This window comes from Melampsora larici-populina, assembly GCF_000204055.1.
Source record: "Melampsora larici-populina 98AG31 unplaced genomic scaffold MELLAscaffold_14, whole genome shotgun sequence".
Classification (NCBI taxonomy): Eukaryota; Fungi; Basidiomycota; class Pucciniomycetes; order Pucciniales; family Melampsoraceae; genus Melampsora; species Melampsora laricis-populina.
In genome coordinates, this window is record NW_006768778.1 from 1309171 (window position 1) to 1451904 (window position 142734).

Genomic DNA, 142734 nt, shown 5'->3' on the forward strand with positions numbered 1-142734 from the left:
TTAAAGTCGAGCTTAACACAAGTCCCCCAGAGACATCCTCTGGAGCATGCGGGAAGTGCACGGTGCAAGGGACTTGGTTTTACTATCGCATCGGAGTACATCTCAGAGACTCAGATAACCCATTCAACCTTCAGCTTATCAGTGGACACTCGGTACTCTTCACGTGGTCCGCTTGCACAGAGGTTGCGCGACCCACGTCACCAGTGACCTACGTGCCCGAGCTCCAGCCCAAAATTGCGCCTGTGAGACAGAATGGATCCGTGAGCGCAAGCTTTGGTACTACTACTACTATTGCGCGAACAGTTTGCCTTCAGAGATTGTATTTACCTTGCTTATCGAATGCTTCTGTAAGAATAATTACTAATTGTATCCTCATTTAAAGAGTTCCTTGATTCTGCGTAGAATTTGTATTTGATAAGTCAAGATATGCGACTTGTAACACTGCGGTGTTTTAGACTCATTTCTCACCGCAGAGCTTCCTAGAAGTTGAACACCATAAATAGCTTCACATATGTCTCTCGGTCTAGGATTCCGCTCTGTTCATTGTTAAGGCTCATTGAAGTGAATTTAAAGCTTCCTACCAATTCTTAGACTAGCATTCAAAATTGAAACTCAACAATGAAACAATCAATCAAGACAATGGTGCTGAATTGTGCTTATCTGATTCTTATGCTGCAATGCTGGTATTTTGTTACCCCCACCTCAGCCATGGTCCCTGATCTAGGAGAAGCGTGGTATTTGAAAGATGTAGGTGAGTAACATACATTGCATACCTACCAGCTCAAACTAGTAAGAAGTATTTCTGGAGTTGATGAGACTATATGATTCCTCGCGTACAACATTATCTCCATACAAAAAGATTATCATAAAAACTGGCATATCTCACCTAGTTCATCTGCACAAGGCTCAAAGGACCACCTCACAAGATACTTGGATAGAAACCTAGAGGACAGGCAGAATTCTCCACCCTTCTTCCTTTTTCCCCCTCACACTGATTTTCCTCCTGGTATGCCATAGTTTCAAATGATAAACCTACACAACAGGCAAAAACTGATAAAACCTGAACACAGACACACCCACAGAAGGATTTGATGCGCTTGGGCTAATGAACCAGATGTTAAAATCAGAAGTGGAAACTTGGCCTGAATACATCCAGGAGATATTAAAGACCCAGCCATCATTCAGAATCAAGAATTTTTGGGGATTTATTTCAGAACTTTCAGATTTTATGACAACACCAATTCTTCAGAAGACTCTCTTTGAATTGGATGAAGAGGAGCAATTGATTGAAAACCGGGATCGGCGGGTATATAAACCAGTCAGAAAGATACTCTCACGTGTATTAGTCACATATGAAAATAAAATGCAGGAGCATATTGGCTTACTTGAATATGAAAAGCATGTTAAGCTCATTATACCAAGTGTTTATCTTCAGAATAGGTCTGATTGTGATTTATTTTACCCGATTCTTATAGTAAGCCTAAAGAGGTCATAGATATCTTCACAGGAGAAGAACAAGAGAAGCTGAGGCAATACAGGATCCTCCTGGAGAAACAGTGGTCTGCAGATGATCAAGTACATCTGTATAAAGTGTGGGGTTCACGTGAGTCAACATACTTCCCATTTTCAATGATATTGAAACTGAAATCCACAACATCTTAATGTAAGACATGAGGACTTATATGAATGTACAAGGTGATGTCAAGGGAATTCTTGAGTCCCAGGCAATTCAGGTCAGATGGTTGCAACAAGGCACATTCAATGCCTGGAATAAGATGAATGCAGTTTTTCAGAATTCATTGGATCCAAATTGCCAAGCCCTTACAAAAGGAATTGTAGAATCTGTTGAGTCATTGGATAAAGAGTGGGTCTTGGATGCAAACCTTCTCAAAGATTTCAGGCTTCAAGGCTTATTTTGGTTTCTTGCTTTGTGTTTCCAGATCATTTGAACACCTTCACTATTGTCAAAAACAAGATTATTATGGGATTTTTGATCCTTCTTTCGATAAGACATTTTTGGAAGATAAAAAAGTTTTCATTTTCTGGGTCAAATGTGAGTGATTTCCTAGGCTTTGAAATTTATGAATTACTTACGTTCCTCTTTTGATCCCACAAATATAACCAAAAGACATGCCATTTTTTCTTGAAATGAGATCAAAGGAAGATACACAATCATGGCAGTACCTTGTGACAATGTTAATTGACACAGAAATGGAAGGTCACTTGGAATCTGTGATGAATAGTTTCCTCCAAGATTCATTGTCAAAGAACCATCCATCTTCAGGAGACCAGAAAACCTTGATAAGCTGTTTCCTACAATTTGCTCATAAAAATTCAGATGATGAAGATTTCAAAAATATCATAGAAGTTGGGATGGTTGAGCTGAGCCAGGATCCTGTTGCTTAAATCAGGCATGTAAAGAAAGAAATGTGAAAAAGGAGGCCAAAGAATAGATTTACCTCTATATTCACTTCGTGATCTTACAGCTTACATCTTACAATCAATACATGGCAGTTTTAGTGCTGCACACAAATATGTAGGTCCTGTATCCTTCTTTGTGCTTTCTTCTATGCTGCAAACTTTCTTGTCTTTCATGCGTCTGGCTGTTGTCCTGCTTTTATTTAAGTTTATTCTTCTAAGGTTCTTTGAAGTTAGGCTGCATCACTTTTCTTGCAGAAGATTCACTAAGATTTGTACTCCATTTGAAGCTTCTGGGGTATTTGTGCAAAGCTTGTTAATTAAACATGTTGGTTGAGATTATGAGCTCACTGTATTCAAAATCGTTGGCACCCAAAACAGGCAGGTGGTGAATTTGGTGAGTGAGCTGAGTGAGCTCAACTCACTCCCAATGGTAAATGATATTGGGATGACTGCCTTATTTTCAATTAAACAACACATGCATCCCTGTGGAGCAAGACTTCTTATTTCATGTGCTACACAAGAGTGGAAAAAAATGGGAAAATTCAACAAATCACACACTATCTTTTGTCTGCACAATACCCAGGAAAATTTCTGCCAAAAATCCATTCTATGAGTTTCTTACTTCTGGGTCAGAATTGCTTATTATGCATATATTAAACATAACTTACTTTGAAATATACATAGTTTAATATATTTATTCCTAAATCTATTTACTCATACTTCTACCTTGTTCTGTAATCACAGCTGAGGTAGAAGTTTATTCCTGACATTGCAATATGTTATGAGAGGCTTGGAGAGATAGAGCAAAAGGTGATCATGCAAGTATGATGATATTGCAATGTGAGGCAAGAGTAGTAAGTCCTATAAGCATCACTCGGTATTGGGATCATAACATTGATTTGGAGCATCAATGATTTGAGATGATGGAACAGACAATGACAGCCAAAAACCTTCATGAAGTCTGTTCATTTCAGAGTTGATGAATGGTCTGTTGGGATGAAACCATAAGAAATTTTCCATTTTCTCAATATCAAATGGAGTTGTAATTTTGAATAAAAAGTGATACTGTTTTCAAAAAAATGCTGCATCTTGATCTTCTTCTAGTGAAGGAGCATCAGGAAGTGGCTCTGCAGTCAAGCTTCATTCAATAGATGCTGAAAACAAAGGTGCTATGCTGTCCCATTGGTATCCCCAGAGATAACATTTGAAGGTGTATTCCTCAGGCATGATCACATCCTGGGTATGTTGCCCAATGTCCCTGTATGTTTTAAAATTGACTCAAATATCAGTAAATAATAAAAACCTAATACCCAGCTAAACAATACAAAAAAGAGAAAATGAAAAGAAAGATCAACACACAGATGTCAACACTTACAATCAGTGTTCTTTCAATATGCTGGCAAATTGAAGGCAAAGTAGAATTTGTATCTTTTGTGTCCTCAATTTCAAAAATTCCTTTGTGTTTAAACACTAAAGTGTACAATGGAGCCGAACGAGGAATCTTTGACAAAGTCTGTGGCTCACAAGCTGATTTTGCGTGAAATTGAGCTTGAAAAACAGGCTGGGCATATGAACATGGTCAATAAACTTGACAAGGCATACAAGCTCAACTAGGAATACTAACTCAAGATGAAGAAGATGAAACAAAATGATTAAAACTCCAATTAATGAAAGCACTACCAAAATGCTGTGTTTTAAGCGCACCCATATCTTTGATGACTGGAGTAATGCAAGAACTTTTTATGAATGAAATGAGACTTTGATAGAACTATTAACTTTGATTAAAACCTTTTGTTCCCTTGAATATTACCAATTTTATACTATAAAGGTAAGTAAGTGAAAAGGATTCAAAAAGGAAGAACAGATAGGGAAAAAGAAAATTCAGTAAGGAAGGATGGAAAATTGGCTGACGTCAGAACACACCACAAAATACATATTGAAACACTCTGGTATGACTTCTTTACATGTAGCTTTGTTTATGTACCTATCCTATGATATTCCCATTGGTGAGTAACAAGCGACCTACATCAAAAAGTTAGTGATAATCAGTGTATCATGTGGACATACTATCCAATATGTATCTCTCTTGTGTTGTATAGTCTCAGTTTGTCTGTTTCTTTTGTTTCTCTTATGAGCCCATTACTGCTGAATTTTTTTGTCTTAATTGAAACTCTCTAGCTCTTGGGACCTCTCTTGTGATCCTAAGTTATCAGAAATCTAACCTCACTATGTTTGCTATTGCACTATTGATATTGTTGTATCAAGTAGCAGCTGTTGCCAGCACTTTGCCTGTGGTAGTATGCAGCTGAAGCTTCCTGTCAAGTCATTATCCCTTTCTTGTAACAGTCAGGATTTGATTTGTGACACATTGAAATTGAATAGAACACTGACAGGAAATGGAGCAAATTTCACAATGTGGAACTTGTGAAAAATCATGTATATGATGTAATAATAGCTCTGTGATTGAGATTTTACATAACAGAGATAAATACAAGGGACCTCGAGATTGCCTGTTGAGCATTTGTTAATGATTCCTATAAGTTCCATTATCTTTGGAAACATAGTACAGCTTCCTTGGCTTGAATCCAAAAGAAATAACCCACTCAAAGAACTTATCCATCAAAGAAGGAACAAAATGAGAATAGTCCATTGCTACATTCTGATACTGTTGCTTGCTCAATCAACCTTTTGTTCTTGGCTCAAATCAGACTCTGTCTGTACAACCAGGATTTCATCTAGCAATTGGGAGGTTTTCACCCCACAGAGAAGCACTTCACCTCAACTAAAAGAATCACAACATGAAGCTATCATTGCATTTTGGAGACAAGGTAAGTCATTCTTGAGGGTGCTAATAGTTGGATCACACACAAAACCAATCTGATATAGAACACATATGTTTGGCAGGTAATGGAGAGATAACCGAAGATTTGAATTGTCTTCTGCATAGAAATCATTTCTTAATAACCCTGACAAATGACCTCATTTTATCAAAAAAAGAAAGCTGGGCCAAACAACTGACCACAATCCTCAATATAATTGAAACAGTGCTCTTTCACTACCATACAAGACGTGGGGACAAAAGTGCAGGCTGCAAGCTTATTCATCAAATTCTTACGCTGAAGGAGATACCTTTTGATGTATTACAAGTGCTGCATCCCTGGTTACTGAGGATGTATGATTTAGCCACTCATAGCTGGCAATTTGACTCAGATCAAACAAGGCATGGTATCTTGGCAGCCATTAAAATTTCTGGTGGCAAATACATAGAGCACATCAGGAATCTTGGTGATGGAGAGTGAGGCACTTTTTTAAATAATCAGTAATCATATTGCTAACTATTTCATGTCACAAATGGTTTAACTTTCAGACCCCTGATGAATTTTGTGAACATGCAAAGAAACCTGGAAAGATATGGAATGGTTTTGTCTGGTGATTGGTCTTCACAAAACCAAAGAGAACTTTATGAATTCTGGATTTCTGGTGAGCCAAACATCAAATCTTTTCATGGGACACTTTTTGATTGTTGCATGAAAATTAGAATACCCCAATGAAGACAGGATGGGACTTTATTATAAGGTAAAACACAAGCCACACCTACAACTTGTTTTGGAGACACAGGTTGTGCAGACACGATTGATTGAGCATGTCAAGCACATTGATAAATATGCTCATCTAGTGGGACGCCTAGTATTGGCCCAGTTTAGGTCTGAGTTATTGAAACAGTCCAATACTGTTGCCAATTACATCAAGTCTCTAGATAAAGATGAGAAAGTTTTGTTTTATTGATTCAAGATAATGAGTCTTCATCAAGCTAATACATATGCAATCTACAGGGACATTTCTGAATTTATCAAAACACAAGAGCACATTCATCCCTATGGATTGGAAATTCAACACAGAACAGAGATAAATCAAATGAAGGTTATACAATTCTGGTCAACTTGTGAGTCCAATTTAATTAACTTGGAAAACTATGGAACTTGAAGCTTAATGACTGTTTTTTTGGTCATAGATGTGGATATATTCCTACTTATGCACAATATTGAGGACACCAAAGCTCTGCAGACAGTCATAGAAGATTTTGTAGTAGAGGACTTTGATGAGGTTTGCATCATTATGAGAAATTTCATCAATACAGTTCCTACCTGTACTGCAGCTAGTCCTGCCCTGGCTCAATTCCTCAAGTTTTATTCAGAGGCCACGCAATATAGTGTGAATATGGAAGTTGCTCAGGAGGCTCTAGATCTGTTTGTGAAAGAATCAGCTGTTCAGAAAGCTCAAGCTCATTTGGTGAACAATGAAGTTGCTGCAGATGCGGAAGATCATTCTGTGAGCAATGAAGTTGCTGAGGTCAGTGGAAGAATGAAGTTCCTGAGGAAGCTCAAGATCAGTGCACAAACAAGGAAGTTGCTGAAGAAGCTCACAATCAGTGCGTGAACAAGGAATTTGCTGAAGAGGGTCAAGAGCAATTTGCAAAGAAGTAATTCTCCGAGGAAGCTCTATCTCTGCCCAGGAAATCACTCAAGTTCCAGAAAATTTGCAAGTGCTTTGGGGTTGGTCCCAAAAATTGTGAAAAAGTCAATTTTTTTGACAAATCAACATGTCTACCAACATAATTTTTGCAGATCAAAGAAGGAGAACATTTCCATTCCAAGCCAAAGAAGCACTGGAAAGCTGAAAAGGGGATTGGTTTAAGATCCCTCAATATTTAAAGTGAAACAAGAATGGCAGTGATGGTGTTGGTTTTGGCATGTTGACACCAAATTTTTGTTAGATTTTATTCCCTTATTTTAGTTTTCATTTCCTTCTAGAATTCTATCTTTATATCTATCTATCATGGTCCATCAATTATGAAGTTGGATTGCATCATTCAGGTCATACCATTGACTTTTACTTTGTGAGCGGTTGTGACCTAAAAATCAGAGCCAACTTACTCTTTGTGCATTTTGATTATGGTGTATCCCCTCTTGATACAGGTTGACTTTGCCTGTACTTTGAAGCCTGTTGACTTTCATATTCCTTTATTTGGAACCAATAACTTTGACAAGGCCAGCAAAGCACAGGCTGGTTCTGCAGGGCTTGTAAGTTAGAGGAGTGCTTAAGTATGAGAGGCTTACTACCTGCAACATGCTATGAACATTGTCCAGTGCCCTCCTTTTAAGCTTGAACCGATTTCTAAATATCATCAAAGACCTTGAACAGTCTCAAAGGGCTGATTTCAATGTGCACGGAAACCTGAAAAGTGGTCAGAAATATGAGAAGGGACAGAAGCAAAACTCAACAACAAGATGAACTAGATGGGATACTCATGCAAGACTTGGGTATGGACAACATCCATTTGAACAGCACTCCAGTGATCTCTCAACCAACTGGAGCAACTCAAAGTCAAGCAAATGCTAGGAACACAAGCCTGCGTGGGATTGAGCATATCAAGAGTTACATCCTTTTGCTTGACCACAAGACTCAGAGCACTCATACAAATCAGTCCAATGTGATTACATGAGATTATGTACAAGATGAGCGCGGTTAGTTTGGTTCATTCATATGCCTGCTTTAGTTAGGTGGTGGCAACTGTCGATGTGGTCTGAAGAAGCCAAATAATCGAGATTCTAAATCTCTCATTGAAATGCCGTTGATTGTTCTACACTTTCTATCACCAGTTCTGGCTCAGAAGACACCTTGTCATCCTTTTTCTACTCATTTGTAGAGTCCTCGACTTTGAGCTTTGTGTCGTCATCGGACAATGGGTCGAGCTTCTTCGAAATTTTGGCTTTCTTGTTGTTCTTGGCAGCAAGCTCTTTTGCGCTCCTTTTTGAAGACGAGGTTTCAATGGAGAGATGGTCATTACCAGCGGTCAACCAAATGATCAGACACTGACCGTCATCTCTGGCGTGATAGACCCTCTCCAACAAACCACTGGCACCAGGATATAGATGAAAGACTTAAATGGTTCGAAGATCTCCAGAGGCTTCTTCTTCTTTCGCATCCGCACCCTTTACCTTTACCTAACACAGCAATGAAGAATCCGCCGGTGTTTTCATGGGTGACCAGTGTCTGTCGATTCAGATTGTGTGAGCAGGGGGGCCGAACCATCTTTTTGCATCAGGCTTCAACTGACCTGATTTGCAGGAATGTGTGATCCGGCCCCGTGTGTAGGTCGTTCTTTGACCTTCCTCAATCAAAAGTAAAATCTACCATCCCTCTCAATCGCAATTGCTCAACTTGTCGTTTTAGATAGAAGAGATTTTGGCTTTCTTCCTCTTGGTTGCAAATTTTGAACCTCGGACTGATTCTGGGTAAGCTCAACGTATTCCAGAGGCTTTACTTCCATCATAGCTTGATTTATGTGAAGTTACAAAACCTCGGATTGTTATCGATCTTAACTTTGCAAACTACCAAGGTTGAACAAAAAGAATTACCAAAGCGTTATATACCCATTACGAGAAAGAATATCTTCACTCGTCCGGTGGTCAAATCATGATTGCGCTAATTACTTTCAAAGGAAGTTTTATAAGCTCAATACGATTCCCATCGCAACAGCTCTTTGTGTGTTGCTAGAATTTAACGCAAAAATAAAATATCGACATGCCTCTCAACGCTCTCAGCGTCGGATCACAAAGTTCGTGAAGTTTATCCAGACAAAAGGCTGTACCAAGCGATCCGAATTCGCCGGCAATTGGTTTTTACGTATCAATTCTGGACAGGTATTTATCGAACCGTCCCAACTTCACGTTGGTTGAATTTTCATCTTACCCTACCTACTTCCTTCAAGATTGTGCCTTACGTCTCAGCCACTTGTACGGTTGATGATCGAAGTGATATGATACCATTGCAGGCTTTAGAGAATCGTTTCCATCCTGTTTCAAAATGAATCCGAGTGTCAACTTTTGATAACTCCCAATTCGATCTCTGCTTATCTCATTAAACCTCAAAAGTGATTTATGACTTTTGATTTGTGTGGAGATTAAATTTCTTTTGAAAGGAAGAGTGAAATTGACCTTAAAAAGGCACTCATTCAATCACTTTTCTACCTACATATCATCTTTCGTGCAACTTTCTCCCTTTCTTTCACAATCCTTCCTGAACTCTTATCACTTTAAACTTATTACTCCATCTTCAAATATAACTAAAACTTACCTCGATGGTCGGTTATACCACTTTAAAAATTTTATACTTTTCTCTTTTGTTTTCCATTATTTCAGGTTCTTTTGTTCGGATGGTTAAACAAAATCATCGTCTGGGATTAAGATCTGATGTTTCATTAGAATCATCTATGGATAACGTAGATTTGGATATAAGGTAAGCAAAATTTTAAGCCTCGATGAAAAAAATGTTTCAGTTAAATACCAAACCAAAATGAGAGATGCTCCATAAGGCTGACCCAAACTTCTCATTTTTCTATTTTTTCATAAAACCAACCAAACAAAATCAACCATGTACCAGAGTAATCGAAACCCCTCGTCAAAGCTCTCTTTCATCTCTAAATCGTTTCTCTCGTCGAAAAAGTCCAGAAAAACGTTTTGTTTTTGCACATGTTGTTCAAGGGAATTCTCAATTTTACCAAGCTGATGATTGGAAAGAAGACAGTTGAGTGAAGACTTTTACTATTTCATTATCTGACCTTTACTCACCTCCTCTCTTTCTCATTGCAGTGGAATTAGCAAAACAAAGTGGGATTGATGCCTTTGCAATCAATATTGGAAGAGATATAACCAATGAAAGACAAATCCCATTAGCTTATGATGTTGCAGATCAACTGGATTTTTCACTCTTTCTTTCATTCGATATGTCTTATTACGGTCAACCTGGTTCATCAAAAGATGTTATTAAACTTATTCGGACCTTTGCTCATCGACAAAGTCAATTCAAATATCAAGGGAAACCATTGGTGTCTACTTTCTCTGGTGAAGTTCCTGGTACATATTTGGTCAGAGTTCTTCCTACTTATTCAACTAATATATATTGAGACTGAAATAGTGATTATGTAGGATAATAACCCTGACTATAATGCGGCTTGGGATGCTTTAAAGAAAAATTTGGGATTTTCGGTGAGTGATTGAAAGTTTACTCAACTTAACTACTTATTTTCTACGATTTGTAGCTGACGAATTATCTCTTACGTTACAGATATATTTCTTGTTAGTTACGAATCTTTCATCTTCGTCTTCAAGGCTATGACTAGCGTCTGGACATTGTAAGAAGCTGATCAATTTTTGATTTTTGTGTTTGTAGACCTTGCTGGACAGGTGCCAACCCATCTAGTGTCCCTACTATTGATGGGCTATTGTCTTGGGATGCATGGTCATCATATTCTGAATCCCCTGATGAGAGAAATCGACTTGCTCTTCACAAATTTGGAAAACAGTATGCTGCGCCTATCAGTCCATTATTTTTCAAACATCTTGAACATGGTGCAGGTGGGAATTATGTCTATAGTAGTGACGACTTCCTTGTGATTGAAAAATACATTCAACTTATTCAATCACCTCCTGCTTTTATTGAGTTTGTCGCTTTGAATTTATCTCTTAGGTTAGGATCTTGAACTGATCAAACCCTTTTCTTTTTCTTCCTTTTTCTCCTTCTAGATTGTTGACATGGAACGATTATGTAAGTCAAGCAAATTCCAAAAAAAAGATACATCAACTCAACTCAACCTTCTCACTCATTTGATTTGTTTGAATTTTCTTAGGGAGAAGCTCATTACCTTAAAGATCCACGAAAGAATGCAAATCTACCTAAAGGTGTGGTATCCGCTCACGATTACGTGAATGGATTTTCTCATGAACCTTTACTCCATATGCTTTCTTACTTCAATTTGTAAGTGATTCTGGACTTTAATTTCGTTGATACCTCAAGTCCACAGATCATTGATTTATTGTCTATCTTTCCTTCAGATGGTACAAAGATGGATCTCGACCGAAACTTGAAAAGTAAAGTTATTTCATTGAAGCTGATCAATTCAACCAATTGTAATGACTTTCTCTGATTTGATGCATATTCTTTGATCTGTACCTTTTTTCTGTAGATCTAAATTATACCTTTGGCATCGGCCTCATCCAAAATCTGTAACAGCAACAGATGACCCATTATCAATCCCAAGTAAGTCATTCATCAATCTCGATACTCTTTCTTACTCTTTCTTCATACTGATAAACGTAACTTTTTTTTTCTATAGAATCTTCCAATGAATCTCAAGATAATCTTTACATTCTTCTAATGGTCAAATCAAGAAGTAATTTAAATAAAATGATAATCAATTCCGGTTCCAAAAAATATACAAAACATTTAAAAGAACACCTTTCCAGACATGAGGATACGATTATTAGAATCACTTCACCATTTCATTGTGGTAAAGATCAATCTATTCAATTATTTGATGATCATGATGATCAAGAAATTTTAAACTTTAAAGGTTTGGCAATCAATTCAAAACCTGAAAAATATAATTTTAATTATTGGTCTGGTATGACCACTTTTTAATTTTTTATACCAAGTTTTCTTCTACTTTCGTTTTCTTTGGTGATTTGATTATCTAGTTTTTTTCGATTTTCTGCAAACAAACAGTTTTGTTTTGAAGTTTTTTTTATCCATCCAAATTATTTAACTAAAATATATGTAACTTGGTCTTTAAATCATCTATAAACCAAATCAATTATTCAACTAAAATATATGTAACCTGGTCTTCAAATGATATATAAACATTCCAAGGATATCTATGTATTCTATGATAAGAGTTGAGCTTTGATTAAAACAAAACGTGATGATAAAGATGGCCTTCATGATCATGAGATATCCAAAAATTTCAACAGAGCTCAAAATTTCAACAGAGCTCAAAGTTTACTTGGAAATCCACATGATTTTTTAATGAATCAAAATTAACCCTACATTCCTGATCCCCCTACCAATTTCACATCAGACTAATTGTTCTCAGATCCACCAAGCCCTTGATAGGAGTACCAAGGAAAATGATAGCTCTCAAATTTCCTTATAAAAGTGATTCACCTCACCATTCAAGGAATATTGTTCAATGATCCATTCATTGATAATGATTTTATCATTACCCCACACTAGCATAGATGAGCTCGTGGTATGTCATCCTCATATATGAGCCTAATCTAAACTTTAGTTTTTCATTCATCAATTTCACTAAACAAAATCACTTTCTTTCTTACTAATCTGCTCTAAGTACATATAACAATTTCTCAAAATCTTCTTGTAAAAAATGAACTCAAAGTATGATATTCATCTCACAACAAAACTCAGGTCACACAAAGAACCTATGCAAACTTTTTTTTATGAAACTTTCCTTTACTCTAAATTTCTTTAAAAAAAGAAAACCATTAATCCTAAATCCTAAATTCGATTCATATTTCATCATCTTATCATCATTCTACTCTTCCTGTTCTTCCTTATCTTCCTTTTGCTTCTTTTTACCTTTTGCATTTTTGGTTGAAGTTAAATCTTCACCCCATAACCTCATACTAAGTACTCTTCTCTCCTTCTTATCCACCATCAGATTCACACTAGCCTTACTAATCCACATAGCCACGACTAAATCTTTAGGTACATGTTCATCTTTATCTCCAATCACTTCCATCACACAACTACCAGCTCCAATCTTTTGTACTGCCTTTTTGAACGTTTCGTCTTCTAAATCTTCAAAAAGTGGATATTGATCTGGATTTGAAATTAATTGTTTTAAATTCTTCAAACCGGATTTAACTAATCGACTAGATCCCATAAACGGTTTACAAAACTCAACTCCATCACTTACGATCCTCCATCTACATCCATATGATGGTTCATCTGTTGTAACTGAATTCGAATTATCTTTACCAAAGATCTTCACTCCACAATTCATTAATCTAAGTCTATCATGTGTATTTGATTCAATCACTTTTCTAACTATTGAAGACGTCATATAAATCGTACGACTTGCGGCTCCAGATGCGTTACGAACAAGTAAGTTATCTACTGGGAAAGTCGATTTGATTGCAAAGAATTTGCTATTTAAAGATATCCAAAAGTTAATTTTCAGTCTCTGTCAGGTTTAACGAAAGAAAATATGAAAGATTGAAACTTACAAGCAATCTTTGACCTCTTGATTATCAGATTTGAGATAAGTATAAGGGTCTTCTTTAAAATGTCGTTGGTTGGTCTTCTTGACGTCCACATCTTCTACATTTTCTTTGACCACTTCTGGCTCGACAGCCACCTTAACATCCTTCTTCTCATCTGTAGAGTTCTCGGTCTTGGGCTTTGAGTCGACATCGGCCGATGAGTCGGCCTTCTTCGAAGTTTTAGCTTTTTTGTTCTTCTTGGCAGCGAGCTCTTCTGCACTACGCTTTGCAGCCGAGGTTTCACTTTCGAAATGGTCGCAAACAGTATCCAAAGAACCAATTAGTCCCTGATCATCATATTTAGGTTGATAGATCCCCTCCAAAAAATCAGAAGGGTATAGATGGAAGACTTACGCGGCTTGAAGATCTCCAGAGACCTCTTCCTTCACATCCGGACCCTTTGCCTTCACCAACACAGCAACAAAGAACCCGCCAGTGTTTTGTAAATGAGGATAAATTCTAAGACATCTTTCAAGTCCTTTAGCTTGCTCTTTTCCATCTGGCCAAAGTGTAGCAGAATATCTAGCTTTGTTCTCATCACCTTCTAAATCATCGTAACTTTTCACTTCATCGTTTTTTCCCAAGGTACGATTCATCACTTTCCAAGTTGTCATTCCTGGACGACGTTTTAGTTCAGGTAATTTATCTGATACATCTACCAAGGTCATTTCAGGATGAAGATTTAAGGTAGCAGACAGGACGGCTTCATTTTCTAATGGGTTTAATGAGCAAGTTGAATAAACCATTCGACCTCCAGGTTTCAATAGAGCAATGCAACGGGATAAGATTCGCATTTGTAGACTGTGGATACCCGTAAGCAAAGTAGATCAGAAACAAAACAAATGTGAGCATTTTGAGTGGCTGTAGGCGACTTGGTAGAGAGCGCCATCAAGATTCACACAAGAAACATACCCATGTAAACCAACTCCGTTTGCAGGTGTCCAATCTCTCCAAATTCCACCATTCTTACGTAGTGTGCCATCTCCACTGCATGGTACGTCACATAAGATTCGGTCGAATAACAATGGTTTACCATCGATCTTGAGGGATGGGTACATCGAAGCATCATGGTTTGTGATCATCGTAGAAGGAGATGGTAATCGACGAAGAGATTGATGAACAAGTAAATGAGATCGTTTGTAATCACTGTCATTGGCGATCAATAAACCAGGTGGGATTAAAGATTTTGAGCTGTGTATGGATTCCACGAGTTGAGCAGTCTTGGAACCAGGGGCGGCACAAGCATCGAAGACCTGAGATATGAACGGTTTCGAGAATGGCATGTTAGCTCGGATCCCCATGACAAGTGAGATGAAGTTTCCAAGGAAAAGTGGGCCCACAAAGTGTTGAGGTTGAACATCCAAGAGAAGCGTAGGAACCATAGAAACAGCTTCTTGACGTGATATATTACCAGCCTCTGTCTCATAGACCAAAAAGTTTTGAAACCTTTAAGACAGTGTAAGGTGTATATGCATAGGAGGAATTTGATGGAGTGAAAAAGGAGATGTTTATTGAGTTTCGCAAGCAGAACACAAACCATTGAGTGATCAGAATTCTGAAACGTGTCTGTTATGCTATTTGAAAGATGACTGACTTTTTGAACTCAGGAGACTTTCGAACGACATGCTTAGAAGCACGTAATTCCCATGCTAATCCTTTAGGATACCTATTCACAATTTTGTTCAAATCATGTAATCAGTCATCGGAAGGCAAACTGTGGAGGGTATTTGACATCGACTCACCATGGCAATTGTGCAGGTGGAGGGATCGACTCTCCATTAATTTCGACGTTAGATAAGTAAGGAACGTATGTTTCTTTAAGGATCCGACTTAGTTCTACAGCATTCCTGTTAATCCAATTTACCATCAATTCTCAATTATATCCTATCGGAGTTTTAGTTAAAAAGTTAAACTCACTTCTTGGTCCCAGTAATCCGAAAAGTCGTAGGTAAATCGGTACGTAACACAGCAAATAATTCATCCCATTCTTTATCATCTGCAACAATACCTTGAGATTTATAATAATTTACAAAAGCTTCATTTGTTTCTGGAAGTACATCCCATCTTTGAGTAGATGGTTTAACACTTATGGGACCATTTGATGAAGTATTATTTCGGATTTGTTTTCTTGGTTTTCCCTAAAGTTCGAATTAAAAAAAAATAGATTATGTTAAATTGATTCTGGTTTGAATTTGGATTTGATTTATGTTGACTTACCATCTTGTGATGAATGCTGAGCTTGTCCTTGAAATTGAAGTTGATAGATGGTGGGGAAAACTTAAAAATCTTGAAAAATTTTAAGACACGCCAACTGAATCGGACTGAGTTTTTCAAGAATCTCAAAAAGGGTTAGGTTTCAAAGAAAGTGTACATCACGTGACCCATGTTTTTCAACTGGCACGTGACACCCTGCGCGTTTCAGCACTCGACTTCAGGACGCGACTTCGGACTCCAACAATTGCGAGAGTACACATTCCAAGAATGACTCAGGGAACATATGTTAATGCTCAAAGTGTATGTCAATTTTCCATTCTTCGCGATCCGTAGTACCAGGCTTGCCTCCGTGATGATACTGCATGCTGACGAACATTCCTCTTTTAGGATTTTAGGATACTGGAACTTGAAGGAACAAAGTCAGGACTTGCTAGCGATCCAGCCTTGATTGCGCCTTTCGTTATGCTTCAGGATTTCTTTCGCCGCGTAGAATTAACTTACTAGCTCAATTCTCAACTTTGGAATAGGCAAATTTTAAGTCGTGCGAACATTTTGTTGGTATTTACCGCTCAACAAGTAAGGCGTTCAAGTGTGATATCTTTCTTGGCCATCGAGTTTTGCTGACTCCAAAGGGAGACAAGGTTTTGAATGATCTTTTCAAAATTTCTCTTCACGATACAAGATAGACTGAATCCATTCGGAGCATTGTAATAAACTCAATTTGCACTGATCATGAAATCATTTTGCATTTCATCGTTTTCCAGGTCATAGAACGGCAGATCAAAACACCCTTGATACATACCTCTTGAATGTGAAAGTAACTTCGGCTTTTGAACTCCCAAGTCTCAATTTGGTGAGAACCATGACTGGGAATGCTAAAGAAAGGTATTGGCTAGCGGATACATGACAGCAATATGTTAAGCCATTCTACCCTCCAAAAAAGACTTTCACTTTCATATCAATAACTAGTGGCTAGCTAACTTCGTTCTCATCCTTCACAGGCAGACTCCCACATTGCGCGCCGGTAGCACTTCTTCAATTTGTGGTGTATCATCAAGAATGGATTTATGGATTTTTCAAGTCTTCTGTACCCTTTTTGAGACCATCCTTAAGTTCAAAACTAGAAAACGTCATGTATAAAAAATGTCATGCGGTCATCTTCTGTACGATTTTAGGAAGTGTTGCAAGAATATGCATGTGTATTTATTTGTAGACGACGCACTCGTTAGACGAGAAGTGCGGACCAGCTGATTAATCATTGATAGTAAGTAAATATCTCAAGTCTTCAATTATTGCAATATATGGATGGAGCTAATCAAGTATGTGTGTCATTTATCAGCGCGGTAGGTGAAGTGTAGCATTTTAATCAATTGATCGAAGTCTGAGAGTCGATAACTTATTTCCTTTGAGCAGTACCTTCTGAAACTGTCTAGATTTAAGTCATATGTTTACAAGGTGGGGGAAGCGGAGACTTTATCAATAATTCATCTCGGGAACTGCAATGACACTTTCAGTGATGTGTAGAATGTCTCATTTTTCCACCCAAATTTGTCAAGATATGGCTAACGATCAAAGATTTATTTCAATCTTTTGACAAATCTGAATGGACTTCAAGACGGTTTTACACGAACAGAACATCTCTTATATACCTCGACCGGTAGTGACAATTCTATTCAATCCCGCACTCCTTTCCTCAGGAGAAAGCCAAAAACCACTAAATAGGAGGTGAGGGATCTTGTCAACGTCCCTCGTACTCTTAGAGGCTACTATTCAGACAAGCCAATTTGCTGAATAAACTCTTCGCAGAGGCCAATCAATCAATTCAAGACATTTGGAGCTAATCGTTAAAACAAGAAAAAATATATAACTCTAAAAATACGTGTATAGTTATATAGAGTAGTATCACAGTCATCATCATCATCACATGAATATCGTCATCACATCATTAATATCGTCATCACATCGTTAGTATCGTCATCAAATCATCATCATCGTGAACATATCATCATCAAAACACCGAGGTGTCAAACAACAAATACATCAATAGCTCGTCGTACAGCAATACCGAGAGCAATTATTGGAAAAAGATATAAAGAGAAAATAGTGTATCTTCACGCGGTACATGTATAGTCCGTGGTCACAAGAGAGGAAAAAAAAGAGAACTTTCGAATCTGATCAAGAGTAGAGAAAAATATTCAAATGAAATTGTCCGTTGAAAGCGAAGTGAAAGGTTTTAGAAGATAATATCTTTTGAGAGAATATGGAAGAAGACTGCATGTGATCGAGATATCAATTCGCGTAACTTTCATTGATTTTGATCATTGCGTAAGTGTCTCGATTCGAGTTGAGCTTGGAGAATCGAGGTTCCATAAGATCGGTTCATTCTCGTCATTCTTCTCCTCCTCCTCATCCTCCTCATCTTCAACTTCCTTGTCTTCTTCTTCATCTGTCTTGTCTTCTTCTGAAATAATAGTTTCATAACTTCCATCTTTAAATTCTGTTTCATCAATTTTGATCGAATCTTCTGATGAATCATCTGAATATATGATCCATGATGGGCTAGGTGGGTTTCCTTGAAGAGTTATATCTAATTCGATACCAAGAAAACTTGATCAACTTCCTGTTTAATGGTTCTGATTATTTTACATTGTTTAAGAGTTTGTCTTTTGAAGATACTGACCATCTTTTCCAAATCTAACAGGCGACTTCATAGGAGGTATCAAAAGGACTGAAGGTGCCAATAAGACTCTATTTGGTTGTAATTGTTGATCAGGTTTACGCTTTCGTTCAAGTGGTTTTATAGTGGTATTAGGATCAGAAAGCGAGAAAAGAGATGTTGTTGGACTAGGAAGTTCGAAGAGTAACCCAAAAGGTTTCCTAATTTTATTCCTTTCATTCCTGATTTTGTTTAAATCAGAATTAAGAAATTCTTCATAAGCTGTGATTTGATCTCTATGAGTTTGACAGTGAGTTTGAATCGGAGTTGAATGGTTTAAGTTTGTCATCTCTGGTCGTTATAAAAGGCGTTTCTTTTAGGGATGAGTTTAATCAGAGTGATCGAGGAATAATGTTTGGGGAGTTAGTTTAGAGTGAATATCCGTTAGATTTGGTCACAAAACTCAGAGTAACATATATAAAGTGATCTACAGCTAATTGCGCTCCAGAGGGAGAATGAGACGTTCCAAAGTCGTGCGGTTTCGTTAGAGATGCTACAAGAATACAAAATTAAGACCCAAAAGGCCAGATGAGGGTAATAAGTTAATGGGGTTGTATGCAGCTTTTGAGGAAGATGGTCGTTGATTAAGATTGTACAGTTGATGGTTAATTTTGAGTTGGGATACAAATGATATGAGAAAGGGGTGAAGTTAATAAGTTTGCATGAGAAAGCTTGGTTTTAAGAAGAAAGGAAGTTCAAAATGGTGTGACGGAAGAGAAATCGTGAAGATGACTCAAAAAAACAAGCTAAAAAAGGCAATACGTACAAAATCTCAACAATCTCAAGTTCTAGTGCTGGAACACAGCCTGAAGGTCACTCAGAGAGCACAATTATTTGAAAAAGTTGAGCACTAAAGAAGAACTGTACTGCATTTACTCGTACACCTCAGTCTCAGATCTGACGAGCTGACACATCTGGTTCAAGGCCGTCATCTTCTCGCACGAGCGCTTCGAAGTAATGCCATTTGAATATGTACGATGACGCCATGATGGAACGAACAGGTTGAGGTTCCTGAACGAGCCGACAGAGATTCGATAGGATTTCCTCATATCAAGCGAGTTTTCAATTACACGAGGCCTCCGGCAGCTAGCGCTGCCAAGTAGGACCACGTGTTGCTGTCTCTTAAAAGACTGAGAATTGTCTGTCTGGATGCCGAGATGACACGGGTTCAGATGAAGCAACTTTACACGAGCCGCATCAACAGACTCGCATACACAACTTAATACTTGATACCCCAAGGCATTTGAAGTCATTGCAGAGGTCCATAGGTGATTTCCGATAGGAATCTGGTGTTGTGGATATATGGAGAAGCTGCTTAAAGATCCATCTCTACAGCGAGAGAGGTCACAGGGATGTGCTATCCAGCCCTGTCACTCATACAATCCTCACGCGAGAAAAGAGCTCGAAGAGCTCTTCGAGCTTTTTTGGTAACTAGGCGAAGCCGCGCCCCGGCCGGAGACTGGCGCGTGGTGACATTGCAACAAGAACCGGCGGTAAGAGAAAAGCGGAAATAAGAAATATGTAAACGTTTCTGGAGAGGAGGTTCTGTTATAACGGGATTTTAGGTTTATGCAATCAGTGCATTTAGAGAATACTTTGATTGAGCACTTACATGTACTTTAGAAACCCCAAGCAAATATGCGGTTGAGAATGCCAACGACACATGTCTAATGCATCATTTAGAGAAAGTGTCTGCCTGAGGCTCAGCAATCTAATAACATGTCCTGTCATGGAAGAAGTCACGGAAAAGCACAGGTTTATGACATTGTCCAAATGATGCAGGACAAAACAAACAAATGAAAAGCGCAAAACACATTGAAGCTCTCGTTGTTTTCCATGACCACAGGTCAAAAATCATGGGACCGGGGACCAAAAGCATTGGTCCTTATTGGAGTCTAGATTTAAGTTTTCTTATATGATAATGTTGTACGTGGAAAGCCCATAAGAATCGGAGGTACCAGGGGAAATCAAAAAGCACAAACTAAGTTATTGTTCGAGTAAAAAAAAGCTGGACTTTGAGATAACTCCTGCAAGGCCTCACAGATGCACTGAAGCATGAGGATTGTCACAACAACGGGTACACTACGGTGCAAACTTTAAGGGCAAATATGTGTTCAAAACACCCCCAGTAATCACATTTGAGAAACATGGGACTTTACCTACCAGTGACAAATCTGTTTTGTAATTGTGATGTGGATTTTGAATTTTTGTAAAATATATGTAGAGCTGATGTACTTGGGTCATAATTTGAAAACACAAATTCTCGAGGTATCTTGATACCTCATCAGAACATAAATTGACCACAACATAAACTGAATGTGCCCATTATGATTTCACCAGGTACTTCACATATAATTTTCATCTTGGACCGCTCAGTGATGTAGATTGTTCATGAGCTTCTGATACCAAAGCTCTGTCGCAAGCAAGCCCACGAGACCCGAGGTTCGACTTTTGGAAAACCAAGTCATGAAAACCTTCACTCAAATCAAGTCATTTCCCTTTTGACAACAAGTCTCAGATCACTTTTCACATTGTTCCGCTCTTTGACTTGTTTTTTTATTATCTCTTCTTTGTTTTACTTTCTTTTCTCTATACTACTATCATATCCATTCCCTCGTTTCCCTTCTTATCCAATTTCGTTCATCAGTCTCGGTGGCTGCTTGGATTTGATTCGGTTTTGATCAATGACCCCCGCCTTCCACCTTTGCGCGACCTCATATATCACTCTTCTTATTGATACGGACCTGAGTTAGGCCATACAACCAAAGACCAATCAGTTCCCAACTTGAAAGGCTTGGTGGGTATAGTACGACACATCTTTCTGTGCAACATGTACTAGATGAACTGAGTGTTTCTGCTTTTGCGTGACTTCAGGTAACTCAATTTCACCGCCGCGAAGATTGTCGGTCCGATGAACATCTGTCGACCTTGCATACCGATCGTGATATGATATTCTTGGTAAGTGAAGTATAGCTGCTTTATGCCTTCATCTCGCTTTGTATCTGTCTGTCCAGCCGTTATTCTAGAGTTGCTGACCCATTTTGATCTCTCCTGGTCATCACTAGTCCATGGTGATTTTTTCTGCTCATTGGATGTCCTTGTATGGAACCCAAAGGATTGACTGGATATCCTTTGCATCGAATTTTGTTGCTCTCAATCGGCCTCTCAGTTCATCCTCAAGTTTCTCAAAGTCCAACCCCCAAACAATAATATATTTCTCCCTGGCAAAAACTAGTGGCAAGAAGATGTACCGTACTGATAGATATTGACTGAATGGGGATTGGCTCATCATTTCCTTTTCTTTTGTTATATATCATTGGGATTTTCTTCTATGGCTACCTACAATTACTTCTTTACATTAAAAGTCTTTTTGTTGAACAAACATTGTTGTTTTTCTTATTTGTACGGTACATCCGGAACGTATCCAGCGTCTCATGTCACTGTGTTGCCCCAGTAAGCAAAGTATTGTGACCAAAAGGAAACCAAATGATGCCAACAGAGGAAATCAGAAATCAAAATCGAGATACCAATACCGATGCAATAAAATGACAATTAAAATTGAATCAAAATCAAACCGATCAAGATCTGGGTTGGATTCATGTTCCAGAATCCATGTTTGGACGATGTGTGTATTGCATTTCATAAATGTAACCAAGAAGATTATATCAGCGATATGTCGTAAGTATGTGTGACTTTTATTGTTGATACCTTCAGCATGCCTGCTGATTACATCACGATTATGTAGGATGAGTGTTGAACAAAGATCAGAATAACAAGTTCGCAACGCAACCACATATGTTTACATCATGTTTTTACTGGGCATGTCATCAACATATGAAAACAACATCATTGGAACAGGATGGTGAAATCACATAAAGATTACGAATCTTTTGAACCGCAGTGTATTAGATGAGGGTAGATCATAAGATTGATTGATAAATTGGTAAATTGAGTTGGTCTGACTGCATAAATGCTTACTTTTTTTTCTGAGACTCATCAAAAGGTGGATTTTGGGGCTTAGAATCAGGTTAGAATCACAAGACTGACATCAACTTCAAGCTCTCCAAAAATTCATCTCACCCTTCCCCGCCAGCTATGGACACTTTAGGTAGGGTGAGCTGCTAACTGCGCCAATTATCATTTTTGCATCATCAACCTGATTGTTGATATCATTCCAAATTTGGAAATTCCAATCATAGGGGTTGATGGTTGGACTATTGCAAGGATCTCCAAGATGCATACAGTTGCAAAACCTTCCAAAAGTTCTTGGTTTTAAAAAGCTCTAACCTTGTATTCACTCATACAACTAAATACTCACCCACTGCTCAGATGACTGCACACACAGTCCACCAAAACTACACATACATAGTATGTATATGTTTTAGGGCTTCAACAGGTTCATATGTTCTCAACACTCAACACAACATCCGTGGCTTTGTCCATCTTGAAAATCTGATTGACCACTATTACAATAAATTAGCAAAATTGAGATCCCAGCCCAACAGTGAAGAGATTACTGACTCAGATATAAATTGAGTGATTGATTATATAACTACAACTAGGTTGTAAATCACACTAGCAATTGATTGCACCTCTGATTGAACAAAATAATATGGTATTGATTTTTGCCACCATTTTCTTGTTATTTTGGGCAGAATCAATTCTTTGCCCATCTGTATTTTGAAAGCTTGGGCAGAGGGTTTGCAAAAGAAATTTTCTGCCCATACCAATAGGAGGTTTCCAGTTGGGATACTGTTGCGTAAAATATATACAAAACAGATAAGTTTTTAAATTTTAACAGTTTTTTTCTGCAAAAAACAGCATTTGAGACACCTAAAAAGGTGTCCCAAATTTCTTACGTGTATGGTAAATTTCACAGTTGTGGACAGGTTGTTGTACTTTAAAAATACCTTGAAAAACCTGACTCAAAACCCCTATTATAATTATTAGATTTCCTATCTTCTTGACTCTATTTTGCCAATCTTCACCACAACCTGAAAAGAGGGACATGATCATCACCAGGAAGCCTAGCAACACCTTACAAGATGCTGGTCCTGTGATCAGTCTTTTTTCAAAAGACAATTAGAAAATTGAAACCTGTCTGGTGAGTAAAAAGATGGGTTGGCTGCATTCCCTTCACTTCCCAGATAGACAGTATTGTATGCCCATTCTATACAAATAGATCAAATTCTTCTGAAAACAAGTCCTGAAGTGTAAGAACACCCACTATGGTGGGCGTGTTTTATTGCAAGTTTTGCAGTCCCGGCCACAAAATTTGATCATGTGTGTAACAACTAAATTGGTAAACACATAAAATTCATATGAGCTGCTTTACAATCTGATTTACCAACAATAAAAGTCAAGCAGATCCACAGTGGTATGATCTTGAAATGAATTATCTCATTCCTCATAATTTTCATCCAAAAATCAATCATCTCATCATCACAATGTGCAAAGACAAGTTGACGACCTTTTGAAGTCTTCAAATAGCAAGAGGAACAACAAGAATAAGACTAAGTGGTCTTGAATTCTTGTTTGATAAACCTTGCATACCACCTCCACTTCCTCACACTCATGTCTGAATTTATCAAGACTTATCAATACCACACTCAATGTGCTCAAAAATTATATGATGAATATCTCACCCCTAACACTAGGTATGAAGTCAAGCTCAAACAATTGTAGATGTACAATTGCATGATTGATTTCAACTCATGAAATCTTTAGAACAGGATATTTCAATCCAGATGAATTCTTACAGACTATCACAACAACAAACAACAATGAATGATTGATTAAGAACCAAATTGAGAACCTATTTAGATAAATTGAAATTTGGATTAGTTCAAAGTTGACTTTTGAGGATGAGTTTTGAAGTTTGAACCTTGAAGTTGAGGTGTTGAGGTTTGAACATTGAGATTTGAAGCCTTGAATTGTGGAGTTTGGGGATTGAGGTTTTGGAAAAGGCATTTGTTGACCAATTATCCTACAATAAATCAAGTTGTAGGCATGCGGAGATCTGAGCATGTGGGGTGCAAGATTTAATGCAGCAGTACGGACCACAGGTCTAAATCAAGTCCATAGTGGACCTGTGGGTATTTTAGTGTTACGGTAACACTAAATCACCAAGTTAGCGCAACCATAGTGGGTGCTCTAAGTTGATCCATTCTTGCACCAGCTTTGGAAACCACTCTGGCACAGGAGAATACATACTATGTGTTTGTTTTCAAGCTGAGGGATCTATGATATATCTTGATTATGTAGGAAAGCAGCCACTATAGGTCTTGCACAATAGGGCAGTTCAAGAAGAGAAACACAAGCCATGTGGTTGCCAAGTCGTGATCAGTCTTTTTAAGGTTGCTCAATCCTTCAAAATCCTGATTGCAAAGTGGTGAATGCTCTAATTTTATGTTTTACGGCTTTGTAAAGTCAGGAACACTGTCCTAACAGGTTTTTTCAGCTTCTTTTTTGTTTCTGTTTCTTTCCTTTTGTAGCAATTATTTGTTGATGAAAAGGAAAACCTGGAGAGAAAAAAAATAAGAGAAGAAAAGGTTCTTTTTTGACCAAAAATTGTTAGAATCCAGGAACAAAAAATACCAAGAATGGAGGTACATTTTTTTGGCTCAATTGTCCCTGTCTTTTGAAAATTCAGGGACATGATTTAAAAATTTTAAGGGAGATTACAAGATTGCAAAACCGTGAACCATCTCTAAAGGTGGTTCACGACCTTAAAATTTTACTTAAAATTTACAGAGCCCAAACAAAATGTAAAATATAAAAAAGCACTGTAAAAGCCCTTCTTGAAACACCTGTCTTGTCCAACACCCTTGAAACAAATGACAATAATGGAAGGGGATCTTTGTACATATGAGATGTTCACCTGAAATCATCTCAAACTAAGTTGGTTAATCTGATGCTTCTCACCTTGGTAGGGGGTTCTATCAGAATCCATTGGACTAACTGACCAAACAGTAGATGGACTGTTTGGCTTCAAATACAACACTATACTATCTCTTACTCTACACGTCTCAAGTCTATCTCAAGCTTGTCATCTATTTATTTATTTTAAAGAATGATTGCTATGACATTGCACACTATGGGGTCTCAAGTCAAGAAATTTACGGTATTTTACAGTCCAACAAGTCGTCCAATAGGGAGTTTCAAGTTGGATCTTTTTGCGTATTTTTACACTACAACAACTTGCCTGTTGTTGTAAAATATGCGTAAATTTTTTACAGCGGGACACCTTTTTAGGTGTCCTGAATTATAAATATGTTGTTTTACAAAGATTTTTTTTACAAACAACTTGTCCAAATTTATAAAAATTACACAAAAGAAAATCAAACTTGAAACCCCCTAATGTTGCCAAATATACTGTAAATTTAAAAAAATCAGGACACCTTTTTAGGTGTCCTGAATGCTGTTGACCGTATATTAGGGGGGCTCAAGTCAAAAAATTTTACTACTTTTATCGTAAAAAACTTTTCCCAAATTTTTATGAGCAGTAAATTTACGCAAATTTGCGTAAATTTGCTGCTCAGAAGGAGATCCGAGAGAAATTTTTACGGTCCGTTTTTATGAATTGGGAAAAGTTTTTACAGCACGGTACTGTAAAAAACTTTCCCCAATTTTTTAAAAAAAGGCCGCAAATATTTTGACTTGAGCCCCCCTATTTGCAGAAAAAAAAACACCGTAAAATTCAAAAAACTTGTCCGTTTTTTGAAAAGTTTCACAAAAAATTTCTGACTTGAGCCCCTACTGTGTATATAAAAAGTTTGTGAGTTGAACAACCAAGGATATGTGAAACTAGACAATAAAAATCACTGATCTGTGAGAACAGGAAAAGTATCCTTGCCCATTGATTCTCAGCGATGAATCACCGGATTGCTTACAGCCCCGATCCGGTCTTGGCTTCCTTAAAGCCCGGACGGTTGGAAATCGGACGCGTGCGCATATTTGCGCCTCGGTACCCAGCAGCATCGCGTCATTCGATAACCATCAACGCGCTTCATCAACTCTCGGTCGCCCTTGACCATCGCTTCATACGAACTAATCATCGAAACAAATATCTGGACGGCACTTACACTAGAGTAATATCGAAACTTGCCATCCGACATATCCAAATCCAAAAAATGAGCGAAGCAGCGAAGGCGAATGAAAAAGACGGTAAAAAGGGAAACATGTCAACACGTTCAGTCGCGATCCAAACAGCCTTCAATCGAGCTATTTTAAATGTATTACGATCCATTACATCTCAATCGATTTCTGAGGCTTTCCCTTATGCAAATCCGGAGGTTGTTAACACACTTGTAGAACAAACTAAAACTGTCTTTACTCATTATGCTACCGTGAGTTTCTTAATTTGGATAGACCTCGGGCTTGGGATTAATGAGCTTGAATGAATTTAATGTAGGATCGATGGGAAAGTCTTGGAGAGGAGAGGTCAATCTTAGAATTATGTGATTTGTTTGACCGACTTGAGGCTTCTGCACGCAAAGATTTGGAAGCTGGACTTGCTCCTCATCGGTAAATTCTGTTCTCATTTCAGATAGATTTCCTGAATATCTATAATTGATATAACCACTAATATCATTCGAGTGCTTTCTTTTCGATATCCTAGCCTGACACGCGACCCTCAACTATCAATTCCACCTCTTATACTACAGCTGATCAACCCTCTGTTATCACACTATGCTAGCGTTATTGAAGACCAAAAGCGCAGAAATAGAACACTTCATGATCATATTCTTAAACAGGCAAATGAAGCAGATCGACTAGAGAAGGAAATTTGTGAAAAGATGGATGGTGTCAGAGCATCAATTGAGAAATTGGAAAAAGCCATTGACTGAATGATAAATTGAATCACGAACAAGATCAGTCTTTCTTAGTTTCTTGACTTATTTTTTTGTTGTGTTCAGTAATCTGAAAATGTGTATCATATATTACTAAATTCAGTTGGTGTTTGTAAGTAGGCTTTCAGTGTATACTTCTTGGTCAAGTTTATGAAATCCTCAAGTCAAGTCAATTTGATCTCTTTGCTCAAGGTTGACAACTCTTCAAATCTGTAAAGTCAACAAGATCCTAAATCTCTCCTCACAGGGCATTGCAAGAGCGACTTATGGTTCACGTCGCAATCTCTGCATGAGATAAGCAGGAGTTTCGGCACTTTCTGCTTTACCACTGCTTTCAAGAGCTCTACCTCATCAAGTCTCATGCCCAGTTCTAAACATCTTTGTCAGGTTGTTCCACATGTACTGCTGTCTTTCTTAGCACAGTTTTGGTATGCCTAACTCGTTCAGACTTTGTCGGTCAAACCCTGTAAATCACCTGCAAGAGCTTGTGATCCAATACAGATCCTCTGAAAGGTGCTGGACTGGGCAAAATGAGAAAATGGGGTGCGATGGAAATCCAGTTCTATTGGGTTCCATGGGTCTTTGCAGCGAAAGAAAAACTTGCACATCGTCGCATCTATGGCACATTCAAGATGATTGAATTTGAGAAAGTACGTAAAGGAAATATGTTCAACTATGACCAACTTGATCTTTGGGAGTGACAAACAGTAACTTCATAAAACAAGATTCCACATACAAGATATCTCAAAGAGAGAGGATTGCAAGAGAAGGAGAAAAAAAACAGACCGGAGATGAATAAAAGATTTGATTTGATCGGACTACAATCCACAAGATTGAATTGGACGATACCCGTACAAGAAGATTATCACAGCTGTTTCAACAAAGATTGATCTTTTTTAAAAATCTCGCCAATGTGCAAAACCCGGGTTTTGTCCTGTTTTGTCCCTCACCCGATTTTGTCTCTCCGCTAATTGGAAGAATACAGAAAAGAATAAACCTGTAAATCAAATTTTGTCTCTGGTTTTACCTGCTGCGGAGACAACTTTCTCCAAAAAAATTTGTCAACCTTTCTTGAAACGGCTTTATATTCTAGATAGTGAGACATGAAGAGAACAGGGGAACAGAAGTGATTGGCAGTTGTGTAAAGGGTTGTAGGGCAGCATTTGAGTGGGAAATTGAACACGTTGAGTTTGCATTAGGGCTCGGTAAGGACTGGTAATCAAATTTTGGTGATGAGAAACGACTTACAATCTGATTGTGAATGTAATGCTTGACACTGTGATGGGAGGGCAGGGGAGGGCCCACTAGCACTTACGCCCACGCTTCATGGCACCTACACAAGGTTTCTTAGTTGGGGGAGCTAGGGTAGCAGCTTGGACAGCGTAGGCCAACATGGCAGCCATGAAAATTGTGGTGAACAGCTTCATGACAAAAACTAACCAAGCATGCAAAGCCAGAAGAGATTGATTTGAGTATTGGGCAAAAGGAAAAGATTCATAGAGTTTGGTATTTTGTAGGGAGGTAGAAAGGTTGAGAGCTAAGACTAAGCATGCTTACATTTTTGTGTTGGTTTGGAATGATTAAAGTTAGAAGCGCTGGAGATGGTCAAGGAATGCGTTGAGGGGGACAACTTGTGTGCAACACAAGCACTCTTTATGTGTCTTTTGTTCCCCAGTGAAGTTGAAAATGATGCAGCATTTGAAATGTTCTTCCGTCCTTCCGCTTTTTAAGTTTACTTACTTCCGCTCCGTGAGACGACATGCAAGGACCCTGAAAACTGAAACTCAGCAAGAAAAAGAAAACCTCAACTTATTAAAGACCTTGACCAAGCTGTTTGATATCAATGGCTGCGACCAATTTGACTGAACTATCCTCTGTCCTTCCGTGACTTTGGGTTAGGGTTATGAGAGAATCACAAATTATGCTGGCATTAGAGCATCCGCACTCATGCGGTAAATTGGGTGTGGTAAGGTTAAATTTAACGCAACTGCGGGGTCTTTTCCACACCGGTGAAAAATTAGCCCCGCGGTAGTTAATCTTTGATCATTTTGCGTTAGCAAATCGGTAAATTTACCAATTGGCTGACACATGCGTTATCAGACAGCACAACTCGTCCACAGCAACTTTGACCACAAAAACGACTCATTCCAACCTCCAACACCAAATTCAACCTTCAACACCGTCTTATCACCTCTCACACTGGATGAAGTCTTAACCTTGCAGTCACATGAACCAAACCAAAAACGCTTGATGCCGATCAACGATTTTCCCATCTTTGATATTGTGTGATTTTCAAATCAAAATCGGTCAATTGAATATCTTCAACTACACTTCAAACCAATCACATGAAGGTAGAGAATATCAGGATTCATAGAACTATATAGACATATGTATATAAGAAAACCAAAATCTGAAGATCAATTAGTTGAGGACTTGGAATCAAGAGTTACAAGTCAAAAATCAAAAAAAGTTTTGATACATTTAGATCAGTCATTTTTCTTTCCTCATTTTGAATCTTTAAAATTTCTACAAGATCATAGTATTCAGTAAAGCCGTTGTTGTTTAACTAGAATTCATGTACTGAGTAGCTGAACAAAGTCATGTTGACTTTGTCCTTTGAAATCAAGATCTATTGGTCAAATAGATGAACAGGATGATATTTGTGAGGGTAGGGTATTCTTTTGGAGTACTCTAAGCTCACTAATGGGAGGTAAGATGGGTCTTTTTATTTAAAGAGTTGTATTTCAAATAGTAGTTTGTAAATACAATAAGAATAAAAGAATAAAAAGAAGTAAGGAAAAGGGACTAACAGTCTGTTTGGATAAATCCAGACAGACTTCAGCTAGTTGACTCCTTAGAAGGAGGTTTGAAATATAATAATGGAAAGCTGGATCCAAGGCCCTCCCTTAATCTCTAAGGTAACAGATTAAGAGTGATATGTAGGTCACTAGCCTGGTTATTTATAGTCACCAACTGGTAGTTATTCAGAAGGTCACTAACCTGTGAGTTGTTGTAGGTCACTAACCTGCAGTTGTTCAAAAGGTCACTAACCTGTGAGTTGATAAAGGTTACTAACCTGCAGTTGTTCAAAAGGTGACTAACCTGGAGTTCTTTGAGAGGTTACTAACATGAAAGGTTCTACTTGGGGAAAGTAGAGGATCCAAGGAATGAAGAAGGAAATTACTTTATCTTTTAGGCAGGAATCTGCTTTAAGGTGATGAAGTGAATCACTAGTCTTATATTTATAAGACTTTTGATTATGTACTTCAAAGGAACTTTAAAGGGTTCTTTAAAAGATATGTGTAATAAAATGCTTGAGGGAAAATCCTTGAAGGCTGAGAGAGGAGGGGTTTATATATCCTCCTCTCCAAACCTAATTGTAGTGATATTTGATTGTATCATCACTGTGGTTTAGGGTTTAATAATTACTATTAATTATTATTATTATTAATATAACATAATTACATATACATGTTATGTATTTTATGTAGTATAAGCATTTTAACTCTTGACACTGAGTTATGAGGTGTAATTGGTATTTTATTACATGTTACATATGTTTTTAAGTGTATATACATATGTAATTGATGTTTGTATATGTTTTATTATATGTTACATGTGTGTTATAAGCTGTATGTACATGTAATAAGGTTTATAAGTAAAAGTCCAATATTATAAGTTAGTTTTGGGTACATGTATATGTACCCAGGGCTGACAATATTGGATCTTCATGTGTAGATGGAGAATTTGAAAGTATCTTAGTGCAAAGAAGAGAACAGTGCCTCTATCATATGAAAACTGGCAATGAAAGCAGGTGATTTGTACTCAAAAAATTAAAACTTTACCTTACTGCATGACTGGTGTGGAACACATGCATTATCTGTAAAGCTGCAAAAGTTGCAGCACTGCTAATGCAAACAAGTGTGGATTTTTGATGAATTAAGTAATCTTTTACTTAATTCTGAGTTAGTTACCACACATGATCAAGTTAACAACCGCAAACAAGTGCGGATGCTCTCACGCGAAAAGGAGGGGCTCTTGACATCATGTGCCACGGTGCATGTGTGTTTAATCTAATTTAACCCAAGTCCAATCATGCAAAAGCCTGCAAAAGCTCATGGTAAGCCGAAGCCGAGGCACAAGGGACTTGCACATTAAACAACATCTCTTGCGTGACCAATAGCCCCCAAAATTGAAATTTGAGATACATTTGGATACAATCCCATTCCCAGCATATAGCAAAGTTTAAAGAGCACATCATAAGATTTTTATTTTATGCTCTACAGAAATAAATGCCAGATCATCTCATTCAATATCACTTTGCTTAAACTTATCAAAGTCCCACGCTTGCGCCTACGAGCGAGGCATCGAGCAAGGGACTTATGCCAAACTCGTACGAAGTCATTGCTCAGGGTTGAGGCCTTTTGCAGGAGAGCACCTTCAAACCCCTCTGCATCCTTTCCCTTCAAGCAATGGTTCTCTGGACCAAAGAGAAAACTTGTTTGCTGTTCTTTTCCACATCTTGTACATGTTTTTTTTTCGAGGAAGTTGCTCCCCTCCTTCCTTTAAATTGTCTCAAAGTTTCTAAATCACTTGAAGCTGTAACATGTAAAAGTATAGTGTAAACTTCTGCAAGTGCTTAAGTCACTTTTGTTTTTTCCAATTTTCAAAGTAAGTGACTTTCAGTCAAGCGACTTCATAAATAACCAATTGTGAGTCGACAACCCGACTGAAAAATGATAACGACTTTTTGGAAATTGTTCTATAGGAACAAATTCCACATCAGGAATGAATCTATCACACAAAGTCAACAAAAACCACCATAGTTTCAAGTACAGACTTGTAAAGTGTACATAATGGCTAAAAGAACACATGCTTTTCAAAGACATTCATGCAGGGATAGACAAGGAGTGAGGTGTCAAAGGGTGTGCTACTCCTCCTTTTTCATTCATCCTCAAGCACCTGTCTTTGAGCTTGTAGAAGAGGTGAGTTAATGGCCGCTAGTTTTGTCATGTTTTTTTCCACTGCAGTCTACCTACATACAACTCACACATGTTACATCTACATGCAAATTTTTAGAAACTTTGAGACAATTTAAAGGAAGGAGGGGAGCAACTTCCTTGGGAAAAAAAGCATGTACAAGATGTGGAAAAGAACAGCAAACAAGTTTTCTCTTTGGTCCAGAGAACCATTGCTTGAAGGGAAAGGCGGCAGAGGGGTTTGAAGGTGCTCTCCTGCAAAAGGCCTCAACCCTGAGCAATGACTTTGTACGAGTTTGGCATAAGTCCCTCACTCGACGCCTCGCAAGTAGGCACGAGCGTGGGACTTTGATAAGTTTACACTTTGCTCTTATCTCTGAGACTGGCCGCTATGAGTTCTGCATCTTGTACATCTATTAAAAAAAAGAGAATCAAAATTTGACATCTCACAAGAATCCAGTTGGGAAATGAGTAACAAGTTTCTTCAAAGACATTACAGGGCACACAAACTTTTCCCGTTTAAGACATGATTTTGACTTTGTGATTGGTGATGATCATCCAAATCTCCATGTAGATTGTGAGTGACATGCAAAAGGATGTCACTTGCTATCCTATCTAATACCATGATCAAAAAACTCCGCAATACCTGACCTTGTGTCATGTTACTAGTTACGTGAACAGGTTTGGTCAAATTCATCTCAATTACCTATATTCATTGATATATATTCATCTTGCCGTCTTCCATTGTTCCACATGCCCGACAATCCTTTATTATTCCATCCCAACAGACTACCGGTCCGGTCACACACTTTTGTCAACTCAACTCTTATGGTGGCTTGGTGGCATCTTTATCAGGCTGAAGAACTTCAAGGGTTTCTTCAATTGTTGCATGACATAGAACAACTGGGAGGCAAACCCCTGCCAGACTTATCAAACCGATGTGTCAACGTCCACACATGGCACGGTCATGTCAGCAAACTCACCAGTAGATTCTATCCCCACAAAATCCTGGAGATTCATCACCAGGGTTGTTTCCCAATGGTGATTGTCATCCCGAATTGTGCCAGAGAGGAGGGGAAGACTGCTCTTGCCATTTATATGGCACATTTGTCAACCCCTTCTCAATACCTTGACTTGTCTCAAGTCTTTGGCTGGGAAACTTCCACTATCAGTCGGATCTGTTGGTTGGTCCAAGCCTGGATCTACAAAAACTGGGGTGGCTTGTTGAAATGGAATGCCCAACAATATACGCCAGATGTCAGCCCTGGGTACATATGTATGTACCCAAAGATTAACTTGTAACATAGATAACCGCCTTTAGACAACTAATTACATGTACATAAACCTTACAAAACATATGTAACTTGTAATAAATCATATATACATTAGGGCTGTGACCCGACCCTGTGAGTTCAGGGCCGGCCCCGGGGCCACATAGAGCCCTGAGCGAACCCGATGGCCTCTGAGAACTGCTCAGGGCCGACCAGGGCCAGTAAGAGAGTAGCGTGAAGGCATTTTTTGGGCGAAAAAAGGGTCGGCAACCCGGCCGGGTCGGGTGCCCGAGCTGCCCAAAGCGCCCACGGGGCCGTATTTAACCGTTATGGAAGTGCATATGGATGCCCCGGGGCACGTACCATCAGCTTCGTGAAAGTTGTCTGGCAGAGTCGGCCGGCCGGGGACGGGTCTGGGTCACAGCCCTAATATACATCCTAATTACATATACATATATATTTAAAATAACATGTAACATGTAATGAAATATCAATTACACCTCATAACTCAGTGTCAAGAGTTAAACAAAGCTTATATTACATATTACACATAACATGTATATGTAATTAAGCATTATCAGTAATAATCCTAAATAATAATGATAATCAAACCCTAAACCAAAGTAGGGATGTAAACAAATCTCACCACAGTTAGGTTTGGAGAGGAGAGTATATAAACCCCTCCTCTCTCAGCCTTGAGAGATTTCCCCCCAAGCTTTTGTTACACACCACTTTTAAAAACAACTAAAGTTCTACTGAAGTAAATGTCGAGAGTCTTATAATTATAAGACTAGTGATATCTTCACTACTTTAATCTGTTCCCTGATTAAAAGCAAGTAATATTCTTCATCCTTTCTCAGGATCCTCTACTTTCCCTAGGTAGACATCCCATAGGTTGGTGACCATATAACAACCCAAGGTTGGTGACCATATAACAACCCAGGTTGCAGACCATGGAATAACCCAAGGTTGGTGACCATAAGAACAACCCAAGGTTAGTGACCATAGAACAACTAGTCTAGTGAACTCTACATCACTCTTTAATCTGTCAACTTGAAGATTAGAGGAAGGACTAGGATCCATCCTTCACTATTAACAATTGTACTACATTATCTTCCTTTCCTCATCCCTTTCTTTGTCTTTAATTCTTTGTATATACTTTTATAATTGCAATATAAATCTATTTACTTGGATTATGAGATCCCCTCTGCCCTATTAGTGAGCCCTGAGTACTCAAGAAAGTACCCAACCCTCACACAAGAGGTATTGTAAGAGTTTGCTGCTAGTCTAGTGCAGGCAAAGGATTGCCCAATGGATAACTGCATTGGTTTTATTGATGGTGAGTTTGATTCTCCATCCGTCCGGTTGAATTCTTGGTTTTTGTTCAGCTGACTAATTGTGTTAATGACAGGAACAGTCTGGTGTATTGCACAACCAAACCACAATCAACATGTCTTTTATAATGGCCACAAGTGCTCACACGCCCTGAAATACTTGGCCGTTGTGACTCCGGAGGGAGTGGGGTCACTCAAAGTTTCTTTATGTGGTCCATCTACCTTGATGGTTCCCTGTTGTGGTAGTGGTATAACTGCTGATTTAACAGAGGCGTACTTAGGGTCTTGCCACAATACTGTGATTTTGAGGATGTCAGGGTTGTCTGAGGTTTTGGAACACAATGCCAAGGGGTTTGGAGGACACCAGATGATGGTTTACGGCAATCAGGGATATCAAAATTCAGCTGTCATGCTGACTCCGTGTCCGGGGATGAATCTGGGTCCTGATCAGGCCAGATTCAATTGGATTATGTCAAGCGTGCAGATAGCAGTGGAATATGAATCTGGTCAAACAAGGGTTTTCTTTTGCATGACTCAATACAAAGGTATGTAGCATGTGCAGATGCCTACGTGGATAACCTTCAATTTTAAATGACATTTTGATTTTGTGTAGACAATCTCAGGTTTTATGTGAATCAACTAAACTCACTCTATCACTGTGTAATAATCATCAAGAACTTGCTTGTACGTTGTGGCTGTGGCCGTTTGGGTGGTGTAGCAGCAGCACCTCCGATGGAGTTGTATTTTGAAGGGCTATAGATGGGTGCAGCCGAGGAACCAAGATGGGACCAAAATGCCGTCAATGATTACTTATAGGTTCAGATCTGAATTCTCACATTTGAAGGTTGTTACTATTTTTAGTTGTGTGATTCATTTGTTACAGATCAATTGAGCTTTTGAACAATTGGATTTGATACATTCTTATTCCTGGGTTCTTGATGGATTTGTGGCCTGTGATCTATTGTTTGAAGACGGGTTTTTCTTTCACCACTTCATTTTTATTTGGGTTCAATTTTCAAAGTGTGTGTTGGTCCAATTATCTTTGGTTATTGTGGGGTTTCATTTAAATGAATAATCCAATTCCTCAATCTTGAAACAATGATATCTGGTGTTGCTTAAGATGAGTTGTCAAATCAAGGGAGCTTCCCTCTATAACATATATACATGTTGACAAGTAAGGTCCGTCCTGCGTGATCTAAATGACATAACTAGGCCCGTTTGGTTCAACCAAGGCTCTCAGTTGTGGTGGACTGATTTGTATGGCTAACTTGGACTTTTACATGGCTCTTACTACGTCAAAGTAGAGATCTTGATGTGATCTGGGCCAAATTCATCTCACACTCATTTTATTGCTTGTCAACAGTAACATAAGATTGAATTGATTGGGTGATAAAATAACAAGCTGTGTATCAAAGAATCAAAACTTGAATGAAATCGGATTTGTTTGTAACATAGGTTATGGGGACAAGGTTTACACCATATTGACAGAAGTACATAGGGACCTCATTGGATGATTGGTCAAGGGACATCAGTTTTTTTACTGGCAGGAATTGAAGCTCACAATTCATGATCTTTCACAGGGAATCACACTAAGGGCGCGTTCACTTAAGTGATTTCTGGTGAGAAATCACATTCTGCAAAATTTAAAGTGTCTATTTGGTGATGGATGTTTTGTTTTTGCATTAAAAAATTTACGGAATGTGATTTCTGGTCAGAAATTCCTTAAGTGAACGCACCCTAAGAACAATATCAGAATGCTAGATTGTGCAGGGTAAAGTCAAGATGTGAGAACAAGGCATATGTTTCACATAATTCAGCCGGAATTAACAACTCACCTTGAGTGAAACCTCAGGACAATGAATTAGCAGCAGGAAGATGGTCAGCAAGAAATTTCAGAACTAAACCCATCTTGGAAAGTGTTCATTGGACATTTGACATTAAGGACTTGAGCTTGGTGATATGTTCTTTGGTCTTCACCTTGCTGGTATTTGTGGCGGCAAGTTCTTCCCGTTGGTATCAATGCCTACAATAATTAATCAGAAAATATGATAAGGAAATGGTAAAGTGATAATTGGACAACCTCTTCCTTTGTTATGAAAGTACATCCATTTATATATGTTGGTTGATAAATCCTTATGATGTTATCAAGGATTTGGATGTTTTTGAACCTGTCAGGCTTCAGCCATTCCATTATTTCATTTGAGGTAACAGCTGTTGATGGTTTTCTTTTCCTGGTCAGGGTTTTTAATAAAAACCCTTGGCTGGTTGTTATCCTAACATGAACTGGTGTTGTCATTCTTATTGTTGCCAATGTAGAATGCCTCAAATGAACATTCTTCATTGTTCTCATATTTCTAGTATTGGGTCATACTGAGTGATAGCAATGTATGGTCAATAATTAAATGTGTTTGTAAGGTTTCACTCTGTTACGTCTTTCTTTGTCAATGCTATCTGCAGAATCTCTTACTGTTGACAGGCCAGGTATTTTCATCTACACAACAAAAACCCTGAATTTATCTGTCTCTGTCTTGCCACTTCAAAAATTGCCATAAGCCCTTTGATGAAGTGGTCTGCCGTGGAATGTCTTGGATGGCACTCATTACTCAACAAGAGGACCCCAGAATTATCATAGTTTGGGATTTGAATGACTTTTGTGGCATTGTGAATCCTTTAAAAAACCTGATCAAGGGTTTTTTCTGCTGCCCACTATACACAGGTACTGTATTTGCATAGGCTAGCTACATACATAGCACAGCTTAAGTGGCTGGGGGAGGACAAGGGGGCATCTCAGATCATCCACAGTGGTGGGCTACAAATTGGGGCTATTTCCAAATTCGGCAATAGGGCCCCAAATTTTTGCTGCAGTGGTGGTCTCTACTGCCAAATATCTTTGTAGCGGACTCAAAACAATTTTGACCTTTTGACTGTGATTTTGGCAACATATAGCCTGGGTTCAAATTCCTGCACTTGCTCAATCCTATCCCTCATATATGTAAACCCATGATACCAATCTCAAAATGTGTGTATACACATCCTGTACACATCTGGAGCCTGGACCATTGTATATGGATGAATTTGAGGCCCCACCAAGATTTGCTTGATTTGAAGCACCAATTTTCAGCTCACCACTGTGGATTCTCTCAGAGCTAATTAGCAAACCCATGGCGACTGTGTGGTAAACAAAATTGACAATTGAAGAAGGTTCTGCACCTGGTCACCACAACTCACTGTGTCAATATTTGTGTAGCACGTCAATGTGCACACACAGAGAGTTTTGAAACAAATCCCAAAGTCTTTTGGTTGGATTTAGACTGAGATTGTTGTTGAGCGCCCTTTGTGAATAGTGGTTTATTCATAGGATTTGCAGAAGCCTTTGTCATCAGCTGGGGTCAACTGACTTTCAATGTCCCAGTTGATAAGGGGAAGATGCACCTGTTGTGGCACCTCTTTGATGGGTCTTTACAGGGTCTAATGAAAGCTTTTTGTGTGTGCACATTGATGTGCTACAAGGATATTTGCATGCTGACTACCTTCAATTGGGGGTTGCACTCAATAATTCCTGTGGTGTAACACTACACCAGATTTCAAATTTACCACTGAGTTTAGAAAATTATACACAAGGCCGAAGGGGTCAAATAAATATGTAAAAATAAGGGTTGAATTCCCCTATGTGTGCCCATCATGTTGCATGTTTTTACAGATTTTTACGGCAGCAGTGTATATCAGGTCAGAAACTCAGTTTATGTCCAAAACCAGCGTCATGGAGGCATTAACCGGTAAGTTGGAGCATCCAACCTCCCGTGAGACACAAGTGAGACATCGGTATAAAATGACAAGAGGTGTTGTCTGGTATGTAAACTTAACAAGTTGCCTGGTGTCTTTTGGTCCCCATACAGTACCATACATACAATGTGTACGAGCATTGATGGAATAGATGTTTCCAATTTTTTACAAAGTCAACAAAGAGTGAGACAAAAACACCAACACACATCCAGGGATGCTTTGCACTTCTGCTCACACAAAGAAGGTGATAACTTCTGTCCACAGTTCACCAACCCCAACAGCTTCCCTGAACTAAAAAAGGATGGCAAATGGGCCTTCAAATCCTCTGTCGCTGAGCTTAAAAACAGTGGTTCATCATGAATACTAGAAATTAGTATGACCATTATCCTACAATCATTATACATATATCATCATTGTCAACTTAGTGGCAGTTGTTACAAAACCGAGATCACTACAAGTAAGTATGTTACCAGTGATACCAGAAACAAAACATTAAAGTAGATCTATATAACAAGAGTCCAAAATCAAATTGGTGGATTGTGAACAAGAGAAAGAGGGTCTAGAATTGAACCAAATCAATATAGGATCACAAACAAGCAAAAAAGAGTCGGGAATCAAATCAAATTGAACCAATGCTGAGCAAGTGAGAGTCAAATCAAATTCTAGATACCAGAAACGAGCAACTAGGATTGGATTATTATTCAACACAACAGAATTGATCAGCATTATTTGTCAATGATGTTCATGACCAAGAGGGTGAATAGGAAAGTCAGAATGTAATATCAAAAGCAATTGACTGGCCCCTTCTTTCCGCACACTGTTGTAAGCTCGGCAACAAAAATTATTGTTGAGATTTCAAGTGAGTGAGCAAGTCCTTCATCTCATAAAAAAAATTCTATATGTAATTGATTAGGGTGGCACTGAGAAAAGAATGGGAGGTGCTGTATAATACTGTATTTTGAATAGAAATACAGTACCATACTACACTTTTGGATGGTGTCTCACTGAGTGTCTTATTTTGTGTCTCACTCTCACTGGAGGTTGGATTCTCCACTGTTCCCGCATTAACCTTATGAGACCAATAAAATTGTCAATTTTGTGTCAACCTCTGGAATGTCTGCTCATTCTGAAAGCTACATGTTTAATTCACCAGATACATATTAGAATGAGTGGTGTGTGTCCAAAAATGAAGAAGGTACAGCAATCACCGCCCCCAACAGCAAAGCCAGAAAAGCTTATAAATGTGTTCCACAAGGGCATTAGCATCCAAATGGAAACTGTAGATTCAGTATGTGGGTTTCATAATGTGCAACTCCCAAATTGATCAAAAGAAAAGCATTGTATCTGTGATTGTTGAAGGTGTAGCTCTTGATGAAAGCAATCACAGCACCACCACCCATTCCCCAGAAGGTTGGATCACAGGGACATGCACAAAACCTTTTCTACAAAAATGTGGTGTAATCAAGGAGAAGGATTCAATTTCAACCTCAAAGACAAAATATAGTCAACTGGGCATAGTTTTTTTTGCTGCCAAAAAGAGTGTCAGGCCCATGTAGAGAGGGCATAAGGGCATAAACCTCTTAGGGCATACAAAAGCTCTGCCTTTTGTATGTCATTCTCAAGAGACAACTTTACAGCTACTAAATATATAAAAGGCATAAAAATACAAATTTGTGTTGCACCAAGATTTAATACAAAAGTATAAAACCTGTTAAATCCGATCAAAAGTGACAGGTCTCCCGCAAGACATTGTTGAAATGTGTCCAAAACCAGGTTTAATCTAGTTTTGGGCTCTCAGATTTTACTTCGGGTGCATCACACAGACAAAGAATTCTGCCGTTTAATTCTTTAACGGCTGTAAACTGTTGCAGATGTAACTGCAATTGTAGTGGCTGAAGATTGAATTTTGAAATCCAAAATTGAAAAAATTGATTTCCCTCATTCTTTTTACTTCCAGAGTCATTCATTCAACTCTCAGTACCCTCAGTCTATAGACTCAATGACCCCTGGGTAACTCTTATACATCAGCCTTCCACCACAGTCCAACAAGAGAGGATGACTACAATGATCCACTATGCTTTATCACAAAGAAGTACCAACAACCTGAGACTTAACACTTGACACTTCACTTTCCTATATCCCCCCTCAAAATGACTACCACTACTTAATCCCTAAGGAACTCTTGACTGATTGTAGTCTCTATCTTTCCTTATCTTTCTTGCTCTTACTCATTTCTCTTTCAATTGTGTTACTCCTTTGAGAAAATCTGAACTGATCACACAAAGGATTTTTTTTTCAAAGTTTCTCCCCATGCGTACATGTTCCCTTTGACTGTGCCTCTTGCTTTCGAATCCAAGAGGCACAAGCTCACTAAATTGCCTGAGCCTGACCACAGGGTGTTTATGGCTCATGTTGTGGAGGCGGCGCACCAAGCGGAAGTTAAACGCGCCCTCAAAATTCAAAAGTGCCTCTCGGACGAACGAGTATGTATGTAACCGAGAGAGGGTTAGGCATGAATTTGGCCAGCCGGGCCGGAAACATTTGGCTTCAAAAAACTGCATGCTTGCTCAGCTGCCAAGGAACATTGTGAGTGTACATGTTCGAAGTGATTCAGATTGCAATCTTGATGGAGGGGTAGTGAAAGAGGGCTCGATAGCGGATCAGCTTGTGTTACACGCAGAGAATGAGAACATAGGCAGAGTAGCTTGAAGTCAGGAGGCAGATATCGACTTGACATAACGATACGTGTGCTTGGTGTGAAGTCGAGGTTAAGGCATAGTCATAGAAGACATGGATTCCATCGAGAGGCAAACATAGATAGTAGAATGAGCAATGCGGTGGGTGAAGTGAGGATGACCCATGGACCGACGATTGTTGGAGGGCCGGAAGGGAATATTCAAAAAAGCACACGTTGGTCCATCTGGTGGCTCGCATGATCTTCATACTCATTACAAGCCCATTAAGTGATCGCATTACAGTCAAAGCTTATGCAGCAGCAATTCTTTTCTGGGCACGAGGTCCCCGGGTCTTCATAACAACATCCATTGGCTCATCAGCCTTCTCTACTTCCTCAGTTGTAGGTGTCAAGATGATCTCAACGTGACAAGGGTGACCCTGGTAAGGGTTGACTAAGATGAAGCAAAGACATGGAACGTAAATGTGGGTTCAAACAAGAACAAGTTCATAGAATACTGACTTCGACCATGGGCACGGTATGTACGACGGCGGGTTTTGGGGGCCTGGTTGACATTGATGTTGGTGACGACGAGGTCTTCTGGGTCGAGCTCGTTGGCCACGGCGTTGGCTTGAGCGTTCTTCAGGAGGGCGATCATGTATTTGGCGGTCTTGATAGGCCATCGTCCTAAGAATGGGGGATGGAGTCCATAATTGAGTTAAGTCTAATGATGCAATACGTTGAAAGATGACGAGATTGTGTATGTAGCCACGAACCCTGTGTGGTCTTGTGGGCCTTGGCTTGTGCTGTTCGGCCGACACCACCGTTGAATCGTCGGAAAGGAACACACTGCTTGTGCTCAGTGACATCTCCGAGGAAAGTGAGAGCTTTAGCGAGCTTGAGACCGGTGATCGCTGCCGCGGTTTCACTATCAATAAAATAGTGATCATCAAATCAGCTGAGCATTCAAAATTTGCCGTTCGATGGATGGTGTTCAAGAATGTTTCGTGATTTTGCAAGATGGGCGACCGGCTGAGATTGTTCCTCGGAGTCGAATGAGAGAAATCAAGCAGGTCAAGATGAGAAACACACCGAGTGTTCTTGAAGTGAGTGCGGAGGTAGTTGCTTCTTGATCGAGCAACAGCCTTTCGGTCTTCCTTTCCCTCCTCCTTCTTGGGGATCAAGTGGGCGGCGGCGTACTTCGGTGCCATCTCGTTCTTGTCGATATCGTGTTGGTCTTGAGGAGGGTAATGGTAGGGGGCAAAGTTTACTACGGGTGGCACCCGCCAAGTCAGTTCTTGAAACCTAAGTGGTACAACATATCCTCGGATTACCTGTAATTCGTCGCAATATCACCAGAGGTTAGGTTTCAAAAGCATCGCCGGTCTGACTGTGCCGTCATATTTTCACTCCAGAGTCCATCCTTCAAGTCACCGTCTGTCATGGATAAATTTTGATCTCGTACTTCATGGAGTACTTTCATCTTTTCAGTTGCCACCCAATCGTCGTGCATGATTCATGTTGATCGTTCTCGAAATAGTCAATTGTTCACTCCGTACTTGCGACACCGAATTTCATGCTAGGTGTGAGGATAATCATCTAGTATCGTTGTACCGAAGTCAATAATCGCCCACCGACTGGGCTTGACTTGTAATGTTGATTGCTGGAGCGAGGATGGAGCGAGAATTTTTGATGTGAATTTGAGGAAAACAGGTCATCTCCCACCAACTGTCCGACGCACACTTGCTAGCCATCACTTGCTCGCCATATCCACCTGAGCTGTGAGCAGTTTAGTTCAGCCTACCCATGATGGAGTTTGAAAAGTCTAGTGACTTGGAGATTTTGCTGTCCTCGTCATAATTTGCACCTCTTAAATGTCAAGAAGCAAGTTAATCGTGACCAGGCAATCTTACATAAAAACTTCATAAGTAGAGAAGACGCGGGCAAGCCTGGTTCCTTGATTGATCTTACCATCTCATGCTCCTTGTCTTATTGAAAAAACAGACAAACATTCCATCTTTCCAGAAATGTCATTTAATATGCCCCATGAGTGAATAAACTTTCCAGCTTGACAAAAGTTTGATCTCTGTTGTTAGATCCAAGGGCAGTAGAGGAGAGCCGTACCGCAAATTAAGTGTCATGAAAGGACTTTTCGCATATTTTAACAAATATGATTTCATTTTAACAATGATCTCAAACCATTCCAATGTGTAAGATTTGGAAAAAAGGTCACCCAGACTTGAGATTAGTCAAGGAATCGGTTCCGGAACTCATTTGGCTATGGGACACGCGTGCTACTCATTGTGGCCCGGGGCCTGAACTTGCATGGATGTTTGACCCGGGCGAAAGATGATCAGGAGCGCTTGTGGGTGGCCACACTTGGCGCTGAGCGTTCCCACTGGGACGCTCCCCGCTCCGTCAAGAGAGAAAATTGAAAACAAATGACTAAATAAGGCTGTGCACCACTTGGAACTTAACCCTTTGTCTGACAAGGAGAGTGGTGGGCGGGAAATTAAAAAACGAAATAAAATAAAGATTAAAATAAAGTAAGAAAAAATTGCTAATGAGGACTACGATTTGATAAATAATTGAAATAGATGTATAGAGAGAACTACAATTATAAGATTTAACTGAATAGAATTTTTTATGGATTTTTCTTTTGTTAACAAATTGTAAAGACGATAGTGAAAGATTGAATCAGAGGGAAAACAACAAAATGGAAACGGTGAGGCTCTAGCTAACAGTACTTCGCCCAGACCCATTGGGGGAATCTGTCGTGTAGCATTCTGTTGCACCTCTTTTCAGAGTAGCTCGCGTGTGTCTCTTTGCCAGGTGTCACTCGTCTCGTTCACAGATTCCACTGTGTTAACATTACATGCCAACTTCGAAGAACACATTGAGCACTTTGTTTACCTACCTCCTCTGCATCCATCTGCCTAGTGTCAGCTGATTTGCTATTTGCTGCTTGTGCCATGTGAGGCAAACCTAACTTAACTACAGCCGTTCCAACAATTAACGGTAGAATTCTTCATTGGTGTGTTGCATCCGAATTTAATCCAAAAGTCAAAAACTAGTTAAAGCCGGCTCAAAGTGACAGGTCTCCCATGCCTCCTTGTTCATTTGCGTGCAAAACTGGGTTTAATCCAGTTTTGACCTCTCTAGATTTAACCTCGAGAGCAACACACGATCAAAGAATTCTGCCATTAATTGTTGGAACGGCTGAAAGTCCCTCTGTGGCCCAGACACTTTTTCCTTGCGAGCTCGGGTGTCTGGAGAGGGACTTATGACTTATTGGGCTTCCCTGGTGAGCCAGCAGGGGGTTCAAAATTCAACTTTGGCTTGGAGGTTTTTTCAAACCGCAAAAGCTCCCACTTCCTCTCAATCAACCCCCTTGCCCATTTGAACTGGAGCTACCTGTGCCCATTCTCATCAGATCTGTCTATTCAGATTTGACATATCTCGCTCTGAGTTTTCTCAAGAAAGAGAGAAAGATTTTGAGATTTGTTGTTTGGTGACTGTATTTTGGAAACAAAATTTAAAAAGGACCTAAATTCTTTCTCTTGCAATAGGATTAATAATTGATCAGTGAACTTTGTTCAAAAACCGAAGTTGTTTGTCTAAATGTTCTGAAGATTTTGCTCGCCTCAGAAAATCTATATTGTATCAACTACAGAAGATGCAAGGCTGTAGAAGAGCAGGGCCTTTTTGGGTCCCTGCTGGTACACCAAAAGTAGCTGATAAGTCCCAAGTCCCTCTCCAGGGCACCAAGCTCGCAAAGGTAAGAAAGCCCCTGCGGATTTCGGACTTGTATTAAGTTAGGAGGCAAAATTCTTAGTCTAGGAGGTGTATCAAGAATCCTGTCACTAACATGTTACATATAGATATTCTCATACTTCATATCCAAGGTTTGGCCACAGTTTATGACAGTCAAAATTTGCTTACAATTCAAGTGATTGATTCACAATTAAACTGCACCATTAGGTGCCAAGTGCATTTGATTCAGATCATATGGCATGTACACTATGGGTCAATGGTTGAAAGGGGAGGATGTCCGTTCTTCATCCTCCCCAAGGACATCGCGCGGATGACTGCAAGATATCCTTGCGATGTCTTTTGGGTTCTGGCTGTCAACAATTTGAGTCCGGTTGACATATAAGACAGAACCCTGAGACAAGTCCCACAGCTTGCTCAGACCTTGACAGTGGTCTGAGATTGAAAGAAAGTTTTGTTGAAGGGCTTCTCATAAGAGGAACTCGTGTGTTGGCTTCTTCCTCTTTCTCCCCCTTCACAAATTTCAAACTTGATCATTTTTGTACCTTCAGATCTTCTCATCAACCTTTGCTGTTCGGCCTTGTTTGGCCTTGTTCTATGGCCATGTTTGTTCCTTCATATTCTACAAATTTGTCCCCTTCATCTTACCATACACTTCACAAGTCAATCCAACAGTTATGAGCAGGTCTCTTGGTTCATCCTTTTATATTTACAATCCCTCAATCATCTCTTTTATACAATTCTCAACTCAATTTTTTTTGTTATTGTTTTTTTCCTTTTTTCAACTGTTTGTACTCTTCTTGTTGATGATCCAATGGATGAAATTACAAACTCATGTTTGCTTAATATTTATCAATGTAACCAATTGCCCCAAATCAAGAACTACAATAGGTCGCACTGGGCTAGCGGAGGTCGCACTGGGCTGGGCTTCCTGCACCCAGAACCCAATTCAAAGCGGTCCAAACCATTTGAACTACATATTTGAATGCGTTTTGGCAATTGAATCAGGTCTCTCAGCGTCGCGCGGAACCTAAAGCAAGGATATTGCGCCGATGTCCTTGCTCTCATCCGCGCAATCTCCTCTGTGAGGATAATCAACGGAGATCAGGCGGATCTCCGTTGGATGTTGCAAGACAGGACATCCGCCCGGCGGATGTCCTGATTGGACCGTAGTGTAATTCAACAAGGAGCTGCCACTTTCCATGCTAATGGAGGAGGAATTTGTGTGTTGATAACTTGGGGTTGGTTGAAGACAAAAAATTATCTGGAAGAAAAGAGATGTTTGTTAATACACAATACAGGAAATGACAAGATGAAGGAAGATGTTTTTTAAGTCAATTTTGAGTGATGTATTATGGACTGAAAGGGAATGTTTTACTGGTCAAAGGCAATATTGTTACAACATTTATAGTTTTAAGAATGTATGTGGTGTCCAGATTGAAAGCTTAATCAGTGAGCACAATAAGATGAGAATTCTGTGATTGAATTCAAAGAAAGATGGCTTAAAAAGCAAAAGGCAAAGGATACATCAAGAGGTAGAAATCACATTAAGTGCATAAATTGTTGGCTTTGTCTTGTAACAAGGAGAAGCAAAAAGGCCAGATGGGTTGAAATTGAGAAAGTGATAGTGAAAACTGCAAGGATTTGAGGTAAAGCAATGATATTTTTCGGATTGGGAAAGAAGGGTGACTTGACTCTGAGATTGAATATGTGTCTACAATAGTGGTATTCAAAACTCCAGAAACATGTCCCAGAAGTGTCCAGAAGAGACATCCAGAAACTTCTGGGATACATCCCAAAAGTTTTTGGGTGTCACTTCTGGACACTTCTGGGAATATTTGAGTGCACCTCTTAATGGTTGTTGTAGTCACATTACAGATATTTAGAACTATCCTGGTTCTGTGCTCTTCAAGAGCAACACCATGGTTGTTGTCTGATGTGTTGATGTTGGGAATACAGGCTTCGAGGGTAGAAGTGTGCTGGACAGGAATTCTTGGGATAGAGAGTTTCTGAGGCTCAAAAAGTCTGCCTGTTTTTCATGAATCATGTCAGACATTTTGGAAATTATGGTGAGAATTATCCAAGATATGACCTTCAAAAGAAGACAAGATTGATTGATCTTCTTTTTTCAATTGGGCAGCCGTTGATTTGCACAATAATGTGGAACAGGTTGATGTCATAATGCATAGCCAAAAGTTGTGTTCATCTGCTTGAGTTTTTGTTGCTCTAACCAGTTTTCAAGGACAAAAATCTTTGGGAAAGTAAATTGTGGTGGTGAATACTATCCAGAGAAGAAAAAAGTTTTATCACACAGCAATTCTTGTGAAGCCTGACACCCCAACAATTGTGGAACAAAAAATTGAGGCAAAATCTGATCAAACTTTTAAATGGTCTATGGCGTGCTAACACTTGAGGGAATCTAGGCCTCCATATCACCTCATCTTTGCACACCATCATCTCAAAGACACTCAATTGACTTTGGAACATCACATCACCGCCTTAGCAATGTATCATGTATGATATATGCGTTTATACTCTTGAACCATGAAGAACTTTCACAATCAACTTTGTGTATCATTAGACATTTTCATCTGGCATAGGGAGCTCTAGGACTGCTGATCAGTTGATAATATGTACATATAAGCTTCGATTGTAGAATTTGTATGCGGACTGAATGTGCGGGGAAAGCCAAGTTTCAGGTCACCGCATCTCCTCCAACCTCGCCATTGCTTGCACTCAAAGACCGAGAACCCTTGAGGATGAGCATGGCAGCAAAACATTGACACAAGAAGAGGCAATGTGCAGGGGACCTCTGGGACACTCTTGACCTGCATAAAGCTCAATAGTGAGATCTATCAGTATCCAATTTGCAAAGAAATGATACATGTGAAATGATACATTCAACGGCGAGGAGATATAGTTGAACAAGGAAGTGTGTTTCCCATTTGCATTGTCAAGATCCAGATGGAAAACACAAATCACCAAGACCCATCACTGCAGAATACAAGATGAAGAAGAGAACGAAAAAGGAAGCTGAATCCACAAAGGAAGAAAAGACTGAATGAAATGGATCGAAATCAACCTAGGAAGATTTCCAGCCCCAGAAGCCGCCACTGTCTGAAGTCGGCTTGCTCCCGGGCGGGGCTCGATGAAAGTAAGAAGATGTATGCGAGTAGGCAGATATATAATCGAAGATGGTTTCCTGGTATCAGACAAGCGATTTGAGGACATCCCAGCGGTAGTTTGGTTATGGATATTGGAGTTGGAAAGGTTCATGATTATGCGACATGAAGTTGATGGGTGAGGAACATAGCAATGGACAGCAAAATATTGGATGTAGTCAGTCAGTATATTGATATCGTCACATGCAGTCTTGAAATCGGCAAGATGACAGACCCCAACTTGAAGATATCCTGTTGCGACTGTCTGTATTGCACCTTCAGGAAGTTCTTTTGTCTTCACACTGACAATTTGGTTCGATTCAGAGAAAAAATGTTACAAGTAGATCTGATTAGTATTCACCAAGTCTGAGAAAGGGTTAAACATCTTTTTTCAAAAAAAAAAAGTTCACCAGTAACCTGTATTCCTCCTCACACCCGCCAACACAGTAGTGACTAAGGCAAGATCAAATGCATAATGTGTGACACGTCCAAAAACCATTCTGCACTTAGATTCGGATGAAAGTTGATTGCGTTTTTATTCGAAAGGGATCGTGAATATATTGCGAGGAAGATTCAATCGACCAATAAAGACCAATTTATGAATAGGTATTTGGCGACGTTGTACGATGATGGTCGATAATGATTCCTTTTTGCTTACGAAGAAAGTGTGTTTGGGGGACTTGGAGACAGGCTTGATGCGTTGAATTTATACGAAGGTCAGCATACGCAGAACTAGATGAATCAGGCTGGTCGAGGTGGATGGAACATGAAAGCTGGAATGAGACTACGGTGGTCCTCGTCGTCTTGTGGAAAATTATCCAGCTGCACAGCAGTCAGGACCCTGGACTCTGGAGTCACTTCGTCGTCATTCAATATCCGCTGAGAGCTGTATCGGTACCGAAACCGCAGCTTCAGCTTGCATGCACTCGGGACGTTCGAACACATTCACTAAGGGTACTCAAAGCAAAGTATGTAGCGCTACATACTTTTCGCTACATACTTTTTTTGGCGGGGACAAAGAAAAAAAAATATACTTTTGGCCTCGCCTTCCCCGCCAAAAAAAGTATATAGCAAAAAGTATGTACACGTACATACTTACTTTGAGTACCCTTACTGTTCCAACTTCGCAGGCTCAGAGTCTCAGTCAGCAGTCAGGATTTGATGTTACAAGCAACAGTCTTTATATTTATCATTCCGTTAAAACACTCTTCGCTATTCACTGTGAGTGTTTTGATTTTGATTTTCTTCCCTTGCAGGCATTGATTTGTATGTGTAAGTCTCTCTTCCGTATAATCATATATTCCGTACATGAGACCTTAAGCTATGTAACTCAAACAATTGTTAAAAGGTACATCGCGCGTGTGGGGGGGCGTGTTGTAAAGGCTTAGTAATCTGGTACATAAGATGTCTCAAAAGAAACTAATCCACATTGCTTCACAGTAGTCCTACATTAGATAGTTGGTGCAATATGTGAAATCAAAAGCACTTAAAAGAATGAGAAATAGAGAAAATAAAGGAATAAAAATAGGCCGCAGGTCTTGTGGCATGGTAGGCTCTCTGCGTAGTAGGGACGCGGGTGCAGGGGTTATTGGGAGGGAAAAAGATTGAAATCAAAGTTGAAAGTTAAATTTAAAGGTGTGATTAGTACAGTGGCCGTGGAGCACCAAATGAGTCAAAACCTCAAAGTGCAAAAAATCGACCTAAAACTTGCCCTAAAAGCCCTGTTCAGCCTATCCTGAGTCTGACTGACAACACTTTGCTGGTTGTCACTCCCTGTCCGCTCAGTGTTCATTCCATCAAGTTTTTTTATATCAGCTACAAAGCCTTTCTCTGGAGTCATCATAAGGAGCATTGGATTTACAATATGCAAAGATTCTTCTTCTGAGCAATTGCTGTTGAAAAACAAGTTGCATTGTCTCCTTGGTGTTTGCTGTCGAAAAGCAAGTTGTGTCAATTGCTTGATCTAATTATCAATGTATCATGGTTACAAAATAACTCCGCAGGGAAAATCACAAGTATATATTTGAAAGATCATTACAATATCTATCAGCATTACTCATGAATACACTTTCAAAGATCATGATTTTGAACAACTGCGTTCTTATTACAAGGTTCAATTTTCTGAAAACATCACTCACTGGGTAAATGAGTATCTGAAAATTAGGACCAAAATATCATACATTGAATTATACATTGATGATTGGCAAACAAATAGCAAAAAGAGATACATGAAAGAATAAGATCAAGTGAAATGCAGGGTTTTTTGGTCCAGGGCAATGGACTTGCAACGGAATTGGGCTCAGGATAGGCTTCAGTGGTCTTTCAGGGGGAGTTTCATACCAAGATTTCACATCTTCAAGTTTTGACTCATTTGGTGCACCAAAGCCACCTTAGATTAGTGAATATGGGATGAAGGAATATCAATTGTAAGAATTTTGACCTCTAAGCATTGGGGAGGGTTTTGTTTCTAGGCCTAGTACCATTCCTGTGCACCGGGCCCACAGTTCACAACAATCATCCTGTGTTCTAATGGAACTGCACATATACCATTGTGGCTTTGGATACCCGTAGCATTGAATTGCTTACCAATGATAAAGGAAGAGTGTTCAAAAATTCATCACTCATAGATAACCTGTGGAGGCATGATTTCAAGAGATGATTCTCTCAAAAAAGAGACACCTGGGTGATGCTCACTGGAATAAGATTACACTTTTACTATGTTAGCTTCTTGACTTTATATCCTCCTCTTTGCCTCGTCCACGTTAGTCACAAGATTAGATCTCATTATCCTTAGTTGTTAGCCGGTGTCTCATCAACACCAGGCTAAGAGTTTTCTCTTACACCTTTCAAAGTTTGTCATTCTGTCACAGAGCTGCAAGCATTCAGTCTCTGTCAAAGCTCAATTTTCTACAGTAAATATGCCAGAGTACTCCAATCTTGTAGGTATATTTCAGAATCACAATCTTCCTTCAACATGATGTACATTCCAGATCTCCCATGATTCATATGTCCAATTCTATCAGGCTGGTAAACATGATCTAGGCGCAAATTTCAATCTACAGATCGGGGTCCTCATTAGAAAGATGTCAAAGTACAAGTTTTGGTCAAAAATGATTAAAAATGAATCCCATTGCGGTCATTTATCATAGATGATATGTTGATCTTCATTGAGCGTGCTATTCCACCGTGGTCTCCATGACCCATCTTTCTAGATGAAGAATTGGAAAATTTAAGGAAGGACTCATTGCTACATGGGCGCACCCCCCTTGAATGTTGAAAAACCTCTATAATTTGTATATCTTATTTTATTTTTTTGAAGCCTTGTGGCATCGAGTTTTAAGGGCTCAGGCTGGGTCAGGGATGATACAAGCTGGTATTCATTTCAATGAGGGATCTTATTTAACTGATTGTATCAAATATAGGGTTACAAAACTCTCTTTTCTAGGTGACCATGTCCTCATCTTAATCCTCCTGCCAACCTCGACCTCACAATCCCCCTTCCGCAGTCATAGATTGACGCCCCGAACATTTCAAATATTCATTTCTAGGAAGCTGTCAAAAAGACAATGTAGTATATGGTAGATTTGATCAACGTTGGTAGTGGTAATACATGATAGTTCTTTATCCGATTTCCATCCTAACGATCTAAGCCTTCAAGGCTTTTGTGCAAAGGTAGCGTTCATAGTCGTCGGAGCAATTTCGGGCGTAAGTCAATCATCTTCATCAAAGTCTTCTGGATTCAAGGAGTCTTCTCCAGTGACATATATATAAGAGCCTCGGGTAGATGAATCCTCCTCCGATCTCTCAGGAAGCGCATATTGCTCATCTGAAATACCGAAAGCTTTTCCATCGGCTTTGATCACGATGGCTTCCACCTCTTGTGGCGAAGAACTGCGGTAAGCAGGATCGTCGTACGATTCCTCGGTTCCGGTGATCATTGGAAACTTTCTGATGAAAGAGATGTATGTAGTCGAGCTGAGTCAAAACAATCAGTCGCTATTAACTCATGATACCGAAAGCGAGAAGATAAAACCGGAATAATTGATTTACCTGCTGTAAGTCCATGACATCCCACTTTCTGTGTAAGTGTTTGATGTAGAAATCGGAAGGCAGCCTTCACATGGGGCCCATGGATCAACGGTGCGGCTCAGGAACGGAGGAGTTGGAAGGCCTTGGCAAGGCTTGCTAACGAGCAAAGTCATCAACGCAGTGATGGCACAAGCGGTCAGAATGCGACAAGATCGCATTATTGTTTTGTGGATACAGGCAAGCAAGATCTAGTCGACTCTATTTTTTTCAAAATAATCGTATCAAACTTTGAAGAGGCTTTTAACTTAAGATTCTGGCGGTGAACTCCGTTCCCTTATAAGACCGTCGAGGCCTAAGCGGGTGAAAGCGAGATGAATATCAATCCGACCAGTAACAGTACGGGAAGAGGGCCCAGGTCTTTGGCAATGGAAGACGTCACGACGAAATGAGCAATAACGACAAGGTAAGATAAAGTAACTCAGTCAAGAGTGTTGAAGGCGAGAAAAGCTGATTGGCTGGGAGGCGGGCATGTCGAATGCGGATGATGGCAGCGACATTGGGCCAATACGGCTGGTATTTATAAGATTCTCCATATGTCGTGTTCGAGGTTGACCTCCTCATCACATAATTCTGGATCATTGCGGGTCACCAGGATCTCGATTATCAAAAGTTCGATTCCTTAGCGATATTCATTACTCGGATGCACTGCCACTGACACGATGTACTAATGCCTGACCTCCGTAAATCAGATACGCTTCAAACGTGGCAAGAATGAGCAAAGAGTGCAATGCTACTCATTGTAGTCGAATGCGAGGTACCAAGCTCAGGAAATGAAGATCGCGTTTTCTATCTTTCAGAAACGAATTTGTTGTGCGATGGCCAAGGGTTCAATACCACTTGCACCATGGGTATGATCCATATTGTTAATGAACTTATTTAAGTCGTCACTTTCTGATCTGATGAATATTGATGTGAAAATGAAGAAGGTGAAGTGCATTGGCTTCTCTCGAAAAGATGAAGATATGGAGCCGAGTCAGTCGACGAAGCGAAATTGAGTGAATAAGGCAACCGGTTGCGAAAATGTGGAATGAGCGAGAGCGCAACCTCGAATAAACTTCCGACTCAATGGACATCTCTCAGCTACCAAGCGTGAATCCTCTCTCAATCGCTCTCCAAATTACGACTTGAACAAGGATATTTGACTGGCACGCAAAGTGCACCCATCATCTGAAGACATGTCGTGGAGAACCATCAATTCACCACTGATCATTTAATCGAGAAAACTGCGAGGAACAGGTTATCAGCTTTATGATAAAGCTAACACATTGATTGAGAGAAATAACAATTTGAGGAAACGAAAATTGTTGTACAATGAAATTGATTTGATGAAGAGAAAGGTTCAATGAGAGTTATCGAACAACCTTTACAAGAACTCAACCAATTATGTCAAAGTTTAGGCCACACTGTTCACGCGTCTCCATATTCCACCACCCAATCCACACGCCTTTTTTCACTAAACTTCAATTGCAGACAGCACATTCTTCTCAAGATACCTCAAGAGATCAAAAAAGTTTATTCCAGAGGACCCCAATGATTAGAATGAAGACCTCAGCTTAGAAAGCTCTTCAATGAGAGTGTGAGCATGAACACCGCAAGAAAAAGAAGGTATATAGAGATTGAGAAGAAGCCTATGCACAACTTATCAAAGACTACCTTTCCCCAATCCCAACATACAACAAGGAGACCTCTCAACATCAATTTCAAATGCCCAGTCATATGCTTCAAGACATCTACATCCAACTTGAACTAGCACAGCATGATAAGAACTGGGAATAAAGATGCATGAGCATACATTCAGTCAACTTGTTTTCTTTCACTCTCATTCATACGTTCTTTGAAAAGGATTGTACAGGAAGATTGTGCCTATTGAATGAGCAGAAGGTCACTGGCACTCTTTGCAAGCTTGGGTATGGAGTACCTGCAGACTCCACTGTAACAGACAAGTATCCAACAATGGCAGGAAAGTACACCTCTCAAAGCTCTGGGGAAGTTTTGCTCAGTAATAATTGAAATTTACAGTCCTGAATTTTTAAGACCTCCAATGGAGGAAGTTTTAATTACTATAACAAAAGAATATACACGATGAGGGTTTCCTGGTTGTAAGGGATCCATAGATGCAATGCATTGGGCATAGGAAAACTGTCCAAGTGTTTGGCAAGGGCGGTATCAAGGCAAGGAGAACTCACCAATAGAGCACTAGAAGCAGTTGCTTAAACTGTTGAAGAATTTCACCATGTCTGTTTTGAGGTAGCATGTTGACGTGCTCACACCAATCAATTTCCGTAGAGGTTGGATATAACCTACAAACAGGTCTGAGAGCTAAGCATACAATTGCCTTTGTCAAGAGGTTCAGACAGCAAGAGTGTTAAATGGGCTCCTTTGTTCATAGTTCCATTGAAAAACAGCACATTTTTGATTGTCTATTATTATTAACAAAGGATTTGCATTTTCTAGAGACAAATTGAATAAAGATCTGTTCAAATTTATCCACAACTCTCTGTGTGAGCACATCGACGTGCTCATGGGGGACAGACATGGTGTTTGGTACACTGTTTTTGCATCACTTGGATCTCTGAACAATATCAATATCTTGACCTCAAGTCCTTTTTTTGACAAATTTCTCTTGGGTATGTCCATATTAATCCTTTCACTCTTGATCAAAGATGTAGTATGATATTGACTTATTTGTGCATGTATCTGCACAGGAACAGAAGACATTTTTCACTTTTAAGTAAGTGGAAATGGATACACACAAGGATATTATATAGATGATGGTATCTATCCCTCATGGCCAGTTCTGATCAAATCAATTTGACATCTGGGTGATGCTACAATGTCTCTCTTTTTTAAAAGACAAGAATCTGCAAGAAAGTATATTTGACAAATGAAACTATTCAGGCTTGTTGGTCAATAATCAAGCAACAAGGTTGGCTTTGGAAGATGTGTAATCTCACACAGATCAAGTATTGCTACATCATACTACACAACATGGTGGTTGTAAAAAGATTAGAACAGGACCCTATCATTACAGACTATGATATTATTAGTAAAGGACAAGTATTTCCAATGTTTGAGATCCACATCTTGGCTTGTCACTTACCACTATCATTAGTGCATCTCAAGAGCTTTGGAAAAGCAGAGTTCATTTGAGATTAACTTGGGATCTCATCACAGCGGATTGGCTGGCACAGGGAGGTTTGTAGACAAGCAAATAGGAGATTCATTTCATCATTTCTAAATAAAGATAATGTTGAAGACCAATGAGGTTTAAAAACAAATGTAAATAATTGATTCCTTTTGCATAGTCCCCCTAAGCTTGAATGAGATAGATAGTTTGATTTAGAATCCTTTCAAAATCCTTTCAAACAATGATAAAACAATCTAAACTGATTTACCTTCTGAATTTGTTCCACAAGATAAGAAAATGATCTCAAACAATCTAAAATCATTTTAAAATTGGTTGTATATCTATATTTTCACCATGTAATTGAAGTAGAACAATTTCAATCTACATTGGTTAAAGAAAATTATACAGTAATACTAAAATGCAAGTCATAACTATGAGTTCAGTGGATTAACAGACAGATACACATTATTAGAGCATCCTGCTTGCTGCTCGCGTCTGTGCTCATCATCTCTTAGGCTAATCCATTTGCTTCTTCCATGGCAGAGAATTTTCTTTCTTGAATAACTGGAACTTGTTTCTTTGCTTCAGCTAAATCCATCTTCTTTGTGTGCACGCTTAGCCTTGCTGAGTTGGATGTATCTGCAGCTCTTCTTTCTCTAAGTAAAAATTGAGCTAGATGCACAAGTAAAGGTGCAATTGGTATATGTTTCTACCAAGCTAGATTTAGTGAGAAGGGAGGGACCGGGGATCGCTTGAGTTTCTGACATAGAACTTCGCATGCAAGCTCCCGTTTGAACTTGTGTTTGGTCTTATGTTCAGCTGTGTGCAAGGCCATTGCATCTCACATCATTTCAATGAGATTTCTCCCACTCTGGGGAAGTTGCTTGATTATAGTGTAGCAACCTGACAACTGCAAAGTAGAGGTGGGGCATGAAGGTAGGACTTTGCAAGCCGCTCCCCCTCTTTTGCTGTCCAGTTTGCACAAGACTTGCAGGTTTGGGATCCTTGAGATCCTTGAGATCCTTGAGATCATTAAGATCCTTGGGTCCCCATTTATTTGTGGTTCAGGTGTTGTGAGTTGAGAGGAGTTGAGTTGAGTTGATGTACCAACAGTTAATGATGGGGGGATTGACTCAGATAATGCATGTGTTGCCTAATTGTTCAATGTAACAATGGCTAATGCATGTTAATCCAAAATTAGTTACCTTGGGGCTAATGTTTCACCAGTGTGGGAAAGGCCATGCATTTTCATCAAAATTTAACTTCCTGCACCTGATTTACTACACAAGTAGGGATGCTCTAATTGGCTAATGCAAGTGGATCCAAAATCAAGTACCCCAGGGCTAATGTGTCACCAGTATGGGAAAGGCCCCACATCTGTGTTAAACTTTAATTTAGTGCACCTGATTTGATGCACAAGTGCAAATTTTCTGTGATTACTAAACCTACTGTGCAGAAAATTTTGGCGTTCAAACATGTGCAAGAACTGTGCAAGACCGATGTGCAAGATCTGTGCAAGATCTTGCACATCGGTCTTGCAAATCAATTGTTTTGACAACCCGAGTTATTGTGTTCCAATTGGTGCAAAAACCGTGCAAGACCAACATGCAAGTTTTGTGCAAGATCCATGCAAGTTCCGTGCAAGATCCATGCAAGATCCGTGCAAGTTCTATTCATATCTTGCACAGAACTTGCACAAATTAATTTTGAAGTTTGAATGCCATAAATTTCACAAATGTGAAATTTGTTCAAGTTAAGTGATTTTTTACTTAATGTAAAGGCTGGTACCACAAATGACAAAGTTGACAACCATAAACAAGTGTGGATGCTCTTACCTTCCTTTCCAAGGTGCATAAGCTCAACTAAGCCTCTCCTCTGACACAGTCGCATCCACTCTCTTATGGCAAAAACCATGGGTTTGGCCTGAGCACAGCAGGAATTTCAAGTACTTTGGCTTGAAAGCCCATTGTGAGGGTCTATACATTCTGTACCCTAACAAAAATCAAACAGAGATTCTTATAAGCCTTGTTCACATCCTTGTGCCTATCAGCACCACTTTACTTGAGCAAAGTAACACAGTCAAGTTGTTGGGTTCTTGTAATTCTGGCTCCTTTTCAATACCTACATGCACACTTGGACCGTTTGAAATTACTTGATCCTGGAGTTCACATTCCCTGTGATCCACAACTGTTGACATGCTAAAAGTGGTTATGCATATGACCTTGAGGAAGCTCTTCTCAATTTTTGGTGCAGTTTCATGCTGTTTTGAGCCCTCGTATTGGGAATTCAAGCAAACATACTTGGTAATCTTGCTGTGCTCAGGCCAGACCCCAGGTTTTAGTCATAAGCCCCTCTTGGAGAGCGGACATGGCTGAGTTGGAAGAGGGGCTTAGTTAAGCTTACAAGGTGCACGAGTTTTGCTTTAGGGAACTGGGACAATTACGTAGGGGTGGTCAAGATTCCAAGAACACCCCACACCAGTCTGAGAAATTTTGATGTCCTGCTCAACATGATTGTCATAAACCTACAGGGGACAGGAGCACCTATTTGGTCACTGTGCTCCAGGACAGCTGGTTTGAGGTTTGCAAGTGTTGACAATAAGCTCTCCTAATGTTTGGGAGGCTCAAGATGGGCTTGGGTGTACAATTGTCCGAGGAGACTGCTGATCGCTGACAGGGGGTCAGCTTGCAAGAGGGATTCGAACAAGCTGACGATCTGTGCGAGGGTTCCTCACTTTTACGTGAATGTGAACGTGAATTCCGGAGGAATGGTCCGGAGGGTCATCATTTCGACATGGATATAAATTGCAAGAGTTTTATCTATTCTTCAGGGATCTCAGTCTCTCCTTCGTTAATGCTGTCAATAACATCGTGGGCAGGTTGACCATCAACAGTGCAACCAACACTTTGAGCAGTACCAAGGATCTCCTTAACGGTTCCAGCCAAGTTTCGAGCCAAAGATTTGAATCTCATCTTTCGAGCAATTTCGATAACTTCATCGAGGGTCAAGTTACCGGTGTGCTTGATGTTCTTCTCTTTCTTACGGTCACGAGGAGGCTCTGGATAGTAAGGTTTCAACGTCAGTGACTGCCCAGAAGAAATCAAGCGGATAAATAAATTAAAAAGTTCCTCACCCTTGAGAGCCTTGATGACTAAGGAAGATGCAGAAGGAACGACGGCTACGGTAGCTTGTCGGTTTTGGATAGTCAACTGAACAGTGACTCGGAGACCCTTCCAATCACCGGTGGCCTTGGCAATATCTTCACCCACTTTCTTGGGGGACTAAGAAATTCATGGATTGATGAGTTGTTGGACAGTAGGTAAAATCTGAGCTGGGTTGTGACTTACGAGACCTAATGGACCGATCTTGGGAGCAAGGGCTGAAGAAGCACCGACTTCACCACCAGTGGCTCTCAAGTAGATGATCTTGATCTCATTGGGGTCGATCTGATTGATTGAGAAGTTAAGATAATGAGGGAGTTGTTCAGATGAGATAAGTCATGATATGTTTGAAATGAATGATAATCATTACTTTTGGTGGCATGATGAAGCTTTAAGTTTCTTTGATAGTGAACGTTTGGGGCCTCCGGTATGTTGGTACCTTATTCGTCACGTTTGTAATGTCGATGGGATAGAGGAAGGGGTGATGCTGAGCAAGGCGGGGAGAAAGTAAAAATTCTGAAATGAAACCTAACTAAACCTAACTCACTTGGCTGTATCACAGCTCAACCGCTAGACTACAAATTACACCCCAATCGCGCCAACATTGTTCCTCATCCATTCACATCTCAACGAAAATACCTATTCCAAGGTCAATCAACATGTCTGAATCACTTCTCTTCAAGGGTACCCTCACCGGTCACGGCGGTTGGATCACCGCCATCGCCACCTCGGCTGAAAATCCGTAAGTAAAGAACCTCGTCTTCTATGCATTGCTTTCCGAGGCTGACTTGACATTTCAATCTGTTCCTCTACTAGCGACATGATCTTGACCGCTTCCAGGGGTTTGTGACGCTTTCATCAACCTCATTTTTTCCTTTACAATTTATATCCTGCGATGCAAATACGGTCATCTACATCGTATCACCACTCCATTATCATTTAATAATATGGGCTGCTGCCATTGGCAGGACATCTGCATTTCATATTTGAATTTGCGGAGGAAGAGCTCATTCCAATTTGATTCCCTCTTTATTGCTTTATATCGTTCTATCATATCAACCCAGATAAGACGATCATTGTTTGGCAGTTAAGCCGGGAAGACGTGCGTTTGGTTTTTTCCAACAACAGTTCCTTCTGCTTCTCGTACACTATTTCATGATTTCCGTACACAAAGCCTTCAGAGGCGATTCGCTCGGCGGTTTTCCACTCATCATTTATTTTGAATCTTCTTAGGGTAACTACGGATTCCCCAAGAGAATTTTACATGGACACAATCACTTCGTCTCCGATATTGTCATCTCTTCCGACGGACAATGTAAGCTGTCTGGTTTCCAAGTATGGTCAGGATGAGATCTAACAGCGCTTTCTGCATTGTAGTCGCTCTTTCGTCTTCATGGGACAAGACCCTCAGACTTTGGGACCTGAACACCGGTCTCACCACCCGAAAATTTGTTGGCCACGAAAAGGATGTCCTCTCCGTCTCTTTCAGCGCTGACAACCGACAGGTCAGCCGATGCGCGCTTACATCAATTCTTGTCCCGTTCTGATCGATCTCCTATTCACCTAGATTGTCTCTGGCTCCCGAGACCGTACCATCAAGCTCTGGAACACCCTCGGTGAATGCAAATACGAGATCAAAGATGAAGGCCACACCGGCTGGGTGTCTTGCGTCCGATTCTCGCCAAACCCCATGAACCCAGTCATTGTTTCAGCTGGATGGGACAAGGTTGTCAAGGTGGGTCACCCAACATTTTTTGTCCTCTGTGCTGCGTTCGAGTGATGAAACAACCATACTATAATATTTGCTACTTCGGAGGGCCATCTACCCGATGAGAACAACTAAATATCCACCGAGATCTCTGACCCACGCTGCACAGACGCTTTTTATCACTCTCACCTTGCTCGGATCTAATCTCTTTATTTATCCGCATTGTTAGGTCTGGGAGCTTTCCAAGTGCAAGTTACGTACTAACCACCACGGTCACACCGGTTACCTTAACACTGTCACCGTTTCACCCGATGGATCTCTCTGTGCTTCAGGTGGCAAGGACGGAGTAAGTCTTGCGTTCAATTTGACTTCCCGTTCTGCTCGTAACGTCCTAACGTCTGAATCTTCTACTAGATCACCATGCTTTGGGATCTCAACGAGGGCAAGCACCTCTACTCCCTCGAAGCCGGTGACATCATCAACGCCCTCACCTTCTCCCCTAACCGATACTGGCTCTGTGCCGCCACTGCCTCCTGCATCAAGATCTTTGACCTTGAGAGCAAGAGCATTGTTGACGAAATCAAACCTGACTTCACCGAGATTGACTCCAAGAAGGCCAAGATTCCCGAGTGTACTTCATTGGCATGGAGCTCAGAAGGCGGTACTCTTTTTGCTGGTTACACTGACGATGTTGTTCGTGTTTACGCTGTTATGGCTTAAGAAATGCAATCTTGTGGAAAAAAACAAATCTTGTTTTACTTGCCTGTTCCCGTTGATCCTACGTGATCGTGCTGAGATTTCACCTAAATTTGAGATTAATTTCTTTCAAGTGGCCAATGAAACCTCTTGGGCTCGCGCGTTGTCCCCACCCAACCCGGATGCAAAGACTATACTCAGCGAGATTAATGCTTCAGTGGCCTTTGAAGCCTTGAGGTTACCAAGCACTGGATATTCCTGTCCTAGTACCATCGACACTCCTAGTCACAGTGCTTGAAGCAATCATAACGGCTGCAATGTCACACGCATGACGTTGAGCCCAGTCTATACCGCCATTCAGCTGAAGCTGTACAACCTACCACCACACATGCAAACCAGGATAGTTGTACTTTATAATGATACCACGTATCATTGCTAGATGAATGATATGTAGATGCAGATCTCCCTAATCTGTTCTCATGCTTCGCCTCTTGCTCGAGGAACGGAACGCAAAAAGTGTTTGATTCCCAGTGTGCTTCAATCATTCTCAAAAGCCTTATCCATTCTATGATTATATCAAATCACGCCAATTGTATTGGTTGGCTTTGATTGGCTTCTGGGTGTAGAAAACCGAAGAAAAATACAATATTTGTTAGGCTTTTCTGGTTTCCTCACAGAAGAAGCATAACATACACAATGAAATTATAAAGATTAAATTGCAGAACTCCACTCCCAATTCGACAAGAAAGTCTGTTTCTGCCGATGGAAATATCGTCAAGTACCTACAGAAGACACTGAACTGACGTTAAGGACACTGGGCTAAAATCAAGGTATTGTTCGAACCGTCAGTCGAGATATATGACTCTCTAAGTTCATCAATCTTGGCCGCAACTGTGGTAGCTTCATGATAAGCACCACCATCACTTGACATAACACAGGTTGCGATGAATAGATGGTAAACAGCAACTTGAAAACGGTCAACAGCTCAAAAGACGATGATTTTACTAAATAAGACCTTGTTGTAACGCTTTTTGAAAATAGAGAAAAGAAAAAGTTAAGTTTTTTCAAAGAATAACTTGTTAACTTGCTGAGACTTGACGATGAAGTTGAATGAATTGGAAATCTGGATGGAAATGGTAATGAGAAAAAGAATGGTAATATCGGTGGTAAACAGGATGATGACATTTTTACATGAGTGTAAAAATACAACAATGAGCCGACCCGAGACCAAAAACAATCATACTCAAAGTACCTACCAATTTCCTGATATTCCAATCAGTGAATGACAAATTACCTACAACTAAATGCCCATCGCAGCAGTATACCGTCGGTCAAATACACAAAAACACGAAAAATGTTATGTGTCTTTGTTAGTATAGTGGTCAGTACTCCCGCTTGTCACGCGGGCAACCGGGGTTCGAGTCCCCGACAGAGAGATCTTTTTGCCGGAGCAGCGATCAGCTAGATCTTTTCCCTACGGCTCTCTTTTGCTTTGATTGCAATTGAAAATTCCAGAGGAAGATAAGGTTTTTTTGCATATTTTTATGCTACAACAAAGGACAAATTGTTGTAAAATATTTTTACATTTTATAAAGCAGAACACCTAAAAGAATCAAAAATACATAGATTTTACGATGATTTTTTTAACAACTAAGCAAGTAAAAGATTGTGGAGTGAAAAGATCAGCACAGTATTGCATGGAACAGAGCTGCAATTTAAGTAAAGTTGTTCCACCACAGATGGCTGAAACGTCCAAGCCAGAAAATGCTGTGGTCCCTCCCTTGACATTGAGAACAGATCACAGTATCCAGGATTCCAGACCCTTAAACCCTTAGGAATACCAGAAGGCAAGATATCTACAAAGACGCTCGTCCACCGGATTGAAGGCCAGCTCATATCATTCAACCTTGGCCTCCATCTAGGTATGCGCCCTTGAATGCCAATCTCCATTCTTTCAGTCCGGATAGGTCAATCAGTCCAGATGAAGCTTTTATTTCCATTACATAAAAGCTCAACGTTCAGTAACCAACCCACGATACTATGGCTGACACAAGCTAGCTTACCTACGAATATGACATAGGATCCAGCACTTCTAGTGTCCTCTCCGTTGCTCACCCTCATCGGCTCCTCACTTTCCCTTCATCCTATTTACGACAACGTCTCAGACTCAGAGACGCTGAGTGAAGATACATCAATCAAATCACACCAATGTCAACCAATACCAACAAGATCAGATCAAGCAAGAATGGAGCTTCGACTTGTTAAAAATATTATATTATCAGAACTTTGGAAATCGCAAAACAGCTCCACAAGTCCGTTCTTCGCAATAACAAAAGGTTAGGCCTGCCTCAACAGTGAGTCGAACACTGGACCTTTTGCTTACTAGGCAAACACTCTACCACTGAGCTACTAAGGCCATGTATCGGTTTCTCAATAATTGGATACATATATAGAATGGTTAGGTCTACCACTGGGTCAACAGACGCGTTTGCGACGAGTTGCTGTTGAAAACGACTCGGAGAACGTCAGGCAAGTCGGTTTTTCACAGTCTTCAGACCATATTAAGTTTCTCCTGGTTTCTACATTTGAGACGTCGCGACGGTGAGCAGTATGAAAGGAAATAATTCACGCGATCGTGCAAGCTGGCGAAGTGATTGATCGATACCGACGCTGAGTGAATGACCGCGAGTAGGTTGACGATATTGGTTGCTAGATGCTGCAGTTATGAGCCTTACATTCTTTGTTGTAAAGCATGTATATGGTTGCAAGGGGTACGGACCCGGTCGTAGTTGATAATCTCGAAGGCATAAGCTTTGGGTTTAGTTGGTATTTGGCCAGGACTACGATGGACGAGAGAGGAGGGTGGAGGACAAACCCCAAACCTCAAACCCGGATACAGACTGTGCAGCCTGTACAGCCTGTACAGTTACTCAATACAGGAACCACCCTGTGCCGACTCCAGCATGAAACCGAAGAGCGACAGTTGCATTTCATGTGGATTGAAATAAGTATCAACAGTGGTAGCCATGTGGATAGATGAGATGGTATGATTAGAACTAGGTGAAGTAGAAAAGGAACGATCGTGATCTGCAGGATTACGTGGATTCATTCCAAGTCAAGTCAATTTGAATTCTCCACAAGATTTGATGAGGAGTCTTAGGAGGATTTAAAACACGATGAGTTGATTTCAAAATAGTTCAGAACCATGATTCATACCAGGTTCAAGAATCTCGAGTAAAACAGAATGAATTCAGCCATTTTGATTCCCAAATCCATTTGGTTGATGAACTTCATCATGAGGTATCTGCTCAGTGATATAGTTAACGAATCGTTGACAATTTGTTAAAGGTCTTCTTTGATTCTCAAAAGCAGTTGAGTGATTTCGACAGTTTTTCGCTGTCTTGTCTAAAAGCACCCAAGTTTCTCTACAAGTTATGATGGAACATCTTCAGCTGTAGATTAACCTCAACAAAGGTGTTCGCACGGCTCTGTAGAGCCCATACGGCTCTGTATAGCCCATACCCACCCTCACCGTTACGCTTGTCACTCATAAATCAAACTCGCCATCAAACGTGTATATTTCAAAGCAAATCTTTTTGTTTGATAAAAAGGTCAAAAGAAACCATAGTTAATACTTATCATTGTGAGTTTAATTCATTCTAGATGATTTAAAAACTTGCTTGTTATCATGATGTGATGATGAAACTGCATCTCAATTGGGAGCCGTCTGGAATCGTCTCTGGCTTCGTCTGGATTGTTTCTACGACGTTTTGGCAAGGTTTGATCAGACCTACTCGAAAATCGAGTATCTGTACAGGGCAATACAGGTTTGTGTTTTGGGTTTTGAGGTTTGTCCTCCACCCTCCTCTCTCGTCCATCGTACAGGACCCCGGAAAGCTCCAGGTCAACTATCCGACCTAAAACCACCCAAATTTACCTTTTCAATACCCTGTGACGCGGTAAAAACCCAAAAATTGAGGTCAAACAATTCCGGTTTCGTCGGTACGTACAAAGAGCAAAAATCGCTAAAATTTCCTCACGAGACAAATCCATTCGTTTTTCGTCGGTATGTACGTTGAAAAGGGAGTGTTTTTGGCCTTTTTTTCCGGCCAAAGACAAATCCATACCTGTCAGGTCGGTACGTCTGAATTCAAAAAAACGGGTGTTTGCTCGAGAAAGACCCAAAAAATTCCTTTTTCGTCGGTACGTCAGCGTTTTTTTGGACCCTCGATCCATACATTTTAGGTCGGATAGTTTACCTGGAGCTTTCCGGGGTCCTATTTGGCCACACTTTGGGGGAATGTCAAGGGGAATTCAAAAGATTCCCGTGATAGTTTTGAAAGACTCCAGTTGTCCCCATAGGTCTCCATTCCAGTTTCACTCAGCTGTTGTGTACTTTGGCTCATCGCAGATCATCAATCACACGCGGCCGATGAGCAACTGTACATTAGGATCGTACACTCAGTTGAAGGAAAGGCCAGATCCGCCTCTTCGAGATCAATCCTGGCCTGTCATTCGTGCCTCGAGGCTAGCTATATTAGTATAGCAGTATTTGTCTATGAGATAGTCGACAAGTGAAGTCAGCAATTATGATAAATTCAACTCGTCTGCTATGAGGTGTGCCTCTGTCGCTTGCTTGATTTCACATTGCCAGTCTCCTTATTCTTCGGCATTTTCCTTTTCAGGTCTAAAGGAGTCTCTGAGGTTGAGTTCCTAGTCAGCACATTAATAAAGATATACCCCTATTATAAGCCGTGGTTATTACCAAACTCTTGGAATGATGATGGTGACATTTTTCTTGATCTTCACTTTCCTCGGTTCAACGTAGGCTTTTTTCCATCTTTCTTTCCGGTTCACGACAACCAACATGTGATAATGTCTTTCTTATATTTCATATGCATCACACAGAGCTTGTAGGCCAGCTCGGCCTGGCAATAATACCAACCCGTGTACTAGCCCAGCATGTCTGAGTAGTGTTGTCGTCTTTGGTGCTTCTTATTGTGGTTCGTATTGATAGACAATCTTTCAACATATCAACAACTCTTCTCATACAGTCACATCTCTTTCTCGATTTGCTTTCATTTTCACAGACTCCAGCCACGCACAGAAAGGCTATCCATATTCATCAGGAAGGGTGTCAAACGGGCTTGTTTGGCCAGAATACCTGGCGCATCAACTCGATGCTCAGCTCTATGATTATGCGTAGTAAGCTCCCTTGTTCAGATTTTCTTCAGATTCTTACTAGATATTGATCCAAAAATCTCAATGCTATCAGCGCAGGGGCAACAGCTGGATCGGATAATGTACCCAATACTGCTCGGCAAATGGAGAAGTACATCTCAGATCTACAAAGTGGAAAGACTCATCTTGGATCAGGTCGTGTGTTACATATTGTTTGGGTTGGAATCAATTCTATTAATGAAATTTGGCAGGAGGGAAAAGGTGAAGCAGCTCTTGAAGCGGAGGTAGGAAGGGTTCATCAACAACTGAAATGGTTAATAAATCATCCAGAGTTGAACAAGCAAATGTCGGTGATTATCTCTCCATTTCAAAGCTTGCTTTAGAAAAGCACCACATACTATACGTGGATGAGTGAGAAAAACGCTCACCGAATTTCCTGATCGGGTTTGTGTTTCATCAGGATTTTTGCTGAATTCATCGTCATCACCATTCCACCACTCGAGCTTGTCCCAAATTCAGTTCAATTTGCTTCTCGATCTAAGAATCCATTGGGATCTTTAGACAGAGTCAAGGATTTAACAAGCACTTACAACCAGGTCAGTAAGCCTCGAAAATCTTGACAGATTTTTCTCCGACCGTTTCATTCCTTCATATAGTGAACACCAACATTAATGATAGACAACTTATTGAAATTTTACAGGGCTTAATGAAATTGCAATCAGATAAGATCCGAGTACTGGATATCGTTCCCTTTTGGTCAGACATTGCAAGCAATCCAAAAGAAGTAAAGTTCTTTTATGATCTACTCCATTTTACATATAACCCTTGATCTCACCTTTTCTGACTTGCTACCAAATTTATAAACAGTATGGATTCGCACACGTCAAAAAAGCGTGCCTAGGAGGAGGCAAAGTGTGCCCCAATCCTGTGGCCTACATGTATTGGGTAAGCACTTACCATCATTGTTATAAGTCTATTTGAAGGAAGAGAAAAAAAAGGTATATTAACACATGTCACGATACTATAGGATTCTTTGCACCCCACAACCACAATGCATGAAATCATTGCAAAACAGGTGCATGGGTATCTAGAAAAGATAGTGTAATTAATGTTAGTGAAATGAAACCTTGTCATCATCCTTCAAGTTTTGTCTCTTGACTGAAAATTTCTTTACCTTGCTTTCCTTCAAACTCTACATTGTAGGATAAACCCTTAAAATAATTAATGTCATACTAGAGTCTGATTTGTATAGGACAAATGTCATATCTTTGTGTATATCTGTTTGTTGGATTGTAATACTTTGTCCATATGAAGACATCACTTTCTTTTTAATAACAACTTGGAAGGATCTCTAATTGGATGAAGAGTTGTTTTGTGGTGGTATGTATAATTATTCATTTATTGGTCTTTGAAATTTGTACTTAATCTTGATGTCAACACTAGGGAGGTTTGGATTGGAAACACCTAAAATAAATCCGTACATGAAGATGCTACTTAAAATTTCTAAATTTTCAAAGAACTCTGAGAAAGATAATCATGTAGTCACTCTTTCCGTAGGTAGTCAGGGTAGTCATTCCAAATTGGTTCTAGCTTCACCTTACAATCACACATCATGTGACAATGGCATACCAGGCAAGCTACAATAGATTATTGTATGCAGGTGCCATTTCTTCTCTTTTCTTTTCACCTCATCTCTCAAAGTTTGAAACACAAGTCTTTCCAGATAAAACCTGATATACTTTGTTCAAAGTGAACTTTTTCAAATGAAAAGGCAAGATAAAGATTCTACATACCTCAATCTAAGTGAAATTAAATTAAATCCAGCAAACCCAAAAATTCATCTCAAATTTCAAAATAGATATGTATGCCATCACAAAACTTAAATGCCTTTATATACACAACATGCACTGTTCACATTAATCCTATGTATGTACATTATGTACAAAATAAACCCATCTCTTATAAACTCAAAACATACATTCTATTTTGTACAATCCAAACCAAAAAAAATGGTTCCCCAAAAACCCCTTCCTAAACTTTCCATTAAAATTCAAAATCATAATCCCATTATTTTCCTGTAAAACGAAAGATCCAAAGATTCAAAAAAAAATCAAGATAACAAGAAACCTCTAATCGTAATCATAGGTTCAAGATGAGTAACAATTTCTTTAGTTCTACCTACTCCCACTCCAACACCTCCAATCAATTTCTTACTACTCACTCCAACACCACCTTCTTCACTTTCATCACTGAAATAATCAGTTTTATCATAAGCTTCTAATAAACCAGTTCCACTTCTAATAGGTAGATCATTTAATTTCACTTCAATTTCATCATCATCTTCATCTTCATCAAGTCCTTCATTTGTCATCCTTCTATTCCGATTTCGATTTTGATACTCTTGTGTAATCGTATGATTTGTTTCTGATCTTGTCATTCTCATTGCTTCTCCTGCATTACAAATTTCTTGTACTCTATTCAGATCTAATCCAATATCTCCAAATAATTCTAATACGTAACGTCTTGTTAATAATCTATATGGATAGTTGGCTAAAATCGTTAATGCTCTATGAAACAAAGCTGGATCTTGAAATGTTTGCCGATGTTTAAGTTTAATCCTATATTATCAAAAAAAAATCCAATCATAAACCAAAAATCAACTCAAAATCAACTTTTTGATTTATCTATCAATCCAATAACTTAACACTTTCAAAAAGAAAATCTACATACCTTGCAAGAGTTCTCGATGAATTATTAGCCAAAAGATGATTACTCAAATTAGCAACAGCTACTAAAATCTGACGATGTAAAGTTGAATTGAATTCAGAGTAATGAATTAAATCGGGTAATGGTTTCTTTTTAAGTTTCCATGTCGGATTCACAATAAATTCATTTAATCTTTCAGGTACACAGATTCCGGTTAACGTTCCTAATGGTGTTTGAACGGATTTCCAACCTGAATCACTTAATAATTCGGATCCTTCTAATGTCGATGAAATCAAACCTAGAATATAACAACATGTTCTACAAAACAAAATCATTCAAAAAGTATAGTCAGATTCCTTTGTCAAACCACCTTCAGTCTGAAATAGAAACTCAAGAAAACTAACCCTCGAACAGAAAATACATTACTAGTCTCAGCAATTCCAGCAATCTCATCAATCACACCTTCAGGTTCCAGAAATGTTAAACCACCAGTAGATGATCCGATATTTCCAACCGCCCAAAGTGCTGTCTTTAACTCAGTGATCACTTCTAAATCGGTTTCTTCTAATCCATGTTTTCGAATCGTATCAAGAAATGTTTGGAAATGTCCCTTTGATCTTAAAAGTTCTCTTCCTTCTTCTGTCTTCACAAGTTCACCGTAGAAGTGTGGCGGTGGTGTTCCATCCGCACTGGCTCTAAGGTCGAATAAAGTGTTATGGTACATGAGATTTCTACTCTAAAGAACAATCGGAAATATCAATGAATTCTCTTACATTAGTTCTTCATCTTCTTCATCTCTTGTTCCATCCGCATTCAACACTTTGGACAAATACATCTCAAGCTGTATCACATAGTCTCTATTACGCTCCTTTTAGTGGTACACAGAGTGTTTGAAAAGAGTTGGGTAGGTAAGATGTCATTACTCGGCAACACATTCGAAAGAAAAAAAACGTTGACTAACCCTATACCATTCATCCATCTCTCGTTCAGTCCAATCGATTTCCTTCAAATACTTTGCCCCAACCGAAGTAGAAAGAAATCTACAAATAAATGAAACCATATCAACAAAGATTCACTTCTCACTTTATAAAACCAAAATCAAAGAAACCCCCCCAAAAAAAAGAAAAATCACACAAGAAAAATACAAACCTTAATAATAAAGGAGCACCAACCTCACCCAAGTTTTCTAATGCAGGTCTCATATTCACCACAGTTTCCAAAACTTCAATCGAACCTGTACAAACTTCTTCTAAGATCTCGACTGCTAAACCACAAACTTCGGGTGAAGGATCATAAAGTTGAGTGATCAAAAGTTTAATTAACCATCCGATCCCTCCTGCATTATTACTTAAATGATGACTTGAAGAAGATTGATTTAAATCCAAACGTGAAATTAATTTTTCTAAATGATGAGTTGAAAATAATCTAACATGTTTTACAGTAGAAGTAAGTGCTTTAGATAAAACTAATCTACAATGTCCATTACTATTTTTCTCAAAATTTCAAAAGTACAAAGAAAGAGGTCTTCTTCATTAGAAATTCCTTATTCAAAAAATCAAAGATCCAAAAAAATTGAAAAAATTTAGATTACTTACATTGAATAATCAATATTCTCAATCACTTCTTTCATCAAATCATCCCTACTTCTCATCTCACATAACGCATAGAATGACGTGAAAATCTTACATTTCTCCATAAGTCTATACGAATATATATTATTTTCATGAAAGTTCAATCAAACAAAATCTTAAGTTAGATCGCAAAACAAAGCACAAAAAATAAGATACTCGTATAGAAAGTTTATCTTAACTTGATTCCTTCTGGATATCGACTCAAAGTACCAAGCATTTCAAAATACCCATGTGCCAATGTATCTTCAACCCGAGCTTGAGAAAACAAAGAATCGGCTTGTGAAGTCGTTCCAGAATGCTAGCAAAGATTAAATCGGCAAAAAAGAAAGAGATGATAAGAAACTTAAAATTCAAAGAAACCAAAACTGATGATGATAAATCCACATACCGGATCTAATTGTCTTAAGCCTAATCCGATTTGATCCACCAACTTGTCTTCAGTTAAAAACCTAACACCAACCGAATCACTCAATAAAGTTTGAAGTGTAGAACAAGCCAATTTAGTATACTTTGAAGTATGCTAAAAGAAAAACAACAAGTTTAGTAATGGTCTATGAAAGAAAGACCAAATCGAATCAATTCACTAACTTTAGTTCGTTTGATATAAGGATATCTTCCTTCAAATGGATGTAAAAACCCAAGTACTCGTTTCATAATCTTAGTACTTCTAGTCAATTCTTCTAATCGTTTAGGATTCATATAAAGTGTACCTTCCATAAGTTCCAATAGTTTTTCAATATTCCATCGTGTATGATCTTTAGTGACAAGCACTTGTGTTTCAATTACCAATGCTCGGAAAGTAAAATCATCAATGTTGATTAGATTGATTCGATGCCTAGGGTCAGTCCAATGCAGCAAACGAGGTGCTGGTGCTGGTTCTGTCCCATTATTACCACTCCCGCTTCCACCGCCACCGCCACCGCCACCAGACCCACTCGCAGCTCCAGAGGCTGTCGACGAACTTCCACCCGTGATCAAACTCAGGCCACTACTCAAGCCGCTCACCGAAGCGCTAGCTCCAATATTTGAAGCCAAACTACCCTTGACCGATACACTTTCTCCGAGACCGGTAGTGTTTCCACTCCCACTTCCTGCTCCAGCTGTAGAGCTTAAGGTCACAGGAGTGAGCCCAAATGCACGAAATAGAGATATTTCGTCTACAAACGCAGAGTTGGAAGCTGAGCGATGTCGGCCTGAAAGGAATGGTGAAGCCAATCGTTGTTTGGTCCGATGTAGACTATCAACCTCTCGAAGTGCAGCTGTACCTGTAGACCGGTCTTCACGTAATTGAAATGATGCAGCTAGTTCAAAGAGTCTAGGTAATGATTGTATCCGAGTACCATAATGAAGAGGTAAGACTCGGTTGGACAAGTCTAAGATCTCAGCAATCAATAAAGAAGCTTTTTTTCTGACTTCTGAGGCTTTCTCCAATGAAGATTGAGCGGAACGTAAAGTTGAAGGAAGAATGTTTTCGGCAGGAGGTTTTGCTTCAGTAATTTCAATCAATGTTTCCAAAAGATTGACATCGAAAAAGACGAGAAGAATGACCGCAAGAAAATGTTCGACTAGTGTGGCCCGTTCGGAAACCTTTTCGGGCGCTTCTTTCGCAGGTTGCTGGGTATGACCTGGGTTGAATTGTTGACCAGGTTTTTGATAGTCTTGAAGTCCAATGACACAAAGTATGTTATGAGAGTCAATTAGAGCTGTCTAATAGATGATAAGGTCATATGATAGAAACGGAAAACGTACAAGTCAATCGTTTACCAGCCATGAAAGTGCTATACCAAGTTGAAGTCTTAATTTGAAATATTTCAAATAATGCACTAAGTAAAATAAGCTAAGAATTATAAAAAAGTATTAGTATTGACTACGAATGGGTTGATTCTTGATAACGCACCCGTCAAGAAGAAAGGAAAATGTAGATCGGACGCACTCGAACACTATTTGAAGGTACTTTCAATGACTGTACGTACATCCGAAGTGAGTGTTTATTGTTTAAGCATAAAAACATTAAACCTAGAGTAGCAAAAGAAGTCAAATTTACTCATGTCAGAAACAGATTGGAACATATGACCTTGGTGAACAAGTGTGGAAGGTAATAAGAGGACAAACCAGTCCATGACTTCATTAAAAACACAATCAGACGAGCACTAGCCCGTACCCGTTCGTCATGCGCTTGTGAAGAAGCAGCTCCCGCCTCAGTGATTCCAGCCAACGCGATCTGGTTCAAGGATTCATCTCAGTCTAAAGTTCATCATCATCAACACAAAGAGTTTTAATCCAACAAGATATTAAATCTCACCTCAAAATCCACACCAGGTCTAAGATATTGACGAAACATTGGACGATCGACCATTGCCATGATTGTTGCAGCAAGATAAGGTGCTAAATCACTAGAACCGATCCCTCCATCGGTTAAGCTGCTCATCAAAACTTTGATACCATCTGATTCAGCTAATAGACCAAAATCGCGAACCACTGAAGCGAGAATTGAAAAGGAAATGGATTGTGATCAATAACTTTCGATGGTATAGATGTAACTAATAGTTTGACTCACTCAATTCGCCTAATGTCTCAATGGCTAACTGCCGAAGTTTTTCTTCAGAAGTTTCTGCTATTGCTACTATTGCTCGAACCAAGCCAGTGGTCATGAAAGTTTGACAATTTTTATCCATCATGGAACGTATAAAGACAAGAGCTTGTTGTTTTTCTACTTCATGTCTATTATCCCTGGATAAAGATCTAAAACGAAAACAATGGTAAACCAATATAAACTTTGATTAAATGATCGAGTTTTAAGAAGAAGTTTCTTGCGGATCTTCTTACTTGATTAGAAAAAGTTCTACTCTCATTTCACGTAAATGATAAATATCATCTTGTGTATGGATCGAATATCGTAAGAGTCTATATGCTTCTGCACGAAGTTCGGTAGGATGAGAATCGGCCAACGAATTCAATGCACTATTTCCACATGATATCGTAAGCAAAAAAATCCCGAAAATTAAAAGATCAAAAAAGTCAATCAATATCAAATTTCAAGTTAAAAGATCAGAAAGGCTTGTGAAATTGAAATTGATTGAAAAAGAGAATAAGACAAACACCTTAAGAAATTCAAAACAATCAAACTCCATAAAATCCCAATATGTTTTCAAAATCCCAGATAATTTTCGTATCATTCTTGAATCATTTTGATTAGATGATTTAATCTCATTAAGGATGTTTTCAATTTCATTTTTTGCATTTTCTTTATCTTCTAAATGATTTTAAAATTCAATTCATTGTTGAAATACACTTTTAGCCAAACTCTTATTTTCAAAAACAAAACATCACGTCAATCAATCAAATTTGCTTACCATTTGATGGTACGAAAACAACTGAATCTTGAGTTGGAAGAGATTTCATGGTTGGATTGGGTCCATGTGTGTTACCCGCATTCACTGTAGCATGAGTCGTATTCTGTAATCGCCTTCTTCCTTTCCGAGGTGATCCAGCTAAATGATGTCATACAACAAAATCAATGATGAATTTATATTTAACAAATGAAATGATTTTCAAATTCTGACCTGTAAGAGCTTCTAGTGCTTCGATTTCTCGTACCAGTATCTTTACATTTCGATTAGCAAGATCAAGTTCAGCTTCAACAGATGCTTGTAATTGACTTGGACCAGTTCCAGCTCCACCAGTAGTATTCGAAGAAGAAGGATCAAACGCTTGACGTTTATTAGTTGTTCCAAGAGTCCCAGTTGAAGCAATCAAACCTTGACCAGCACCAACTTGATGAAGTAAATTTTCTGCACCACGTTGGATGGCTTCTGCACGTTCCAATCTAACTCTTAAGATTTGAAGTTGTTCTTTTGCCGTTTCTTTTGATGGTGTGGTGATACCTGTTATAGATTGTTGAATGTAAGAAGGTGGACCTGAAGGTGTTGTTAGTTGATCTGTTGAGTTTGAGTCGAGGTTTGACCCATTCAGATTGGTAGTGATCATAGTAGTTAAATGTGGTAGTAAATGAGGTCTTTCCATGAAATTTGATTTATTTTCAACTCCAACCCGATGTTCTCTGATGGTTCTGTTCTGATAGGTCTGTTCCGATGGTTCTATTTGATTGATGAGTCTGATGAACCTGATAGGTGGGTGGTGAGTGGTGAGTTGATGGTGATGGCGATGACAATGGTGTGAGAGTGTTCAGTGAAGAAATCGATTGGATGCTGTGCTTAATTTCAACTTGGATTTAGTGTTAAGTATCTTAAGTGATTCGACAATGACATCCTTTCAAGTTCCATCAAAACAACACTATCGCGCTCACCTTTGCTTTTGTGTCTCTCACTTGTTGTTAAGCAGGATATCACGGCAGGGTTAATAACATATCCTGTTGAAGCATACGAACTTTGACCTCTCTGGCACTTGCCCAAGCCTCAAACACTCTTCATGACGCGGCTGAATAAACAACAAATGACCTTGCTACCCAAATAGATTTTGCAGGGGTTAAGCTAGAGAGTTTTCACAAAAGGAGTTCATATCCATTTAACAAGATAAAAACCAATTATATATTCCTTATCGAACCATGTTTGGATCTCGGACTTCAAGTTGAATGAATCCATTGAAAGGTTTTCATCAACATATATCTCTTGTTGATTTATCATCCTGCTATCTGAAGGTCTCACATATCAAAGAAAGGGAAAATATTCCAACAAAATACGTATCTTGAAAAGGTGGGACTCCGTCTCCCTTTGTCAGAGTTGATCAAATTCTACGCAAGCTTCTCCACCAAAGTAAGGTGTGGCTTAAACTTGATTATAATTTGATAACCCCTCATGTCAAGTGACTTACTCAAATGCTGTTTAAACTCTCTTGAACTTTCAGGAATTAGAGATATAGGAAGACCTTTGACATAAACTTTCAATCATTTTGAAAACTCTGAAGATGTAAAATTAAATGAATGCGAATGTGTTGTTTGGGTTATGACTCTCTCTCTTTTTCTCTCTTAGCTCACAAAGCAAACATTGTGCTTTGTTTTTCAATTCTAATGATTATCAAGGGTGATCAGGGATATGAGTGAATGGTATTTTTATAGAGGCAAAAATTTTAGACTGATAGGATGATGATGCTCACAAGTGAAGCAGTGAATGATATCTTGTTAGACATTGGGAGTTAGAAGTGGAGGATGATGAATGAAGACAATTTGGAGAAAGTGATGAGCTTTTATACAATTTTTTTTCCCTCCAGTGTGTTTGAGAATGGCAAAAGTTTGGCAAGATGAATTGTTCCTGTTGAGCTCATCACTATATCGAATAACGCAGACCTAAATACCAGCTAAGATAACAGACTTGAAGAATATTGATCACACAATCAAAGCCTTGAGGTTTATTCTGGATCGACTAAACTCATATCATTACTTACACCCGCTACGAAACCCTTGATGATGTTTTCAAAAATACTGACTCTGCTTTATATCACGCACATCCTGCCGTTGGCTCAAAAAGAGTCGCGTTGGCTCGGAAGGAATTCCAAACTGATTTTAAAAAAATTGGGTATTTCCAATGCTCACTTCACTCATGAGCTTATCAAGTCCTTTGGCCAAACACCACCACGGTCAAAGAACATGGACCACTCAAGTCACTGGGATCTCAGATCCAACTGTGAACCATTCATCAACTTCCAAGGTCTACCTCCTTTCTCGTGTTTGCTGAGCCATTGAAAGGTCTGTCACCATAGTTCAACAGTATGTGCTATTGAAGGAATTTTTCTACCCGCACGTCGTCTCATTAATCGTTCTTGGCATTCGATTGGAGGATCCAAGTCAAATCAGGATCCTTTTGTTTTTGCAAGTTGAGAAAATCAATAAGGATCCGAAACCGATCTGACCCGTGATTCACCTCGGTCCTGCCTGATCCGAGTACATCCCGAGCACATCCTATCCGCTATACGGGTCACTCTCGAAACCCGAAGAGAAATGAAAACCCTCGAGTCGCGTTGTGTTAAACCTACCTCGCGTCTGAGACAGAATCATCTCAACTGAATTTTTCCAGCTTCTCCAAAATTATCTACATACCTTTACACCAAAACAATGAATTATCATAAATTCAAAGAAAATCGAAGTCATGTTCCGATTATGGAGATGCCAATCAATTGGACCAATTTTTTAGATGGAGTAGATGATGCAGAATGTAAGAAAGCGTTTTTTAAATTAATCTTATAACTTTTTGAAACACCCTACTAATTGAATATCGTTTTGGAAATTAGTTGAATCTTTTATTGGATTAGTTGATCATTTCACTGGTCGTAATATGATCCCACGTCCGTAAGTTTAAGAAAGTCATTATATTGGATTACAGATGTTCAAGACAAGATTGTTGAAGTCTTTCGAATCTGGTTTTTTGTTTAGGAAACAAATCCTACAATTGATTGCCATCATCATCGATCCTGTTCGATGTTTACCTACCCCACCACGTTCTTCAAATCATCAAATCGATCCACTTACAGTAACACCGATTGCTTTAAATGCTTTTGCTTATCTTGCTTCACTTATAAGAGTGGCTGGATCAGATTCGATTCTAAGATGTCTTCCAGGTTATGATTTAGATTCAGAAGTCATAATAGATATTGAAAACGATACAAGGATTCCTAATCCTAGACATACTACAACAGAAGAGATTTCATTCACAGGTGAAACTGAGTCACCTTTACTTTTAATCGTGGTTCAAATCCTCAAGGAAAGAAATCTTTGGAGTTTATTATTTAATATTGAATCTTTATCTGAAAGTTCTTTAAAAACTATAGATAATCTAAAGCTTGATGTTAAGATTTCTTCTGGTGCTTGGGATTTATTAGGTTTATTAACTTTAGCTTGGGAACTTGATTATAAACTTGATTATAAACTGGATCAAAAACTTGATATTTCAGATATAAAACCACTTGAACTAAATAACAGTGATCACTATAATATGCTATCATACTCTCCTCATCTTTTACGTCAATTTACTAAAGGACCTGGTGGCAGCCGAACCATCGATAGTCAGTTACTCAAAATCATCTTTTATCCCTTTTCACCTTCTGGCGCTTCTGGAAGTTGTGTTTGGGGAAATGTTGTCAACAACCTGGAAGAGGCCAGGAAGGTGTCAATTCGGCTATTAGGACTGGTGAGTACTAGAAATTCATCAGCCTTTTATACTGAGGTTCATACTGAATTTGTTTTTCGATTTACTTCTTGGGATTAGCTTCAAGATCTTGATGCTGCTGGTAAACTAGATCAGGGAAGCTTAATTCAAGAAATGAGCAGTCATATGATGACCATCTCCGATTCACCTACACTTCAAACTTTCATCAACGTAAGTTTTCTGAATTCCATACCAAGTCAAATGGTGAATATAATCTGATTGTGTCTTTTGATCTTGACTTCACTGCGACTTCTTTACCAGCGTTTACCGGCACATCACCCGAAATTCAATGCTAATCTAACATTAGCATTCTTTTTATCAATCACCCGATCAAAACCTATTTCCAAGACCGGTCTCACACGTACCGATTCACAAAGTAGTCTTTCATCTCGAGGTGGTGCTTCATCCGGAGGTTTTTCAAGTTCATCAAGTTTAAGACGTAACACATCTCAAGCTCGACTTACCTTTGCAACCGAGAGTTCACAGACTTCAAAGTTATTTGATTTTCCTTCATTAGACTATCTTGCTTCTCAAGTATTTGGTAGAATGCCAATGGAAATGGTAGCCATGGAAAAATCAAATGTGAAATATAATGGAATCTCAAAAAAGAAGTTTGCAGAAGTTGAAATAAGATACAGAACGGTTTTACTATCACTTTTGTCTTACGTCAGATCTGTGTTCTCAATATCATCATCATCAAATTCAAAGGACGATCAAGTTGATGAAGAAAATGAATGGAAGAAATCAATTAAAGATGGAAAAGTTTGGAAAGCCTTGATGGAAGCTCATGTGACGATCTTAACACTTGAAGGGTCTTGTTTAGGTGGAAATCGAGAAGATTGGAATGAAGATGTGAGAAAAGAATTAAATTTATGTAGGAAAAGGTTTGAGAGGTGTTTAGAAACGCTTAATTTAAATGCTTAATTTCACTGAATGGAACATCTTATGCTGTATATTAATTTTGTAACTCTTTGTTTTCATTTGTATGTGTCCTTTGTTTTGTTTAGTCATGAAGGTTTTGAATAACATGTTGTGATGAAGTGAAAAATGAGCAAAGTGATGACTCACTTAAACTCTAAGCCTGACCAGGTGCTTAATATCAAGACACTGAGTCCATCCTTTTTTGAAACAACTGAGAAGACTTTTTACATCACACTTGAGCTGGACTAACAGGTAGATCATTTCTTGGTGATCAATTACAACCATGTCCTCTTCCTGAATAATCCAATGGGTTCATCTTCAAACACTTCACAAAGATCTGGTTTTCTCTTCTAGCCAAACATAGCACTATATATCATCATTTATATCAAAGCAGTGACTAAGAAAGAAAGTGACTTCACCAGTTTTGTCCATTCATTACTTTTGATCACGTTTCAAATGTACAATTCAAGTTTATAGATCTCCAACTCACAGGACAAATTCAAAATCATTGATAACTTTGAAAAGAGATGATTGAAGGAGCTGATCAAGAAAGGATATATTCCTAGTACATACCAAGAAGTCACAGCTTCAGCCAAAGTGATGAGATGTCTATGTATGAATTGACTGTCTACTCGTCATTCATATATATATATATATGTCACTCAACTTTTATTACTAAGACATAACTTGTCTAAATCATTCTTCAATAATGTTTTTATTAAGTCTGGGATGAGGGTTAAGTACAAAATTATTAAGGATTGGTAACTTTAAAGAAAAAAAGTGTATTCTTGGGCTTTTTGCTACTGCGAATCTTGAAAAATTTATACAGTCACACATTATTAAAGTTTTTGTTTACAAGTATGAGGAGAGAAAGATATGATGAAAGCCTCATCCTTGACTCTTCTAGATTGAGAATTCCACCTTCGAAAGCTAAAGAGAGTCCAACTTTTTTTTGTAAATCAAAAACGATTAAACCGATGTTTGATGTTAGGCTTCATTTGAAATCTCATTCTCAATTGTAGTTTGAGCTTGACCTTCAGCTCTTTAAAAGTCAAAAACATTCACTTATCATTCCCATATCAAGACTCAAAGTTAGAAAAAAGAACATGCAAAAGAATCTCAACTTACCTAATTTGTTTAGCCCAAAGTTCTGAATAAATCCCTTTTTGTTTCAATAAATCTGAATGACTACCTCTTTCAGCAATCTTTCCTTTATGCATCACCAGGATTAAATCAGAATTAACAATAGTCGAAAGTCGATGTGCGATTGCAACTGTTGTACGATTCTTTCCAAGTTTTTGTAATGCTAATTGGATTTCTCGTTCGGTGGTTGTGTCAAGTGCAGATGTGGCTTCATCCTGATGAGAAGAAAAAAAACAGAATATAAGTCAATGTACTAGTTAGTCTTCTTGGCTTTCGGTATCGTCCAAAGCACAAGCCCATAAGCATCGATCAGCTTGAAAAACTTACCAAGAGGATAACTGGTGGATTCCGAATCATCACCCGGCTTTCATCATTATGAAAAGAAATTGACATGAGTTTCCTTTTCTGTTGGCGTTCATGATAGATGATTGGATTTGTCTCACGCAATGGCAACTCGCTGTTTTTCTCCTCCTGACAGTCTCACGCCTCGTTCACCTACTCGAGTTTCATAACCTTCCGGGAAAGACCTAAACCAGATTACGCACAGAACTCTAAATAACTGAGACCTGATTTCAAAAGAAGCAAAGACAAACATTATGCGCTGATGAATCTGAGCCGCTGTGGCAGCTTCGATCACGTCTTCCATGGTTGGTCCGTCTGGTTTCATTCCGATGGCACCATAACCAATGTTATATCTGGTTTGGTATCGTTAAAAGACAGGGACGCAAGTTAGTGTTGAAGCATCTCTCCATGTGGATAGCACCGGAAAGCGCAGACCTGATGGTGTCGTTGAACAGAGCGGCATCTTGTGGCACACTGCCAATCTGGTTTCGATAACTCGATAGTGTCAACTTTCGGATATCGGTACCATCGAGAAGAATGGATCCACTAGTAGGGTCGTAAAACCTGAATAGTAACCTGAGTAACGTTGATTTACCACTTCCACTTTCGCCCACTAATGCCACAGAGGAACCTGGTGGGACTGTGAAACTAATGTCCTCGAGCGCAGTAGATGCCCCGTCGTAAGAGAATCCCACGCGATCAAATACGATCTCACCCTTAGCTCCCAAAATCGTCATCGCGTCGGGAGCATCTTCAATTTCTTTCGGTTCAGCTAAAAGCTTCATCAGATTGTCCGTATCTGTTTTGTTCGGTGCAAGCAATCAAAGACTGAGTATCCAAGTGGGCTGCGCATGTTTGAAATTATAAATTGATACTTGGAAGGCGAGGACTAACCAGTCAAATTCTGTTGAATTACTCGATAAAGAGTTCCTAATTGGTTCAAGGGCGCAACTAGTTGCGCAAGATACTGTTGATGTATAGCGGTCAAGTTAAGATGATGCCATCAGATGAAGCAGATGAGGCAGCTTTAGAGCATTGCGAAGTTATCTTACGAACCGTAACAAATAAAACAAAGTCTCCGACCGTCTTCTCCCCAATGCTGACTTCAAAAGCAACAGTAAAACACCCAACCAGAAGCGCGACAGCAATGATTGCGTTCTGGGACCGGAAAATGATAGAGCATTTTTCGTACAACTTTAGCAAGCTGATGAATGCCTTACAACATGAAACAAGATGACTCACTTGGACCATATTTAGCAAATAGAGCGAAGATGTGACTAGAAATTCTGAGCGTTGATAATCAATGGTCGCCTCCAGGTAACGCGTAGTCTCAAAAGTCTTGGTATTGAACCATGCGATAGTTTCCTGTACGTATTGAGATTTGAACAAACTGATAGGTATAACGACGTTTTGTGAAACCATATCGGACGTAATCGGATTGGCGGCTTACCCAGTTCAACAGAGAGTCACCTTGGATTCCACGGGTGTATTTATCTGATCATCCAAACCTAGCCATCAGACAGAGCATGATAATCTCGCGAGCAATCTAGTGAAGTACGCACCTTTGTCTACCATTTCTCTTCGAATAGTTGTCCTCCACTGTGTGAGTATTACAGAGGCGGTCACGTATCTTTGAGATGAGGAAAATATGTCAAGATTCAAGGATCAAAAAAATGTAAGGAAGATGAGCTAACGCAATCATCACCAGCAAGATAGTGGTGGCCAAGATAACATCAAATCGAAATGCAATGATTCCAACAGCAATGACGATATCCAAGAAGATCGGGACCTAAGTGAAAACCATCTGGTAAGTGACTCTGAACATGAAGACAAATACTACAAGCTTATATCAAATGCACTGACCAGACTAAAGAGGAGTAATTGAAAGAACTGATTAATAGCGGAGCCACGATCGAGGATCCTGAGAACCTCGGCCGTTTTGCGCCGAGTGTGATATGATAGCGAAAGGTCGAGAAGATGCTGTGCAGATCGCAGAGTTATGTGAATGGGATATTCACTCGAGAGACAAAAAGTGTGCTGGTTGAACTTACCTTGAAAGATAACATGGACATCGCGCGATCTGAATACTATTCCGATGACAAATGAACGAGTAGGTGTCAACTTTATGCAAAAAGTAGTCAAACTTAATGAGACCCACCTGGGCTACCGGTATCCATAAATTTTGTTGGATCACTGAGACAATTCCACCTGAACCTTGTAAGAAACGTAGACCGATATAAAGCCCTAGGTGTAGCCAGGGCCAAGCTCCTGATGTAAGATCTTCGACTGCCTGACCAAGTGTCATGGGAACAAGTAAGTTGACACCGCGCCCTACGAGTAGGCAGAGGAGACAAAGTAGTGCCACAAGCTGAAGGGTTAAAGATTGTTTGGGCCATAGGTAAGGAAATAAGATCTTGACTCGGTGTAACATCTTGAGAACTCCCGTTGGTTTTGGAGGTTCCCGAATCTGGGCCTTTGTACTGAGCACATTTCCATTTGGCTGAGCTTCACTGGCAGTACCGAAGGTTCCATAGGCTGATTGCGTGGTTGGAGCAGTTGGGAGTGAAGCCAAGGGCATGAAATACTTATGATAAAGTAAGGGTGTGTGTAACAAGCCCAGGAGCGTGATGAACATGATTCGGAGAACAGATATTATTAGGTGAACCAAGTTGTAGGTGTTCAAGTTATGCGGCAAAGCGTTGGACTGATAACCTGGATCGATCATCGATAATTGTGAAAGTTAGACTAGAGTTTTGAAGCATGAGCAGCGATCAAAGCCGTTACTGACCTAAAGAAAAGATCTTGACCACCAAAGCGGTCAATGCAATCTCTCCAAGCCAAGCTTGGGCCACAAATAACCGAGTATAGACCTTGCCCCATCCACCTGGCTCTTTTGTGGCGCGTTCTTCCATGCCCATTCCAACGACACATGCCACAAAGGCCACAAAACAGCTGGTCACATACCAATCTAAACCATGCCAAGCCAGCACGTCTGTAGGTTCCCATACTTTCTCAAGCACGGCTCGTAGACAAATGAGAATACCGTCTGCAAGGTAGGTAACTAAAATCAAGGCATTGATGATGTAAACAAGCCCGCGACGCGGTTTTTTGACCGGGATGACCACCGGTATTATGCCGTCGACGGGAGCAGGCGGATTGGCTTGTCTTTGTGTATTGAGAAGTGGAGCATGGGCGCGATCGAAAGATTGAGCATTCGGGAGCGTCTCGTAGCCGACGTTTTGTAGTTTCCAGACGAAGTTGGTGAATGCGCGAGATCCAAAGGTCCAAGCCAATGTGAGTATGAGAAAGGCAGGTGTGAGGATCCGAAAGAGGACCAAGGCCTGGTATAGCTGAAGGTTCAGTTCTTGATCGGTATCCGTAGGAGAAGCGAGGAGGTATGCAAACTTCATGATGATATGATTGCTAGACCGATTGGTGAAGAGGCAAATGTATAAAGCTATATGTAAGCCTTGTGCTGCATCGGTTTCAAAGCTGATGTCGAATCAAATGGGCGATGAGAATGGTAATGATAATCAAAGGATGGTAGAACAAGAGGAAAGCGTAGAAGTAGAATGGAGAACGAGAAGTTAAGTATGTAGGTACATTGTGTGATATGTAGCCTGACACCTCACGTGACATCTTGCATTCATAGGTGCACCTTGACCTGGTTTGGCGGTAACTTGAGCATTTTTCTCCCAGATGGCCTTGACGGCCAAGACCTGCAAAGATCCACGAGTAAACATCTCTTCAGAGCAAGTCAAAAGCGACCATTCAGTCAATATGATTTTATCTCACAAAGATAAGTCTTTACTAGCTTTCAATCACAACAGCATGTAATAATACCGGTTTGCAGTTAAGGTGCTTGCATATCGCCTCACATCTGATTATATCTCTTGTTTTCAAGTTTATCAATTTGATTGCAGATAAAACAATCAAGATGTGGAAGGAAATTCGTCAGTTCAAGGCCACGATTAGTGATCCATCAGGTCCACTGAGTCCTCCCCATACAGAGCTTTATGTGCCTAGCCCAAGGAGGACGTGGGTAACTTTGCGCGCAAACTGGGGACAGTAATATTTGTTTGACAAAATGGATCTTGTCAATCGCCGTGAATCAAGGTGGGTCCCGATTCCCTGATAGCAGTGTCGACACCGCCTTGCTCTGGGCTGCTTACCCATCAACCCTCGCGGCTTTCACGCGCATCAGTATTGCACAATTTATCCTTCTAAACAACATCAAAGGGCTTTCTCTGGTATCCATCTCCCTCGTTGGAATATCAGTGGACTAGCCTTGAACTCTTTCACCACTTTCCTCAATGGGGCAAGCCTTTGCAATGCTGAGTGGGCCTTAAGCGCGCCCGCCTGGGTGATGAGGGCTCTGCCGCCATGACTCACATTTTGAGACCGGCAACGCGTCCCGTCACGGTCAATATTCACTTTTTAGCCATGGATCAAATGGCTACATACACCTCCACGGTCGTGCGTAAGAGTAATTCCAGCCGCTGCCGATATTATCACCTCTAAACTCATCAAGTACTGGTCCTCCTGGCTGATCAAGCGCTATGTAGCCATGAAGAGGAGTAAGCATTTTGTCTTTCGCCCTCCCCCAGAAAAGGCTTGGGTTTGCTAGTGCTGGACGAAGACCGGATGATCTTAACAGTGTTCCATAATTAGGATTGAGGAGATTGATTCATTTAATCCTTTCTACAGCACATTTTCCATGGTCTGCACATGGATGGCGCGTTGAGGGTGGGAGTTTGCTGATGGGCAAGTTGTATGCACTTCGATTCAATCGTAACGACAAAACATGCAAATTGACTCATTCCGTGCCGCGTTCGTAATGTTGCAAGTTGCATGCATACTGAGGACTTATTGCTTTGACTTTGGCTATGTTCCGCATCCGCACAGGCATCCTAGACACTGATGAACGGCGGTCCCAAGGCTCAGCCGACTCACAATCAACTTCCCGGCATGATTTTGGATACCATGGTATACTTCACCCAGTGGCTCTCTGAAACATTGGGACTCACCAAGCATCCGCAACGGACGTGGCGCGAGTGAACCCTGAGTGGATCAAGTCTTTATTGGTCATGATATACCGGTAGACAAGCATCAGAAGCGGAAGTCTTCATCACGGTAGAACATGGAATACTTCATCAAAACGACAAGCGCGGGGCAAGGGTCAGAATCATCAGCGTTACTAACTAGACCAGAGATGAGTGAATTTTTTGGACATGATTTATGCACCTCTGGTCTTGCTTCAACGAGTTAAGATAGACCCGTATAGGATTTTCTGCAGCAATCTTTCAATCCAATTTCATTTCGAGTTTATCTTCGTACCCTCTCCTTGAAGACATTCCATTTCATTTCTCTTTCAAACTTTGCTTGTTCTCATTGGTTCAGCATACCTAGGTTTAACTCATTCGTATCATCTTAGTGCAGTAAATAATGTTTTCGACAATTCCTCGCCCTGAATCAGTCAGCCAACCATCTTCAGCTGTGCTGAATCGGTTCTCAACCTTTCGAGATCCTCAACCCATCTCTTCTCCCCTCTCAATGTACAATAATTCGCCTGTCCTCACTCCCACCATTGCTTCGCCCGCTCTACCCAAAGGATTTTCTAGTCACTTAAATAGTCCACGGAATTTCAATCATCGCGACGGACGCACACATATCAAATCCAAAACTTGTCATGGGTTTAGTGAAATCTTCAAGCTTCCTTCAAGCCCATCGGACCAGTTAGCGTCCTTTGCCACCCATAATGAAAATCCTACTTTCAATGGCTCTTCAACACATCCAACCTGGACACTCAAAAGCCCAGCGGAATTTTCGCGTCGACGCTCCCACACAACCCCTTCCTCATGTCCAACCGATAGTCAAAATCATGATTCTTATCAAAGTTTTGGGCAAAACTCGCCCTATGGAAACAATCCGCAACCCTTCTCTGACATGATGTCGATTCCAGACGCTGATTTAGCCTTTACACTGGGAGAACCTTCCTCCAATCTATTTTACACCCATGAAACAAATGCGACTCAATACACAGCCAGACCAATCGAAGCAACAAGTGAGATGAGGTTTGCTCAAGTCAATGCTGGACAAGAAGGTTCGGAGATCTCTCCACCGCCTATCAAGTTGCCCACAATGGTGCCTAATTCTATGGTCAGTCAACAAAAACATAAACATGGAGGCAACGGCAACACCGGAGTTCGCAAGACTAAAACGGAAACTGTTGAGAAATCTGACGCGCCTGCTGTCAGTGTCACTCCAGGAGGTTATGCTCGTAAATATGCTTGCGTCTGGGATGGGTGTGGAAAGGCATTTACAACTAGCGGTCATCTTGCGCGTCACAATAGGATTCACACTGGGGAGAAGCGATATGAATGTTTGATGTCAGGATGTCACAGTCGTTTCAGTCGACAGGACAACATGTTACAACAGTGAGCAATATCGCAAATAGTTCAAGCATGACATCTCAAGCATGAGATGAATTTCTAACCATGCTCTATCTTTTTCCTCAGCTACCGAACTCATCTCTCCGGAAAATGTCGAAGACTTCCGTCTGTTTCCTCAACTGCTTCCAGCAATGACAGTAAGAAGACTTCTGATAAACGATCTCGCGAGAAAATGCAAAGCTCAAGTCATGAGACAGATGCAACTTCGAATCATCAACCGAAAGAATTTCCAGAGTCGGTCATCGAAAACGATTTCTCCAACATGATAGATTACCATGAAACAGTGCCGATATCAGCTCCTCCACCAATCTCTGACGAATTTCCTTTGATTTATGACGACAGTACATCATTTACCAATGCTTCATCTTACACATTCTCCCCATACCCTCCCTTTGAACTTCAAGAAGCGGAGCTCATAATGGCTGAACCAGAAGGCTTTCGTACACATGACATGAATACTTACCTATCCCAAGACCGGGGCTTTCCTCCGTCCGCATGGCCTTTTGATTATGGCGATCAATCCAACCAGCAAGTCTTCGCTTCATCACAATCCTATCGCGAGTCAGATTTGGTCCACAACCCATTTGGTAACTCGTTCACCAATCTACAGTACTCACTCCCGGATGTACCGCAAGATTTGCAAGAATTTTACGAGAGGAATCCTTACGAGGTGAACCATCAGGATATGAGTCCATTTGCTCTCACTAGGTCACTTCAATCTGAGGGAGGTCAATATTTAGCCTTTGAAGGAAACCACTCATGACTCTTTCGAAGAGTAGAACTAGGAACCTTCAGTAGGTTCAATACTTAAGTATGGTGAATTTTTTGTATAGTATATTTAGCATAAAAATGTTTTCCAATTTGTTTCTCAATATTTTGCAATTTTGTACCCTTTTTCTGGTCTTGTCAATATATCTTCTCAGTAGGGCTCCTCTTTTAATGTTTGGACGCAAATGTAATCATGTGTTCTCTTAGTGCTTCTGAATGTTTTACAAACCAACTTTCCTCGACTGAGCGTCCAAAGGCGGACTTGCCTCGAGCGACGCCAGGTAATTCTTCGGCGGTGTGTTCAAGTTCTGGCAACTGGACTGGAGTTAGATCCTGAATCCCATGAGGCCATCGTGTGCCATTGATGTTTCATGACCGCGTCATCGTGTTGTAAGTTTTGAGCTGAACCACATACAGATCCGTCTCCTTCTAGCTGTCAATTTTAAGCTACATTGATCGCGCAACTCACCTCTCACAGTTTTATGTAAATCATTTATTATATTGTAGCCTTCACAAGGAGTAAGGTACACTCTATCGTGCATTGAAGCAATATACCAATGAGCATGGTATGCACCTCTCATACAACTAGAGTGATTTGTGCGTGTCAAGCTGCCGAGTGATGGAACATCTTGAGTATCTTGAGTACACTTTCTCGACCCACATTAACATATCTCCTGGTTTATTGGTGGAGAGTCTTTGATTCTAGTAGTTCGTGAAAATGCTTGTATCAAAGCTATGAAATCATTCTTGTTAAATTAAAAAGCTTGATCAGAGGAAACAAAAGATATCGAGTTTGACAAATCATTCCTGGGTAAGAAACCATTCTTGTTAGATACTTGAATACACTTTTAACAGCATATGATGTGAGAAATGCAAGGATTGAAATGGAACAGTAAGCACAAAGTAGTGTATTCAATTATTGGTAAGTAATATTGTATTCCTTTTCCAAAGGCAATTCACAGTCTTTGTCAGAATCATACTCTTTTGAAGCAGAGCACTATCAAGGCGGATTGTGTGATCTGATCTTTTGCTTCCCTACTAAACTCGAGTTTGAAGAGAGTCTGAGAGGCAATAGTTTGCATACCTGACGTTACAACATCAACGATTATGACTGGTACAAAATTGTCCCAGGCTAACTAGCAAGTCATTCTTGATATCATGATAGGAGATCACAATATGAGAGATGAGATATCAGTGAGCTTTGGATCAGTTGTTGCTGATCGAGTTTTTTGCGCACCTAGCAATGATTTCTGTAACTTCGGTTAAGATGATTGTATAGCCTATGGCTCTGAGCTAGAACATGATTTACTACTAGTCTAATCATTGAGACATAGTTCCCAGGTAGCTATTCTTACTGGTTGCATCTACTTATCTACTTATAAAGGATACATAGATGTATATGCATGCAGTACCTCTAGAATTCACATGCAGACATCTTGGGAAACTCAGCCTGATGGGAAACCACTGCTTGGATGCCAGGATTTGGGTCTATCAGAGTTCTTGAGAGAAGGTCAAAATCTCGAATCAAACAGAAGGATGAATGAAGATGAGGTAATAGCGAAAGGCGTGTGGTGCTTGTTTACTTGTAAGAGAAAATGAAATTGATTGAGACAAGACAATAAATCGCAACTGATAGCAATAGTACATCAAATTGAGAGAAATTGACTACAAATGTCTGATTGTAATTGTTATTCTCAAATTTTTCACTCTATCAACACTTACAGGTGTTGACTATTGAGCCGACAAATCAGTGATCTCATATTCTTAGTCCAGAAAGTGTGGGAATGCTGATCACATGACATCTCATAGTGTAAACATTCCGTTTTCCAACATAATTCCACAACGGTCTCTGCCTAAAAACACATACAAAATTATGACTTTAAATAAACTGCTGAGTTTTGACGGTGTCTTTTGAGGGATTCAGTATGGTGGCCGCGGTTGTTGATTGAATCCTGATGATTGGTCTAATGATTTGGAGGTCAGACAATTTTGTCCCTGTCACAGTTTGCTCAACAACTACCAAACAGACACTAACATGGATATTGAGTAGGGCTGGAGTGAGGATAGTACCCAGATTGGTTATTCGGTGGCCCGCCTGGGGGCGGACTGCCTGTATTCTGTGGGGTAAGTCGGCGATCGATTCAAAGAGAACGTCAGTTCAAGAGAGCCGCAACTTAGGAGCTCCGAGAGAAGTTTGCTGACATAAGGCATGTCCTGCGGATAACCTACAAAGCTTGGTTGGGCATACATTGCGCCGAAGTGCGCGGGTGGATAAACTCCGTTTCCTAAAGAGATGACTGTGTTCAGTGTCTGTGAAGCATGCAACCATGAAGCGAGCTAGATAAAAGAATGTGTAACTGGCTGACCTCCCATGAGTGACGCAGGTCGATAGGGCATATAGGATGGTCCGTTGGCTGACCACTCTGCAGCTGTTCCCGCTGGTCGGGCCTGTTTGGCTACGTTGACGCGCAGTCTTCGACCCTCTGCGAACCAAATGACATCAGCTGAAGTCTTTGTGGTCCAAGCAAATGCAACGGCTCGAGATATCAGTACTAAGAGTCACTTACGCTGAATTTCTCGAGAGTGTGCGAGTGTCGGCGAAGCGAGTATGGTATGATATAAGATAGTGGCAGACCATGATTACGAGAGTAAGCACTTGTCAGTGCCAGTGTTTGTAGTATTGTATGTCGCCTCTATCGCAGTTCAAGCTTCGCTGGTCTCCTTGGAAGGATTCCCGGAGATCAACCGGATGCGTTGCAGGTGAAATGTTATTTGGTCGAGTAGGGAGCCACCGAAGGCAAGATCGCCCTACAGCACCATTGCACAAGTTGGGATAGATCGCAGAACATAATGGAAGGGTTACTCACCAACTCAGTGTCATTCATGGTGGCAATTGCATGCTCAGCTTCTTGCACAGACGAGAACTGAAAGAGGCAAGTAGCATTCAATGGTCGACCTTCAGCTGTAAGCTCTGTAGGAATTGAAGAGAGCTTGAACGCACCGTAACAAACCCGAATCCGCGACTACGACCTTCGCTTCGCATAACTACAGCGTCCTTGACCTGTCCGATAGGTGCAAAGTGGGCACCGAGGGTAGGATCATCGGTCTAGCTCATCATCGTTCAGAGACAGATGAGATTGCGTCAGATCAGGCGACAAAGAGATCAATTGTAGAGGAGTGGGATAACTAACACCCCAAGCAAGGTTTCCCACATAGACCTTGCAAGAAGACATATCTTGATAAATATAGCGACCCCGAGCGGGCGGAAAGTCAAGTCGATAAGGAGCTAGCTGATAGAGACGAGTCCGGCCGTCTAACTGTGATCAAGGTACGTCTTGTACAAATGCTCGAACAGTTGATGTATGCTGATGTTGTGTTGGGAGCGGGGTGTCGCAGACGAGCCAATAGAACGTCTGCAGCAAGAGATCGTAAGAGGAGTGAACCCCGAAGAAAATAACTGAACTCGAGCTGACCACGAAGACAAATGGTGGACGAACAGAGGAGATAAGCGGCTGTATAGAATGATAAATTCCAAACAGTGAGAAGGTATATTACAAGCGGCAAGGAAAAACTAATAAGATTCATATATAAATTTATAGACCGATTTAAACAGGTGCAAACCTGTGAGAATCGACCAAGAGCTCACGCTCTCCCCCGGAGCAGCCCGGAGCATATGTGATAATATGCGTGGCAGTGCTGAGAGAGATCTTGAAAGTACATAACACCGGAATTTAACCAACAAATGGTGTGATGTACTGCTTATTGAGAGAATGGGATAGCAAGCTTCTATGCAACTGTGTGCATGGCTGCCACAGTAGGCAAAAGTAACAAGTCAAACTATCGCCCACCCCCAAGTCTTAAATCATCACGCATCTCTTCCCCTGGAGCCTGGCCAGAGACTTTCCATGCCCATGGCTAACATTATTTTTTTGCATTTTCTGTGGCTGAACCAGGTCACATTTATGCACAATAAAAGGTTCTCCTGCGCTTCGATCAAGTCAAGGCCCGAAACAGTCGCTAGGCGAATCCCCGCTTCGATTCTGACACACCGAAACCTCCAGCTTTGAACTCGCGCGAGCCCCACTTGTTTCTTTTTTGTCATAAGTTGAGTATAGGTGACTGGAGTACTTATCTGGACTTGCGGCGGCACTTGTAACGGTTCAAGCAGCGAAGGGCCGTCAAAAAGATGCACGCAGCACCTCGTAGCAATTAAATAGGGGTTGGGTGGAAAAGCGACCAACCGGTTTGCGAACACAATTCAGTCGCAGTTCAAAAATTTCGGAATGCTTTCGAGATTGCTCTATGAAAGCCACTCAAAACTGACAAACATTTTTGTCTGTCTTTTTGTGTCGCAAAAAAATATACCGGTATGAAGTGTTTCTTCACGACTCCAAAGCTGTCGCCATTCAAAAGTCCTACAGGGCTAAGCCATTTGTGCCGCTACAAGCCACACAAACGCTCTGTTCACCTTTTACAGGTCTCTGGTCTCTTCTGTGAAAGCTGCAACAGTCTACCCGAGTACCACCTGGTGTGGATTTTGCTGAGCAATCGGTGGGGGCTGGAGGAGGAAAATCAGAGCCGAAGACTGACTTTGGGACTCTTCGGGTCCCTGGCAGAGCGGCAGACCTCGGCAGACCTGTGAAACCTTCACACAATTGATTTCGGCCATCTTCGGCTCTTTTCGACTCACTTCTCAAGGGCGCAAAACCGGTTGGTCGCTTTTTCGCCCAACCCCTAATGAGATTATGTATCAATTTGGGAGAAGGTGGAAATCCGATGCCCAGTCGACCAAGTCACAAGTGAGAAATTAAGTTTGGGACTCATTTCGGGACGTTCGTGTCTAATTTTCAAAGCACCTAATAAAAGAATTTTCAGCAGAAATCTGAAATATGTAATAGCGGTGTTACATTTTAATTCACTTTCAACGGTTGAAAGGACTTCATTGCTTGTCGAGAGTTGTCGAGTCACTTGCGCCTACCGGTGCTTGCGCCGACGCCTCACTGTTGAGGGTTGGGTCGACGATGCAACTCCGGCCGTGTTCGACGTCGAGAGTCGCAAGGATTGATTGAAAGTGTGATAAGTATATACTAAATTCAATTGGACCACCAGAAGGCCCGCCGGTGAGAAGATCACTGAAACCTATATAAACTTTTCGGTACACTTTTTAGTCTGCTTTCTCTCGCACCTTCTCTCGATGCTGCGTCTGGCTAAAATAGCGGAGCGGCAACCCTGAGGCTCTGCTCCGGCTGTGACTTCGGTTTTTCCACTTACAATCAATACTGTTAAGGTTGAGTTTAATTAATTTGACTTGGCCTATACTTTGGGGTGCAAGAGGGTGCAAATTTGTGCGCACGCAGTCTCACATTGATGGTGGAGTGTATGTGCTGGTATGCCTGTGTTTTTGGGGGTTCTTGATAAGAATCTTGATGAGCACAAGAAGGCATGAGTTCATGGGCAGGCTGATGTGGTGCATGTCATATGTACAGTCAATTTCATAAAGGTTGAAATCGAGTCGTTTTGAAAATCGAGACGTGGTCCGTGCGCCACCTGTGACAGGTGTCGGATATGCATACAAACATGCTAATCTGGACAGCATAGCCACCCAACTCTTAAAAGCCTTCTGGCACACTCGGATTAATGCCCTTTTCTCAGGTTAGAACATGCTGTTATTGTCACATATTTTTGGGTTCGAGCCCCAATGGCTTTCTTTCAACTTTACATTTTTTGACAAGTTTTTCCCTTTTTTATTTGCTCGGTGTCATGAACTGAAAAAATGAAACAAACTACGCTATTTTTGTTTGCGCGCATTTGCTGCCATCATTGATTATAGACAAAAACGGTGGCAAAAAAGGGGAGACGGCGAGTCGAACATGGGATTTACAATCAACATCGCACCAAAGTACCGTGGCTACAAACCGCTGCGACACGAGAGACTGAGAGCTGATTAGTTATCAAAGGTTTCGATGCTGTATGTTCTTCGATCTCGCAGGTAATTTTGCTACCTGTCACAGGTGGCGCACGGACCACCTCTTGATTTTCAAAACAACTCGATTTCAACCTTTATGAAATTGACTGTATATGCACTTGCTTCTGCAAGAAACTGTTACAGACAGAAACCAGCAGAAACCACTATGATGCATTCACAGGAGGGGATAAAGCTTAATTCCTGTACGGAATGAAGTCAAAGTGATATGTACAAACATTATATTTTCTCTCACTTAACAAAGCCCCTCTCGGACAAACAAATAGGTGTGGGAGGGAGTTATATGTACCTTATACATGAAATTTGGCTTGTGAGCCAGACAAGTTTGGTTGAGGGCTTCTTCAACACTCCATATCTGTGTACCCTACAGAAAAATATCCTTTGGACCAAAGAAAAGACTTGTGCCTCTCAACCTTTGCATACTGAACTTTTTCAATTTTCCCTTGGCTCCAGTAAAGCACTGAAAAACAGACTTGAAAAATTGCTCTATGTGTGATATTTCAGCCTGTCTGGTGTGAGCTTTTGGCAGGTTTGAGAATTCATATCCAGATTGCTAAGGCAAAGCTTTACAAAGCCAGAGTGGGAGTAAATGAACTACAAAAGCACTGGGATCAACCTGGCTTAGGTATTTTTCAGTTTCACTTTTGTCTCATAGTGTGGAGTTTTACTAGTCAACTCCTGCAAACACCCTATAAAGGCATGGCATAAAGCTGTCACACATTGCAAGCAGCATTAAAAATGCTTCAAATCTGACAAGCTTGAGACCAAAGACAACAAGAGTGATGGCTTTGAGGATGAGAAGGATGGCAGTGATGACAGTAAATGTGGTGACAGAAATGGCAATAATTAGGGGATACAAAGTAGTATCCGGGCATGTGCCCAGATTCTACTTTGTATCCCCTAAATGACAGTAATTGGGATGAAGCTATTGATGATGATGATGACAGCAACAACAACAACAATCAACACATCTCATCTCAACTCAACTGCCAGATCTACCTCTTGGTCATGGCCCAGTTCACATGTCTGGATTGAGATTGCAAATCTTCAATAAGTAGACCAGAGTGCAGAGCTTGATGTCCATCACACACTTCCATGGGCAGGCAACTCTGTAATACAAGTGCTTATACTTTGTGTCTTGTGTCACTTCTACTGACCAATGATCCCATTTATAGATTTTCAGGCTGCAACAACCAAAGAGATGGCAACAATGGCTCTCAGTCTTTCCAATTTTCAGAACACGACTTCCATCCATAACAACCTTTCTCATCAGATCAGCAACCTCCATGATCATGCTGCCAACTCAGCAACTGATAGCACTGATAAGGCCCCCTGGCTTGCCAAAGAGGACACGGCAGAGCTTTGGGTCAGTTCATGATTAGTGCCTGTACAAGGCATGAGGGAGGTTGTGTTGGTCCATGGACTCAGAGGACCCGGCTGTCTTAGGAACCAGACCAGGGAACTTGGGAACTCCCCTGCACCCTGGTCCAAGATCAAAATAGTAAGAAAGGGTCATGTGTCTCTCCCTGGAGACAAACAAAGGACCTGGTACAACTCCTCATAAGGAGAACCTGTGGCTTGAGATGATCTTTTCTTCCCACTGTTCAACTCCTTTTCTCTATCTCAGCCACAAGATCTCCACTTCAAGCCTTTGTTGAAGCTCTTTTCCCTCTCTATCCTCATGCGCTTTCCCTCTCTATCCTCATGCGCTTTCATTTTTGGTCCTCCCGCCCTCCCTACTTAGTGTGTGTTCTGGGCAGAACAACAGGAATTTGTGGAACAGGGTTATACACTAACCCCTCCTGTTTTTGTTCCAGGACTTTCTTCCTCTTGTGTCGGCTAAAATTCATCCTCTTCATCTCCTAGGCTATTCTTTGGCCTTAGTAAGCCAGAAAGCTGAGAGATTTGGGGGGATTTGTCCCTTAGCCCACACACACGCCACACGTGCATACATAGGAGTTATGAAATAAATACCAAGTTAATTCATGAGTTTTATTCTGAAAATTGCTCATGATTTGGAAGCAATAAATATTGCTTCCCCCCACATAAAAGCCTCCCACAAACATAGAAGGGAATGGACAACATGTGTCAGCCCCTGAGCTTTGACATGTCCAGAAGTATTACAATAATTCAAAATGATTTACAAAATTACATTTACAACTTGTGTCTGGCTTCAAAGACAACAATAAGAGATTACCCTGTGTGTCTGGTCTAATGAGGCAAAAAGAACCATAAGTAAAAACCAATTAAAAACTAGGAAATTGCACATGTGTGCCTAATCTTAAAGGCAATAAAAGACTCATAGTAAAAGATAACAGATTATGAATTTATCTTATGCCTACTTTCAAAGGCAACAAGCAACAAGCATGTGGAAAAGACAACACCTGTTTACCCAAAAGGTGCTCAAGCACTAACCGGATAACATATTCAGGCACCACCATCAGTAAATAACCCTTGATTTATTTCACATACCACAAAGAAGTTTTTCCAGAAGTAAATGTGTTAACTAATCCAAAGAAGGAAGGTCAGACATTGAAACAATAGAAAACCCACATATGAGAACACCCACACAGAGGGACAAACAAGCCCTCCTATCCTGGTCTATAGTAAACAACAATACCCTTCTTACCAAAGTATGAGTTTTGGAAATCACAAATGGATTCATGACTGGACTGGTCATTACCACAAGTCAGCCCATCCATAAAACAAGTATAAAAGGATATCATCTCCACAAACAAAGGCAAAGCTGGCTCAGCAGCGCTAGGTTAACAAGTAGCGCTGCCATAGCTCAACGGAGCAAAGTTTTGGTGGATGCCCGTTTTATGGTAGCAGGGCCCGCGTACCGCTTTCCTTTTTGGGAAGGGTGAGTACCGCGGCCCCAGTACCGCTTTCTGGGGTCCCGGGGGCCAGAAGCGGTATATCAGCCTTGCTTCTGGCTTTCAGGTGATACCCTTCCACCCATCACACACTTCCTCACCTCAGCCAAATCTTTGCTGACTCTTCATTGTTCATCACATCCAATTCAAATTGATCTTAGAATGCCTCTCCAAAGTACCTTGCAAGCCAGCTCTGGATACAAGTCTGACATCAGTGTCCCCCGCTGTTCTGGTTGCATCACAACAGCTGCTTGTAAAGCACCTGGGATGATTTGTCAGCCTTCTGACAGTTGACAATCAGTCCCAAGCTCCTTGTTCACCTTTTCTGTCCATCATCATGCATCTTCGGCATCCAAAGGGAAGGACAAACGTGTCCAATCGGAATCAATTGCAGCAAGTGAAAGTCAAACACTTGAATCCAACAACAACAAACCTGTGATCATGAGTTCAACCATACGCAAGATAGCTCCCATCTTTCAAAAGCAATCTACCACCACCTCCAGTCCAGTCAAGAACAGTGCAGGAACTCAAAGGGCAGCTTGGCCATCCCAACATAGGAATGCTGAGGCCGAGAAGAGCCTGGTAATTCTATCTCATCATCAAACTTCTAATGAGATGATCAGAAGTTGAACTAATCAAATGTTGTATTGATCTAGACTTTGGCCACCAATGCTTGCACGGTTCCGGATCTCAATCAAGACTCTGACGATGAGAACAAGCATGTACGCAAGTGAACTTGGGAGTCAGACAAGCACCAGGACAAGCAGCCTGAATATGATCCACCAGTTCTTTACTATGGAAAACTGTTTCATTGCCCCACCAATGTCAGTCAATCTTGTTTTATCATACATAAAGATCTCTATAGTTGATTATGACTGGCCTGCTTACTGTGCTACTTATCAATCTCTAGGACCCATCCGGACCTCCCCTGACACTCAAGTGTAAGCATTGTCACAAGGAAGTCCAGATCAGTGGCAGTTTGAAATCCAACCTCCAAGTTCACCGTGATGGCTCAAACCAGGCTGGTAAGAACAACTTGGGATGCCCTCGTCAAAGCCAAGCCATTGCTGCCGGAGCAAAGCTTCCCCCAACTCAAGCTGAGATTAAGGCTGGTCAAATCTGTGACACCCATGCGTCCTCAATGGACAACTTTCTTCTACCGGTTCCTGAGTTTGATAATCTAGTTTCCAATAAAATGATCAGTCTCTGGCAGGTTAGCAACAGCCTGCCATGGACGTTAATCGAGCACCAAATGCTAAGGGCTATCCTCAAATATCTTAAACCGGGTCTTCATCTTTACAAACGGAAGTGGACAGCCGGCACAGCCAAACGACTGTACATTGGCCTTTGGGACAATGTGGTTGTGAGGGTTGAGTATTCAAAAGAGTACTCAAAGCTCACTAAAGATGGCCAGGTAGGTTGGTAATTTTTGATAATTAAAGTTATATTTCAAATATAATGTATTACAATAAAATTATAAAGAAAAGAAGGAAAGAGAAAGAGGGGAACTGGTCTGTTTGGATGAATCCAGACAGACTACAATTAGAATACTCCTGTAAAGGAGGATATAATTATAGAGGATTATGTTTAAGAAAGCTGGATCCAAGGCTTTCCTTCAATCTTCAATTTGACAGATTGAAGAGTGATGTGGAGGTCACAAATCTGGTTATTACTAAAGTCACCAACCTGTAGTTGTTCTGAAGGTGACTAACCTGAAGTTTATTTGAAGGTCACTAACCTGAGGAAGAGTTCTACTTGGGGGAAGTAGAGGATCCAAGGAAGGAGGAAGAATGAAATTACTCTATCTTTTAGTCAGGAACTTCTTTAAAGATATGAAGTGAATCACTAGTCTTATATTTATAATACTTTTGATTATGTACTTCAAAGGAACTTTAAAGGGTTCTTTAAAAGAGTCGTGTAATAAAAATGCTTGAGGGAAAATCTCTGAAGGCTGAGAGAGGAGGGGTTTATATACTCTCCTCTCCAAACCTAATTGTAGTGATGTCTGTTTGTATCACTACTGTGGTTTAGGGTTTAATGATCACTATTAGTTATTATTATTATTAATATTACAGAATTACATATATGTGTTATGTAAATTATGTTGTATACACATTTTAACTCTTGACATTGAGTTATGGGTGTAATTGGTGTTTTATTACATATTACATATGTTTTTAAATGTATATGTATATGTAATTGATGTTTGTATATGTCTTATTATATGTTACATGTGTTTTATAGGCTGTATGTACATGTAATTAGGTTTATAAGTGAAAATTATATATTATAAGTTAGTTTTGGGTACATGTATATGTACCTAGGGCTGACAGTGGTAGCTGAACTTAAGGTATGTATGTTCTGTTTGTTTTATTTGTATATTCATATTTCTAACACGTCATTCTGGTAACTGTTCTCAGGCCCTCTCAAGCATGTTCACTTTAATTCAAGACGTTTGGACGGTGTCTTGCAACCGACAGACGTTCATTGGAGTGTTAGTGGCTTTTGTGGACAAAGACTGGAAGTTTGTGATATGTCACCTGTCTCTGAAGCTGGTCGCATGGCACCACCAAGGAGAATGGCTGGCTGCTCCTTTAGCAACAGTACTAAAGAAGCACGACCTTGGTAATAAGATAAGTGTTTAAATCTTCTCACTTCTATTTTCAAAATACAGTGCTGACATCTGGTTTCATTATTGTACATGCTAGCAATGGCTTCAGACTTGGGTTTGAACAACTTGACCTTGGCAACCAAGTTGCAACATCAGCTTGTCCTACACAACACCAGCTCTCAGTGGAATGCAACCACCATGCACATATTCTGCATGTGCCATAAGACTGGTCTCATTGTACATGCAGGATTGGATGCACTTGGAATTCCGCCCAAACAACATCAACATGCCAATTTGGTTTCCTTCCCCAACACCGATGCAATGGAGAGTGTTGCTGAGGAAGACAAACAAATTGACCAAGTTGTAATTGATATCAACCAGCGCAAAGAGGTAATTGACGAGTCCAATGATGAAAATAATCAGCAAGACATTGGTAAGCTATTGGATCCAGATGATGATGACAAAGAAGTGGATGATACCCCTCAAGAAAACCAGAATGAAGAGGATGTCGAGGATCAGGATCCTCCACAAAAATCTGCCACCTGTGCCAAGAAAGGCCTTCCACGTACTTGCATGGCTTGATTGGTCCAAAATGTAAGTGACCTCATCATTTCTCAATAACAAAATTATTTACAATCTCACATTGATTTCATGACTTTTTCAGCTGAACATACACTGTGCAGATGTAGTATTTTTCCACCATGCAAAATGATTAAAATTAATGTCAAAATGATTAAAAATGCTGTGTTAATGCATAAAAATGCACTATTAATGCACCATTCATGTGGAAAAATGCAGCATCAATGCAGTAAAATGCAGTGTTAATGCACACACAAAATGAATTCAGAATTCTACCTTTTTCAATTTTGTTTGTCCTTCAGGTCAATCATTTTTCACTTGGGAAAAATACTACATCTGCCCAGTGATAGTTAATAAACAGCTTACTCAGTCGGCTGCCTGGCGAGAGGACTTCAACCAACGTTGCACTGCAGTTAACACCAAGCGTAAAGAAGAAGGCCAACCTGCTCTCCTTGCACTTTTAGGCTGGATCGTTGGGAAAGAATGTATGCTGCACAAGACGTATGTACAAATCATTCACTCACTAACTATCATTTTGTCAAGTTGATTCACAGTGTCATTTTACTACTCACTGGCAGGCCAGTAAGTACATCCACCTCAATCCAATCTCAATCCAATCTCAAATCCATGTCAGTTCAATATCAATCCAATCTCAATGTTTGGCCTAGAGTAGCAGACAAACAACCTTCCAGAATGAACTGGAATAAAGTTCGGTTGCATGTCCACGCATGAAGGTGTCAGAATGTCTGGAAGGTTTGAGTGATTATGCAGCCCATCCATATCCCCCACTCAAATATAACTGGAGGTCAAACTGATATTGAACTGACATTGAATTGAGATTGGATTGAGGTGAATAGAACTCACTGGCCTGCCAGTGACTAGTAAAATGACACTGTGATTATATCTTTTGGTTTTTAATCTTATTCATCTTGACCTTATATAATTTCATCGTCAAGATCATTGATGAGATGATGAAAGAGGATTTATCAAAGGTGCATGCCAAACAATGTCAACCACGTAAGAATGGCACCAAAGGTGGATATTTCGAAGAACTGGTACTCTCAGTTGGGGATTGGGAATCTCTCCAAGAGGTGATCCAGGAGTTGATAGTAAGTTATCAAGTATTTAACTTATATGTGATAGAATGAGTCAACTGATGATACTTGTACCAATAGCCCTTACAAGCCTTGTGTCAAATAATAGAGGGTGATGGCCCTACTGGATCTATGGTCTTATACGAGTATTCTGAGCTGTTGAACTCACTTACCGATTGACTTGATTCTCTCTTGGATGATGATCCACTCTATCCAATGATCCACGAGATGACACGACAAACTATGATCTATATGGACAAAGCTCTAGCTTGCGACTCCCTGGTTCTAGTCGCTATATTTCACCCCAGCTTTAGGCTTGGTTTTTTTGCTCTTGCCTTTGGCAAGGATGATGTTATGACAAAGCACACTGAGGCATTGCTTCACTCTAGATTCAAAGACCGTAAGGAAGAAATTAATCTCAAGGATTCCACCAACTCTGAAGATGTTGTTGTGGTATCATCAACTTCAGACAAATCAAGCAAAAAGAAGGTCCCCAAGTCTTTTTCACTTTACCAAAATGCAAACACGTCTAACGATCTAGGCAAATTAGATTGCCACCTTCAAGGCTTGGACCCGTTGAAAACTCAAGATGTGGACCAATTGTTGGATCCAAACTGTGCTCTGGACTGGTGGAGGGTAGATTTATTTCCCTTTTTCATTCTTGTCCATATACTCCACATGAACTTATTCATTTGTTGATTAAATCTTTGACTACATACAGGAGCATGAAGATAAGTATCCCATCCTCGCCACTTTAGCCAAGGATTACCTCAGCACAACAGCCTCATCTGCCCCCGGAGAACGTCTGTTCACCGTCGCGGGGGAGGTTTGTACAGACAATCAAGCGTCTATGCACCCCCAAACTATTGAAACGGCGGTTGGTGGCTAAATGTGGGCTAGACAAGGGGTGCCTCTACCTTGTGCTTTCAGCAAGGTAGACAAGGTCCTGCAGTACATCAATAAGAAAAAAGGAAAGAAATGATTGACTTCAACTTCAAGTATTGAATGGCTTTGCTTAGAATTGTTTTTTCATTTCAATTCTACTTACCTGATGCATTCTTCACACCTCATACAGTCTTTACCTTCTTTTGTACCCTATGCCCAAGTTTTCTTATATATGCTATGCCTTTCTTGTTGAACAATCTCTCCAACTGCTAAAATTTGTCTTTACAAACTCTTTGAAATAGCTTTACATACAATTTGAAATAGTTTGTGGATTAATTTTGCCATTTTGGTGAATTTCCAGCCGTTTTTGGTGTTTTCAAGAGTTTTGTTTACTGCTTCTGAGGCGCTCAGAAATGCCGCAGCCGCTCCGCTGTCCCAAATTTTTGGCCTTGGGTAGCTTCCGCTCACGCTTTCTATTTGGACATGTGTGAGGTTTTGCTGCGCAGACGCAAAGCCAAAAAAAAGCTTTGCAAAGCGTAGCGTGCCAGCCTTGCCTGGTACACATATTGGCACTAGACCAGTTTTCCATTCTTCTTCAAAACTGATAAGTGGTGTTGTTTTACTCCCCTCAGCAGACACAAGCCTGTCATTAATGGGGCTTTTACAAAGGAGAGTTCAAAGAGAAGACTATTTGGGGCATGCTAAAACCAATGTTGGAGTACTTACAAAATCAATTGAGAAGATATCAATATGTGTTGATTCTTATTACATTATAATCATCCTACTATCACTGACCAAACTCTGTGATAAGTTTGCTATCTTGTGTCTGGCCAAAGGCTTTGATTTGGTCAAGGGGAGCAAGACTCTAGAAGAGCTCTGAACCCTCACCTCCTTCCCAATCTGTGATGATAATAATATTCACAGGATAATGCACAGCCTCATTGAAGCCTGCACCTGGGGCCAAAATGTTCCAGAAGAACAAGTGCTTTGTGATTAAGTGGTGACAGTTAGATGGACAAAGTTGTTTCTTTCACATCCACTAGCGTTTCTATTAGAATATCAAGTTTTTTTAAAAATTTAATGTCACAATAGTCTGTCTGTTATTTTTGTAGTCTAATTTAACATTGTATTTTTGTTTTGAGCGTCCTGGCACTATTGTGTTATTTTCATGCAAAGGGATGGCCTAGCACTGTTGTTTAGTTGTTTCTTCCATGTTATTGCCCAAAGTAATACCCAGAGAAAGCACATGATCAATTTGAGGCAATTCTCATTACAAAAACATCAGAAGAACACAGGGTCCTTATCCACTGTTAAACCACCAAGAATTGGTTTCCAAACTAAGCTTGAAAGGTTGGTTTGAAACCTGATTGGTAGAGACTTCAAGTTGGCACCCAGCTTCTTTTCAACAAAGAACTGATGCTGACTACTGGTTGACAAACCAATTCAATGGTTTTGTGGTGTACTCATCCTCACAGTGCCAATAAGATTACCTCACATTGGAGTATCCAAGGTGCAATCAGATAAGAGTATGAGTTGTACACAAATCAACAAACATGAAGTTAGTTTGTCATCATAGAAAGATAAAGCTTTGAATAGATGAAGAAGCTTTATCTTAGTGTAGACCCATAGATGTCTTTATAGGAAACAAACATAACACATGAGAGAACAAGAGTTATGAGCACACATAGATGATTATCAAATCAAGATCAAACATATCAAATAGCTTGTAGTAGGCTCAGACCAGACAGCAACCAGAAAGAAAACAAATCAGACATCACACAGGATGATCATACACACCCAATACATAACCAACACTCTATGACGTAACATTTGATTACATCTAACAAGTCTTTTCAAGACTTTCTTGAATGCTGAAAAAAACTCCAATTGATTACTTGGAAATCACATCCAAGGATATTGCCATCCAAGAACACCTTGGATTTGAGGATCCAAGGCATATTTGTTGGTGATAATGGCTCATACTATGCAGGTTAATTTTGATTCCTTACCTTTGATCTTACATACAAGGTGGTGGTCTCAGACAGAATACTCTATTTCTGAAAAATTCAAAAAGTTTTTGAAATTCTTGGTTATCAATTTGAAGGCTTGATTAATCCAAATAAGCACAGATAATAGTACTGGCAGAACCAACACACAACTGTACATGTATGCATGTCTAGAATACTTGATCAGTAAGCTGAGCTGGTTCCACACCCCAGTACCATACTTGTTTCCTCACAGCAGATGAGATGACCAGCAGTAGTACCAGGGCAGGGGTTCACTGATTATCTTGGAGGGGATTTTTCAGTCCTCTCAAAGTGATTACGTAATCATTCAAGTTCTGCAGTGGCGGGGCCAGAGTCCGTCCCAAACCCAATCATTACAATTCCTAGGCATGGGGACATGTAAACTTATGGTATACAAATATTGCTCTGGAAATTTCTAGGAGATTTTTCCCAGAACATCAGAAAGAAAAATTAACGTTACACTACGGCCCGCGCCGTACCGCTAACGGTCTTTTGCCACTACGGTACCTCCGTACCACAGTGCTCGAAAGTCAAATGTGGTTACGGTACGGTGGCCGAGGAGCGCCAAATGCGCCATAACCTCAAAATGCAAAAATCACACCTGAAATACGGACTGTAAAAATATGGAAAAATATGGAGAGTGAAGCTCTCACCGCAGGGAACAAGATGCATATTCTTATTCATTTTTTGCCCTTCTCCTGGCCTCTCAATATTTTTGTGTATCAATAATTTAATTTTCTGCCCAGAAAATATTATCTTTCTTGTAGTCTCATGAACTAATCCAGTTGTTGTTTATCAGTACAATGGTTTAAAAGCAACATTTGTGGCAGCTTTGATTGATCCGAAGGAACGATCAAATTTTTAAAAGCATCATGATATTGCCCGTTGTATTCATTGTAACAGTCTTATTCATGACAATGACGTTTCTTTAAGTACTGACCCGGTGATTTCAAAGTAATATTGGTGGCAGACATGACTGATCTATGATGAAGTCGATTTACATCGAGCTGGCTGAGGCTGGCTGTCATCTGCACTCCTGGAGCTTGGAGTGATGACCCCGGCGCCACGGACTGGGGTCGGGATACGTTCGGCGGGGCTTTCAGGGTGAGTTTCAAGTGCGATTTTTGTATTTTGAGGTTATGGCGCATGTGGCGCCCCTCGGCCACCGTATTACGGTGCTTATTACGATTTCGGTTTGATTTGGTCGCAGTGCCCGCGACGAAACCCGTAGTCACTACGGTTGACTACGGCAGAGAACAAGGGAATGAAAAGTCATTGAAACTACATAACTTTTGCATCAAATCCATCCATTCATCATCTCAAAACCTAGCAGTACTGACTACTTGACTTTTTCACATAATCGATTCATCCTACCCTCAATCTTAAACCCGATCTCAACTCCAAGCCCGTCTTAGACCATATCTAACAACTTTCCTTATTCATCAGAAGCGATGTCAACAAGATTCATTAACTCAAGACAGACTTCATTCAGAAAACGAGATGTCCAATTTGGAGCTTGTGACTCTTATTCAAACCCTCCAGAACAATCTTGATTGAACAAATATACCTCAAAATAACCCACTCATCATATCTAGTTATCTCATGAAGCGATTCACAACAGAGGCAATTTTTGTGTTCAATGAGGCTGGTCCGAACTGGGAGAAGACATATACAGGAGTATGCCATAACTTAGTTGAATATAATGGTAGAACTCTTGATAGTCTTATATTTGACCTTTTCAATTTTCTCTCGTTTTTTATTTGTCCTACTAAATAGTTCTCGATTTCTGTTTTTTCTTATCTCTCATCATTTTTTCTGTCTCTCATTAAAACCGTCTACATTTACACTATGTTGTACAATATGTAGTACTATCATTTTACAAATTTTGGTATTTTTGCATCTTTTTATGATTCCACCCGCGATGACCGAAATCTGAGCTTCAGATGGTCATCGAGATACGATACGTTACGGTCCTACCGTACCAAAACTGGTTATTGGCTACGGTTCCTCCCCATAACGGTACGACACGGTCAGTGCTGAATACGGTCTACCGTAACGTTATGGATTATCCATAACGTTACGGTAGATTACGATGAGGTCCGAGCGTTGATGGTATCTGGCATTCTGGTGTTCTGGAACTTTGAAGGCCCCAGCAGTCCAGAATACCAGAATCCTGAGTACATGACTGCAACACAAAGTGGAACCTTGTTCACAGAAATATAGTTTTCCAGAACACCAGAAGGGTTATGGCGCTCTGGGAAAAACCTTTTGGAAATCTGCAGAACAATATTTGTATACCATAACTATTGATGTGGTTCCAGTAGAGATGAGGGTCAAAAATTTGATTTCTGCGAGTGTTGGTATTTTGAACTACAGTTGAACCCGCGCAATTGCATAATGTGGGGGGAACATCCGGCCTATGCAATTTCATGGGTTATGCAAAGTGAGGTAAAATACAGGATAGGTTAAAATGCATAAAGTTATGCATCTATGTGGAAATAGGCCAAAATACATAACATTATGCATTTTTGCAGGTTATGAGCTAGTCTTTAAGACTTAGGGCTCAAGGTTTATGCCTAATTATGTACTTTTTATCCTGTATTTTGAGCAAAAGCTATGCAATTGGGCTTCCAAGACCCGGTTTTTTTGGGTTTTAACTTATGCATTATCATTTTTGACGAAATTATGCAATAAATCCAATTTTTAGCCCGCACCAAGTTGGGGGAAGTCCTGGCCTATGCAAAAAGGCTGATTATGCAGTTGTGCGGGTATGCAATTGCACGGGTTTGACAGTATTGAATTCTCAATATGATTGAAAAATCTCTCAGAGGTTGGTAGACCAGAGGGTGGAACTTGAAGGAGAGCCTGATGATACCCCCACAAACTTTAGATTTCATCATGCTAGTAGATGAGTGTATGGCACAAGCTCCTCTATGGAGTACATGACACAACACCACCAATGGTGCTGCCAAAATAGATGCCTTATGTGGAGGAATCCAGGGCATCATTGAATGCACATACTTGGACAGAATTTGACCAAGTGTGCTCTCTGAGGTATTCCTATGCACTGAGAAATACCTTGGCTCAAAAAACTGAAAAGATTTAATTGGCTCTTTCTTGGCATTCTTGAACTGTAGCCAGCTCTCTTATTTGTTGATTGACTTCTTGTCCTGATTTTGTGCTCCTTCAATGTAATCTACAACTTTTGCTGTGTGGTGCTGGCTCATTAGTGGTACTCAAAGTTGTGTATACTTTGCCGTACATAGTTTTTCTTTTCTTTTTCACAACTACACACGGCCAGGAAAAACTATGTTTCTGGCTCAGAGGTACATATTTTTGAGCTGCAAACAAAAGACATACTTTTTCTAGGTTGTGTCTAGCTTCAAAAAAACAAAAAAAACTATACACGGCAAAGTATACACAACTTTGAGTACCGTAATTGTCTGGTGGGCTTTCCTCAATAGTTGGTTTACCTCCCAGTCAAGTTTGTCACCTGTGACAAGTTCTGTGTTGGCAGTGAACGGCTTGTATTTGGTGGATCTGCTGGTACTTCTTACTGATCTCCCTCTTTACGCCCTTGCACCTTCTTGCATTGACTTTTCCCACCTCCTTGAGAGCTATCCTTCTTTCCATATACTTTTACCACAATGTGTTTGGCATTTATCTCCTGATTTTTTTTGGCATTATTTTGCATTGTGTCTTCTTGGCTGGTTGTTTTTTCAGAGGTTGTTTGTGCTGGATGTGTTTGTGCTGCATTGACCAAGAACGCTCTGTTGAGCACTCTTGACTTTTGTTTTGGATCAGATTGTTCAGGAAAGAGTTTCAGCTGTTGTAAGATCTATTGGCAGATTTTAGAAGAGTTTTTTTGTTGCCAGATTTAACCTTTGAAGTCACAAACTTGAGATTCTATCACTTTCAGACTGAACCCTATTGTCCTGGTGCAGATTGGACCAATAAGCAGTAGAGTTCTCAATCGGAAAAGGGCTTTTTCAAGCTCTACATTAAAGCTAGCAACAACACAAAGCTCTCAAAATCTGCTGATAGATCTTACAACAGCTGTCATTGCTTCCATTTGATGCCATTGAATTTTATTCTTTAAAAGTTCTATTTCTTATGCTTAATATGCTCAAAGCTTGATTGTTGAATTTTTAATTTGGTGCGGCAATTTGCTTAAAGTGATCAAAGGTAGAGTCTGAGCTCTTGTGAAGGAGTAGCGTATCTGGAAGCTCGAGCATTTATTGTATTGGAAATCTCAGACTCAGGTCGGTGGAGAGAGGTCCAAACGGCGTGCCTTGTCTGAGTCCTTCAGCAAATTGAGCTTACTGATTTCTTTGTTGAACAAAACCAGAAGATGATGTTGTGCTTGATGAAAATGTCCTTGGGTTAAGCAATCCTTGATTTGAATTTGAGTCATTGTGACAATACTATTACTGGTATACGAGTGATGTTCGTTGTACATTTAGGCGATTGAGCTTGATGGACAAGAACGAAGTTCTAGCCCAGCTCAGGTGACTTTGCTTCTAAAGCCGCATTTATTATTTACTCATCGTTATTTCTATCATCAGCCTAGAGAGTATCGAAATTGGCCATCACATCCAAGTGTGAGTGATGCCGAGCCGGAGCTTGACAAGGCAGACCTACTGGAAACGTTCAGTGAGGATTTGATGACGCATGATCGGAATCCCGGAGGAACACAAAAGAAGAGAGTCGGCTTGGAAAATCTGACCATCCATCTCAGAACGACCTCTATCTGGGAGGCGAGTCGAGAGCGAAACCGTCGCTACTTTTTGAGACCAGTCGCACCATCTCCGTACATTTAGTTAGTTTCTGACAAAGTGATGATAAATGATAAGGTTAAAATTCTCGCCTTTTACTCAACTAGACAAAGCCGAAGTGTCAGTGCGCTTGGCGATTGACGCGGGTAGTTTCAGACGAGAGGCCTTTTACCTCGCAGACCGGTTCATGCCGCATGGATAAACTCGTCATGAAGCAATTTCTTGATCTTCACACTGATCTCTTACGTGTAATGGAACTGATTGGGTTAAGTAGAACCCTTGAAGCAATATCGATTCGGTGACCAAACATAGAGATGAACAAGCGAGAAGTTGTACTACAAGGGTCAAAGTAGTCAAGCGAATCAAGCTTCCAAATTTACAGAATCGAGCTTAAACTTGCCTTTGCCCCTTGGAATACATACTTACATACAAGGTAAGTCTGGTCGCTGAGGAGGTTGATCATGATGATTAGAGCGAGCTTGCAAGTCATCTCACTAAAGTTGACCCAGAATGATTCATCAACACTTTGTTTCATCAAGAACCAAGTCAGCTGTTGATCTTTGAAGAAAGGCTTCAACTGTCGATTTTCAAGTGTTTAAGGTCAAGGGTTTTAAGCTGCAAGGTGATCAGGTAAGTTGACTTGATTTGATTTTGCAATTTGAGCGCAGTAAGGGGTTTGATATTGATCAACTGATGATCAATGTACTTTGCTTTGTCTGTCTGTGGGCAACAGCCTGCAACATCAAAAAAAGATAAAGAACTGACGAATTTAAGCTGCTTCAAATGTCAAACTAAGCTCAACTTCAACACTCAACCAAACAATCATCGAGCGCCACCTTTTTCTACACAAAGTAAGTAAGGAAGAAGAAGAAAAAAAAAATCATCAGACAAAATTTGGTGATACATACCGTGATTCCCCCTTTTCGCTTGGCAGCCGTGAGAGGATTAACGCAATCAACTTAATCCCAGAATTTTTTATATCGATAATCTTACTGAACCGAGTCAGTTCCTCTCACCTTCTTGTTCAGTCCACACCCTTTCTCTCGGTTTCTCTGATTATCAAAACTCATCTTCACAGGAGTACATACATACCATCCTGTATCACCGGACCAGTTCTCAGAATAACGATCGTCTTTGCTCAACCGATTTTTTTCTGACCAGCTGTGTTCTGAGAAGCCGAGAGGTTGGTAATCATCTTCTTTTGTTACTGTTGGTTGGATGCTGCACGGTTAACTCCTCATATCGTTTTTTTTTTCAATTCTTCGCTTAGATTAAGCCAAGACAGTTAGGACTCAAAAACAAATTATATACCTCACTTCTTCAATTAAAACGCTGGTGTTTCGACCCTCAGGATTTCCTTCTCAGCGTATCATTTATCTCATATAAATCCATACCTTTTGCGTAGTAGTTACCCCCTCCCTTTTTGCAACCGCTTTACAATCTCACGAGTTTTTGACCTTCATCGCCAAAGCACTAGCTGCCACATTCATTTTTTGCTATTGACTTTGAATTTTTTTTAGTTCCCTTACTACCTTTTTAACTTTTCCTTAACAATACTTTTTATCATTTTTACTTAACACCAAATATGCACACCTCTACTATCTTTTTACTTACCCTTGGCCTGATGTTTATCTCAAGGGTACAAGCTATTGTCGAACCTGAATCAGAACTAACAGAGTTTTTCAAACGTTCTGATCTCACGGATGATGAAGATTGGGTAGATTTAACTGCTGGATTGATGATGCAAGCACCAGAAGAGACATCTACTGGTTCATCTTTACTTACTAAACGAGATGGCGATCACTTACGAAAACGTGAAACTACTTCGATTTTACTTGAAAGGGATAGCGAAACGGGTAGCGTTCTGATTCCTAGAAGTTGGAGTGATGTCAAGAATCTTGTTAGTCGTAGTGCACCTCGCTTTATCACTCATCATGTCAAACGTGGTACTCGTCACGTCGCTCGATCAATGCGAGTTATGTAAGTTTGGATGTTTGTTTCGCATCTCTCATTCTTCCCGATTAGTCAATCTGACTTGACCACATTTGATCCTCATATAGAATCACTTGGTATAACGGTCACGATTTACTCAACCCATCCTGCCTCTCAAATGGTAACAGTTGGGCACCTACAGATAGCTCAATGGTAGGAGCAGTGACAATTGCCGTAAGCCATGACCTTACCTAATTCCTCCACTCTTTATAAGCCCTTTACTAACAAACATCTTTTTTTAATCTAAATCAGTGGTCAACCAAACCACCATGTGGAGAATTTGTGAAAATCAGACACTCTAACAAAAAGAATAAATATGTGATTGTTAGAATCTTAGATTCATGTGGTGGTTGTCTAGCCGGTTCAGCTCATATTGATCTAACTACTGGAGCTTTTCAAAAATTATATGATTTAGATGTTGGTAAAGTTTATGGATTACAAGCTAAGATTGTTAAAGCACCTAAATCACATAAATGGTCACAGGCTGATGTAAGTTAATTATTCTTTTTTTCTTATTTGATTTATGTTGAACTTTGATTAATGTTGTTTGATTTTTCTCATTTTACGCTTTTTTAGGTTGCTAAGTATGGTCCTAAGAAGCTTTAAACCCTTCTTTCTACCTCACACACACACCTGTAACCCATATCCATCTCTTATCATTTTCCAAACTATTTTCGATCTTATAAACCCTGTGAATAAGTTACTGTTTTAAATACAATGTATTTATCATTTCTCTTTATTCTGGGTTTTATCATTTATTTTTCATTTTTGCTTCATTCATCATTATCACATTCCTTTTTTTCCTTTCTCAACTTTTTGGTTTTTTTTCCTTCTCATTTGATTACTTCCTTATTCTTTTTTTTTTTGGCTTATTTATGTTTCTTTGTTGTTGAACTACAAAACAACTTAAACTTGTTTTTTTTTATTATTACTTGATCGTCAGGACGATATTTATTTTTCGATTGCCTACTATCATTTTTTATATTATTTAACAATCTTAACAGAAAATTGAATTTGATTCCCATATCCAACTTGATTTTCATTTTTCCTGAGAACTCTTTTTGACATTCGTGATTGGAGAGACCAATCATATGTTGAATCTTTTTAATGTGATCTTCACGGAAAACTTTCATCAAATCAGCTTTTCAAATTCATTTCACAAGCAGGTGGAAAAGGACAACCCTCGGCCCACAGATCAGTTAGGTGTAAGTCTAAAAGCCCATCAAGACCAATTTTTTTCTTCCATACCAAAGCACGGCCGACGATGCCGCTTTGGCTTTTTCAACCAAGCATCATTGCACCAATGGACACCACATATATTGTTGGCTTCTTTGTTGCACAAAATCATTTCCACCAAAGACGGATGGTTCTTGTTGGAGTACAAACAACGAATCATACAATCATACAAACCAGCAACAGCAAACTGATTGATCTTTTACACCCAGAGGCATTTAATTTCCAAGGAAAATAGTGGAATGAAGTTAATGAACTGTAAGCAAGAAGAATGTCACCTCAACACATCTACTGTATCTACTCCTCTACTATTTATGTACTCATTCCATTCCTTGAAGTTGATTTGAAGTACATAGAAAAGATATCTGAACAAAATTTTATTACTTTCGTCGGCGGCTGCCTTCCCGAAAACAAAAACCAACACAACCATCAAAACCAGTGAAAGATTTTTCATAACAGAAACTTTTCATATCTTCCTCATGATGAAGTTCTTTTGTGACCAAGTACCCATAAAAATTCTATCAAGTTTAAACTACTCAAGATTTATGCCATAATTATTCATGATCCAAAATATGCGATTCTCATGTAAGAAATTCATTATATATCGCTCCACACAGGAGTTTATTAGAAGAGCTCAACCAGCCAGAAATTATAATGAGCAACATGAAAATACAACTCTCCTGTTAAATGAAGAAATTGCAAGACTAATGACTCATCTTACAACTTTGAATCACCTTTCGGTCAACTAATTTGATCTTCGGTAAATTTGTATCACCAAACTCACTACAACCTTGGATCTCATTCCAGAGTTTTCAATGCTCATGTGATCAAACGAGAGTGGCTTGAACACATGGTTAAAAGACTAAGAATGCAATCTTGACGGCAAAGTAACAATGGTATATATGTAATCAGAAGTGGTTAACAGATCTGATTTGATAGATGCCCTTAGATTCCCACTTTGATGGATTTATACAATGAAAACACAATCCCTGCATTGATCAGAAAACTGACATTCTTGTTGTTGTATTACACAAACTGAAATCTCAACTACTGAAGACTAAGGTAAATACAGCATAACCAGAAATCAACGATATGAATAAATCATCTCAAGGATGGAGAAGCTAAGTACTTACATTCGATCAGCCAAGAGGAGGTTTGAAAAAGTTCGATTTCGACTTGTCTATCAAAGAACAGAACCCGCTACCTGATACTGCGGGTCCCTCAACAGATGGATTACACTTTACAACGCACAGGAACAAAGGACCATTAATTACGACCAAAAGTATCAGCAATCCAGGGATTAGGATTGCTGCTCGGTCGTAACTTATGTCCACGTATTGCGAATGAATAAAGAGATCAATACATCACTTGTCATGGCAATTGATCAAGCAATGCGGCGTCAAATTCAGGGTCGTCATCATATTCATCGGAATCACTAATCACGATAGTCACAGGTCGAGATCTTGTACTCGAAGTGGTAGGCGCTGATGTGGCAGGTGTTGCGCTGATGTTTGATGAGTTATTTGTTGAGCGATTTTGTGATAGACCTTGCGATCGATTAGAAGAGGTGGAAGCTTGAGGTGCTCTGGAATTGCTATTTGTAGAGTTCGTCACACGGCTTCTATTGGTGTTTGTGGGAGGCTGATCTGGTTGAGCATTCGCTGCCGGGTCTTCCGCCTGTGGCTGATCCGCCGCATCAGATGGTCGTCTATAATTGTCAAGTATGAGGGCATGTCAGTGAAAGTTCATGTAAATCTCAAACCATATGAAACTTTGGATGTGAGAGCTTTACCCTAAACGGATATCAAGACTTGTCTGAAAGATTTGATCGCGTTGAGCATCTAATTCCTCAACCTGTAAGCCTTTGACCACCGTATTTTCGGGTGTCAAGAGTAAGATACCCCTACGAACTTTGACTTTCTTGATCAAAAGCTGCAAAAAAATTGTTCGAAAATCAATTCATCAAACTCCACATCTACTCACTCGAACACGACCAATAAGAGGAAAACAACTAACTCACTTTACAACCAAGAGGCGTCTCACCTAACTCCAGTCCATCAATCCTACGGTATTCAATAGCATTGACTGATGTATGACCATCCGAAAGTTCGAATTTTAACATCGCTCTAGGAAACCTAATCGGTTCTTTCCTATCCAATGTATCATCATCATCAAGATCTAAAACCCGATCACGACCTTGAGCATGATTCTTTCTTTTGAGATAAGTGCTTTCAAGAGATAAAGCCGAATGAGCAATTTCAGTGATCGATTGAATTTGAACTAAAATACCACGATCAGATAAACAAATCTGTTTAGGAAGATTAGGTAATGAGTTGGTTAAACTAATCGTTAATGGTAAAGGAGAATTAATTGAAGAAGTTGAAGAAGATAAATCTGAAAGTAATAATTGAGTTTCGATTTTTTTGATTAATTGAGAATTAGTTAATTCGAAATGGTTCTAAAGTGATGTTGAACAGTGAAGGATTTGAGTCAGTTTTGGTTTACATGGTTAAGAGTTTGAATTGAATTGATTTGCAAAGAGAGATAGATAGTTTACTTTTAGATAATCGTAACATTGGTTTAACCATTCTTGTTCAAAGTTCAAAGTAGGATAACTTGATTTAAACCAATTGATCACTGGAATTGGGATTTGGGGATTGGACATCGTCGCGTCTCCAGAGAAAAGAACACGCGATTTGGTTTTCAAAGAGTGGAGAAACTCGGGTCGGGTCCAGATTAGAAAGTACAAGTCCGACCCCGCTTGATTCAAAGCAAGGCATTTTGATCTCTTCCACAGTACAGAGTTCAGACTCAAAGACAAAGAGCAAAGACAGATATGATTTGGTATGAATAGCAAGGATGCCAGAGAGCATGGCTATTCTTCAGAATTTCACTGGAAACATACGGTCTCTAGTGGATGAGTTCAAGTAGATGACACAAGTGTAAGTTCAGACAGATTAAATTCCCTCCTACCTTTCAGAAAAGATATCGGCCAGCTGCCTAGGGCCCGGGGATTGGGTGATTCAAAGTTTGATAGACTTCCTTACCACTATGTGGCATGATCAAACAACGAAAGACTATGTATGCAGGTAGGGTTGATCTATAAGCTTTGAATGGGACAATTGAAAAAGAACTGAGTGTTTGAGGGACTTTAGAATGGCACTTGAAAAAAATCAGAAAGATGAGGTTTGAGCTTCGAGAGAAAGAGCTTTATCTGAGGACATGCCAAGTTTGAAAATTGGGATTATACAAGTTGAACCACCACCCCTTCAATGATGATGTTTCCTCTGAAAATAGTGCACTTTATACTTACAAAGAAAACAATCCCACAACGTATTTCCGAATCAACCAAGAAGCCATTGAACTTACCAAAGTCCCCCCCTCACGACTAGTCGAGGCAATCGACCACTTTAGGCCCCTCCGTCTACTCAGGCTCTCAGTATCATTCTGTTCATTATCCGATTTTGAGAGTACAAGGGTATACTTCAATCCATTTGAAATGAGGGGAACAGCAGACCTATTTTTCTTAGACCCAGGCCTTGAAAACATCAACTTTGACTTCGACCAAAACCCACGGTCTGTCGATTTACCCAACTTTTAAGACTTAAACTCCCTAAGCCTGTTGTTTCTTTGACGCGTTTTCTTCCTCTCTTTTTTGGCAGGCCTCGACGGGGATAAGTGAATACCCTCGCCTAGATTTTCTTGACCAGATACGCTGTGCGGCGTACCGCGGGAGGGTATGTACATATTTGCAGCTGAGCATGAACGTCACCCAAAAAACATCTGGGCCGTATCTGGACGACGATCAAGCTGATCTTGATTCCTGGGTATTTCGGAAATTCGGTGGTTCAGTGTGTGTCACGTGTCACGCCAATTCAGTACAGATTTCTACCATATGCGCGCGCCGAGTGACTGCGGGGATGACGTGTGCGCAAATCCACGGCGATACCCGATCGGTGTTCAGAAATCAAGTTTTTTCCCCACCCCACCTTGACTTCTCGAATATAAAAACCGGTTCAGTTTTCTCAACCGCCTTTCGAACCTCTTTTCTTTCCTTGTCCGCTTTGCTAGTCTTGTGTCGTGACCACTCGTGCTCTCAATCCAGTCGCGTTCAGTTCTTCTTCCCTTTTCTCCGTGTGCTTTTCTCCTTCTTACCTCTCCTTGTCTTTCTCCGGTTGCCCCGTCGGATGCTTAGGTCCTTGATCCTCAAACCTCTTGCTCGATCTTTCACGTCGTCAACTTCTTTAAATATCATGTCTGCTGGTAACAAGCTCTTCGTCGGTAACCTCGCCTGGTCTACCGACACAAACAGCCTCACCCAGGCTTTCAATCAATACGGCGAAGTCGGTACGTCGAACCTTTTTTCTGCTGTGATCGGAGTTCTGCTGATCGGCGTATTTCTCATTCCTGACGTTGTCTATCAGTCGATGCAATCGGTAAGTTGCTGTCTTCTTTCAGTAAACATGTTCATAGTTTCGGACCTCGCTCATGTTCTCGACCTTATCGTGTGTCCTTCCAGTCATGCAAGACCGCGAAACCGGACGAAGCCGTGGCTTTGGTTTCATTACCGTGGGCTTGCTTTTCTCCGCTCAATTAACAACTCGTCACCTTTTATCAACACCTATCAACAACCCACATACCTCAACATCATAGTCTCTTTTGCATATAGCTACTGTCATCTCAACCTTGTGGGTAATTTCCTCTGCCTTTTCCGGTGCTCGTGATCGTGGGTTGCTTGCTGTATTTAAAGCTTTTGTGGTCGCGTCTCCGGAAGGGCAGGGTCAAAACCCTCGCACTCTCTGAATGTACCAGGCTGGTATGCCTCACTCTGATCTGATATATGGATCCTGATGACGAATGTCCATGTGTCATCTCAGTCTTTCATTGAGAATCGTGTCCTCTCCTTTAGTCCAACTGTCTCCTGTCCATCTCTAGTCTTCTCCCGTGATGTTAATGCTTGAGCGCCCCATCTTCCAGTTCTCAAACCAGGATCAGGCCCAAGCCGCAATCGATGCCTTGAACGAAGCTGATGTTGATGGTCGCAACATCCGAGTACGTCTTGTTTCTCGATCATAGCCAGTAATTTTGTCACTGACGAACGGATGCTTTCTAGGTCAACTTTGCTACCAGCCAAGGAGGCGGCGGTGGTGGCGGTGGTGGTGGTGGCCGAGGAGGTGCGCTCTTTCATTCTCTTTGTATTTTCGTCCGCTGACATCTATTTTCTTTCTTCAACAGGCTACCGAGGTTTGCATTTCCTTTTCCGTTTGCATGGTCTTCGCAGGTAGCTGATCTGAGAATGGCTTTTCAGGTGGCGGTGGCGGTGGTGGAGGCTACGGTGGCAACCAAGGTGGCTACGGTGGTGGTCATCAAGGTGGTTATGGTGGTCAACAAGACAACGGTTATGGTGGTGGTGGTTAGTCTCAGATCCTCTGTTGTGCATCTCACTCTTGCTGACTTGCTCCCTCAGGAGGCTATGCAGGAAACGGCCAACAAGGTGGATGGCGTCAAGGTGGTAACCAAGGTGGTGGTGGTGGTGGCGGTGGTGGTTGGTAAACTTTGTGATCTCGAGGTGAAATCGACCCGGTGTTACCGGTAGTCGCTCCAGCTGCTTGTTCAGACATTCATTATCAAAATTAACCGACTCAAAATTTTGTCGATAAGTATGGTTACTTCCTGCGTGTCAATGACAATCGCATCTATGTTATGTTGAAGCTGGTCAGCAAAATTATAAAAACATTACCACGCCCGAACAATGTTTGATTACAGCCCTTCAACACTTCTACTTTCTTTGAGAGTTGCATATGCTGGCACAAGTTCCCTTGGGACTTGCGTGTCCCCCCCGATTGTGAGCTTTTGTGTTATTAAATCGCCATTTGCAACCGGCACAGGTGAGGAGCTGCTTTTGGGTGTGCAGTCATCGCAATCCGATTTGCCTCTAACTTAACCCAAGTCCAATCGTGCTAAAGCTCACGGTAACCCGAAGCCGAGGCACGAGGGACTTGCACATTAAACGACATCTCGGGCGTGACCAATAGCTCCAAAAAGTGAAATTTGGGTCACTTTTGGATGCAACCCATCCTATCTCATTCAACATTACTTTGATGTTGTTTCTGAAACTGACTGGTATGAGTTCAGCATCTTGTACATAACTTCTATTAGAAAAAAAAGAGAATCAAAAGTGCCAGCTCACAAGAATTGAGCTGGAAAACGAGTAATAAGTTTGTTTAAGGGAGTCAATTGACCATCTCTCGAGCCTTTTTAAGGGTACACATAACAATCTTAGCGGTTGAAATTTCAAATCTCAAAATAAGCAGCCTCAATGAATCAACACGATCATGAGCTCTGTCGAGATTCTGAAGAGGCCATTTCCTTCATAACTCGACAGAGCTCATCTGACTGTTTTTTTGAAGAAAATGCATTTGTGGGTCGTGGTGTAAAAGCGAAGTGAAAAAACACCCACCAAAAGGTGGCTATTAGTCACGCAACGATTGTCGTTTAATGTGCAAGCCCCCTGTGCCAGGGGCGGACGAGTCCGAGAAAAATCACCTGGCACAGTGGGCTTGTTGTTAAGCTAGGATTTGCCTCGCTGAATTCAATGCAAGGCTCTGTGAAGGGCAACAAAATTTCTTGCCAACCAATTTTACTTGCACAATTACCTCACTTAACTAAGGGCCCGTTCACTTGAGGAAATTCTGACCAGAAATCACATCCTGTGAATTTTTTAATCCAAAAAACATACATGCTCCACCAAATAGACACTTTAAATTTTGCAGAATGTGATTTCTCACCAGAAATTGCTTAAGTGAACACACCCTAAGTCTCTCAGTAGCCAGACACCTTTTCCTTGTGAGCTTGGTTGTTGGGAGAAAACTTGGAGCATTCACAGCAGTCATCCAATTGTGTGAGCTTGGAAACAAATTCCTGATCCTGATTTTTGGATGTGGGGGGTCAAAGAAATGCACTTCCCACAGCAGACAAGGGGCAGCAAAACCCAGTTGAGTGAATTGAATATGCCTGAATAAAGATGTTGGAGGAGTGTTGCAGTTGTTTTTGCAAAGGTTGCCTGTATACTGGTGTTCTGTATTGGTCATGTTGAAGCAGTTGCACAAGGTTGCAAGTGATGTCAAGAGCCTGCCTGGACCTTGCAGATGTGGAGGGCCTGGCTCAAAAACTGGAGACTCTTGATGTCTCACCCCTGATTGTGTGAGGTCTGTTGGAGCAATTTTTGTTTATTTGACTCCCCACATCATGGAGAGCCCCCACAATTGGGGGACCACTGTGGATGCTCTTAGGAATTATTTGCTCTCTTTGGTGTGTTGGCAGGTGGTTCAAAATCAAAGTTTGGCTGCGAAGTTTTTTAAAATTGCAATAACTTTCACTTCATCTCAGTAAACCCCCATGCCCATTTTGACTGGAGCTACTTGTGACCACTTCCTTCAGAGCTGTCTATTCAGGTTTCTTATATCTCCCTCTGAGCTCTCTCAAAGATGAAAGAAACAATTTGAAATCTGAAATTTGGTGGCTGTACCTCTAAAATGAAATTTATAAAGGATTTAAATAAAACATTCTTCTTTCTCTTCCAAGAGGACCAATAGTCAATTGATGAACTTTGTTCAAAAACCAAAGTTGTTCATCTTAATGTCCTGCAGATTTTGTTCTCCTCAGAAATTGTGTATTGCACCAACTACAGGGCCAGGGTACCAAGCTTGCAAAGGTAAGAAAGCCCCTACAAGAATTGGGACTTGGGTCAAGTTAGCACAATCATGGGATACAAAGTAGAATACGGCCTTGTGCACAGAGTTTTTTTCAGCAGTAATTGTGGATCCTGGGCCAGGACTTTTGCCCAGAAAATCAAAATTTACAGACAAAAGAAATCTGGGCATAAGGCCAGGCAGATGCCCAGATTCTACTTTGTATCCTGAAAATGGTCCTTCACATCCTGAGTTTGAGGTCAGAAAATCTCAACTGGCTCATGCATGAGTGGTTACAGTCATAGTTTTCAACTCACAACAGCAATAGTTTCACTCATCTTTATGTTATGGCCCATTATGAGGGTTCCACACCTCATCAAATATTGCTTCCAGTCACTCATGGGTTCCTTAACATCTTGTGTGTATAATGGTGCTGGTCTCGGATCCTCACAACAAGTACATTCACTGCTATTTCATTTCTGGGACACTGTGTTTTGGGGATTTCAAGCGCACCTTGGGGGGTTCTGTATCCAATTAGGTGTTTCAGCTAGAATTTCTGACAACTCCTTTGAGTGAGTTTGATGAATAGAATGTATGCTGAAAAACAAATGGGGTCACAAAGAAGGTTTGGATGAAGATCCTTGCGGCTGGCAGCAAGATTTGATGATGTCCAGAACCCTCATAATGGGCAATAAAGCAAAAGAGGCCAAACATCTTACTGCTGTAAGCTCAGATAACAAGGGGGACTTTGGCTGTAAGCCTATCCCTTGACTACTTGAGGGGGGATTTTGATAAATATATTGAATTCTGGGGTGAGTGCTCCAGAATTTGAGTTTCCTTATGTACATCACAGCCAAGTCCAATGTGAGGGAATTGTGTCTCAACCGGCCCCCTGATGGTGATGGCTACATCAGAACAACCATGCATGGTATCAATGTGGATCCAATCATGTGAGAAATGTGCATTGCTCACCTTTTAATTGAGTGAGGCAGCCTATGTGAGCTATCCCACACAATGACAACCCTGACTCTGATACCTATGAAATTAAACCTGCTCATCCAGAGCCAATGTAAATGAGCTTGGCTTGAAGTGAGCAAGGGATGAGCATCACATGGCCAATTGGTAAGGTTTGGTTCATCCCACTTTTTCTCACCCTGTGACACAGCCCACTTGGATAAGGGTAAATTTTTTGATTGTGCTCACTTGGTAAAGCTTACTACAGTACAGAAATGTTTCTATTACATTTACCATCAGCCCACAATCTACACAGATGGAAAGGATATATGAAGAACACAAAATCAACAATGGTTCAAAATGACTTGGTGAAGGATGGAAACAATTAAGGAAATGAAACAGCTATGAGATAACAAGAATGCTATATCAGTGAGAACTTTGAGAGGCACTTGACGTGAAAAAACCAAGAGATTTTCCTAAAAGACATAAACAACCTCAAAATAAACCTGTCAGGTTTGAGCCATGAGCTCAAGAAGATTATTGGCAGAGAAACATCACAAGTTAAAATTTAAATGAAAATTGAATCACATTGTCAATATAATACAGTCATATATTACACCCACTTCGGTAACGCATATGTTACATATGCGACCAAATATGTACCACCAAAAAAACATACCGAATTTCGGTTGTATATATGACCCGGAAAACCAATTTGGTAACCTAAACTGCAACGAAACAGATATACATATTTTGACATTTATATGTAAAATTTGTACAAATTCTCCAAAACGACTTTTTGTCGTTTTTTTTTTATGAAAACCAACTAATATCTATTGATTCTCTTTCATCTCGAAGTATCACTTTGTCTTTTTTTGTACTTCACCGAAAACAATCAATTTTTTTTTTGTTTTTTTCTTTCTCATCACAAATAACTTCAACTCTTCACTACCTCAACCTTGCTCACTCAGTTAAATCAATCAATCAATCTGGTCAACCTCATATCCCCTCTCATCGAAACTCAAAGTCGACTTCAAAATATCCTTCAAGCCACTTTCATCTTAAAAAAAACTTCCTTCAACTGTTATTTATCATTTCATTCAATTGATTCATTACATTACCTTTACCTTTTCAATCTCGACATGCCGGCGTCCACCAACATATCACAATCAGTTGAAGACAGTCCGATTGTTTCAACACCCTCATCCAAGTGCGAATGGACCAGTGACCAAGAATCGAAAATGATCGAACATCTTATAAAAACTCATAGGAACAATAAAAGTAATAAATGCTTTTCAAAAGCAACTTGGGCATTGATTGCAACTGAATTGAAGGGTACTGAAGGCGCGACTAAAAAAAAGACTGGTGAGATGGTACATGGTCATTATAATGTGGTAAGTCTTTTGCTTTTGTCTCTTTCTTTCTACTGTATATTAATTGTATCTTTGTTTCAAATTAAGCTTAACAAACGGTACAAAGATGCGAGCGATTTGTTGAAGAAAAGCGGTGCCGGATGGAACCCCGAAACGAATATGGTCGAGCTCAGTTCCGACATCTGGAACGAGATGGCCAAAGTACCAGTATGCCCAGCTCATTCTTACCTTCATACCTTCTTTCTTGTCTGATTGCTAATGCTGTGACTTTCTCATCCCAGTCAGGAACTAACAAGCGTTTAGGTTGGTTCAGAAGGAACCCCTTCCCGCTTTATGAATCAGTTGGTGTGCTCGTCGGTCCTGGGATGGCCAAGGGAACTGGGAAGATCAATTCTTTTGCTCCTGCCGAGGAAGCTGTTGGAGAAGGTGAAAAAGATAAGGATGATGATACTTCAAGTGGCAAATCAATGAGCCATGATGGGAGTCAACTTGGGAGTTTAGATGAATCTCGACTTCAGCGTGCTATCGAATCCGATGAAGAAACACCAGCACCTACCAGCACTTCTCAAGATCTTCCCAAGAATAAATTCATGAAGAATAAGAGATTCAAACACGATCGATCACCAGAAATCGATTCAAAAGTCAAAGTTCATAAACCTTTTCAAAAACGACAACGCAAGACTGCGGCTCAAGCTGGTGAAGACTTTATAGATGGAATTGGCTTGATTTCAGACAAATTTATTAGTCACATGGCCAACGATAATTTAGCTTCTGGAAGTTTGACTCAACCTTACGACTTTCTCACCACTGCTACTCGGGGATTACGCAAGCTTGGTTTAAGTCAAGATGAACTGTACAAATCAATGGAAATGTTAAAGAAAGATGTTGACTATGCCAAAATGTTTGTTGGTCTTGAAGAAAAGGATTTACAACTTGGCTGGATCAGAGGAAAGTTAGCAGGTGATCAAAATTAAATCGATTCAATTCAATAACTTTTTAATCACTTTTTCCATACATGAGTTTATCTTTTACTTTGGTCAAAGTCGAGTCGCATATATCTTAAAATAAATATTCAATAATTAAAGGTTTTTTTAAATACATTTGTAATTTCATAAGGCTTATGAGGTTCTTAATTGTTCTGTAATAACAAAGCCTGCTGATTGCTCAAGTTGTAATTGACTCTTGATTGAGTTTATATAAATACTAAAACATGAAAATATTTCGTCTTTATCAAGTTTCTAAAACACCTAAAACATGAGGGCATTAAGTATGATGCGAGTTTGTAATAAATGATAATAAATGTTTAATAACTTGCTAAGCGTCTAAGCAAAAATCGAAAAACAAATGAGTATCTTAATTCACATTCCACGAGCAGTTCGTTGTTGGCGATAAGTTCTCCACATTGCTTTAGCAATCTTCGTTCTCAACTTTCCTGCTTCAGTTGACTCTTCAGGAGTGTTTCCAACAGTGTGTAACTCCTCTTGATTGACTCGAGGTTGATAGTTTTCATCAAATTCCCCATTAAATTGCTCATCATTACTATCGACTGTTCTGATGAAATTATGTATAAAAGCCATTAGTAGTATTAATCTTGCTTGAATCAGTATGGGATAGTGAGAACCTTCTCCCATCACTTTAAATCTTTGCTTTGTTACACCAAATATTCTTTTGATATAGTTCCTTAAAGCTGCATGTTGTTTGTTATACAGTTCCTGATAAGTTCGAGGTCTGTAGAGTACAAAAACATCAGTTTGCGCTATTCAATAAAAGAGGTTTGGTGGCGTACTCAGAGTTATCGCCGGAAAATTCACGAAGATGATATCGCACCCCTCGAAAAGGGGTTTGACAAGTCAGACTCAATGCAAAGCCAGCATCGCCCAAAACATACTTACCAGCCGGGATGGTAAGATTGCTTTCGCGTGCATCATCCCAGAGTTTACTATCCGCCACACTACCTTCCCAGCCAGCTAGAATATACGTAAAACATAAGCTGAAATTACAAGCCGCCAGTACATTTTGAGTTATATTGCCTTTTCGATTGAAATATGGCTTGGCGTCAAGTGGCGATACATGAACTGGCATATGCGTTCCATCAACTGCCCCCACGCAATTCTTGAAATAGGGGTACCAATCGGGGTTATTACGGATGGATGCTGACATCGGAGTATCCTGTTGAGGGAGGATGATGTAAGAATGGATCAATTGGGTATTTTTGGTGATATCCTGAGTTAAGTTGTTGATGATCCTGTAAAGACACAATCATCAGTCTTTGAAATGAATAATATAAATGATTTAATGGATTCACTTTGAAACCGTGTCAGCAGATCTTTGGAAGCGTTGGTTAAGCTTCGTATTTGATAGCCCGGTGATGAGGAAGTAAAGTAAAAGAGCTAATTGCTCTGTGCTGGTAACGTATCTGGAATCAGCAAGTGATCCAGATTCCTCGAGCCTTTCTCTCAATCCCACAAAAACCTCCTTTTTCATTCCCATATTTTCGTAGAAAACCTTTTCGTGCCCGGTCAGTAACTCATCAATCCACATCTGGCCAGAAAGGATTGATCTGATCCTTGGATTTTTTATTATAGTTGGCTTCAAGATTGTGTTGTAGTAGAATCTAGCGGATTCCATCAGGATTAAGTGATTGAAGAATATAATTTGGCGACGTCGATGTCTCCGGCGCTGAAGAGCTCGAGTATGATCCATTTTTTAATGAGGTTATATTAAATTTGTTCTATTACATCTACAAGCGGCGGGAAGGGTTCATTACAAAAAGAAAGAGTGAGCTCATCAAGTCGATGAGCTCGGTGACCTTGTTTACCGAACGACAAATGATCATTTCATCGTTGAATGATCATCATCTTCACTTTGATTCGGTTACCAAAGGTTTTCAAGGATCACAGCTTTACATATACATACACGGTGAGAATATTTCTCACCGTGATGTAAAAATCATATATGTAACTTTTTTCGGGTTTTGTTACCGAAGTGGGTGTTATATATGACTGATGTGAATGTGTGATTTTTAGTCTTAGGATTCATTTGATTGATTGATATCTGTACAGAATGAGCCTAAATCAATCACAATTAAAAAGAAAGACAATTCAAGTGGTGGAGTTGGAATTGAGCATGTCTGGAAGTTGAAGGGAGTATGGTGATTGGGAGCAATGTGGCAATTTATATTAGCAAAGGACAAGTGGAACTTGAAGCTGTTGAATGTTGTAACAAAGACATAGGCCCCCTTTCACAGGTAAACATCCTTGATATCTGCAAAACAAGACACTATGTATGTGCACCACCACTCCTTTGGATGGTGCTCATTAAAACTGAGAACCATGGTGAGCAAAGTTGCTTGATGTGGCCACTGCCTCACACAGCTGGCACATCACTCATGTTGTATGTGCATTGTCTTGCTATTGGTTCTCTTGCTGTATTGGGGCCACATTCCAAAGGTACTTGAGAGTCACATGAAAGCTCATACATGTTGTATTTTTCACCCAATCACATACACAAACCCAAGATATTTTCACAAAGGTCATTCTGACATGCCCAACAGAGGAAATTGCCCTGTGGTGTATCTTTTTAATTCTTCTGCTTCCCTCACTGACAAACAACACTTTATCAGATGGGGGAATTTATTCAGAAATGTTTTCAACATGTATTTCTCCCTTCATTGGTACATGACACCTGCTCTATCATGCAATTCTTGTGGAAAATTCAAAATGTTTCTGCACAACTTTCCCTGAAGGATAAAGTGCTGTTTGTCAGTGGGGGAAGCAGGAAATTTGAAAAGAAAATTACATAAGGAGACTTCAATTCTGGAGTAGCCACACCAGAATTCAACAATCAGTCATAAGTGCCTCTGCAAGGGCAGGGAAATGGCCACACAGAGAGGGCTTTGTTAAGCTAAAAGCTTTGTTGATCAGAGTTATGGAGTGCACACACATCTGTGGTTGTGGTGTCACTGTGGTTGTGTGTGACACTGATCAACACATGTCTCACATTTCAAGATGTGAGAATGTCTCTCCAGTGAATGCGACTGGGTCAATGAGGGACAGTGGGAAGTTGAGACAGGACCCAAGAATGCACCTTGACAAACTCATCAGACCTCCTTGCTGCTTGTGGGGCTTAGGCAACGCAGCAACAGATACGGTACTGGTATCGTACCTGCAATACCAGTACCGTACCTGAGGAGACGGTACTGCAAAGAGGTAGTACCCAGTACCGTACCCTGGATCAGATACAGTACTGAGTACCGTAACCCTGGGTTGAGATTGCCTTATGCCTCCAAGGCCAGTACCGTACCCCTTTCAAGAGGTAGGTACGGTACTGTACCGGTACCTGATTGGAAAATGCCGGTACGGTACAGTGTCGTACCTAGGCAGGTACCACTTGGTACTGTGGCAAGTACCTCTTTGGTACTGTGACAAAGCAGCCATTTTATTGACCAAAAATCAAAAGAAGACAAAAAGAACATGTTGAAAGTGATAAACAAAAATAAGAATAGTAACAAACAGAATTGCATCAGTGGTGCCACTTGACAAGAAGGACAAAGGCTATCAAGTCCCTTGGTGCTTCAGTACCATTCAGAAACAGGTACGGTACGGTACAGTACCTGGGTTCCCGGTACTAGTCCAAAGCAGTACCCAGTGCCGTAACTGTGTGTCAGGTACAATACTGAGTACCGTACCTGAAAATAAAAATGGGTCTTGAGCCCCTCCAGTATCGTACCTGGCACCAAGTTACGGTACTCCCGGTACGGTACTGAGCAAAACAGATACGGTACGGTACAATACCGGTACCAGTAGGGTATCTGTTGCTGCGTTGGCTTAGGCCACACTTGCACAAACTCATAACTCAAAGTCAAGGATTTGGCAAGAGCAATTCTTGTGATATGTCAGCCTGAGACTTGAAACAAAGAGCTTTAGTAGAATCGTAGCTGATTAATGTGCGCTTGTTGTCAGCTCTCAAGCTCTTAAGCATAGAGAGCCAGAAGAGCTACACTTTTAATAATAAAAATAAATAATAAATTTTTCATCTCTTTCCATAAGTATAACAAGGAGCGTATATGTTACATTATACTTTAAGACATTCAAACATACGCCTTTTTAGGACTTAGTATCTAAAATCTAGAGATAATATAAGAACTATATTCTCACCTTCTCTAATCTAATGAATGACCTATCAAAGGAAATTCTCAAAAGAACATTAGAGAGCACTCGAGTCACCTATGAAAGAGACAAGGTTGGAGAAAAAGAACACTTTGAAACTATTAGTAAAAGGATTGATGAAGAATATGATAGATTAGATAATGCCAAGAAAGAACAAGAAGTAATCAATATACAGACTACTCACAACCTAACGATGATTATCTAACTAATCAAAGGTGCCAAGAGACCAATCCTGAGAATCCATTATTGAAGAAGTAGACGAATTAAGGCATAGCTTCGTAATACTCAACAAATTAAATGGACTTTACGTAAAAAACCACAAAGGATCAGTTCGGAGCAGTAAGCTCCATAACTAACAGTGAAGAGCAGCCTATAGTCAACCACAAGCGGTACGGGTAGAGTCTAGAGGTATAAATACCTGACTATTGAGCAAGATAGAAACAACGGCACCTGATTTTACCACTACGAAATTTCTATTTAGATTACATCCACAACTAGAATAACATCTATCTTTTTGAAATACCCGCTTTAAAAAAGGATTCCCAAAGAATAACTTTTTAGGCACCTTGTTTTGAACAGATTTTAAATCAGCGTCAATTTCTTATAACTTTCATCTACTAGAGACTGTGCGCGCATGCGCACAACAGGGGAATAGTGTCCTAAGACATGTTTTAATTTGTACCATGTTTCTTCCCATTTTACAGGAAGAAACCCTTCCTAACCACCAACTGGTGGTAGGTCCAGAGTGGGACTTAGTTAAGTTTGCTTTTCACCATGCTATTCAGCGGATCAACTGAAATCTAAGCTCACATTCTTTAAATATAATACAAACCAGTTACACCTCAAGGCATTGTTGTTCTTCATCTTTCTCGTCCTTTCACCAAGAATATTGATGATATGTAAATCGAGGGAAATATAATCACAATCTTCGATCAAAATTTCACTAGATTCAAAATTGATGATATTCAAATAAATTACGCGCCCATTTGACTAATTCATCAACACAACGTGTAGTAGGATCAAAATCTAATCTAAGATCATAACAAAAAGAGAGATCTGTTGGTTCAATAGGTTTCAACCTATAACAAATCTGTTCTATTGTACTATCAGTAGTATTCCCTTGAAGTTGATCACGAAAAGTAGAAAGTGAAATACGCGAATAAAGTGATAGAATTTGATTAGTAAATTTTGACACAGAAGTTTATTTTAAAGTGAGTGAAAAAAGTTCTTACAAGATAAAAAGATAATATTACCACTTTTACAAACACTTTTACAAACAGTTGAAAGTCCAGTTGCAGCTTCATCCCATAAAGTGATTTTAAGAGTAGAACCAGTATCATCAATACCATCAAATTCAGCCAAAGTAGCAATAGATTGACCTCTTCTTGATTTTTTCAATGGAATGATTCTGATAGGATTAATTTCATTCAAATGGAAAATCAAATCATAAGTGATTTTTGTTTTGGTGATGATAATCATTTAGTCGATTCAATTTTGTACAATTTCTTGCTTCAAAATGCCATTTCGGTGGATTATATACTATTGATTCAGAAAAACTTTCTTTGATTTTTGAAAGGTTTGGATTCTTGATTGATCGATCAATTTGTGTCAATTCAGAATATAAACAGCTTACATCTAGAGAACGCAATACACATTTCATTGGTTTTTGACTAAGACTATCTTTGTACAAATGAAGCTGATTGACACTCATACCTTGGGACCATCTACTCTCATAGGAGGTTTTGTTGCGAGATAAAAGCTGACTCTCAAATATCTTATACTCCTCATTCAAAGTTTGATCGTGAATCGTAGTTTCATGAGTAGTGTCAGCATCCGGGATAATTGTATCTGAACTTTCATCATTTGTTGAGGCTCCACAATCGTTTGTATTCGACTCAATTGGTTGTTGGTTGGATGAAGTGAATGGTGTTCAAATAAGTTCATCAAATGTAGGTGCACCACCAAATGCGAAACGTTGAACCGCCAACGGTAAACGCACACGCTAGGTTAAATATGTGCGTATGCGGCATTCACGAGTGCCAAAAGAATGAAAAGCAAACTTGGAAAAGCAATTGTGAGGGGGGAGACCGGACAATACATATTCTCAAAGCGGCCGACAATAAATGAGAAGCCAAGAAAGAAAGTAAAATTGACGCCTAGATCGAGAAACAAAGAATGAGTGGAAATGAGAAAAAAGAACAAAAAAACCGTATATCAAGGTGTTAAAAGCAATTGTGAGGATGAAAACCGGACAATGTGTAAGCTTGAGAAAAAGAAAGAAAAGCTTGCCCCGCTTTTAAAAGCAACCAATCAAAAGTCAACAAATCAGAAGGAGGATTGCACATGAACTTTACAAAAAGGAAGAAAAGCTTGACATGCTTTTCAAAGCGGCTATCTGAAGGAATATACAAAAAGGAGGAACTGCTAGGAAAATACATCCCAGAAGATACCCGACTCATTGAAATACTCAACTCATGCCAGTCAATTGTAATATTTTGTTATTTAGATACTCCAAAGACTCCTATCCGTCAAACGTACTCCTGGCTAGTGTGATACCCTGAATCCCTTTGTTCTCTTTGTTACCCGTTTCTTTCTCAGCGCTTTTTCTAAGAGTGCTTTTTCTTTTCACTTTGTGTGCTTTTCTAAAAATGTACTCACATTTCTTTTTGTTGACAAATCCCCCGGATTTGTCTATCAATGTTGTCGACCGGATCCAAGTACGAACGGATCCGGCCATCCTCACTTTATCTCGATGTCCCTGACATCATCACGTTGTATCTCTAAACTACTTCCTTATTTGTACTTAGCAGAGATGGACGCCTATATAAGACGTCCATCCCTTGCTTGTGGAATAGATCCCCCCAAGCAGCTTCTCAATACATTCGCCGAACAGAATCCCTATTGACAATAACAAATAATTATTTGTTAGTAATCCTTTTCCCTTTTCTCTAACACCCTTTCGATAAATCAAAAGAAACCCGCCTATTAACTTGTGACTTCACCTACATCCACAGTGCTTACCAAAACAACTTCCCAAATCGATCTCGACACCAACCCCAGCACTACCGTTCACATTTTAATATCCAAAAAACAGTCGTGAGTTAGAACCGAATTTCCTAGCTAGTCATTCAAAACCAATTCACCGACCTTTCTTTTTTTTTTTAGTTAGACTCAAGGACCAAACACAACAAACAAAACTAACAAACCCAAGAAAATAACTTACCACCTTTTAAGGTATCCACTCATTACTTCATATTGGCATCTTAGGGGGGGGGTGATAGTGTGTATTTATCACGTGTATGCATTTCATATGAGATCTTATGTTGTGTCCTGTGCAAACCTAAGACTCTCTATGTGAAAGTTTTTTAGGTTTCTTGGGGGTGCCCCTCCGCCGGGACGGCTGAGGGGGTGCAGGACAACCGGGTCACGTAGGTGGGAAGCTCTGGACGGTGGGCTAGGCAAACCACCTACGGACCTCAAGGTCTCGTGGTCCGGGTCGTCCCTCCAGGGCACCCCGTCTTTATCTCAAAGTACGGCCATCTGGATTGGTCTTGGTGCTCCTTCCATGTGTCATGGGTTCTAAACGACGTCATCTCACTTCTTGTTTCGGAACCAGAGTCTTGATTACAGAAAGTAAGTCAATTTCTACATGTGGCTTCTACGAGGCCCTCAGCGACTTGAGGAGATGAATCGTATCGTTTAACTCTTCTTCTTTATACTCTCTGAGGTATAGTTTATATGCTTTGGAGCGCCATCTACCGATCTTAACGATGTCCAGTATATCACAGCCTAAATTCCAACGCAGCGAAGCACCGCCGACCCTGAAGGAGTGTCCGGTGAGTTTAGAGTTTGTCGTTGCGTTCCAGACCGTCGAGAATATAGCTTGACCTCGTGCCTTGGACAGGACCTTTCGTTGGTTCTTTGCTGGGTACGAGAATAGGGCATCGTCTTCATTAGCATTGGTACATGCGATTAGTCGGTGGACCGCCCCTACTGGGTCTAGGATGGAGTCTTGGCGCCTTAAATGGATCTCTTGGACTTCTCCGACCGTCGCCGTCTTCGCTTCCCGAATGCGAATCGTAACGTATTCGCCTTTCGGATCCCATATCACGTCGCGCACCTTCACCTGATTAGACGATTTCGGGTGTTTCAACAGCTCTCCTAGCCGGGCCATGCCCCAGAAGGCTACCAGGGCCACTGTGTACGCCGCTTGAAATTCCAGAGACTGCCCTGTAAGGTGTTCGTGAAGGTTGAACAGGTGTCTAACTAGGATCGGGTTCTTGGGAATTTTTACTCGTTGTTTTAGGTCGAGCTTCTTTGCAGTTGTTAGGAGTAGTTCGACTCGTGGGGTGGCATGGTGTGGGTAGTCAAGACCGTGGTAAAGGTGCCACGCTTTCACTCCTGAAAGGTACGTTTGGATAGTTGTTGACTTTATTGAGGTATGACCTTTGCTAACGTCGTCTGGCAGTTTCGGGCCTGCCCATAGGATAAATTGATATAAGACTTCGGGATCTAGGGGGAGCAGTGCCGAACGTGGGATCCCGTATGTGTTCGCAAAGGTTACGAGCTTCGTTACTCCCGCATTGTAATGTTTTAATGTGGGTTGTGACCAACTGCCGTATAGGATATAGGACTTTACGGCATCTTCGGAGGCTTCGCCGGGGCCTTTAACAAATTCTCGGTACGAATTGCTCATCTCCTTAGTTGTGAATGTCTGGAGAGGGAATTTTGGGTGAAGAAGTGCGTCGAACGTCTGGAGAGGCAATTTTTGGGTGGAGGAGTGCGTTTCTATTGGTGCTACCTCTAGGCAAGTGGGGCTTCACACGTGCTACGTAACCTCTCTTCCTCACCGGAACTGATCGGTTTCTCGATCGGGCTTTTGTAGTCAACTTCTCAAGCTTTCCACAATGTGGGGTTGCTAGTCTCCGCTAGGCTACACTACGTGCTAACACAATTTATTCATTTCTTCACTCTATTCTGGAACGTCTGTTCTAATACAGGGACTAGATCGATCGGGATCTCGATCACCACCGTTTCCTCCATCGGCATTAACTCCCCCTTATTCCTTGACAATTCGTCTGCCTCATTGTCTGCCGACTTCACCCTTTCTGCGACAATGTCACAATGGAGTCTGACTAGGAGGTCTTGTATTTGTTTCCACTCCTCGTTCACGGCTTGATCTCTCGACCTGTGTTTTAGCACCACGCATTCAGACGTCGTATTGTCAGTTAACACCTTGAACCGTTTCCCTTTCACGACTTGTAGTTCATTCAACATCAGGATCCCTAAACGAATGGCGGCGGTCTCTGCCCAGGCTATCCCGCCTCGGTCTGACACCTTTAAATGGTTCTTCCAACCTTTCTTCAACTTGAATTGAGCCCATTTCGAGCCTACTAGGACGCCGATACCGAAGGAAGAGGCGGCGTCTCCTACCCAACCAACTTCGGACACTTCAATTTCCGGGATGAATCTCCTCGTCTCGAAAACTCGTAGCGTACGTTGCCATTCCAACAAATCCACTCTCACATCTTCTGGGATTGGTCGTTTGGCTGATGCGACCATCCACTCCTTTTTCCACCTGTAAAGGCTCGACAGGTAACAGTTTAAGTTAGGAACTATATACGTGGTGTGTACTAACCGTCCGATGAATTTCTCTGTCTCCTTGAACGTGAACGTCCCACCTTCTAGAAATTGATCGATCTCTGCTTTCCTTTGGTCTAGTTTCTCTACGGGGAGACGCACCATCCGCTCCGCCGCATTCCAGATAAAGCCGATGTAACGTTGTTCGTCTTGGAATTCATGAACTTTATCTTTGCTAGAAGAAACACCCATTGATGTGCTGAGCGTTACCACATCATCTATCGTCGTACGGTTGTCTATCTCTTTTATAAGGAGATTGTCGTCTACCCAGCGGAAAGCACCCGCTAACTTGAACACTTTCTCTACAATCATTCTCCATAGATCTGCTGGTCGTCCAAACACTCCACAACCAGCGACTCCGCCAAACTGGACCCTAGTATCTAGCCACAAGCGGCCTTCGAGATCCATTATCATCAGGTACCTCCACTGTGAGATTAGAACAGGTATTTGTCGGTATGCTTTTTCCCAGTCGAATATAGCTAACAGATATCTTCCTCTTTTCTCTCGAAAGAATCTTGCTAGGACTTTGAAATCGTCCCATCGAGTGCGGAAATCTTTCTTATCAACGAAGCTATTCACTGATGGGAGGATCGATGAGTTTTGGGGAAAAGACATATCATTTATGACCCTGAATGAACCGTCCCCATTAATGACACTACCCATGGGACTTGACCGAAAGAAGCCGATTTTCTGGAACACTTCTTTGTGCGTAAACAGGCCGAAAATCCGTCCTTCTCGGTGCTCTTTTGCTAATGTGTTTTTGATCTTTTCGGCCGTTATTGACGCTGTTTGATGGTTGGGTGGGGTGAACCATCTTCTATGTCCCAAGGTATGGTCAGGTATACCTTGGTGGAAGCCTTTCAACAATCCTTCAATTACCGCTTCGGCTTCCTCCATCAGGCCGCACTCTCTTGCCAGTGCTCTCCACTCCTCAATCTTCATGCCGCAGGAAACAACTTCGCTTGGCCACCTATTGTCGTAGTCCTTCCCTGAGTTTCGGTAAGGTTTGATCAGGCTGAGGTCCACCTTGATGCCTTTCTTACCAAACTGGGACGTATAGGTCGGTCTCTCTCTTGCTTCGTCTTCGCTCATTGGATGACTATCGTCCTCCTCCTCACTAATTGGTTCTACCTGAATGTTTCTATGTGTATTGTGACTTACGAAGACGCAATACACCGGTTACAAGGCAAATCACGTCAGATTGGTCTTCAAGCAGGTACTAATTTCATTGCACATATTTTAAGCAAACTGCCCGAGCCATCGTACATGTCACGATATCTGGCTCAGGACACAATTCGGCGAATTTACTCAGGGGAAAGGATCTTTGGCGGCGAGACTCCCCGTAGAAGCAGGTATCTCTACCCCAAATTCTTGCAGCAGGGAACAAATCCGAAACTCTTTAAGTTGATTGCTTACTCTGCCTTTCCACCGGCTACAGCGTTGTCTCTCTCATCAGGCCGCCTATCATCCCTTCCAACGTCTCTGCGCCAATGCTCGTTTCCCCCGTTCAGTCTTCTACGCTGGGGGGACCGCTCTCTACCGGGTTGGTTTCCATGCCAGCTCCCTCGGCGACCTCTGAATCGACTCGAGCGGGAGTCCGGTCGTTTATCTTCCCAGGCTGCCGGTGCTGAGCCTCCGGGTCCTTCGTACACGGGTAAGGTTGTAAATGAGTTCTGGTGTGAGAAACTTTGGGAGCGGTGGGTTGGCTTATTGAACGAGGTTCCGTTACTGGTCTGGTTTCTAGAGTCAACTCCTGAGATTGGATCAATAGTTGCTTTAACTTCCCCGTCTGCGTACGGGTTAATCTCTTTGAATGCTGGCTGGAAGTCTTTCAGGCGTTCGGTTTCACGTATGGCTTCTCTTTCTAAACGGCCGTCCCGGATCGAAGGATTTGCAACTGAGCCGTCTGAAAGTCGAAAGGTCATCACCGCGGTTCTCACTGCCAAGTCATACCGGAACGCGACTGGCCAGTTGGAGTTTTCACGTTTAATGGCGAAAACGTTTTCTTTGTGAGTCTTGAACTTCGCTGCCAGCTCCTTCCATTTATAATGCTCAAGATAGGATATGAACAAGTAAAAAGCTACTACCCACTCGCCGAAGGTCATCTTCCACTCTAGAGGGACTGTTAGACCGATGTACGTATCTTCCAACTTCTCCTTCACTGAACGCTTCCTGATTGACTGTTGCAATAAATCTTGTCGCAGCCATTGTGTATTGAACACTGACAGGGGGATGTACGCGTCCAGAGCCACCATCTTCGCGGAAAATTACTTTGACAGAGCAACTAGACCATGGGATTCAATTCCCTCGTTAGAGAATTTGATTGCACCCGCTTTCTCAGATGTGGTCTCTGGGTCATCGGCTGTTAGGTCGACTCGTACCACTGGTGCGGTGCGTTTCTTTCTCGCTGGCTCGCTCTGTTGCTCTCCGTTAGTTGGGAACAAGGCTGGATTGATGGGCAAGGTGTTTGCGGTAGGGTTCGGCATTACTGTTGGGTGCTGGTCTTGCACAGGCGGTTGGGTGCTCTGTCCTTCTGCTGCCGGCGAAATCTTGAGGCCTTTGGACTCAAGCCAGGATCTGATTGCTTCTGGCGACATTTCGTCAATCCGGTTCAGGATTCCTTGTGTTTTGCCCGCTGAGAGCCTGCCGACGTTTTCGTTGGATACCACGTTGGCTGATAGGGGTCAAATGTCATGCTCGTGTCAGTTCCTTCCCTTCGTTTCGATTCTCTCTTTCGAGGCATCACTCAATGGTGGGAATGGTTTTGATTGGGTTCATCGCTCAAAGCGGCATCACTTCAGTGGATGTGGGCAGGGCTTACAGGACTTCTCTCTGGCCGCATTACCATTTACTATCTCGGGTGAGATCAGGCTCGACAGGTCGCTTCGACGTGATCCTCCGGTAAGGCTCGGGTCGAGATTAGACTCGTGTCTTTGTCTTGAGCCTAGTTCGACGCTCTCTGATTGCTCGTGGGAGGATGTGTCCTGTCTGTCACGGCGCTCCGCTTCCGGTTGCTTGTCCGTGTTGTTAGAGCTCGCGTCTCTGTTGCTTGGTGGCTGGTTCTCCGAGGGTTGAGTTGTGCCTTCCTTGGACTGGGGCCCGCCTTCGGGGGTTTCTTGTGCAGCTGCACCGCTTCGAGTCGTTGTGCCAGTTGGAGGTGTGTTCTTGTTCGCACCTTGGCCTTTCTTCCCGCCTTGACCTCTCTTCCTTCCTTGAGTAGCTGATGATGTCCCTTGGCTAGTCGGATTGTCGCCTTCCGGGTTGGCTTGGTGTGTGGTTGACGTGTTGTCCAAAGTCCCGTCTTGTGTCTGCGCCTCAGGAGGGGAGGCGGATCCATTTCTCAGTCTGTCGCTGCTTCGCTTCACTTGGGCGTCAAATTGGTCAATTTCACGTTGGGCAGACATCTAATTCTGTTACTGATTCGTGTTGTGACGTAGACTTCAAGTGGGAATGGGCTATCAAAGAAAAAAAAAATTTTGTGGGAAATTTTCAGCTCTTGAAGCTGTAAAACTAAGATAGCCAAATGAGCGATGCGTTGAGAAATGTGAGATATCTAGGGGGAGAAGTAATTGGCGCAATGGGAGGGGAAGTGTGAAAATCTTTTCACACTGAGACCCTGAATGTAGCGCCATTGTACAGGTTCTCTCGATATAGAGATAATCACCTGATTCTCCCCTGTAGAGGCATATGCGCGTACCGTGGAAATAGGTGGTACCGTCGTGCCTTTGGGTACCACCTTCCATCAACAGAAAAAGAAAAATTACCAACAAGAAAGATTTTAATCTTTATAACCGTACGTATATCCTCATTTCAGGCCCTGATCAAGCCTCACGAAAAGAAAGGTTAATAATAACCGCATCATTCTTGAAATAACACAGAAAAAAAAATTCTAGAATACAAAATGGACGAACAAAATGGATTCATCCAAGTCCCGGCCGAAGATATCCGACTCTTACGAGCCCAAATTCAACAAACCAACATAGATTCCCAGAACACCGCGCAAGCTCACGCGCAAGCCCTCTCCGAACTCCGGGAACAGTATCAACAAGCCTACCAACAACAGGCTTTAGAACTCGCCGACACTAAGAGCATCATCCAACATCTACAAAGTAACCAAAACCAAACCTATAGCAAAAAGCCAGACGCCTTTCGAGGAGAACCTCGAAAATTTGAAGGGTACGGCGATAATGCAGAGCTATGGATACTCGAATTAGAATCCAACTTTAGGATCCATCATTATCCCGAATCCGAGTGGGGTGAAATGATAGGAGCCTATTTAGATGAAGAATCTAAAATGTATTGGCTCACTGAAAGGAACTCCATCGGAGGAGCCATCACTAATTATCAGGAATTTAGAGCTAAATTCTTACAGAAATACAATTTCAGCTTAACTATGGACGAGATAAGAGAAAAAATCAAATTACTATATTACCGGCACGATATACACGATTATATCTTAAGGTTCCGAAAACTGTCTTGTCAAATCCCCCTAGAAAAGTTCAGTTTTCTTGATAGGAAGTTCGCCTTCTTAGATAAACTTCCAGCAAACATCCGAGAATGGGCCAATCGCCCCGAAGTTGTAGAAAAAGAAGACATGGAATTAATCTTCGCAGCCGCTAGGGAACGAGACAGAAACAATAAAGTCAACAATCGAGGTTTCAAGACACCCGACCACAAACAACAGTTCGAACGGAAACTCCACCATCACTCATTTTCTCGAAACCACGCTCACCATCGAACCTCCAATTTCGGGAGACCCCCACCTGTTACCAACACTTCAGGACCCATGGACCTAGATCTGATGGACAAGGCCAAGCCCAATACCGAGTGTTTTAAATGTCATGGAAAAACCCACTTTGCTAGAGATTGCCCTAACACAAAAAAATCCTTTAAACCAAACTACAAAAAGCCCCAATACTCTGGAGGAGACAGGCGGAAACAGAGCCTTCTTCTCATGGACATGCCATCGGAACCAAGTCACGAAATGGACACCACACCATTCCAAGGACCCGACGGGACTATGTTCAGGGCTTCAAAAGAGTCAACCCTCAGCCTAGACGGTCCAGACCTCGACGGAAGAATCGACCTCAAACGCAAGGTCGATGAATATAATGAAACAATTGGAGATCCCAGCCATCAAAAAGAACTCGCTGAAGAACAGAGAGCGTTAACCAAGCTTTTTCAAGAGCAAGCAGAGGATATCTCATATAGATGCTGTAAGTCTTGTCTTATCTTTGGAAATGAAGACAGTCCTGAAACCACCTCTAAGGGCATTGACTACTTTAACCTAGACGCCGACCAGATTAACAATTTGATGAAAAGGCCTTTCGAGGACGACGAGAGCGAAGTCGGGACCAAAGATAACCCCATAATCGTCAATCCAAGCCCACTACCAACGATGGACCAGCAGCGCTGCAGGTCCCTGCAGCGCTGCTGAAGCGCAGCTATTATAGTTGCGTTGCATAGACCAGTCAGCGCAGCGTCAGTAAGTTGCGCTGCAGGGCCAGCCAATCCCGGGTTTTTTTTATCCGCTGAGTTTCTGCTGCGCTGCCGGTCTTTGGGTAAACAGCGCGTTGCGCTTTGGCCCGCAGACGCGCTGCAAGCGGAACAGCGGTTCATGCATTGGTGGAGGCTCATAACTATATACACCCCTTCTGTCTCAATCCAACCCAACCGATTGACCCCATTAACCCTTTCCACCACCCAATCCGGCAACACCACGGCCCAATCAAACCAGGAGCCACCTAAGATGACTCCAAAGGATGCCTATCAAGAGCGAATTCGAGAAACGCTCTACCCCCTGTTCCTAATGAAACGTCGAGGTATGTTCTTGTCAGACTGTCTGCAAGTTTTTAAACCCTCCTCACCTTCCTTCAAAAGAACCTGTTCCGTCATCCTCCATTCAGCACAACTTTGATACTAATATATCTTATAATTTTTCATTTATTGAATTCACTTTAATCCCCTTCCTTTACTTTATCCGAATTACTTTGATACCATTATTTTTCATTTTCAAGTCAACTTATACAAACTATTCCTCGTCATGCCTTCTTCTCAATCACATGAGACACCTTCGACAGCTTCCCGACCACAACGCTTGCGCAAGCCGCCCTCCAACCCCGGGATGATATCGCCATCGCCAGATTCACGAAGACGTGTCTCAGTCGATCGTTTACCTCGCCCATCCCAGCGCACCAGTAGTAGTACCGTTATTGAAGTCGTTGATGTCACAACAGAAGACGACGATGAGGATGTACTCTTGGACAATTCTAGTAACAAAGGAAAGTCAGTACAGACGCGAAAGAGGAAAAGGACTTTGAAGAAGAAGAAAAAGACATACCATCAGGTATGTAAAGCCTTCCTCTGCGATCATCTTGTTTTGTCTTTAGCCGATCATCTTGTTTTGTCTTTGTCCATATATCTCACTTACTTCCTTCATCACCAGTCCGGTAGTCAATCACCCACTACAGGCACCGGTTCAGCCTTTGTTACACAAAAAACTCTACGCGAAGATTCTGAGGAAGAGAATGGTAAAGTCCGGCCGAGAGGTCGACAAGGTGATCCAGGCAAAAACGCCGAAATTCAAGGTTATTATGGTGAACCGTATCATCTAAAAGGAGACGTAAGCTATTCTATTCCCATTACACTTTGGTTTCCACCTTCATAATCTGCTAACACTTTGTTTGTTCATTTATCATTATTTGTATCTTCTGTCCTGATATAGGACATGACGAAGGCACCCCTTACGTACCCCTGTTCGTGGTGCAGCAACAACCCCAACAAGCCCACTCCTGTTCGAGTTAGTCTGAGAAACCTCACCAGCAACTTACTAGTGCATCGGGACGGAAACACAGCTGCAGGTCGCTCAAAGACTGGTTGTCCGGGACGTCTCCGAGCTCGTGCTGCAGGTCTGCTAGTGCCACCTTCAGTCGCCGAATTGGAAGCAGCCAAAGCCAACGACCCGAACAACAAGGGCTCATTATCTTCTTTTGTCACCATTGGACCAAAGGTCAAGTTTGACAATCTTATATTCAACCAGATGTTATGTCTATGGATGACTTCACGCGCACTTCCATGGAATCGAATGACTGACAAATGGCTTCAGTCAGCGGTTCAATACCTGAGACCTGAAGCACGAATGTATGGCCGTAAATGGGCAGCTAACGAAGCAAAGCGCTTAAATTTATTGATGAAGACGGTCGTATTTGACGAGCTCAGGGTAAGCTTAATAAATAATTTCATTCACTATAATTAATTTCACTTGATCACCTTGAGCATCGTTATTGATGTTATCTTCTACGCATGGTTTGAGCAGCAAGATAAGCTTGCAACAAGATGTATGGACCACGAAGGGGAACCGACACGCGTTCATTGGCGCGGCAGTCACATATATTGATCATAAATGGCAGTTTGTAGCACGACATTTAACGCTCAAGCTTGTTGCTTGGGAACATAAAGGGAAATGGCTTGCTGAGCCCATGGTGAATATTTTTGTGAAACGTGGTCTAGTTAATAAGATAAGTGTTAATTTACTTTCATTGTCATATTCTTTTACCCGAATTTCCACTAACTTCTACTTCCTTATCCACCTCCTCTGCCAGACAACTGATTCAGGTTCAAACAACAAAACCATGGCTCAGGAAATGCATAATCAATTTCTCTTACAGCCCAACCAATCCGATTACATGTGGAACCCTAACCGTATGCACATTTTTTGTTTTTGCCACAAGATGGCCTTGATTGTGGGATCTGGACTTTCAGCACTCGGTCTCAAGACCCCACCACCCAGGAAGGTCAAGAATGCGATGCGAGGATCTTTACCTGATTTCAACCCAATGATCATCGAAGAAGAAGAAGAAGTGGACGAAGATGTTCCTATCTCGGACATACCTGATGTCTCTGTTCCTCCTGACAATCCTGATTCAGACGAAGAACCGGATCTTCAAGCTGTGGTTGCTCGGGCTGAGGAAGAAGATGAGCCGTTGCAAGATCCCGATGAAGAGGAGGAATGGGATGCTGCCGATGCAGCAGACGAAACTGATCCTGTCCTTCTAGCCGAAGGTGAAACAGCTCAGCCTACTCATCGCCGCAAGGCAAACAAACTCAATGCCCTCTTGGATAAGGTGAGTGATCTTTTGAAATATCTTCATTGTATATCTCTTTCATTTTCTAACTATGTTTCTTCTTTCTTAGATTGATTTCATTCTGCGTCGTATCACACGATCTGCAGCATGGCGGGAGGAATATGATCGAGTCATGAAGAGTATGGGTCTCAAACTTGAGTCCCTCATTGCTGCGTATGGAATACACTGGGACATAAAGTACATCAGCCGCGAAAAGGCTTGGAATGCTCGAGATGTAAGTAATGGTGTCACATGATGTTTATTGGTTTTAACTTGATCTCTATTTAATATCTTCAGGTCATCGATCAGCTGCTCAAAGACGATCTGGCCCGAGTTCATGCCAAGAATCGTCGTCCCCGTAAGAACGGGAAACCACATCGTTACTTTCACGAAGTCACGATCACGCCTTCGGAGTGGGCTCAAGTAAGGAATCTCAATAGCGAGCTCAAGGTATGTGTTTTTCACTTGTGTGTTTTTCAACTTGACATGATCAACGAACATCATTTCCCCTCAGAATTCTTCTTTGGAAAAACATGTTTTCATTCCTAAAATTGGCTTTTTCATTGCAGCTTTTCCTGGACGCCACCAAACGTATGGAAAGCAGGAAAGCCACTGGTTCCATGGTCATTCCCGAGTACGTCGAATTACGCAAGATATTGCAAGAACGAATCGATACTCTTGACACTGGCGACGCTCTCTACCCCATGCTGGCAATGATGAAAGAAAAAACTCAGGTGTATCTGGACGAGGCTCTCTCATGTGATACACTGGTCATGGCTACCATGCTACATCCTGCTTTTCAAATTTGTTTTTTCAATTCCTATTTTGGAAAGACATCTCCTCAATCCATTCAAGCCGAAGCGACTTTCAATCAGGAGTTCAAGACATACCAAATGAAAAACTCACATAAGGGTCAAGGCAAAAATCAAGATTTAACACAATCACAACCTTCAACCTCGACAGCGTCTTACTTTAATGTCTACAGCGATGAAGAGGGTGATGACATGGGCGATGACAACCAACTCACCAATTACTTGCGTGGCTGCGACAGAATGAAGGAACCTGCCTATGATCTCAGTGACCCAAACTCTGCACTCAACTGGTGGGCGGTGAGTATCTTAACCTTCTATCCTCTTATAAACTACTGTCTGATTGCAGTTTCTTTGCACTTCAGACACATTGTAATCGTTACCCTGTGGTTGGTGCAATGGCCAAGGACTTCTTATCGTGCTCAGCCTCATCATGCGAACCGGAGAGGATGTTCTCCACTGCAGCAGATGTTTGCGTTGCAAGTCGAGGTAAGTTACTGGTGATCTCAATCGAAAGGCAGGTATCTTGCCAGCTTTGGTTGGCAGAGGGGGTTCCTTTAGGAAAAGACTTCATCAAATTGATGGAGGCTTGTAACGTTACTGAGTACAATGATTTTGTCAAAGAGTACAATTCATCTCAAGCTCACGGTTAACTTTGGATGAACATTCTATTATATTATTGAAATGCTTCAAATTCTATTCCTTCTAGCTATTCTCTATTCATTTTCCTTAGTGAATACTTGTCCAGTTTTTTCATTCTTCTCTTATTATTGTTTCTTTTGCTTTTTCTTCTTTCCACATTCTTTTAATATCATTCATGTGAATACTTGTTGGCCTTTTTTTTCCATATCGCTCTCAATCTTGTTTTAATACGATTCATGTGAATATTTGCGTGTGTTTGGCTTTTGGCAGCGCGTTGCGCAGCGAAACGCACGCTGCGACACGCTACGTTTTTATCTTATGGTTTTGATTGCAGCGATAAACCGCTGCGCTCTGTCAGCAGCGCAACGGTCACATGCTGCGCTGCCCAGGTGGGGATTTACTACAGCAATAATCCCGTTGCGCTTCCGTTAACTGGCCCGAAGCGCAGCAAAGCGCAGCTGGTCCATCGTTGCTGGCACTACTCACCTCCGGATACTCCAACTATCCACAAAGGACGCCAAGCCCTCACTACGCCAAATCGCAAATTTACCGTGGAGTTTAGAAAATTGAGTAGACATAGAAAATTATAGAGAAGCTGGCAAGGGTCAGAAAAATATGAAAAAATAATGGGAGGGCCCTTTGATGCATTCCAATTGTCTGGCATATTTTTTCATATTTTTAAAACCACAATGCATATAATACTACACAAAATATAATATCTTCTGGGCAGAAAATATAAAAACCAACAAACAGTGATATTGAGCAGTCTTGAAGAGAGACAAAAATACACAAAATTATGCATATTGTTCCTATGGCTGAGACCTTGAATTTGAGTATGTTTTTGTATTTTTAGTGTGAGAATCTTTGATTGTACTAACAAAAAACCTCCAGGATTGTTAGA

General features: G+C 40.7%; 24 protein-coding genes across 24 annotated transcripts; 12 read left to right on the forward strand and 12 right to left on the reverse strand.

Annotated features, from left to right (window-relative positions):
• Window positions 1-618: 618 nt before the first annotated feature.
• MELLADRAFT_105696 (uncharacterized protein) lies at window positions 619-2406 on the forward strand (the record flags this gene model as incomplete). Its single annotated transcript, XM_007408931.1, has 6 exons — window positions 619-751; window positions 1071-1440; window positions 1476-1603; window positions 1669-1864; window positions 1941-2053; window positions 2339-2406. 6 exons carry the CDS (start codon window positions 619-621, stop codon window positions 2404-2406), a joined length of 1008 nt encoding a protein of 335 aa, XP_007408993.1.
• A 2650-nt stretch (window positions 2407-5056) lies between these two features.
• On the forward strand, window positions 5057-6905 carry MELLADRAFT_62467 (uncharacterized protein; the record flags this gene model as incomplete). Its single annotated transcript, XM_007408932.1, has 7 exons — window positions 5057-5249; window positions 5467-5716; window positions 5789-5901; window positions 5960-6125; window positions 6255-6364; window positions 6434-6750; window positions 6777-6905. The coding sequence occupies 7 exons, from the start codon at window positions 5057-5059 to the stop codon at window positions 6903-6905; spliced, it is 1278 nt and encodes a 425-aa protein (XP_007408994.1).
• Window positions 6906-9562: 2657 nt separating this feature from the next.
• MELLADRAFT_85532 (family 71 glycoside hydrolase) lies at window positions 9563-11901 on the forward strand (the record flags this gene model as incomplete). The annotated part of the gene is made up of 11 exons (XM_007408933.1): window positions 9563-9720; window positions 9865-10007; window positions 10074-10348; window positions 10410-10469; window positions 10549-10559; window positions 10654-10923; window positions 11007-11028; window positions 11111-11238; window positions 11316-11351; window positions 11447-11520; window positions 11597-11901. 11 exons carry the CDS (start codon window positions 9563-9565, stop codon window positions 11899-11901), a joined length of 1482 nt encoding a protein of 493 aa, XP_007408995.1.
• A 910-nt stretch (window positions 11902-12811) lies between these two features.
• On the reverse strand, window positions 12812-15761 carry MELLADRAFT_85533 (uncharacterized protein; the record flags this gene model as incomplete). Its single annotated transcript, XM_007408995.1, has 9 exons — window positions 12812-13427; window positions 13506-13784; window positions 13896-14342; window positions 14454-14794; window positions 14882-14987; window positions 15136-15207; window positions 15284-15388; window positions 15459-15679; window positions 15759-15761. 9 exons carry the CDS (start codon window positions 15759-15761, stop codon window positions 12812-12814), a joined length of 2190 nt encoding a protein of 729 aa, XP_007409057.1.
• Window positions 15762-17541: 1780 nt separating this feature from the next.
• Window positions 17542-18799, reverse strand: MELLADRAFT_116220 (uncharacterized protein; the record flags this gene model as incomplete). The annotated part of the gene is made up of 2 exons (XM_007408994.1): window positions 17542-18342; window positions 18436-18799. The coding sequence occupies 2 exons, from the start codon at window positions 18758-18760 to the stop codon at window positions 18074-18076; spliced, it is 594 nt and encodes a 197-aa protein (XP_007409056.1).
• Window positions 18800-26342: 7543 nt separating this feature from the next.
• On the forward strand, window positions 26343-27320 carry MELLADRAFT_62471 (uncharacterized protein; the record flags this gene model as incomplete). Its single annotated transcript, XM_007408934.1, has 3 exons — window positions 26343-26819; window positions 26885-26997; window positions 27092-27320. 3 exons carry the CDS (start codon window positions 26343-26345, stop codon window positions 27318-27320), a joined length of 819 nt encoding a protein of 272 aa, XP_007408996.1.
• Window positions 27321-41675: 14355 nt separating this feature from the next.
• Window positions 41676-42575, reverse strand: MELLADRAFT_35363 (uncharacterized protein; the record flags this gene model as incomplete). Its single annotated transcript, XM_007408993.1, has 4 exons — window positions 41676-41818; window positions 41887-42051; window positions 42141-42292; window positions 42457-42575. 4 exons carry the CDS (start codon window positions 42573-42575, stop codon window positions 41676-41678), a joined length of 579 nt encoding a protein of 192 aa, XP_007409055.1.
• A 5405-nt stretch (window positions 42576-47980) lies between these two features.
• On the reverse strand, window positions 47981-49085 carry MELLADRAFT_71651 (Hypothetical protein; the record flags this gene model as incomplete). The annotated part of the gene is made up of 4 exons (XM_007408992.1): window positions 47981-48337; window positions 48532-48598; window positions 48707-48801; window positions 48955-49085. The coding sequence occupies 3 exons, from the start codon at window positions 48793-48795 to the stop codon at window positions 48218-48220; spliced, it is 276 nt and encodes a 91-aa protein (XP_007409054.1).
• Window positions 49086-52006: 2921 nt separating this feature from the next.
• On the reverse strand, window positions 52007-52543 carry MELLADRAFT_105703 (uncharacterized protein; the record flags this gene model as incomplete). The annotated part of the gene is made up of 2 exons (XM_007408991.1): window positions 52007-52244; window positions 52347-52543. 2 exons carry the CDS (start codon window positions 52541-52543, stop codon window positions 52007-52009), a joined length of 435 nt encoding a protein of 144 aa, XP_007409053.1.
• A 5788-nt stretch (window positions 52544-58331) lies between these two features.
• On the reverse strand, window positions 58332-59055 carry MELLADRAFT_52368 (uncharacterized protein; the record flags this gene model as incomplete). Its single annotated transcript, XM_007408990.1, has 4 exons — window positions 58332-58570; window positions 58646-58793; window positions 58860-58958; window positions 59044-59055. 4 exons carry the CDS (start codon window positions 59053-59055, stop codon window positions 58332-58334), a joined length of 498 nt encoding a protein of 165 aa, XP_007409052.1.
• Window positions 59056-59298: 243 nt separating this feature from the next.
• Window positions 59299-61118, forward strand: MELLADRAFT_116221 (uncharacterized protein; the record flags this gene model as incomplete). Its single annotated transcript, XM_007408935.1, has 8 exons — window positions 59299-59415; window positions 59490-59515; window positions 59738-59775; window positions 59907-59988; window positions 60051-60178; window positions 60241-60408; window positions 60611-60727; window positions 60796-61118. 8 exons carry the CDS (start codon window positions 59333-59335, stop codon window positions 61099-61101), a joined length of 948 nt encoding a protein of 315 aa, XP_007408997.1.
• A 5450-nt stretch (window positions 61119-66568) lies between these two features.
• MELLADRAFT_62476 (uncharacterized protein) lies at window positions 66569-67363 on the forward strand (the record flags this gene model as incomplete). The annotated part of the gene is made up of 5 exons (XM_007408936.1): window positions 66569-66669; window positions 66719-66854; window positions 66959-67042; window positions 67126-67203; window positions 67286-67363. 5 exons carry the CDS (start codon window positions 66569-66571, stop codon window positions 67361-67363), a joined length of 477 nt encoding a protein of 158 aa, XP_007408998.1.
• Window positions 67364-68101: 738 nt separating this feature from the next.
• Window positions 68102-73348, reverse strand: MELLADRAFT_48033 (uncharacterized protein; the record flags this gene model as incomplete). The annotated part of the gene is made up of 15 exons (XM_007408989.1): window positions 68102-68876; window positions 68989-69282; window positions 69369-69659; window positions 69738-69832; window positions 69926-70004; window positions 70114-70449; window positions 70560-70664; window positions 70775-70871; window positions 70962-71115; window positions 71184-71430; window positions 71761-72220; window positions 72345-72432; window positions 72670-72816; window positions 72898-73073; window positions 73153-73348. The coding sequence occupies 15 exons, from the start codon at window positions 73271-73273 to the stop codon at window positions 68369-68371; spliced, it is 3198 nt and encodes a 1065-aa protein (XP_007409051.1).
• A 3274-nt stretch (window positions 73349-76622) lies between these two features.
• On the forward strand, window positions 76623-78855 carry MELLADRAFT_116223 (uncharacterized protein; the record flags this gene model as incomplete). Its single annotated transcript, XM_007408937.1, has 5 exons — window positions 76623-76762; window positions 76839-76896; window positions 76981-77734; window positions 77813-77923; window positions 78014-78855. 5 exons carry the CDS (start codon window positions 76663-76665, stop codon window positions 78674-78676), a joined length of 1686 nt encoding a protein of 561 aa, XP_007408999.1.
• A 465-nt stretch (window positions 78856-79320) lies between these two features.
• Window positions 79321-82580, reverse strand: MELLADRAFT_43121 (uncharacterized protein; the record flags this gene model as incomplete). The annotated part of the gene is made up of 14 exons (XM_007408988.1): window positions 79321-79715; window positions 79802-80031; window positions 80144-80180; window positions 80260-80343; window positions 80410-80511; window positions 80594-80957; window positions 81053-81125; window positions 81215-81316; window positions 81401-81523; window positions 81609-81652; window positions 81721-81788; window positions 81853-81947; window positions 82022-82138; window positions 82281-82580. The coding sequence occupies 14 exons, from the start codon at window positions 82461-82463 to the stop codon at window positions 79661-79663; spliced, it is 1677 nt and encodes a 558-aa protein (XP_007409050.1).
• A 3023-nt stretch (window positions 82581-85603) lies between these two features.
• On the forward strand, window positions 85604-87373 carry MELLADRAFT_105710 (uncharacterized protein; the record flags this gene model as incomplete). The annotated part of the gene is made up of 2 exons (XM_007408938.1): window positions 85604-86595; window positions 86677-87373. The coding sequence occupies 2 exons, from the start codon at window positions 85604-85606 to the stop codon at window positions 87371-87373; spliced, it is 1689 nt and encodes a 562-aa protein (XP_007409000.1).
• Window positions 87374-89457: 2084 nt separating this feature from the next.
• MELLADRAFT_62481 (uncharacterized protein) lies at window positions 89458-90611 on the reverse strand (the record flags this gene model as incomplete). The annotated part of the gene is made up of 6 exons (XM_007408987.1): window positions 89458-89715; window positions 89745-89834; window positions 89946-90071; window positions 90246-90302; window positions 90380-90484; window positions 90570-90611. 6 exons carry the CDS (start codon window positions 90609-90611, stop codon window positions 89458-89460), a joined length of 678 nt encoding a protein of 225 aa, XP_007409049.1.
• A 5788-nt stretch (window positions 90612-96399) lies between these two features.
• On the forward strand, window positions 96400-96971 carry MELLADRAFT_105712 (uncharacterized protein; the record flags this gene model as incomplete). Its single annotated transcript, XM_007408939.1, has 3 exons — window positions 96400-96511; window positions 96596-96819; window positions 96894-96971. 3 exons carry the CDS (start codon window positions 96400-96402, stop codon window positions 96969-96971), a joined length of 414 nt encoding a protein of 137 aa, XP_007409001.1.
• Window positions 96972-109635: 12664 nt separating this feature from the next.
• MELLADRAFT_116225 (uncharacterized protein) lies at window positions 109636-111253 on the forward strand (the record flags this gene model as incomplete). The annotated part of the gene is made up of 4 exons (XM_007408940.1): window positions 109636-110188; window positions 110269-110374; window positions 110453-110689; window positions 110777-111253. The coding sequence occupies 4 exons, from the start codon at window positions 109794-109796 to the stop codon at window positions 110804-110806; spliced, it is 768 nt and encodes a 255-aa protein (XP_007409002.1).
• A 1551-nt stretch (window positions 111254-112804) lies between these two features.
• MELLADRAFT_62483 (uncharacterized protein) lies at window positions 112805-114098 on the reverse strand (the record flags this gene model as incomplete). Its single annotated transcript, XM_007408986.1, has 4 exons — window positions 112805-113141; window positions 113226-113365; window positions 113454-113891; window positions 113991-114098. The coding sequence occupies 4 exons, from the start codon at window positions 114096-114098 to the stop codon at window positions 112805-112807; spliced, it is 1023 nt and encodes a 340-aa protein (XP_007409048.1).
• A 1422-nt stretch (window positions 114099-115520) lies between these two features.
• On the forward strand, window positions 115521-117213 carry MELLADRAFT_71659 (uncharacterized protein; the record flags this gene model as incomplete). Its single annotated transcript, XM_007408941.1, has 9 exons — window positions 115521-115542; window positions 115629-115780; window positions 115858-115869; window positions 115953-116002; window positions 116411-116485; window positions 116547-116607; window positions 116669-116677; window positions 116742-116846; window positions 116901-117213. 8 exons carry the CDS (start codon window positions 115687-115689, stop codon window positions 116984-116986), a joined length of 492 nt encoding a protein of 163 aa, XP_007409003.1.
• Window positions 117214-127568: 10355 nt separating this feature from the next.
• On the reverse strand, window positions 127569-128098 carry MELLADRAFT_105716 (uncharacterized protein; the record flags this gene model as incomplete). The annotated part of the gene is made up of 2 exons (XM_007408985.1): window positions 127569-127738; window positions 127852-128098. 2 exons carry the CDS (start codon window positions 128096-128098, stop codon window positions 127569-127571), a joined length of 417 nt encoding a protein of 138 aa, XP_007409047.1.
• A 6953-nt stretch (window positions 128099-135051) lies between these two features.
• Window positions 135052-135663, reverse strand: MELLADRAFT_62485 (uncharacterized protein; the record flags this gene model as incomplete). The annotated part of the gene is made up of 1 exon (XM_007408984.1): window positions 135052-135663. The coding sequence occupies one exon, from the start codon at window positions 135661-135663 to the stop codon at window positions 135052-135054; it is 612 nt and encodes a 203-aa protein (XP_007409046.1).
• Window positions 135664-138008: 2345 nt separating this feature from the next.
• MELLADRAFT_105718 (uncharacterized protein) lies at window positions 138009-138873 on the forward strand (the record flags this gene model as incomplete). The annotated part of the gene is made up of 3 exons (XM_007408942.1): window positions 138009-138081; window positions 138277-138544; window positions 138705-138873. 3 exons carry the CDS (start codon window positions 138009-138011, stop codon window positions 138871-138873), a joined length of 510 nt encoding a protein of 169 aa, XP_007409004.1.
• Between the last annotated feature and the right edge of the window lie 3861 nt (window positions 138874-142734).